Genomic DNA, 144179 nt, shown 5'->3' with positions numbered 1-144179 from the left:
GCGTCGGGGCCACGGCTCCAGGCGTCAGGGCTGCTGGTGGTGGGGCCCCGGCTCGGTAGTGGCGAGGCTGCTGGCGGCAGTGAGGCTGCTGGCGGTGAGGCCGTTTGTCGTGGTGCCACTGCCGAGGCTCCCGCTGACCATGACGACGCTCTGAGGACTACCCTACGATGGCTATCCTAACGGCTCTCCCTGACTAACTCCTCCTACTACTCCTACTACTCCCACTACTCCCCTTGGAAACTAACCTTTATAGAGGCACTTTTAGCCGGGCTATACACAGGTAGCCAATGAGATTGCAATACACAGAGAAAACTGCACAGTCATGCTAGATCTGCCACACACACAAAAAAAACTGCTAGGTTGCACATGGGCGGCCAATTGAATTTCAATTTATCCTAGTAGATATATGCACGCCCCACTGATTGGATGTTTTCACCTGGCCTGACCCGCCCTTGTATCTAGGCTTTGCAAGTAAGTTCCTCTGGGAGGGGCAGGGTCAATCTAAGTTTACTGCAACAAAATGGCTCCCTCTGATTAAGTAGGCCCTTACAGTGGGTGCTCTATGAACTGAGAATTGAGTTCTCACATTAGAAAAAAATAAACTTGAAATCCCAGTAAGGTCGTTCAAGTGTCTGGGTGGTCTGGGTCACATGTGTTCTAAATTCTGTCCTGAGCTATTCCCCTCACTTATTGGCATTGTGATGCTGCCTATTGCCTCAACTTAGCCATGTAAGCCAAGGGGTCCTAGTTAAACATGTGGTAAACATTCTACTGCAGAATAATGATATCTTCCTAAGAGGAGTGTTGACCTTGGCTTCCATCACTAATTGAGAAGATAGAATATGAGGTTTAAATTCTGACTTCAACATTTATTCACTGTATGACTGTGAGAACTCGGGCAAGTTAATATAACCTTTCTGAGCTATCGCTTTAATTATCAGTGAAATGGGGCTAAGGTCACAGTGATGAAATGATACAACACCCGGTAGAGTGTTGATGTATAGTATGGGCACATGGTAGCTGCTCAATGAATGGTGTCTGTGAATGAATGAATGATTAGTGCTTATTGCAGTGAGAATTCAGAGAGAAAGATGACAAAGGTGAAGACTTCATGATATTAAGGGATGTGAAGAAATTCCTGATAAATCATGACTAACGGAAACTATTTCTGAAGGAAGCTACTGAATCTCTTTCTCATTAGATTCTTTAATATGACAGTATCCATTTGTTGAGAGTTTGCTGTAGAGTGGACTACCTCCTCAGGTGCACTTTGGGTTCTGGGAAATGCTATTAACAGAAGAATTGCTATTGAAATAATCTGTGAACCCAGACACTGACGCTTCTCATAAACTCATCCCTAATAAAGGTCCTTCCTTCTCACTTGGTGACAGACTAGCTGGTTTGCCTTTGGCAGTTTTGTTTTCAAGTGTGACAGAAACAGGGATCATATTGAAGCAGCATTTATAGGTCCTTTAAAAATGACTGAGAAAAAAAAAAAGACTGAGATTACCAAGGAAACTGAAGTCAAAATGACAAAACACCGGGGTGGGGGAATCCTTTGTTAATTGCTTATGAAGATATGTGAAAGGAATGGAAAGTTTGGGTCTGGTAAAATGATAGATCTGTTCAAGAAAAGGAAATGAAAACATAGGTAACAACACCCTTGGGGAGGCCCAAAACAGCACTGTTGAAATCATTGGCTCTGTGGAAGCATTTTGATTAGTTTCAGTTATGCTACCTGTCAGATTTATGCTGGGGTAAAAAAAAAGATAGCATATGTTACATTGACTAGTATATGATTAAACTGAGAATCTCATGGGAGAAGAAAAAATGGTCAACAAATATACTTTCTGGTTGGACTTTAAATCCTTTTTTCTTTCTTTTTACAAATTCCTGTAATTTCATCAAGGGTTAAGTAAGAATAGAGAGTGTTTCCTAAGTCTCAGTGAATTCAAACACTTCAGATTTTTTCTATTATGTAAAGAAGACATAGCCTACCTATCTAATGCCAAGTATAGACTGCACAGTCTTACAGAACACAAAATACTCTTATTCTTCAAAGTTTCATTGAAAACTTACATATGTAGTGGAGAACAAAATTAAACCTCTATTCAAAAAGTACATTTTTGTTCAAATTTTCTTCATATAGACTATAGGCCTTTCAAAACAAATTTGTGTAGAACTCTCATACAGAAGCAGTTTGTAAAAGCTGTAGGTTATTGAGGCTTGATGCAGAAGGTACTATTGTAGATAATTTCAAGCCACATCTGGTTATCAGTGCCTAGTCAACTGCTGGGAGAGTGACCATTAAATTTTCCATAAGTGAAGTTAGGAAACTATGTCAGGATGAGGACTGATATGTGGGTGCTATTATGATGATATTATTTCCAAGGACCAGTGATACTTAACTTCTGTTTTGTGACTCACTCCTCCTCTGCAAAGGGTTCTTGACTGAAGAGTGAAACTAAGGCACACAAACTAAATGGGAAGTAGAATGACCAGAAAAAGTCCACGCAAATGGAATCCACTTAAAGTGGGAACCAAAATGTCAGAGTAGACAACGTAAAAGAGGTTTGATAGGTATGATTTTTGAAAAATAAAATGAAAATTTGTAAAAACAAGTTTATTTTGTCTTATAACTGACAAAATAATTCTAAAATGACAATTAGGCTCTAAACATTTGCTCAACCAAAAATAAGTCAAGTGTTGGTTTGAAGAGTGTGATACTCTGTTAACTCTGGTGGCCCTCAATGAGCCATGCTTCTTTGTGTTTGTATTCTTACGAGTCCTTTTACATATTGATTTTGGGCTTGACCACGTTACTAGCTTTGGCCAACGGAACATTAGCAAGAGTGATGCAAATGAAGGGCTGGTAAATCCTTGCACAATGGGCCTTATTGTTTGGGATGCTTCTCAGAACACATCTACTGTGCTATCAGAAAGCAAAAGCAACCATGTGAAGAAGACCACATGGAGGAGAAATGAGGCCTTCTACCCAATTCCAACCGAGTTCTCAGCCAGTAGCCAGTACCAATTTCCAACCACAAATGCGAGTCCATTTTTGATCTTCTAGACATCCCCACTCCAAGCCAAAAACATGTGGCATAATAACCTCTAGGTCAACTCAGAAAGTTGTAAGAGGTAATAAATTGTAATGACTGGTTAAATTTTGGGGTGGTTTGTTATACAGCAATAGATAACTAAAACAGAAACTACTACCTGAAAGTGGGTTTTTGCCAAAACTTGAGATATTGATTTTGAGTCTGGTAGAAGGAAGGGAAAAATTTGGAGGAATTACAAGGGGACTGTTAGTAGGGGCTAGAAGTTAGTGAGGAAATTCCCATTGGAGGTTGAAGAGCAGGGAACCTGAATTATGTATTGGCAGAATAATGATCAAAACTGCTTGTGGTATTATGGGAAATAGGGTACCTAATGAAACTGTGAATCTGGCTAAGGAGATTGCTGGGAAGGATGTGGAAAGTGCCATCTGGCTTCTTTTAGCTGCCTATTTTGAAGTATAGGAGGAACATGCTGAGCAAAAGAATGAATTGCTCAGATTTCAAGCAGAATTTGAGCTAAAGAGGAGCTAGAATGTATGGGTTTGATAATAAAATTTTTTCATCCTCAGTCTCTGCAAGAAAAATTTTCTCAAAGTAAGAAATGGCCTTGGTTTGAAGATGAAATCCAGGGTGCTGGTAGTGAAATATTCCCTCAGGGTCAAGGTCTGTGTTAAGGCATCTGAAAGATGTGAGGAGTATCTCAAAGTTTCCCTCAGCTAGACAGGAAGACTTCTAAGATTCTAAAGCATATTTTCCCATAGGATTCTGATTTGCAGCCCCAAACAGAAAATTATCTTAAAGAGATTCCTGTGTGTTATTTTGTTTAATAAGGTGCATATAACTTGATATGGAAAAAATACAAAGATGTAATGAAATTATACAAGCCTAGATTAAAAGGACAGAGACAATTCAAAATGAGAAGATGCCTTAAGATCCCCAAACTCCTATAGGGAGGAGGAAGCAAGCTGAGAAGAAAATTCAGCTGTACACTTTGGTCATTTCTCTTGGCAAAAAGATAGCTCAGAACAGAGTCTAGAGCACAGAGGGTGGAGGTAAGAGCCACAGAAAGTCACTCTCAGGGAATAGAATTGGGTCATTATCAAGAAACTGTCTACATGTGCCTGGTTGGATTTCAAAATTGCTATGGACCAGTAACTACTGTGTGGTTCCCATTTTCCACATTTTTTAGTAGAAGTGCCTATTACAGTTTTCTTTGCCTTGACTCTTCATTGTATGTTGACCATGTAAGGGCCAGAAAACTTGTCTCTTTAGTTCACACTTCTTCAGACAAAAAAACAAACCAAACCAAACCAAAATAAAACAAAAAACCCGAAACCAAAAAACTCCACTCAGGAGAATTTGGTTGCTTCTAGACCTGACTTGGATGATAAGTGTCTGTACTTTATGCCATAATGGGATGAGACCTTGGGAGCTTTGGAGAGGGTATATGTATTTTGGATGTGGAATGGACATGACCCACTAGAGGCCAGAGGTTTTTTTGTGGTAGACTGTACTTTGGTAGCTCTCAGTGAACTTTATCTCCTGGTATTCCTCCCTCATTGACTCTGGGATTGACTCTGACTAGCTTTGGAAAATGGGAATTTGGTGTAGTTTGATGCAATAGGAGACTTGATAAGCACTTGTGCATTGGGTGTTGCTCTCTTGGGACAGTACATCTTGAAACCTAGACACTAAGTTATGAAAAAGCCCAAGCAACCATGTGGAGGAAAACTGAGATCTCAGAAAACACTCAAAGCTAAACTCCCAGCCAATGGCTAGTACCAGCTTGCAGCCAGGTGAATGATATCATGTTGGATTTTCTTGTCAATCAAGTCAATAACTTGTGAAGTGGAAGAACTACCAGATTAACTAAGAGAACTGTGAGAAATATTACATTGTCATTCTTTTAAATTATTAAATATATGGCTGGTTTGTTACACAACCATAAATAAACCAAACAGGAAGTTAATAATTTTTAGATAAAATTGTATAATAGGATAAAATATCTTTTGCTTCATGTTTGACTTTTATCATATAATCACAAAAGGGCTATTTTTGTAAAAATATTCAAGAGTTATATTTAGTTTTTCCCAAGTGCCTTGTTAATCCTTTGATAGTTGGATATCTTTATTTTAAAGTATCCTTTATGTTATCATTCTTATTTATTTTCTCTTTAACTGGAAAATTGTACTATAACATCATATATTTCAAATAGTTCTGCAATATTTCTTCTGTCAACTTCATGAAATTCTGCATCTTTTGCATTATTTATAATTTCTTTTCACAGTAGACCTCTACTATATTTGACTTATTATTTGCTATGATGGTGAGGTAGATATTGATGTCTTGAAGGGACTTTGGATAGAGATTAATTTTATAAGAAGTTGGTTTATTAATACATAGTTTGCTTTATGATCCTTTGCTTTTCTTCAACAGATCAGATAATGTATGCTCATATAATGAGAGATTTCCTGTACTACTCTGTTAATATCTGAGCAGACCCTGGTACCAGACAATGCTGGGCTCTCTGGTAAAAGCTGAGTTTGAAACATGTGTGTTAAGCTCATGATCTAAGAGGAGTTTGATATTTTTTACAATGAATTTAGATCATGGCACAACCCAGTCAGGTTAAACTTTGGGGAGGGAGAGAACTAGAGAGAAGTCTAGATCCCCAAGCCCATTTTAGCATGCCATTATAGGTATGGAAGAGGTGGGAAAAAGACAGATGAATGCTCTGAGAATTCAGCTTTTTCAGTCTGCACAGGGGGAGGCTGAAGAGAAAGAGGTCTGTTAACCTGTGCAGCCTTTAAAGGCACCAAGAACCTAGTAGATGGGACCTAGTGAATGTCTTGGACTCTCATCAATAAAATTAGTAAATCTTCATCTCTTGTGGGACGGTGGAGGTAGGAGGGGTAGAGAAATAGAAGAGTAGACAGAGAAGACTGAAGAACCCTATCCCTCTGCAATATCCATCTTTCTCGGGGAGAATCTACCCATTGAGTGATGAGATGTCCCCACATCTCATCAAATCACCAGTTGAGGAATAAGGGAGGTCTTACACTGTGAGGGCATATCACTCTGTATTTCTCTCTTCATTTGCCCCCGTGGAAAGGTGGAGAGAGAACTAAGCAAAGGAATTGCTTCTCTGGGCAGAACCACTTTAGCAACAGACTAAGAGAAGGTGGTCATAGGACCCGAGCTTCTCTGAATTGAAGTTCTCTTAACTTATTGTTGAAAAAAGTTGCAATGTTTATGGACATTGGGGAAGGTATGTGCTACGGTGAGTGCTGTGAAGTGTGTAAACCTGGCGATTCACAGACCTGTACCCCTGGGCCTAATAATACATTATATGCTAATAAAAAATTAGTAAAAAATACCTTTTAAAAAGCTGCAATTTTTTTTTTACATTTATAGCAGCTTTATTCATAATTGCCAACACTTGGAAAAAATCAAGATGTCCTTCAGTAGGTGAATGGCCAAAAACTGCATTACATCTATGCAATGTTTTTTAAAGCCAAGTTTTCCTAAAGTATGGCACTGCGGCTAGGAGGGCACTGACTCCAAGGTATGCTTGAGATGGAGGGAGCAAGTCTTGAGTGAGGATCTGGAGATGGGGACAGGATCAAGCTATGAAGAGCACAGAGATGGGAAGCAACAGGTATACTTTGAATTGGTTTCCTTTAAACGGTTCTTCCAGGAGAGTTAGATCTATTTTCTATTAGTAAATATTAAGCCTAGTTATTTCCACAAAACTCATTTTTGTAAATAAGTAGCAGAACATCTATGTTTCTTTCATAACATAACTATAACCCACCCCTCAAAGCCCACCCTTCTGAGTTTAAACATACAAATTCAATACACAAGAGAACGTTGAAACTGAATAAACAATTTTAGTGTGGAAAAAACTTTTGGAAAGCTGAGGTTGAATCCACTAATTCATTCAGCAAATATTGAGCACCTGATGAGTGCCAATCACTATACCTAGTGTTCATATTATTAAGGCAGATTCAGAAAACTTATTTTTAATAGCTGTAATGTATAAAATGGGAGGGGTCACTGGCATTAAGTCATAATATTTGTAAATGGAACAAAGTCAGTAATGGAAAATTTGGAAAAAAACAGTTATTCTTCTACAAAGTACTTTACCTTAGGCATAGAAATTGCTGAAATACCACAATTATGCCTTTGCAATGAGAGCACAAGTAAATGCAGAGGGCAAGTGAAAAACCACTTAAGGAAAAAACACTAACTGTGATGTCTTCAGGGTTTTGTTATAAATGAATCAATTTGATGCCCAAAAGAAGGGCATCTACTTTCATTTATGTTTCAGAGCAATAGTTGTTAAGCCCTTTAATACAGTGCTTTCATAGTAAACGTAATACCCCAATTTCTTCCACACTTTCTATTCATTGCTTAATAGTTGTCACAATGTCCTACCAAACCAAAAATCCTGTGAGATCCTTCCTCCAGAATAAGAGACCATTTCTCCAACAAGATTTTCAACAGGATTTTAACTCTTCTGTCAGCTGGCAAAAACATTGACCCAGCAGACTGAAAACACACAGTGGTATGTATGTTTGGAGTCTTTGTAAACTTTCCCATGCATGCTCTTCCATTGGCTTTGCATATTCCCGGAGCAGATACTGATGAGCTGAGATACCGTACAAGTGCTCAGAGGTGAAAATTGGTCTAGTATGTACAGTTTGTGGATTTACAGTCTATTGAGTGGGCCCAGCTGTGGGCCTTCCCTTCAGCAGGAGGGCTCGTCCCTTTTAAGAACTTTGTTCCACTCCAGCCTCCATGGCTTCTACCACCTCCCCAGGAGACTTCACTTCCTATGGGAAAGAGCCACTTGTTGACAGTATCTCAGGGAAACTCAGGGCAGCTTTATGATAATCACACATATACTCTCTCTCCACCCTTTCTTAACTCTGGCTTATTTTTTTCCCCATCTCATTCCAAGGACATTGATGTGAAAAGAAGATCAGTGAAAACCAGCTTGTTTAGGTCTGAGGGTTAGTTATACTCAAAAGTAAAAAAGGGAAGCTTGTGTTCTTAGAGACTCACCTGATATCTGGCATTCTTAACCTTACCTTGTCAGTTACACAGACATTTAAAATTCTTTTTTTAAAAGATTTTATTTATTTATTTGACAGAGATCACAAGTAGGCAGAGAGTCAGTCAGAGAGAGAGAGGGGGAAGCAGGCTCTCTGCCGAGCAGAGAGCCTGATGCGGGGCTTGATCCCAGGACCCTGAGATCATGACCTGAGTCGAAGGCAGAGGCTTAACCCACTGAACCACCCAGGTGCCCCATACACAGACATTTAAATGAAGATGTTTCAGAGGACGTGGAACTAGATTTTCAAGGTATTCTTTCTCAGATAAAGGCTACGCCTTCAAAGGTGATTTTTTTCTCTCCTCAATTTATCAATGGTACCAATTTGACCTTGAGCACAGGGTCTCTGTTGTATTCATTTCTATTCCCTCAGGGACTTGAATAGTGCCTGACACATAGTAGTTAAAAGGCAAATGTTGAAAGTTATTTGTTGAAACAAATACGGAGTGATGATTGTAGAATATAGAGTATAAAATGCTCAACCCATACGTCATATTTCCATTTAGTGTCTAAAAATTTACACAAGAGGATGTTGGGAATTTGATTTGATGGACTTAAAAATATCACAGGAATCTTGGAGCCCCATCTTAATCACTTGAAAAATCAACTGGTCTCCCTGTTTCTGTTTTGCCAGCTGTGAAAAGGGCCGTTGGGAGTGTCTTCATCAAGGCAGTAGAGTGAGGAGGGAAGCATAGTGCATTGTTATGGGGTGCTTGTCGACCCCAAACTTAGCTCATTTTCCCCCCTGAAATGCAGATGCCAAAATGACACAGATTAAGATGTCTATTGAGAGTTTAGTTTCCTGTTTCTGTCCTTTCCTGACAAGACAGAGTTGTCATAGACTCATGGTCACTGGAAGGGTCATTTGGGCTAAATATCTGTCTCTAAATTGAATGTATTTTCAACTAAGTAGACAGTGGCTACGTGTTCTAAACCCACCTCCTGAAAATGTACCATGCATTAATGTTTTTTCTCAGCAGTCCCATAACATTCCTGCAATAGAGCAAGATTCTAACAGAGTTTTAACATACAAAGTTATCTCATGAGGAGGAGGCCCCCTTTGGGAGCCAGGGGGCCCCAGGCAGGGATTCCTAACCCTATGCCCCATTCCCAGCACCCCGACAGCTTATAGTTATGTGACCCCGGGTAAGATATTTCACCTCTTGGGATTCCAGCTTCTTTATCTATGAAATAACATTGGCTTCCTGCCTCCCAAGGATACCAGAAGGAAGAATGAGTTAACATTTACATAGCTGCATTGGGAGCCTCCAAGAAAGGCACTGCATGAGTAGGAAATATGATATAATAGGAAGAACATCTTCTATTTTTAAGTTGGTCTATGGTTAGTCTTTCAGGGTTGATTCCCCATGTGTAGTAGTAAAAGAAGAGGCAAACATAAAAGAAACTTCTGAACCTAATTCAGGTAGGATAATTCTGAATCATAGCTGCTGGGGGGTTTTGTTCATTTGTTAACTTTGTTAACTTTGGGGTGAGGTGGATTGCTGTTGGGAGAAGTATTCGACTCTGGACTGTATTTAGGTAAAACAGAGAGGCACTCCTGTTGGAGAACAGCAGTAGGCATAGATGGAATGGCCTAAATTTGGAGTTCATCAAGGTGGTAAGCTCCCGGAGAGTAGGAATTGTGTCTTAACATCTTTATGTCTCCAGTATCTTTCCAGAACTTTACACAGACCTGCAAATTAGTGTTTCTCTAATGAGTGCACTAGGATCTGAATTGCAGCTTCATTCACCAAGATTGTGCCCCTTTTCCTTAACTGTAAATTGGTAGTAATATACCCTCTTTTCAGGCTACCGTGAGGGCTAGGTGAGTGATACCTGCAAAGTGCTCAGCTCACTCTCTGACACTTTTAGGGGCACATATTCACAGAAACTGTTGTGATGTAACCCAGGAACTGTTTTCTTTCTTACCACTAACGTTGGGGACACAGGATTGTGCTATAGCCAAAGCTCAGAGGAGTCTATATCCTGGCCTTGGTATCTAACAGCTCCCAGAGAGAAATGGTTTAACTTTTTTGGAACGTGGTTCCTCATCTGTGTAAGAAGGTGCGGAAATCTGATCTGCTTAGCAGGTCAATATTTGAAATCTAGTCCAGTATGATAAAGGGTCCTAATGTCCTTTAAAGATCTTTTGTTATAACATACATCAGGACAAATTGTAGGACAGGGTTATGAAACAAAATTAATGACCATATATGGCTACCACTACTGTCAAGACATGGAACATTGTCAGTACCTGAAGAACCCATCACGTGCACATAGATCATTTCTACTCTTCTCTCACTTAACATTACATCATGTGTGTGTCATTTGGAATTTGTTAAAATATATTTAATTGTGATAAATCTATAAACATGTGACATTTTATAAAGCAGTCCCTGATTGTTGGCAATTTGGGTCATTCCACATATTGTATTAAGTTCTTATAAACACAGATCTCTTTTTTTCTCCTGATATGCCAGTTGCTTCCTTACATAGTTACCACCATTTCAAGCATTGCAGCTGTGCAATATACTTTAATATCTGGAAGGGCAAATTATCCCTGCCAGTCCTTATTTATTTATTTATTTATTTAAGAGAGAGTGTGTGTATGGGCAAGTGGGTGGAGGGCCAGAGGAAAGGGGAGAGAGAGAAGACAAGCAGACTGAGTGCAGAGTGCAGAGCCCAGTGCAGAGCTCAAACCCAGATTATGAGATGATGACCTGAACTGAAATCAAGAGTCAGATGATCAACCGACTGTCACCCAGGCACCCCTTCTGCCAGTCCTCTTTTAAACATATTTTAGCTCTTCCACTTATTAATTTTCCTTCTTACTTTTAGTTTGAAACATCTTCAAACCAACAGAAAAGTTGCAGATTCAGTACTAACAAATTTTTTTCTGGAACAATTTGAGAATAATTTGGTTCATGATGCCCCATTACCTGCAAATGTATTAGTGTGCACTTCCTACAATCAAGGCTGTAGAAATAAAAAATTAGCTTTGGTGTATTATTATCTTTGAAATGTCAGATTCTATTCAAGTTTTACCACTTGTCCCAATAATGTTCTTTATACTAAAAGGACCCAGTTCAGAATCATGTTTGCATTTACACTTTTGCATGTCTTTTCCATTTCCTTCAATCTGGAACAGCTACTGGATCTTTTACTGATTTTTTGTGAACTTGATGATTTCAAAGACTAGAGACCAATTATTTAGTAGGATATTTGTCGGTTTTTTTGATATTTCTTCACTATCATATTTGTGTTACACCCTTCATCAGGAACATCATAGAAGTGATGATGTCATTGCATTTTATCAGGTAGTGTGTGATTTTAATGTGTCCCATTACTCAGGATGTTTATTTTGATGAAGGTGGTATCTGCCAGGCTTTTTGAATCATAAAGTTATTCTTTTTTTCCTTTGTAATACATAAATATGTTGTTGGGAGCTATTTGTAACTAGGTAAATGTCCCTAAAATGTTCTGTTTCTTCATTCATGCATTTACTATTGTAAATAGTAAGTTATTTATAATTACAATTATCATAAATAGTAAACTATAGGTTGTAATCCATTATTATCATTATCAATTTTAATTGATCACTGGGAGCCCCTTCAGGCTAGATTGTATGTGTGTGCGTGTGTGTGTGGGTCGACATGTCCCTGTTATTCACTGAGTACTCCCTTACTTTTTTATTTTTTTGGCACAGCAATATTCCTGGCACGTCCCACAACCACTCTATGGAATCAGCCATTTCTCCAAAGAGCCCTGGTTCCTTTATTGGAGGATGATATTTAGAAACCTAGATCTGTCACTAGGTGCTCCTGGCTCTCTCAGTGGACAGAGCCGGGGAGTGTGTGTGTGTGTGTGTATCGGGGTGTCCTTACATCTTAGTGTAGTCTTAGGTTTTAATAACTTCAGAAGTGCAAGTGCTACAAATAAAAATCACTGGGAAGGTTAGTTTCTTATACTTCTTTAAATTCAGTTTTTTGAATTTTGAATAATAAATTTTTATTTTAAGGTTTTATTTGTGATAGTTTTATGGATGAGAATTTCTAAGACAAGTGAATTGGTTCTCAGTTGTGGGGGTTCCCTCGTTTGGCCACCCCTGTCACCTATCTATCTCCATTAGACTTTTTCTTGTGGGATCACATCAAAACTGTCATGTATTCACCAAAACAACATTCTTCCAACAAACTAGATAACCTAGGTGAAAGGGACAAATTCCTAGAAAGGCACAAATTGCCAAAACTGACTCAAAAAGAATTAGAAAATCTGAATGGGTTTATATCAGGTAAAGAGATTGAGTCAGTGATCAAAACTCTTTCCACAAAGAAAAGTTCAGGTAGACATGATTTCCCTGGTATATCCTATCAAACATTTAAAGAACTAATACCAATAAATCACAAAATCTTCCAAAAAAAAAAAAAAAAGATGGGAGACTCGCTCACTCATTCTATGAGACCAGTCATACTTTGATACCAAAACTAAACAAATGAAAAACCCCCATCACCCCAAGAAATGAAAAATACAGACAGATATCTTTTGTGAGTATAGATACAAAAATCTTAAAAAAAAAAAAATACTAGCAAACTGAATCCAGCAACAAATAAAAAGGATTGTACACCTTGACCAAGTAGATTTGTCCTGGGAATGTAAGGTTGGTTCAACCCATGAAAATCAATACACCATATAATGGAAGTAAAAGACAACACATAATCAAATCAATAGACAAAAACATTTGGCAAAACACAACACCTTAAAGAAAAAATACAACAATTAGAAATTATAAATTGGAGGGAACATCCTTAATGTGATAAAGGGCATCTGTGAAAAGCTCACAGCTAACATCATATTTAATGTTAAAAGACTAGGAACTTTCTGTCTACAATCAGGAAAAAAATAAGGATTTTGTCCTTGCCCCTTTTATTCAATGTTGTATTGGAAATTCTAGCCAGGATAATTAGGTAAGAAAAAGAAATAAAAAGGCATTAAGATTGGTAAAGAAGGGTCATAGGGAAGCTCTATTTTTAATTTCTTGAGGAATCTCCACATTGTTCTCCAAAGTGGCTGCACCAACTTGCATTCCCACCAACAGTGTAAGAGGGTTCCCCTTTCTCCACATCCTCTCCAACACATGTTGTTTCCTGTCTTGCTAATTTGGGCCATTCTAACTGGTGTAAGGTGGTATCTCAATGTGGTTTTAATTTGAATCTCCCTGATGGCTAGTGATGATTAACATTTTTTCATGTGTCTGATAGCCATTTATATGTCTTCATTGGAGAAGTGTTTGTTCATATCTTCTGCCCATTTTTTTATATGCTTGTCTGTTTTGTGTGAGTTTGAGGAGTTCTTTATAGATCCTGGATATCAACATTCTCTCTGTACTGTCATTTGCAGATATCTTCTCCCATTCCGTGGGTTGCCTCTTTGTTTTGTTGACTGTTTCCTTTGCTGTGCAGAAGCTTTTGATCTTGATGAAGTCCCAAAAGTTCACTTTCGCTTTTGTTTCCTCTGCCTTTGGAGACATATCTTGAAAGAAGTTGCTGTGGCTGATATCGAAGAGGTTACTGCCTATGACCCTGCAATTGCACTACTGGGTATTTACCCCAAAGATACAGATGGAGTGAAAAGAAGGGCCATCTGTACCCCAATGTTCATAGCAGCAATGGCCATGGTCTCCAAACTGTGGAAAGAACCAAGATGTCCTTTAACGGACGAATGGATAGGGAAGATGTGGTCCATATACACTATGGAGTATTATGCCTCCATCAGAAAGGATGAATACCCAACTTTTGTAGCAACATGGACGGGACTAGAAGAGATTATGCTGAGTGAAATAAATCAAGCAGAGAGAGTCAAGTATCATATGGTTTCACTTATTTGTGGAGCATAACAAATAACATGGAGGACAAGGGGAGATGGAGAGAAGGGATTTGAGGGAAATTGGAAGGGGAGGTGAACCATGAAAGACTATGAACTCTGAAAAACAACCTGAGGGTTTTGAAGGGGCGGGGGGGGTGGGAGGTTGGGGGAACCAGGTGGTGGGTATTAGGGAGGGCACGGATTGCATGGAGCACTGGGTGTGGTGCAAAAACAATGAATACTGTTACGCTGAAAAGAAATAAAAAATAAAAAAAAAAGATTGGTAAAGAAGAAGTGCAACTACCTTTATATGCTAATGACATGGTATTTTATAGAAAATCCTGAGAAATTGACAAAAAATATTGGAGCAGATATGGGAGATCATCCAGGTTGTAGGATGCAAAATCAATAGACAAAAACTAGTTGTATTTCTACACAGAGCAATGAAAAAGCAAATCATGAACTTGGAAAAACAATTCCATTTACAAATCATATCACAAAGAATAAAAGGCATAGGAATAGATTGGATCAAACAACTGCACGACTTGCACACTGAAAACTACAAAACATCTATAAATTTAAAAAAATTAAAAATTAAAAGAAATTAAAGGCCTAAATAAATGGAGGGACATCCCATGTACATTGAATAAAGATGATAATACTCCCCAAAGGGATCTACAGATTCATCCTAGGAATGCAAGATTGGTTTAACACACAATTGCTAGAATAAAACACAAAGACCAATGTTGCTGAGGATGTAGAGAAATATGAACCCTCATAGATTGATGGTGGGATTGTAAAATGGTGTCATTGCTTGGAAAAACAGTTTGGCAATTCCCCAAATGTTAACATATATTTATCTTATAACCCAGCAATTCCACGCTTATGTTTTTACCTGAGAGAATTAAAGACATATGTTCATACAAAAACTTATAAATGAATGTTGACAGCAGCATTGCTCATAAGAGACAAAAAGTGGAAATAACCTAAATGTTCAGTAATTAATGAATGGATAAACAAAATATGGTGTATCCATACAAAAGAATATGATTCAATCATAAAAAGGAATGAAGCACTAATTCATATTAAACATGCATAAACCTTGAAAGTATTATGCAGAATCAAAATAGCCTAATACAAAAGGCCACAAACTGTTTAGTCCATTTAGTCCAGAATAAGAAAATGATAGATATAGAATGTAGATTAGTAGTTGCCAAAAATTGAAGGAAGAGGAAATTGGCAGTGACTGGTAATGGGTTTGGGGTCTCATTTTGGGGTGATGAAAATGTTTGGAAATTACATAGCAATGGTTATGCAACCTTCTGAATATACTAAAAATCATTGAATCCTATACTTTAAGGGGATGAATTTTATGGAATGTCAATTATGTCTCAATAAAATAAAGCAAAACCAATGAGAGCCCAAAACCCTCATTTTTTTGTATGGTCTGAAAGCTAGAATTATAAAGGAAATCTTTTATGTTATTGAGGAATAGCTGATGACAGTTTTACACAATTTGAAAATTGACTAGAATTGTGTATAGCACAATATAGTAATTATGTGAATTTAAAATACAGTTTTCTTCATTACCATTGACATACACTAAACTGCACATATTAAAATGCACAATTTGGTAAATTTTGGCATGTGAATATACTCATGAGAACATAACCACAATAAAAATAACTAGCCTATTCATCATCTTCCCCAAAGGTTCCTTTATATCTCTCTGTAATTCTCACATCTCCCTAGACCCTAGGCAACCCCAATCTTATTTCTGATACTATATATTAATTTGTATTTCTTAGAATTTTGTATAAAAGAAGCCATATGATATATTCCTTTTTTAAGAATCCGATGTTTTTCACTTAGCATAATTACTGTGAGATTCTTCCATGTTTTGTGTGTATTAATAGTTCATTCTTTCTTACTACTGAGTAATATTTCATTGTATATCATTTTACTCATTCATCTGTGGATGGACATTTGGATTGTTTCCAGTTTTTAAAAATTTCAAATAAAGCTGTTATGGATATTGATATACAGGTCCTTGCATGAAATATGCTATAATTCTTTTGGGTAAATACCTAGGAGTGGAATGGCTTGATCATATGTTTTGCTTTTTAAGAAACTATCAAATTGTTTCTCAAAGTAGTTGTAATGTTTACATTCCCACCAGCAGCGCGTGAGAGTTCCAATTTTTTTCACCTTTTCAGCAATAGTTGGTATGGCCAGTCTCTTTAACTGTTGCCATACTAGTAAGTTTGTAGAGTATCTTGCAATGGCTCTAATTTGCATTTCTGTAGTGACTAATAATGTTAAGTATTTTTCCGTGTATAGTTAATTGCCAACCTTATATCTTCTTTGGTGAAGTGTCTGTTCAAGTATTTTGGCCATTTTTATATTGGGTCATTTATCTTTTTTTATTGGGTTTTTTATTGGGTTTGAGAGTTCTTTTTGTATCTGGATATGCATTCTTTATAAGATATATGCTTTGCAAATATTTTCTTCCAGTCTATAGCTTGATGTTTCATTCTTTTAATGGTGTCTTTTGAGAAGTAGAAGTTTTAAATTTTGACAAAGCCCAATATTTGTCTACCAAGTTAGCAGAGGCTTTCTCTTAAAAGCTTTAGAGGTAATTTTTTAAAAAAAGATTTTATTTATTTATTTGACAGAGAGAGAGAGATCACAAGTAGGCAGAGAGGCAGGCAGAGAGAGGGAGGGAAGCAGGCTCCCTGCTGAGCAGAGAGCCCAATGTGGGGCTCGATCCCAGGACTCTGAGATCATGACCTGAGCTGAAGGCAGAGGCTTTAACCCACTGAGCCACCCAGGTGCCCCTAGAGGTAATTTTTGTATATGATGCAAGGTATGGGTTGAAGACTTTTTATTTCTATTGTGTTTTGATTTGTTTTGTTTTTTTTTTTGCATACAGATATCCAATTATTCTAGCACCATTTGTTCAAAACACTACCATTTCTTCGATGATTGCCTCTGTATCTTCACAGAATATCAGTTATAGAAAATCATATATATGAGTTTATTTCTGCACTTGTTATTTTGTTTCATTGACCTATGTGTCTGTGTTCACAACAAAGCACATATGATTGATTTCGCTAACTTTATTATGTCCTAAAACCAGGTAATGTTAACCTTCTAACTTGGCTCTTTATTTTTTTAGTAATTTTGGCTGTTCTAAGATCTTTGCATTCTTTTTTTAAAACTATTTTTAAAATTTACTTGACACAGAGAGAGCACAAGCAGGTGGAGAGGCAGACAGAGAGAGAGGGAAAAGCTGGCTCCCCACTGAACAGAGGGCCTGATGTGGGTCTCATTTCTAGAACTCTGAGATCATGACCCAACCTGAAGGCAGATGCTTAATCAATTGAGCCATTCAGACACCCCTAAGGTCTTTGCATTCTGCATCAACTTTGGAATCTGCTTGTTAATTTATACTGAAGAGTCCACCAGGATTTTGATCAGGATTGCATTGAATTTGCAGATCAATTTGATTAAAATTGACACTGTAACAATACTGAATTTCCTGACCTATTAGCAAAGCATGTATCACCATTTTTCAATGTTTTCTCTCAGTAAATATTTTGTAGTTTTCAGTGTACAGGCTTTCACTTTTTTTTTCCAGATTTATTTCTGGATATTTTATGTATTTTGATGCTACCGTATTATTTTTTAAATTTCAATTTCCAATTGCTTGTTGTTAGAGTATAGACTGATTTTTGTATATTGATCATGCATTCTGTACCTTGTTAAATTTGCTGATTAGTCCTAGTAGCTTTTCTCTAGATTCGCTTGTATTATCTACATAGATGATTATGTCAGGTGTAAATCAATGGAATTTTAGGGGCACCTGGGTGGCTCAGTGGGTTAAGCCTCTGCCTTCAGCTCAGGTCATGGTCTCAAGGTCCTGAGATTGAGCCCCACATCCAGCTCTCTGCTCAGTGGGGAGCCTGCTTCCCTCCTCTATCTCTGCCTGCCTCTTTGCCTACTTGTGATCTCTCTCATCAAATAAATAAATAAAATCTTTTTAAAAAATGGAATTTTACATATTCCTTTTCAAAATGCTTTTTATTTCTTTTTATTGCTTACCACTGTCTAGCGCCTCTAGTAATGTGTTGAATAGAAGTGGTAAGAGAAGTTTTAGGTGGAAATATTCAATCTCTCGCATTAATGTTAGCAATACATTTTTCATAGATGCTGTGTATTGGATTTAGGAAATTCCCTTCTATTGCTAGTTTACTGTGAGTTTTTTTTTTTTTTTAAGAGTTTATTAATTTGAGAGAGAGAGAGGAGGAGGAGGAGGGAGAGGAAGAGGGAATCTGAAGCACACTCTGCACTGAGTACAAAGCCCAGTGTGGGGCTTGATCCCACAACTGTAAGATCAGGACCTGGGCGGAAACCAAGAGTTGGACACCTAACCAAGAAGGACCACCCCAGGCGCCCCTATTGAGAGTCTTTAATCAAGAATTCTCTCTCTCTCTTTTGTAAGCATGTAACATGTATATTTCTGAGTTTATTAAAACTTGAAATTGCACTAAGACTTTGAGACAAAGATGTATATCCATACATGCACAGTCATACGCCATTATATTTTTACATTATTTAAAAACAATTTGTATTATATTGAGGACCATGAACCACATGGTTTATTCTGTTTTTCTCCACTTTCATATCTGTAACTCCTTTCTTTGACAGTAGAAACCTGACTTCCATTATCCTTGAGATATTTGCTTATTTGGTCAACTTCCTGTGTGTATCCATTCTCCCACCACTGTACTATCCCATACCTCCTGCATATGCGCTTGGGCTCTGATACTCACTGGACTGCTGGTGCCTTCCTGATATGGACACTCTTTTTACTCTCCTAAGCCTCTGACTCCATGCCCTGAGCTGCTCTTCTGCATGGACACCACCTTACTCTGACCTTGCTTTGACATTCTGCGCTTGTTATCACCTTCTACATGGAAGCCCTCCCCACTGGTTTATACACTGACATCTTGTACCGGACTATTATGTGAATGTCCTCACCCCTGTTGGCTTCTGAAACTCATGTTGGGCTATACCCCTATAGAGCCTCCTCTTTGCCCTACTTAGACATGCATCTTTGCAAAGGCTGCTCTCCCCCATGGTTATCTTCCTCAGCTTCATGGGCTCCAAAGTCCCACGACATACAGTTTATAAGCAGAGACTCCCTCCTAACCTTGCTGGAGCTCTGATATCCTGTGCTGGGCCACTCCTTTGCATGAAGCTGTCCTTACCCTTTGTGGCTTATTCCTGCGATGGGCAGCTGTATTCAGAAGACTACTTATTTTGTTTGGCCTCCTATATCCCTCTTCCCACACCAACTTGGACATATAATGTGTTTGGTCCCATGGGGTTTAGGACTGAGTTTTTCAGGAAATGATATGAAGAGGAGAAAGATTAGAAGAACTCACTCATTTACTTATTGTGACTAACTTAGAATAATTTTTTTAATTCAAACTTAAAAAATTTCCATTGTGCTTTTTATTGGGATTTTGTTAAACTTATTTTAGAAGGAAATGACATACTGGCAGTACTGGGTCTCTCCATCTTTGGATGGTCCTGCTCAATCAGTGCAGAAGAGTCTCCCATAGGGCAGCTGTAGCCACAGTTAAAGTCAGCTAGAGCTGTAATTAGGTCAAGCCTCAGTATACTTCAGTGGACAGGTACCACTATGACCCAGAAGGAAATAGCCTACACACTAAAGGAATTGCAAGACTTTGCCAATATGTATCAACAGAATCTGGACAGAACTAAAGTGGGAGGGGTATAACACTAGTTCTGGCCAAATTTATTGATATTGATGTATTTATTAGAGAGTATAGATTCAGTGTACTGCTAGAGGTGGCTCTAAGAGTTTTCTTGATTGGTTGATGAAAATTTAGATTCAATGATAGCATATATTTAATGAGGTTGAGATGTCAGAGCTTCCATGGCTGAATGTGGAGGAGAGACTCCAAAGGCTTAAGAAGTTAGGAATATTGAACTGAATGTTTTATGTGTGACCTGCACAGCCAGCTCCCAACTATATTTCACAAGATGGCCCAAAGACACTCCCTTCACAAAAGCAATGAAATATAAATGAGGGGAGCAGCTGCATCCCTAAAATTATCTGTGCCAGCTCTCCTTTCTAGGCAAGGTCTGACTTTAGGGGGTGCCACCACTTATTTGGGTTCCCTGATTTTAAAGGGGGTGATGGGATTTTGAAGTAGCAGGGGATAAGCAATCACATTTAACTGCCCAAGGCAAGGTTAGCACCTATACTATAAAGGACAGGGGGACATACTACTAATCAGAATGTTTTGAATGTTTTGAATGTTGGAGATCTTTGGCAGTGGCTAGTTGATCACGGTGTCCCTCAGAAGTAATTATAAGGAGTCTCCTAGAATATTGCTTGATCTATAAAACAGGAAAAACTGTAAGCCTCACAGTAGAAAGACAGACTTAAGTTGCCACTGAGGAAGCTTGAGGTCTCTTACCCAGTTTCCAGATATAGGTAAAGTCACAGAGACAGAGCCCTCTGATTGAAAGGTAGACCAGGTACCCTTGAGGAAGGACTCCACACCACTACCACCAACATACATTGTAATTATCTTCTAAGATTTCTTTAAAAGGACTGAAGGCAATTTACTAGAATGACTGTCCATTGGAAAAAGGAAATACCAAGATGTTTTGGGGATTTTTAGAAACCAGCTCTGAAATGATCTTAATCCTAGAGGGCCCCACAGCCAAAGTGAAATTTTATGGTGTTCAGATTATAGATGATGTGTAGCTCAAATCAGACCCATATTGGGTCACTTTGGTTCAGAGACTCAGCTAGTGGTTATTTTCCCAGTTTCTGGAGGTACACATGGAATAGACAGGGTTGACAACTGGCAGAATCCCCACATGTGCTCTCTGACCCTTGGGCGATGGCCACTAGGGTAGGAAGGGCTATGTGGAAGCCCCTAGGATTTCCAGTCATACCAAGAAAGGAAGTCAGAAGTAATACCGCACCCCATGGTGATGGGGGGGGGGGCAGGGATCGTAAAAATAATGCTGCTGAAGGCATGAAAAAAATGCAAGTCGTGGAAGACATGACAGTTATTTTTTTCTTTTTTCCTTTTTGTGATGCAAATGTCTGATTTAAGCTTTGATGGCTGAGGCATGCACTTCAAAGAGGCCTGCACTTCAAACACAGCGATCTTGAATAAACACAGTGCCAGCCACAGGACTAGATGAAGAGTCAAACTGCCCCTAGGCTCCATTCTTTTTAGAGATCTCGGTTGATTTTGATAACTGAGCATTGGAGCTGCTGGTTTTTCTAGTCCCAGGCTATAAATTTCTGCTCTTGTGTTTTAAATTCACCAATGAAGAAGGAGCCTGCTAAACACTAGGCAACCTATTCTCAACTCCAATAAAAGCAGAACTCCAGGCCCCTGCTCTTTTTCTACCTGTGACCTCGCCGTGTAGCCTCAGGTGTGCTATGTAATTTGCAGGACTTGTAAGTAACAAACTTGTTTTTCAAAGTGTCCTGTTGGTTATTGCTGAGGGCATCTTGCAATCATCAGGAGAACCATATAGGGTTGGTCCAGACCCTGGTTTCCAGCTGAGACTGACACAAAACACAATACTTATCACATCTCCATTGAACTCATCAGTTTGGCCTGGGCAAAAATCACATGGATCTTGAAGAAAGAGCAACTTCTACTGCAAACTAATGAGGTGGTAACTTAAATTTCAGATGCTACCCCAGGTATAGTATCTTTCTTGGGGCAAATTGACATGTTCCTTAACATTTGCTTTGCCACTGTTGACCTGGTATATGTCTTTTCCTCTATATCAATTTGTGAAGACCACCAGAAATAATTTGCCTTTACTCGTCAGGGCTAACAGTACACTTTCCCAGTTCTGCCTCAGGCTAGGCCAATTCTGCTCTTCGCTGCATTTATTCTGCCAAGACCCTGATTGTCCTGACATGTCACAAAACATCAAACTCTACCTCGCTGGTGACATTATGATGATTGGCTCTGATGTTCACAAAGTAACAGATCCTTGAGGGGCCTTCCTAATGTGAACTAGAAGGTGGGAGATAGATCTTTCAAAAATTCATGGGCCTGTGACCTCGGCGAAATTTCTGAAAGTTTAAATGTCACTTTTCCCGAAGGATGGTCAAGTTGCTGTTCTTTGAACCACCTACAATGAAAAAAAAGGCAAAATTCTTGGTGAGCCTTTTTGTATTTGGGGAGCAATATATAATTATAACAGCATTTGCATGTGCTACTTGGATCATCTACAGAATCAACGATAAGGCTACCAGTTCTAAGTAGAGATGAGCAAAAGAATGCTCTGCCACAAGTTCAGGCTGTAGTATAAGCCACTGTAACCCTTGGGACATTTTACCCATTAGGTCCAATGATACTTAAAGTGTCTGTGGCAAATGGTTATGCTGTAAGGAGCCTCTGGGCAAGCACTGACCATATAGTCACAGCACCAAGCTCTAGGATCCTGGAGCATATCTATGCCTTGTGCTGGATATGACTACTTTCTTTTCAAAAAATAGTGGTATGTATATCAGTCTGAGTCCCAGGCACTGAGAACCATGGGACCTAATGGTGTAAATTCTGAGGGTAGGAGAAGAAGAGATGAGATGTCCCAGCTAAAGGAGTGATGCAGGGAGAAAAAAGACAGGGTTGCAAATTCCTCCTTCCACTTTCCCTTCTATTCAGTCCCTCAGTGGATTGGATCTGTACTGGGGTACAGACCTGTACTGGGGAGGGCTGCTTACTTTGTTGAGTCCACTAATTCAAATGCTATTCTCATCTGGAAACATCCTCACAGACACACTCAGAAATAATGTTTAATCTGGGTGCTCTTTGGCCCATTTAAACTTATATATAAAATTAACCATCACAGATTGCTAGGTACTTGAAAAAAGAATAGATTTGGAAAATGGGTGACAAGGATGTCTGGGGAAGAGGTCTGTGGATGGACCTCTTGGAAGATCAGATTATAAAGATGTTTGTGTCCTAGGTAAATGAAGACCAAAGGCATTCACTGAAGAGAAGCTCTCAGTAATTAGGTGGACAAATCATGTATTCTGTGGATGTCATTCTCTTTTCCCAGCCACTCCAGTGCTTGCTCAATGGGTGCATGAAAAGAGCAGCCATGGTGGTAGGGATAGAGGCTATGCATTAGTTTGACAGCATGGATTTGCTCTTACCAAGGCTGACTTGGCAAACACAGCTGCTGAGAGCCTACTGTGTTAGCAAGAGACCAATACTGATTTCCTACTATGGTCCCATTCACGGGGGGAACCAACCAGTCACCTCATGACAGGCTGATTACATTGGACCTATTTCATCCTGTAGAGGGCAGAGATTTGTCCTCAGTGGAATAGACATGTTCCGGACCTGAATACACCTTTCCTGCCCAACAATGCCTCCGCCAGTAGCACTGTCTATGGACTCACAGGACCCCTTACCCTCATTGTGGTATTTCCCGTAACACTGATTCTGATCGGTGGTTTCGATAGCATTGCTTCTTCTATAGCAAAAGGAATGCAGCAATGGGCTCTTGGCCATGGAATTAACTGGTCTTCTCCATACTCCATCAATTAGAAGCAATTAGGCAAATTTTGAAAGCTTACTAATGTAATAGAATGGCTCACTGAAGACTCATTTGTGTCAGTTGAGAGGCATGCCTTGAAAGAAATGAGTGCTATATTAAAGAATACCAAGGGCTGCCTGAGTGGCTCAGTCAGTTAAGCATCTGCCTTCGGTTCAGGTTATGATCTCAGGGTCCTGGGATAGAGTCCCACATCAGGCTTCCTGCTCAGCAGGGAGTCTGCTTCTCCTTTTCACTCCCTCTCTGTGCTCTCACTCTCTCTCTCTCTCTCTCTCTCAGATAAGTAGATAAAATCTTAAAAGAAAAAGAAAAAGAATACCGGATATGCTTTGAAACAGAGAATAATCCAAGGTGGTGTTTCCCCTCAGTCAGAACATATGGGTCTTGGAATCAAGGAGTGGAAGTGGCTCATTCACTTGTAAGCCTAATCCTTCATTCGTAGAATTTTTCTTCCCACCCTGGCTGCCTTGTGTTCTACTTGTATGGAATTCTTAGTCCGCAAAGAGAAGATGCTCTCCAGAGGACTCCCTATGGACCCAGGTGAATCACCCCAGTCACTGTGGAGCTCTGCCAGACCTGACTGAGGAGAAGAGAAGCATCACTGACATTTCTGTGAAGAGTCCAGGAGAAAGACATTCTCTCAGAGGTACTCGTTTCTGGATAATACATTCTGGGTAGTATTGGAAGAGTTTGGATTCTGTCAAGTTTATACAAGAAGAGAGAAATCAGCCATGCATACAGATTTTTTTATTTGCTTGTTTAAATGGAAAGAAAAGTCAGGGTTTCAAGAACTGTTGAAGTGGACAAATCTTTCCCAGACTTCTGAGACGCTTGAAGATGCAGTTGAAAAGCTTGCTTACCATCCTGTCTGTAAGTCGTGGCATAAGACTAACACAGAGCCAGGTTGCTGGTTAACACAAAATTAATGTTAGTCCAGTGACATACTGCTTTAGCCATCCCTGGTGATTATGCTAATGTTATTACTATACATACATTCACTTTTAGATTCACTTGCACTTTATTTTTTAGAGATTTTTGTTTATTTATTTGACATCGAGAGATGGAACACAAACAGGGGGAGTGACAGAGGGAGAAGCAGGCTTCCAGCTGAGCAGGGAGCCTGATGTAGGGCTCCATCCCAGGACCCTGGGATCAGGACCTGGGCCAAAGGCAGAGGCTTGAGGACTGAGCCACCCAGGTGCCCAATTTATTTTAAAGAGTGGGGAGGGGCAGAGGGAGAGAATCTTCGAGCAGACTCCCTGTGGAGCACGGAGACGGGTGTGGGACTCGATCCCATGACCCCAAGATCAGGTCCGGAGCCGAAATCACCAGTCGGATGCTCAACCAAGTTAGCCACCCAAATGTCCCTCCACTTGCACCTTTACAACAGTGCCTCTTTTGTCTGTATTCTCATGTTGTAGTTAAATGCACATATTCTGGAGTCTGATGCTGGGGTTTGAATCCCGGCTCAGTCACTTTCCAACTCTGTGATCTCGTGTATGTCAATTAACTTCTCTGTGCCCAAGTTTCCTTATCTACAAAACAAGGATGATGGTGGTATGTACTTTGGAGTGTTGTTTGGAGAATTAGTTAAGATAACACATTCAAAGTCCTTACAGTAGTGCTTGGCCCACAGTAAGCAATGAATACACGTTAGCAATTAATATAATCATTTAGCCATGCTTGTTCAACATCTGCTTGCCAGGAATACAGACCATCTTATATCCTCTGTCTCCCTTTCTCTGGCAAACCTTCAGAATGCCTGCTAAATATCTGTAATGGACCAAATTGTGTCTCCTTTCCTCTCTCGCCAAATTCACATGTGGAATCCCTAACCCCCAACGAGACTGCATTTGGAGATGAAGACTTTAGGGAGGTAATTACGTCTTTAGGTCACATGGGGGGCCTCTAATCTGATAGCATTGGTGTCCTTATACAAGGAGGAAGAGACATCACATCTCTCTCTCTCTCTCCATGCAGGGAAGGAGAGGCCACGTAAAGACACAGAGGGTGAGGCAGCTGTCTACAAGCCTGGAAGAGAGCCCTCCCCAGAAACCAACCCTGATGATGTCTTAATCTTGGACTTCTTGCCTCTAGAACTACAACAAGAGAAATGTCTGCTGATTAAGCCGTCTAGTCTGTGTATTTTGTCACAGTGGCCCAAGCGGTCTAAGAGCAAGACATGATGAAGTTTCCTAATTTACATGCTCAGTGAGACAAATGAGCAGTGCTGATATATGGTGTCCGAGATCATCCTTGAACACCATTTACCCATCCTGTGAAAGTCTGGTATCTACCATGGGGTGTGTGTGTGTGTGGGGGGTCATATACACTTTCAGGACTACTGTTCACTTGATTTCCTCTAATGATAATTGTTTTTTTTTTCCTGCAAAATTCATCAAAGCCCTAGGCCAACTACTAGATATGCAGGTACTAGTTATTATCTGTGAGAAGCCTTCACTGTTACTTCTGTCTGCTTTTAGGCTCATCATAGAGGACTTTGTAGGGGTAAGAACTTGGTTGACTGAGTCACTGATCGGATTCTGGGCTAATGTGATTGTGGGGCAACTGGAGCCTCCCATTCCCTTACCAGCTGGGCAGTGCTAGGTGAAGTCCTGATCATTCCAGTTCTGGGAGTCCCCTTTTGCCTGAGCCTGTCCTCCTCATGGTTTCTTCCTCCAGTTTCAGTCCTATAGGGGTGGGATCTGGACGACAGAATTGCCTTTGAGAGACTACAGTCACAACAAGCATTCACGAATTAAATTGCACTAAGTAAAGATTTAAGGATCAGAGGAAGAAGATGGGGGACTTAGGGAGGTGAAGCCCAGCCTTGAAACTTCCTCTCCTGCTGCTTTACCCTCTTTTCTCACCTTTCTTTCCAGAATTCCCTAAGAACTTTTTCTTCAAGGCATGGAAAAACTTAGCTGAGGTCCAAGACTCGCACTTGCAGAAACCCTAGTAAATACGATGATTAGGGCATAAGGAGTCTTCCATGTTAAGGCAGTTCTGCTTACTGCAGAATATTTATTTATTTATTTATTTATTTATAATATAAATATTTATTTATTATAAATATGTTATATTATAAATATATATTACATACATATTATATACATACATAGGACAGGTACCATGGAACGCATATTACGTGCATGATTATATGCATGATGTAATGCATATATAAAAATATTATATAGTTATAAATAAATGTCCTCTTTTTTCTATTTCTTACTATATCAGGAACACTTAGGGCCATTTGGACATAAAAGGAGCTACTGAGTTGAGAGAGACTGCTGAAGCCTGAGTCTCATCAGACTCACGCACTGACTTGTGAAAAGCTGGTTGGAATTTACTTCTTAATTTATTCCTCAGGTGTGGGGTGTTCAGAATCTTGAAGTAGGAATTATATAAATCATGCCGCTTTAGCAAAATCAGGACAAAATGGCTTTTCAAATCTTTTATTAAGGCTTTCCTAAGATTATCATGAAATAATAAGCGACATGAAAGAGCAAAAGAGAGAGAGATCTCCAAAAAAGTTTATTAGCCCACGCTGAGTTACCAAATGAACCTCCGTGAAACAAAAGTCAGATTTGATTTCTACGCATTTTGACTCTAAAAGAACGACACAGAAAATGTAAACGCGTCTGCCGAAGAATCATGCAAAGCCACGATTGTCGTCCGGAGGCCACGCGTTTGGAACAGGCTTTCCGCTTGGAAAGCTTTGACCCAGCGCATCCGTGGGGCCAGGGAGGAGGGCTGGGCCGCCGCTCCCGGCAGCTAGCGACCTTCCCGCGCAGGCTCCGCACTCCCCCGACTCCGCGCCGGGCCTGGGGGGAACGGACACCGCACCCCGCGGCAACCGAGTGCCCCTGGCCCGCGGCCTACGTCCGCCTCGGCCGCCTCCCCGCCCTCTCCCGCCGCCGCCCACGCCCCGTCGCGGGGGGCTGGGCAGGAGGCGGGCAGCTGGCCCGCCCCGAGACCCTTTAAAGCGTCGCGGGCGAGGGCCGGGCGCTGTAAGCTCCGCAGCGGAGAGAGCGGCTCCGAGTCCGGCGCTCAGGGCTGCCCTTCGCCCGCCGACGGGGCGGCGCTGTCGGCCGGGGCTGGCGCTCCGGGCTCCCCGACGCCTCCTGCTCGCCGCGGCCGCGCCACCCCGCTCTGTCCTGCCAGTCCCGGGCGTCCCCGCCATGCGCCCAGGCTAGTGCGCCCGGGGCGCAGCGCCGACCCCGGCCGCGCCCGCCGCCCGCTCCCGCCGCCGGCATGCTGCGCCCGCTGCTGCTCGCGGCGCTCTGCCTGGCCGGCCGGCTCGCAACCGCCCGCGGCTGCCAGCTGCCCTCCGAGTGGAGACCCCTGAGCGAGGGCTGCCGCGCGGAGCTGGCCGAGATTATCGTGTACGCCAAGGTGCTGGCGCTGCACCAGGAGGTGCACGGCCTGTACAACTACCTGCCGTGGCAGTACGAGGCCAGCGACGCGGGGCTCTTCTACTCGGCCGAGATCGAGATGCTGTGCGACCAGGCGTGGGGCAGCATGCTCGAGGTGCCCGCGGGCTCCAGACTCAACCTCACCGGCCTGGGCTACTTCTCGTGTCACTCCCACACCGTGGTCCAGGACTACTCCTATTTCTTCTTCCTCAGGTGAGCGCAGCACCTCCCGCCCACACCTCCTCCTGCAGCTATTTCATGACCTCTCGAGGGCACCGTTATCTGGAGCCAGGCCCGGAACAACCGGGAATCCTGTCCGTGCCATTCGGGAATACGCCTTGGGCTCCTTTCCTTCCTCTTTATTCTTTCTTGCTCCGTGGGACGTCTGACAAAGGTCCTGGTGCATTTGGCTAAGGCTGTTGAAAACAAACAAAACGAGGTTTGATTTCTGTGCTTAAAGCGTAGAAGATTGTTTCAGGCAAAAGCCCAAGGTGGTTTCCAAAAATCCATTTGACTCTTCTTCTTTAAATGTATACTTTTAATTGGATTCCCTGGGAGTAGCTTGGGATGGTGAGGAGGGGGAAAGAACCCCAAACTTTGAAATCAGACTCGTTGGAATTCTGGCTCTGCTCCTCCTGCGATTTTTTTTTTTTTTTAAGAAAATTGTCTTTTGAAGAACCTCCTCACTTCCATAATGTGAGAAACCAGCTCGGTTGAGACTAGCGCACAATTACGCAGAACACCTGGTGCAGGTTAGATGCGGAAGGAATAGTCCCTCTTTTCCCCACCTGCTGAAATGCCAAGATAGGCATGGTGTGGAATGCGGCCCAGCTGTTCCTTTGTTTGACTCTTTATCCACCACCAGCGGACCTCAGCTCTTGGCTTTGCAAAATAGCAAAGGTTTCTGTGGGGGCCTTCTGGGGCGGGGAGGGGGGAGGGGGCATCTGGTTCAGAGTGCTTTGAAGAGTATAGGTGAAGCAGGCAGGAGGTGCTCTCTGACTGGAGGCTCCTGGAATCTTGTTAAGTTCCGTGAAAGTTGGCCTGCAGTCAAGACGGAATTCACGTGTATAAGAATTCAGTCAATGGGTTTGCAGTTTGAAATGGAGAACAGGTGAACTCTGAATGCATTGGCTGTCTCCCGTTGAATCAGGGTGGTATAGAACAGCTGAAGAGAAGCCTTGAACTAGAATCTAACCCCCATATTAAACTAGTGAGGGAATTAATCCACAGTTGAGACGGGTAATGGTTCCAGTTTTCCCAGTCTGTGAAGTGGCAACAAGGACAGTTGGAATGACTGTGACCCCAGTCTGCAGACTCAATTTTAGTTCTTGAGACTTCACATCCTGCTGAGAAAGGGGAAAAAAAGAAAAAAAGTAAGATGCACCCGGGGGGCGTTCATAAGCTCATGGCAACACATGTTTCCCGTATTGAAGCCAGAACCTCTAAGTTTAGAATACGTGGCGTGCTTCGTGTTGGCTTGAGTGGTTTAGTGAGATTAAGTTGTTTTTTTTTTCTTTTTTAATTGCTGGGGAAGTATAGTTTCTAAATAAAGTCAGCAAGGAGTGAGATAGTATCCTTCTTGATGCAAAGAAACTTAACTCCGCTTTTTCATGTGTTTCTTTAGGAAGGACACTGAGACCCCAGCTATAAAAATATTAATCACTGAAACTTTCTTTTCCAAAGGAAAAAAAAAAAGCTGGAGAACTTGAGCAGACATGATTTTTTTCCTGATTTTTATCATGAAAGAGCTTTGTCTGGTGGCTGTGTGGTGGTCAGCCAGCTCTTTCATCTTTCCCTCTGACATATTTACAAAAAGTTAGGGCAGAAATACAGAGTCAACTGGTAGTCTGACAGATTTCCATTTCACAGGGCTGTGTTGCCCTGAAGTGCGTTAACAGCCGCATACAAATCATTCCTCCCCTGTTATTCTGGGACCCAGTGAGATGAGAACAGATTCTGGGCAGTGTCACAGGGGAAAGTGGCAGTGGAGGCTCCCTGGTGAGGCCTCCATCCCTTCTTTGTACTGAAGGGTAACCTCGACCTCCTCTCCCTCTATGGGATTTCTTTCTCTTTCCAACACGTGGTTTACTCTGAGCTTTATAACAATGTTAAGATCTCTACTGTACTCACTCTATGCCAGCTACTTGATCTAGTGCAGTCCTTCCACCACCAGCAAGAAGGTGTTATTCTCTTTTTACAGACTGGAATAGTGAGGCTTAGCTAATCGAGGAAATTCAACTCTTGACAGATAGAAGAGCCGTAGCAATGGCAGGATTTGAACCTGGGTCATTAGAACTGGTTTTCCTTTGGTCAAGAAACGAGGAACACTTGGTGAGAAAGAAGGTCACTTGAGAGATCTACAAGTAGACAAACCCATATGCACACCCCCCACCCCCACAACCCTTCACCCAAACTCCCCTTTGGGAGTTAACCTTAAGGATAGCCTCCTGTAGTGTGAGGCAGAGAAACATTTAGAAATGGTAAGTCCTCGAATGAGAGCCATGTGAGAACTAGTGTAATGGCGAGCTTGCCAGTCTTTACAACTCTTGATGAAAGCTGGTATGCCCTGTGGCTGTACAGTCTAGAGTTGAGATTTTTCTTTTTTTCCCCGTTAGGATGGATGAGAATTACAATCTCTTGCCTCACGGAGTCAATTTCCAAGATGCCATCTTTCCGGACACTCAAGAGAACCGAAGGATGTTTTCCAGTCTTTTCCAGTTTTCGAACTGTTCTCAGGGGCAGCAACTGGCAACTTTTTCCAGCGACTGGGAGATCCAGGAAGACAATAGGGTAAGAATTGGCTGTTCCCTGTGTCAGAGCAAAATAACAGACTAGCTACATGTTGTCTGAATTTTATGACCAAAGGAGTCAAGTGTACTCTTCCAGAAGCCCAGACCAAAGAGTATTATCCCTCCTGTTACCCTGCAGTTAAAAAAAAAAAAAAAAAAAAAAAAAAAAGTTAAAAAAAGAACACTGTTCATAAACTGGATTCCTGAGGCTTGACTAGTTGGTTGGGATTCCTCATAAAGTGAGAGAACAGATGGAATGAAGTTTGGCACACAGCCTCAGTTTCCTCTCCTGTAAAATGGAAACAATCTACATCATAGAGTTGATACAATATGACTTAACTTTGTTGAAAAGAAAAAGTAAAAAAATGAAAATGTTAAAGCCTTTAACCTAGTGACTGACAAAGAACTCAGTACCTGAGAGCTGTTATGACTATTATATCATTACTCTTATTGATAGCATAATCTGGGGACTCTTCTAAGGGTGAAGAGAAAGTCCTCAAGGAAATGGTTGTCTTAGCTAACACGTCCATGAGCGTTAACTCTAGTTGTGAAGACTTCAGAGGTACAGGGTAGCCAAAGTGGGCTGGAATGTAAGAGTTAAGATAATCTGAAAATATAAAAGAGATCTGTCCATCTGAGACCGATGCCAAAGCTGGGAGATTTTAAAGACTCCCTTTCCCAAATGGGCTTGCTGTACTTGAGCTGGGATGATTGTAGGACTGGGACTGTAGAGGAAGTGGCCAGGCCCAGTCTCCCATCTGAGATGTTTTTAGGGCAGTGTGACAGATGGTTGGGAGCATTCTGATGTGGGGTTTTAGGTCCAATAGGACAAGGACTATCTTGATGGATTGATTAACTAGTTTGCACATGTTAAGTGGCCCACATGGGTCCCCAGATCTAGAAGTGTTAAAATGGTAGTGGAATTTCTCTCCCTCCTCCTTTTCCAACCAGTAGCTACTGTTACTTGTTTCTTATAAATGTTAGAGCATTTTCACCCAAAAGATAACTCAAACTTGTATTATTTACTGTAGTCTTTGACACAAATGGCAGCCCACTATGCACACTTGGCTATATGTTGCTTTTATTTACAAGTAGATCTTGAAGATCTTTCTACATCGATATGGATAAAGTTGCCTTACAGGCTGTGTAGTGTGTTCCGTTGTGTGCATACGTCGCAATATATTTAATCAAGTCCTCTGTTAATAGGTGACTAGGTTGGTTTCCAGTATGTTATTCCAAAGTGTGTGGACATGTAGGCTATTATACATACCTCATTTGGTAGGACTGCAAGTGTCTAATCTTTAGCCAATATTGTGTGTCTACTATACAGCAGCTACTGTATTAGATGCTAGTTTTTCAATGTTGAAAACCTTCTACCACCAGCAAGAAGGTGTTATTCTCTTCTTTTTATGGACTGGAATAGTGAAGCTTAGCTAATTGAGGAAATTCAACTCTTGGCAGATAGGGGAGCAGTAGCAATGGCAAAAATACAAAGTCCCTGGTCTACTGAAACTTATAGTCCTAGTGTTGATGGACAGAATCAGAACATCCTGTTAATTATTGGATAATTTTAAATGGAAACCTATGCTCCAAGAAAAAAGAAATCGGGGAATCTGACCTGGACTTCCGAGTAAAGAAAGCCTTCTCTGTTGAATTGATACTGGATTTAAGAGCTGATGGGTGAAGAGGTGTCCTAGCTACCCTTGGGATCAAGGAGAGATGAGTGCAGTCCAAAGAAAGACAGTCTGTGCAAAGTCCCTGTGGTGGCAGAGTGCATGGTGCCTTTGAGGGAATGAAAGAAAGCTACTTGGCTGGAGCAAAGGGAGTGAGTGAGGAGGATGGGACAAGAACTGGAGGTGGTGCCAGACCTAGTGAGGATTTGCATTTTGTTCTAACTGTAATGGGAAACCTTTTATGTTGTGAAAGGTAGTGGTGATGGGGGTCAAATTTACATTTTGAAAAACCAACTGGGTTGGAAGGAATCAAAGTGATGTGAACAGGTAGTAGTTACAAAGCTACCGGTAGTTGCTGGACTAGGTAGAGGCAGTAGGGATAAAGTGGAAAAATTTGGGAGTTATTTAGGAAATAAGTAGGCATTCTTGATGGTTTGGTTGCAAAGGAGGTGGAGGAGGGTCAAAGATAACTTCTGGCTTTCTGTCATGTGAACTTCATGACAGGACCGACACAGAGAAATGTGAATGGGAAAGGTTTGTGAGGGGAATTTGTATGTCAGATGCTGAACATAGAGTTGAGGTGTTTTTGAGCCATCTGAGCCATTTGGCGCCAAGTGAGATCTTAAATAGTGGTTGCATCTCTAAGTTTGGAGCTTTGAGAAGAGCTCTAAGTGGAAGATAGACCTTTGGGACTTAACAATAATTAGATGTCAGTTGAGACTGGATGTGAATGAGATTTTCAAGAGAGAGCACATAGGGAGAGCAGAGTGTAGGCCCCTGGGTAGGGCTGAGCCTTGTGGAATGCTAATACTGCTTGAGAAGGAAAATTCAGAGAGGTAGGTGAGTCTAGGGTACACAGTGTTTCTAGAAGGATGAGTGATCATCGAGTCAAAAGCTGTTGAGAAGTCAAGTAAAATGATGACTGAGGAGTAGCCTCTCTTTGGTGACTTAAATGAGGACAGTTTCTGTGATATTGAGGGAGCTGGGTGGTGGGCATGAATGAGGGTAGATAACTCTTTGATGAAGTTTGCTATGGACAGTTTAATACATATAAGGCTTCAGGTGAAGGGAGTAGAACAGTGAAGGGGAGGGGTTTTGTTGTATTTAAGGATGGCAGCCATGGTATTCACACCACTTGGTCTCTGTTTTCCTACTCTTGAGACACTGCCTACTCAAGTTGACTGAACCACCCAAGGGCAGGGATGTCTATTTTGTTGACTGTTTATATTTGGTGCATTTTTTAATGGGTCTTAAATGTTTGTTAAATGAATCCTGTCTCCAATCCAGAGATATCTGATGTCTAAGGAAGCAGAAGAAACCTCCTCTTTCTGTCTCATTTTTTACATTAGTAATGAAAATCCATATACAGTAAAAATCACTCTCTTGCATATGCTGTTAAGAGTTTTGATGAATGCACATTGTTGTATAATCACAACTACAACCACAGTGTGGAAAAGTACCATCACTGCAAAAAACCTCCCTTCTTCCCTTTTTGGATCAGAGCCTTCTCATGGGGACCACTGATATGTTCTCCAACACTAGTAGTGCATTTTCCAGAGTGTCTTATGAATGGAATCATACAGTATGTTGCCTTTTTTTTTTTTTTTTTTTTTTTTAGTTTGGATGCTTTTACTTAGGATAATCCAATTTATTTGTGTTTATTGTGTTTATTGGTAGTTCACTTTATTTTTAATTGTGGAGTATTACACTGTAGGGATGTACCATGGTTTGATTTACCCAGTCATCAGCTGAGAGAGATTTAAGTTTATGAATTTAGGCTACTAGATCTTCCATGAAGACACATGTACAGGTTTTTGTATGCAAATAAATTTCAGTGTGTCTTCTGTAAATACCTAGGATGGGTTTGCTGGGTCATATAATAGGTGTATGTCTAACTCCTAAGAACCTGCACAACTGTTCTGGGAATAGCAGTAATGTTTTGCATTTGCATTAGCAATGTATGTAAGCTCCAGTTCTGCATCCTCATCAGTACTTGTTATGGTCAGAAGAAATAGACATTCTAATAGGTGTGTGGTAGTATCTCTCTCTCTCTCTCTCTGTGTGTGTGTGTGTGTGTGTGTGTGTGTGTGTGTGTGTGTGTATGTACTTGGTTTGTTCTTAGATTCTACATATAAATGAGCTCATATACAAAAGTTGGGTATTCATCCTTTCTGATGGCTGAGTAGTATTCCATTGTGTATATGGACCACATCTTTTTTATGCATTTGTCTGTTGAAGGGCATCTCCACTTTTTCCACAGTTTGGTTATTGTGGACATTTCTGCTGTGAACATTGGATGCATGTGGCCCTTCTTTTCACTACATCTGTATCTTTGGGTGGATATTAAGGAGGGCATGTATTGCACGGAGTGCTGGGTGTTATACACAAACAATGAATCATGGAATATATTACATCAGAAACTAATGATGTACTGTATGGTGACTAACATAACATAATAAAAAAATAAAAAAAAATTTTTTAAATGAGCTCATGGGATGCCTGGGTGGCTCAGTGGGTTAAGACTCTGCCTTCGGCTCAGGTCATAATCCCAGGGTCCTGGGATGGAGCCCTGCATGGGGCTCTCTGCTCAGCAGGGAGCCTGCTTCCCACTCTCTGCCTGCCTCTCTGCCGACTTTTGATCTCTCTCTGCCAAATAAATAAAATCTTAAAAAACTCATATGGTAATTGTCTTATTCTAACTTATTTCACATTACATAATGCACTCAAGGTCCATCTTTCATCCATTGTTGGAAATGGCAGGATCTCCTTTATGAAGGCTAAGTAATCTTTGTGCATATATATACCACAGTTTCTTTATCCCTTCATCTGTCAGTGAACGTGTAGGTTGTTTCCTTGTCTTGGCTATTGTGAAAAATGCTGCACTGAACATGGGAGTGCAACTAAGCCTTCAAGGTACTGATATCATCCAGTTTGGGTTTATACCCAGAAGTGGGATTGCTGGATCATTTGGTAGTTCTATTTTTAGTTTTTTAAGGAAGGTCCATACTGCTTTTCCATAGCAGCTGTATCAGTTTACATTCACACCAACACTGTTTGAGGGACCTACCTCTTCTCCACATCCTTGCCGACAAATGGTATCTTCTAGGTTTTGGATAATAGCTGTCCTAACATGTGTGAGGTGATAATTCATGGTGCTTTTGGATTACATTTCCCTGATGATTAGTGATGTGGAGCATCTTTTTGTGTGTGTGTTGGCCCTCTGTGTGTCCCTGGAAAAGTGTCTAGTCAGGTCCTCTGACCATTTTAAAAAAAAATTAAATTTAATTTAGTTAGCATATAGCATATTATTAGTTTCAGGGGTAGAATGTGGTGATTGATCAGTTGCATTTAACACTCAGTGTTCATTATGTCAAGTGCCCTCCTTAATGCCCATCATTCCAATTACTCCATTCTCCCACCTACCTCCCTTCCAGCAACCCTCAGTTTGTTTCCTGTAGTTCAGAGTCTCTTAGGATTTGCCTCCCTCTGTTGTCCTATTTTGTTTTTCCTTCCCTTGCTCTTTGTTCATTTGCTTTGTCTTTTAAATTCCTCATGAGTGAAATCACATGGTGTCTTTTTCTGACTCTTTTGCTTAGCATAATACCCTCTAGTTCCATCCACAGCGTTGCAAATGGCAAGATTTCATTCTTTTTTTCCCCAAAATTAAATCATTTAATGAAATTAAAACATACAAGACCCATGTTACCTAACAATGTATTATATGAAACAAAATTCATATTTCAATTACGTATATTATATATAATACTATATTATTAATGTGTCATAGCATCCATTAACTCAATTCACGCTCACACGAACACTTCAAACTTAACATGGCAGATATTATCCTCCTGTCCCATTTTGTTGCAATAAAAAAAAAATCAGTTTCAGACCTATTAAGTCATTTTGCTAATTCATTTTTTACGGTTTTATTTATTTATTTATATTTTTAAAAATTTATTATTATTTTTTTATTTCTTTTCAGTGTAACAGTATTCATTGTTTTTGCACCACACCCAGTGCTCCATGCAATACGTACCCTCCTTAATACCCACCACCTGGCTCCCCCAACCTCCCACCCCCCGCCCTTATTTGTGGAGCATAACAAATAACATGGAGGCCATGGGGAGATGGAGAGAAGAAGGGAGTTGAGGGAAATTGGAAGGGGAGGTGAACCATGAGAGACTATGGACTCTGAAAAACAACCTGAGTGTTTTGAATTCATTCTTTTTGATGGCTGAGTAAAATTCCATTGCATACATACATATATCACATCTTTATTCATTCATTGGTCAGTGGACATCTGGGCTATTTCTGTATTTTGGCTATTGTGGACTTTGCTGCTATAAACGTTGGGGTGCGTGTGCCTCTTTGGATCACTGTTTTTTGTATCCTTTGGATAAATAATAGTGTAATTGCTGGGTGGTAGGTTAGCTCTATTTTTAACATCTTAAGGAACCTCCATACTGTTTTCCAGAGTGGCTGTACCAGCTTACACTCCCCCCAGAAGTGTAAGAGGGTTTCCCTTTCTCCACATCCTTGCTAACATTTGTTGTTTCCTGAGTGGTGAATTTTAGCCATTCTGATTGGTATGAAGTGGTATCTCATTGTAGTTCTGATGTGGATTTCCCTGATGCTGAGCGATTTGAGTGTTTTTTCATGTGTCAGCAATTTGTATGTCTTCCTTGGAGAAGTGTCTGTTCATGTCTTCTGCCCGTTTCTTGACTGGATTTTCTTAGTCTTTTGGGTATTGAGTTTGGTAAGTTCTTTATATATTTTTGGATACTAGCCCTTTACCTGTCATTTGTGAATATCTTCTCCCATTCTACAGGTTTTATTTTAGTTTTGTTGATTGTTTCCTTTGCTTTCCTCCGCCCTTTTTAAAATCCAATTGTTTTTTGGTGTTCTGCAAGTTCTTTGTATGTTTTGACTATTAACCCATTATTGAATATATCCTTTGCAAATATCTGCTCTCATTCAGGTTGCCTCTTTATTTTGTTAATGGTTTCCTTCACTGTGCAAAAGGCTTTAGTTTGATGCAATCTCAAATTTTTATTTCTGCTTTTGTTGCTTTTGCCTGAGGAGACTTAAAAAAAATTCTGTTCAGATTGACGTTCAAGAGTTTACTGCTTATGTCTTCTTTTAGGGGTTTTTTAGTTTCAGGTCTTACATTTAGAGTTTTTAATCCATTTAGAGTTTATTTTTGTATGTGGTGTAAGAAAGTGCTCCAGTTTCATTCTTCATGTAGCCATTCACTTTTTCCAACACTATTGAAGAGACTGTTTTTTCCCTATAGTATATTCTTGCTGTTGGCATTTTGATAGGGATTACACTGAATGTGTAAATTGCTTTGGATAGCATGGACATTTTTTTTTTTTAAAGATTTTATTTATTTGACAGAGAGATCACAGTAGACAGGCAGGCAGAGAGAGAGAGAGGGAAGCAGGCTCCCTGCTGAGCAGAGAGCCCGATGCGGGACTCGATCCCAGGACCCTGAAATCATGACCTGAGCTGAAAGCAGCGGCTTAACCCACTGAGCCACCCAGGCGCCCTAGTATGGACATTTTAACAATACTAATTCTTCCAATCCCTGAGCGTGGTATATCTTCCCATTTGTATCTTCAACTTATTTCATTAGTGCTTTATAATTTTCGTAGAACAAATGTTTTACCTTCTTGGTTAAATTTATTCTTAGGCATTTTATTTTTTTTAATTTTTTTTAAAGATATTTTTTATTTATTTGACAGAGAGAGAGAGAGGTCACAAGTAGGCAGAGAGGCAGGCAGAGAGAGAGGGGGAAGCAGGCTCCCTGCTGAGCAGAGAGCCCGATGCAGGGCTCTATCCAAGGGCCCTGGGGTCATGACCTGAGCTGAAGGCAGAGGCTTTAAACCCACTGAGCTACCTAGGTACCCAGGCATTTTATTTTTGATGCAGTTGTCAATGGGATTGTTTTCTTAATTTATCTTTCTGATAATTCATTATCAGTGTATAGAAATGGAACAGATGTCTATATATAAATTTTGTATATTATGGTTTCCTATATTTATTGTCATATCATTTGCACATAGAGACCATTTCTACTTCTTCCTTTCCAATCTGGATGCCTTTTCTTTCTTGTCTAATTTCTCTGGTGAGGACTTCCAGTACTATGTTGAATAAAAGTGATGGGAGTGGACATAACCTTGTCTTGTTCCAGATTGTAAGGGTAAGTGTTCAGCTTACCTGATATTACCTGTGGTTTTTCATATATGGTGTTTATTATGTTGAGGTATGTTCCTTCTGTACTCACTTTGTTGAGATTCTTTATCTTAAATGATGTTTGATTTTTGTCAAGTGCCATTTCTGCATCTATCATGATAATCTGATTTTTATCCCTTATTTTGTTAATGGTCTGTATCATGTTGGTTTTTGTGGATTTCCAGGATCATTCCTGGAAGAAATTCCACTAGTTTGTGGTGAATGATCCTTCTAATAAAGTTTTGAAATGGGTTTGTTAATATTTGGTTGAAGATTTTTGCATCTCTGCTCATCAGGAATATTGACCTATAATTTTTTGTAGTGTTTTTGGCTTTGATAACAGAGTAATGCTGGCTTTGTAGAATGAATTTGGAAATGTTGCTTTAATTTGTGCGAATAGTTTGAGAAGAATAGGTATTTACTTTAAATGTTCAGTAAAATTAACCTGTGAAATTGTCTGCTCCTAGAATTTTGGGAATTTTTGATTACTGATTCAGTTTCATTGCTAGTAGTGTATTTACATTTCTTCCTGATTCAGTCTTAGAAGTTTATATGTTTTTAGGCATTCATCTGTTTCCCCTAGGTTTTACAATTTGTTGGTATATAATTGTTAGTAGTCATGTCTTAATCCCTTGTACTTCTGTGGTGTTAGTTGTAACTTCTTTTTCATTTATCAGTGTGCGTCCTCTTTTTTTTTTTTTTTTTTCTTGATGAGTTGGTTAAAGGTTTACCAGTTTTATCTTTTTAAAAACCCAATACCCACCACCTGGCTTTCCCGACCTCCCACCTCCCGCCCCTTCAGAACCCTCAGGTTGTTTTTCAGAGTCCATAGTCTCTCATGGTTCATCTCCCCCTCCAATTTCCCACAACTCCCTTCTCCTCTCCATCTCCCCATGTCCTCCGTGTTCTTTGTTATGCTCCACAAATAAGTGAAACCATATGATAATTGACTCTCTCTGCTTGACTTATTTCACTCAGCATAATCTCTTCCAGTCCCGTCCATGTTGCTACAAAAGTTGGGTATTCATCCTTTCTGATGGAGGCATAATACTCCATAGTGTATATGGGCCACATCTTCCTTATCCATTTGTCCGTTAAGGGCATCTTGGTTCTTTCCACAGTTTGGCGACTGTGGCCATTGCTGCTATAAACATTGGGGGTACAGATGGCCCTTCTTTTTACTACATCTGTATCTTTGGGGTAAATACCCAGTAGTGCAATTGAAAGGTCACAGGGAAGCTCTATTTTTAATTTCTTGAGGAATCTCCACACTGTTCTCCAAAATGGCTACACCAACTTGCATTCCCACCAACAGTGTAAGAGGGTTCCCCTTTCTCCACATCCTCTCCAACACACGTTGTTTCCTGTCTTGCTGATTTTGGGCATTCTAACTGGTATAAGGTGGCATCTCAATGTGGTTTTAATTTGAATCTCCCTGATGGCTAGTGATGATGAACATTTTTTCATGTGTCTGATAGCCATTTGTATGTCTTCACTGGAGAAGTGTCTGTTCATATCTTCTACCCATTTTTTGATATGATTATCTGTTTTGTGTGTGTTGAGTTTAATCTCTATCATTTATTGCCCCTCTGATCTTTATTTTCTCCGATCTTCTAACTTTGGGCTTTGTTCTTCTTTGTCTAGTTGCTGTAGGTATAAATTTAGATTGAGGTTTTTGTTTTGTTTTGTTTTGACATAGGCCTGCATCCCCCTTAGAACTGCCTTTGCCGGTGTCTCAGATTTTTGAACATTGCGTTTCTATTTTCATTTGTCTCAAGGTGTTTTTTGATTTACTTTTTGGATTAGTAGCATGTTGTTTAGCCTCTATGTGTTTGTATTTTTTCGAGTTTTTTTTCCTTGTAGTTTCTAGTTTCATATCTTTGGTGGTCAGAAAAGATGTTTGATATAAATTTAGTCCTCTTAAATTTATTGAGACTTGTTTTGTAGCCTAACTTGTAATCTATCCTGGAGAATGTTCCATGTGCATTTGAAGAGAATGTGTGTTTTGCTATTGGATGAAATGTTCCATATATGTCTGTTCAGACCATCTGGTGTAACATGTCATTTAAATCCACCATTTCCTTATTGATTTCCTGTCTAGATGACGTATCAATGCCGTAAGTGGAGTGTTAAAGTCGCACTCTTAATGTATTACTGTCAATTTCTTCTTTTATGTCTGTTAATATTTGCTTGATCTATTCAAATTCTCCTAAGTTAGGTGGCTAGGTATTTATTATTGTTATATCCTTTTGTTGGATTGATTTCTTTGTTATGTAATGCCTTCTTTGTCTCTTGTGACCATCTTTGTTTCAAGTCTATTTCATCTAGTAAGTATCGTTACCCCAGTTTTTTTTTTTTTAATTTTAATTTGCATATCTTTTTCCATCCCTTCAGTTTCAGTCTATATGTATCTTTAGGTCTGAAGTGAGTCTCTTGTAGGCAGCATATAGAGAGTCTTTTTTTTTTTTTTTTTAATCTATTCTGTTACCGTATATTTTTTGACTGGAGCATTTAGACCATTTATACTTAAAGTAATCATTGGTAGTTATGTACTTTCATTTTGTTAATTTATGGGTTTTTTTTTTGGTAGTACTTTAATTTTTTAAAAATATAACTAATATACGACGTTATATTTGTTCAGTAATTCTCTATACTTCTCAGTGCTCATCATGATAGGTGCACCTTTAATTCTCTTTATCTATTTCACCTAGTCCCTTACTCTCCTCTTTGGCAACAATCAGTTTGTACTATGTATTTAAGAGTCTGTTTTGGAGCACATAGAATGACTCAGTTGGTTAAGCATCTGCCTTCGGTTCAGGTTGTGATCCCAGAGTCTTGGAATGGAGTTCCACCTCAGGCTCCCTGCTCAGTGGGGCATGGGTTGGGGTGGGTGTCTGCTTCTCCCTCTCCCTTTGCCCCTCTCCCTGCTTTTTCTGTCTCTCTCTCTCTCTTTTGCTTGCTTGCTTTCACTCTCTCTCAGATAAATAAAATTTTTAAAAACAGACATTTTGGTGTGTGTGTTTTTTTTTGTTTGTTTGCTTGTTTTCTTAAATTTTACATATGTGTGAAATCATATGGTATTTTTCTGACTGATTGATTTCACTTAGCATCATACCTTCTAAATCCATCCATGTTGTTGTAAATGGCAAGATCTCATTATGGCTGAGTATTATTCAATTGTGTCTATATACCCATCATTTTCTGTTAACCTGTGAATGGACACTTGGCTTGTTTCCATATCTTGACTATTTTAAATAGTGCTGGAGTAAACATAGGGGTGCATATATCTTTTTGAATTAACATTTTTGTATTCTTTGGGTAAATACCTGGTAGTTGAATTACTGGATCATGTGGTAATTATATTTATTTTTGGAGAACCCTTCATACTGTTTTCTACAGTGACTACATCAATTTGCAGTCCTGCTAACAGTGCACCAGGGTTTCTTTTCATCCACATCCTTGCCAATACTTGTCATTTCTTGTCTTTTTGATTTTTAGCCATTCTGACAGGTATAAAGTGATACCTCATTGTGGTTTTAATTTGCTTTATGCTGATTATGAGTGATGTAGAACATCTTTTCATGTGTCTGTTGGCCATTTGTATGTCTTCTTTGGAAAAAAATCTTTATAGATCTTTTGCCCATTTTTAAATTGGACTATTTGTTTTCTTGGTGTTGAGTTGTTCTTTTATATATTTTAGATACTAACCCCTTATGAGATGTATCATTTGCGAATATCTACTTTTCAGTAGGTTGCCATATTGTTTTGTTGTTTCCTTTGCTGTGTAAAAACTTTTTACGTTTATATAGTCCCAATGGTTTAATTTTGCTTTTTTCCCCTTTGCCAGAGGAGACATATCTAGACAAATGTTTCTGTGGTCAATGTCAGAGAAATTATTGCCTGTATTTTCTTCTAGAAATTTTATGGTTTCAGATTTCACATTTAGGTCTGTAATCCATTTTGAGTTTATTTTTTTGTATATGGTGTTTTTATAGTTCTTCTGTTGCTTTCTTCCCTTGTGCTTTGATGACTTTATTGTTTTTTTTTATTTTTTTAAAGATTATTTATTTATTTGACAGACAGATTACAAGTAGGCAGAGAGGCAGGCAGAGAGAGAGGAGGTAGCAGGCTCCCTGCTGAGCAGAGAGCCCCATGTGGGGCTCGATTCCAGGACCCTGGGATCATGACCTGAGCCGAAGGCAGAGGCTTAACCCACTGAGCCACCCAGGCACCGCGATGACTTTATTGTTATGCTTGGATTTCTTTCTCTTTGTTATTTGTGTATGTATTAAAGATTTTTGGTTTGTGGTCACCACGAAGTTTATATAAAATATCCTATGCATAGCAGTCTATTTTAAGTTGTCCGTTGTATAGGGTCTAACACATTCTAAGAGCACTACATTAATATGCCTCAGCATTTTATGTAATTTATCCCATATATTAAGTTTTTATTTTGTGTATCCCTTAAATAATTACTGTAGATCTAGTTGATTTTGCTATTCGTCTTTAATTTTTCATAATAGTTTTATAAATAGTCAATACACTACATTTATACTTGCTTTTATCAATGAGATTTTTCCTTTCACAGTTTTAAGTTTGTTTGTGGCCTTCTCTTTTCTCTTTCCAGAAGTACTTTATCATTTCTTATAAGGCCACTTTAGTGGTGATGAACTCCTTTAGCTTCAGCTTCTCTAGGAAACTCCTTCTCTTTCATTTCTGAATGATACATTTTGCAAGGTAGAGTACTCTTGGTTATAATTTTTTTTCCCCTTTTAGCATGTAGATTATACTTTGCTGTACTCCCTTCTGGCCTATAAAGTTTCAGCTGAAAAATCTCATGGTCTTAGGGGTGTTCCCTTATACATAACTAGTTGCTTTTTGTTGTTGTTGCTGCCTTTAAGATTCTCCTTTATCTTTCACTCTTGACATTATAGTTATTATGTGTCTTGGTGTGAACATCTTCAGGTTCATCTTGTTTGGGGCTCTCCAATTCTTGGACCTGGATGTCTGTTTCCTTCACCAGGTTAGGGAAGATCTCAGCTATTATTTCTTTAAACAAGCTTTCTACCCCTTTCTCTTCTCTTTCTGGAACCATATAATGAGAAAGATAATCTCCTTGATGTTGTCCCAGAGGTCCCTTAAACTAACCTCATTATTAAAAATTTGTTTTTCTTTTTGATGTTCATCTTGGAACATTTCCACTACCTTCTCTTCCAGATCACTGTTCATTTCTTGTGTCCTTGAATATGCTGTTTATTCCTTCTAGTGGATTTTTCATTTGTTATTGTATCCTCTCTTTAATTGAAATTCAATTAGCCAACATAGAGTACATCATTAATTTTTGATATAATGTTCAATGATTCATTAGTTGTGTATAACATCCAGTGCTCATCACATCATGTGCCCTCCTTAATGCCCATCACCCAGTTACCCCATTCCCCCACCCACCTCCCTTTCCGGAACCTAGGGTTTGTTTCTTAGAGTCAAGAGTGTCCTATAGTTTTTCTCCCTCTCGGATTTCTTCCCATTCAGTTTTCCCTCCTTTCCCCTTTTGTCCTCTGCACTATTCCTTATGTGCCACATATGAGTAAAATCATATGATAATTATTTTTCTCTGACTTATTTCATTTAACATAATACTCTCCCTTTGTTTTCTTCAGCTCTGGTTGTTTTTAAATATTTTCTTTGTTGAAGTTCTGATTGTGTTCATCCATTCTTAAGTTTGTTGAGCATCTTTATGGCAATTACTTTGAATTCCCAACAGGTACATTGTTTATCTCCATTTCATTTAGTTCTTTTTCTGTGGTTTTGTCTTGTTCTTTCATTTGGAGAATTCTCCTCTCTCTCCATTGTGCCTAGCTCTGTGTGTGTTAGGTAGACAGGTAGATATGTTGTCTCTGTGTATCAGGTAGATCAGGAAGACATTTTGTGGTCTTGAAGGAGTCCTGTGGAGCCCAGAAGTATAGTTCAACTGGTCCCCAGAACCAGGTGTTCCAGGGGTGTCCCCTGAGTAGGTACATGCACCCTCCTGTTGTGGCTGGGCTGAGACATGTGGGCATGATTGTGGGCAGAGTTGACAAGTAGAGTAGTTGGCCAGAAGTCCTACCTGCTGTTGGTGTGTGCACAGTTCCATAAGGCTTTATTCCCTCTCCCTGGGCAGGAGCTGCTTTGGAGGAGCACTGGTTCTGAGGCCATTTGGCTAGGTGTGGGGGGACAGGAGCCACTCTTTGTAGGGGTGCTGGTCCCAGCTGAGAACACCTGCTGGGTGTGGCCAGGAACTGATGGGGGCAGGGCACAGGAGCTGATGGGGGAGGGTACTGATTTTGGCTGGGGATGTGTGCTTGGTAGGAGGTGCTTTCAGTGGGGGGAGGGGCATTCTGTCAAGGCCACCTGCCAGGTGTGGTGTGGCAGGAGCTGCATTGGATGGGTTCCTGCTGGTAGGTGGGTTGGGCACGGCATATTTTCGGTGGAATGCAGGGGTAGGGCCAATGGCACTAGCAAGGAAGATGGGAAGTGTCAGAACTCGTTCCCGTCCAGGTCAGGCTAGCTAGGCAGAAGGAGGGCAAGAAAAATGGCACCTGCCAGCAATTACATTCTTGGATAAAATTCCTACAGATCCGTGCCCCTCTGGCACATGCCCTAAAATTGATCAACTAATGTCCTTCCTGCATGGTCCAGGTGGTTATCAAACTGTTTTCTCAGTGCTGGGTCTTGGAACAAGTGAGTTTATATATGGGCCCTTTAAGAGTAGAGTCATGGTGTTCTAAATAGCCCTTCTCTTCTAGAGTTAAGTTCCACTGATTTTTTTTTTTCCTCAAGGTTTTGTTTATTTATTTGAGAGAGAGAGAGAGATATCATGAGCAGGGGGGAATGGTAGAGGGAGAAATAGACTCCCTGCTGAGCAGGGAGCTCAATACAGGCCTTGATATCAGGACTCTGGGATCATGACCTGAGCTGAAGGCAGATACTTAACTGACTGAGCCACCCAGGTCCTCCCCACTCCCCCACTTCTTTTTTTCTTGGAAAGCCAGACATTATGGTGGCTCATCTTGGTGCGGGTCCCTAGGATGCCCTATATGGAGTTTGAACCCCTCCTCTCAAGGAGGACTTCTGTCCCTGTGATATCCCTCCTGCTTGTGAGATACCATGCTAGGGGTATGGGTCCTGACTAGGCTGTGTCTGCCATTCCTACCCTTTTCATTGCAGTCTTTGTATCTTTGGCATGGAAGAGCTGTTCTGGTAGTCTTTAGGTTATTCTTTGAGAGATTTGCCTATATGTAATTGCAGACTTGGTGTGTTGTTGAATGAGGTGAGCTCAGGATCCTCCTCTTCTGCCATCTTGATCCTAATCCCACATGCTGTGTTCATAATGTCACTGATTACTTTGATAAATAAAGTCATTAACAAAATTTAGTTTTAGTTTCTAATACTTCTGTTTTTTAGCTTTTATAGAAGTAGGAGTAATTTGCCTACCATTGTTATGTTACTGCAGTATTCTATTTTTGTCTATATATTTACCTTAACTAATGTGTTTCATACTTAATCCCTTAGGTTTCTGTTAACGGTCTTTTATTTCAACTTGAATTCTATTTAGCATTTTTTTTTTTTTTTTTTGGTAAGGCATGTGGTAAACTCTCTAAGCATTTGTTTGTCTCAGGAAGCCTTTATCTCCCTCTCATTTTTGAAAGTTATTCTTAGTTGACATTTTTTTTTGAATATATTACCCACTTGTTCTTAGCCTGCAGGTTTTCTGCTGAAAAATCCCCTGATAGTCTTTTTGGGGAGGGAGTGTCACAAGTCACCTTTCTCTTCTCGCTTTCAAAATTCTACCTTTATCTTTAAATTTTGACAGTTTGATAATGTGTCTTGGTATGGGCCTCTTGAGGTTTATCTTATTGGTATTTGTTAGGTGTCCTGGATCTGGATATCTGTTTCCCCAGGTATGGGAAATTCTCAGCCATTATTTCTTTGAGTAAGCTTTCTGTCCCTTTATCTCATCCTTTTGGGACTCCCATAATGCGTATCAGTTTTCTTGATGGTCTCTTAAGCTATCTTTGCTCTTTTTAATTTTTTTCTTTTTGTTCCTTTGTTTAGATGATTTGCACTGATGTGTATTTAAGCTTACCAGTCCTTTCTGGCACTTGTTATTGTATGGTATTGAGCTATTTTATTGAAATTTTCAGTTCAGTTATTGTATTCTTTAGCTCTGTGATTCCTGTTTAGTACTTTTACATATTTAAAATTGCAGCATACAGATCCTGTACATATTTTATTAGCTCTATACCTCTTTATTCATTTACTTATTATTGGTGTTATGATCAATGGTACTTCTTTTAAGGTTCATTTTTAATAGTCTGTTGCTTGTCTATGGAAATACAATTGATATATTTTTCATAGTAACCTTGTAACCCACAGTCTTGGTAATCTCACTTATTAGTTCTAAAAGCTTTTTATACATTGCATTTTCTATGTAAATGATCATTTTGTCAATAAATAGTTTATTTCTTCCTTTCAGGTCTGTGTGACTTTTGTTCTGCATTGACTAGGACTTACCATATGATCTGCATAGTGGTGATGAGAATGGACTGCCTGTTTTAAGTATGTTAGCTATAGTTTTTTTCTGTATAACTTTTATCAGGTTAAGGATGCTCACTTTTCTTTCTAGTTAGATAAGAATTTTAACCATGAGTTGAAGTTGAATTTTGTTTAAAGGTCCTTCTGCATCTGAGATGATCATGAGATTTTTTTTCCTATAGTTTGTTAATAAAGGAAAACTACATTGATATTCAAGCACAGAACCACATTTATATTCTCAGGATAAGCCCTGCTATTTATATTTTGCTGGACTTACTTTGCTAATACTTTGTCGAGGATTTTTTTTACCCCTCTGTTCATGAGAAATATTTGTAGTTTTCTTATACTCAAAAAAGGGTATTAGGGTAATATTAACTTCACAACATGAGTTTTGTTCCTTCTTCTTGGATGAGATTTTAGATTTAAGATTTTTTTGGATGAGATTGTGTAGATGTGTAGAATTGATGTTTATTGTTGTTGTTGTTATTAAATATTTATGTACTAGTTTACTAGGGATACCATGATAAAATACCATACAATTGGTGGTTTAAACAATAATTATTTTTCTCAGTTCTGGAGGCAAGACGTCAAGATCAAGGTGCCAGTAGGGTCGGGTTTCTTTGAGGCTTCACTTCTTAGTTTGCATATGGCTGCCCTCTTGCCGCCTCTTCACATGATACTTCTTTGTGTGTGAGTATCCACAGTGTCTCTCCAGGCAGCCTCATCTCCTCTACTTAGAAAGATACTGTTCATGTGGGATTGGGGCACACCTGAATGGCCTTCACTTCTTTAAAGGCCTTGTCTCCAAAGAGTCACATTCTGAGGTATTGGGGGATCAGGGCTTCAAATTACAAATTTTGGAGGGACACAATTAGGTCTGTAATAAGTTTGGTAGAATTTTCCAGTGAGTTATTTGATCCTGGAGTTGTTGGAAGGTTTTTAACCACTAATTAAATTTCTTTAATGAGTCTGTTCAGGTTACCCATTTCTACTTCCCTTTATCATGATGAGCATGCAGACCTGAGCATGCTGAGTTAGAAGAAAGATGAGAAAAAGAGAAGAAATCCAGAGACTTAGTCTGTGCTGTTTAGTACACTGGGACCCCTTTTCTGGGTCTTCTGGGTAGGAGTGAGGGATTTGTCCTGGCGTTAGTGTTGTTTAGTACAATGATTCAGCCTCTGTTGGTTCAGGTTTCATTGTCTCTAACTGTGTAGTTCTCAGAGTCCTCAGGTGGTTGCCTTTTGTATTTGGTGCAGAGATTTTGATGGTAATCAGGAGGAGCAATAGGCTGTGCTCAGCTTATTTTATTTTGGATGGCACTGGAAGTCGATCTTTGATTTGGCCCATTAAGAACATCTGGTCAAGCTGGAGTAAAACACTGCAGGGAGGGAAAGAAGAGCATTTACTTGATTTTCCCCCTTCCCCTCTTCATGATCAAAGGCAAATAGAAATGGGAAAGAGGATCTGTAGTTTTTAAAGGTTTGAGTCCACAGTTAATCAAGAAAATAATAAAATCAAGAAAATACCACATCAGAACTCAAAAAGTGGGTCTCCTAAAAGCTAGCTGCAGTGGTGAAACTGAAACCTTATCAATGAACTTTTTGCATCCCTACAGGAAAATCCATCTTCAGTCTGTTTTGTACTTTAAATGGAATTTTTTTGACCCATGCGTGATCTTGTAACATGATGAATTGACTATGTGGAAAATTAGTTCACAGAATTACACAGATCTTGCAAATGTTGAGACTTTTAGTTATACAATATTAAAAAATCCTATGAATATCATCACTGATCTCATCAAAGTCTTAGAGCATTGGGAAAATAAGCACACAGAGGCAGGTTTCTTAAAATGACAGTTTTTGCTTGAGATCTTGAATTTTGTTACTGGCAACAAATACCGTGAGTGTTTTTCTTTGAAGTGACAAGCTTACTTTATCCATTTGATTTTTATTCATTTACTTATTTATTTGACACAGAGAGATCAAAAGCAGGCACACAGAGGGGGGAAGTAGGCTCCCCGCTGAGCAGAGAGCCCGATGCAGGACTTGATCCCAGGACCCTTAGATCATGACCTGAGCTGAAAGCAGAGGCTTAACCCACTGAGCCATCCAGGTGTCCCACTTCATCCTTTTTAAAGAAAAGGTCTATTGGATACTCGAATTTGAGTAAGTATAGTGTGCAATTTCTTAAGTGACATAATGTTTCAGGAAAAAAGCCACTAGGTCAGTTCAGAACTTAATCCCCTGAGTGTTTTTCCTTGAGATCACCATTGTGCTTTGATAAGCAGCAGTGGTGCTTTATGTATGCTTCTGATTTCTTCACACACAGTATTAAACGATGTGTTTTCAAGGGTCAGGGTTAATTAATGATTTTTACTGCTTTATCAAAAACATTAAGTGTGACTTTTCTGCCAACATAGCACTGAAGAATACAATTAACTATTAGTATAACTTGTTGCTAGTGCCTTGATTTGTACCAGGTGCCAGTAGTTTTACTTAACTTTGCTTCTGCGTCAACAGTGCAAATCTCAGTACAGTGACAAAGACCTCTCAGTATTATACTGAAAATAGTTTGATCTCTTGGATGCACTGAAAGGATCTTGAGATTTCCCCAAGAATCCTCACACTTTGAGAACCACTGCTATAGACCAACTTAGTGATGGAAAAGTAGTACAAGAGGAAGTGGTAGTTGAGTGCTCAAGGGTGGGGGACATTTCAGTCTGAACTATAAAACTATGTGACCTCACATTGGGGGCCACAATTTTTCAGAAGACCTGGAGTAAGCATTGAGCTGGGGGTGATTTCAGCAGCTGGGCATCCAGCATTGAGAATAGTGGAATAGTGGAAAAATGCATAGTTAACAGTTGGACCACATTGTGGAAGACCTTGGATGCCTTTGGAAAGAATCCAGGGCTGGGATTCGGGAGCTAAGGTTTCTAATTGAGACACTACCTACTAACTAATGTTAATCTTAGTCAAAGCCATTCACCTTTATGGATCTTTGTGCTTAGGACATAATTAATATGTGCTTAATATTCTTTGGAATTATTTCATCTCTAGAAAATGAAGGGGTTTTATTCTTTAGAGGGTTCTACAAACACTAAACAATACTTCTGTTCTTAATAATGCCATTGAATCACATGAACCTGGACAAGTCAAGTGGAATGTGGGGAGGTAGTGACAGAACTGGAAGTGAGACCATGATCTTCTTACTTCAAGTCCGTGTTATTTATGATCTTCATCCTTCTTGCTCAGTGGTCTCTTGCCTCCCAAATCTGCCTGTAGAGTAACTGTTACATCTCTGACCCACTTTGTACTTTCTTTCCTTCCTTTATCCAGCTGGTCTGGGTTTGTCCTCCAATTATGCCATTAGCACAAATTTAATTTTCTTTGTGGTACTTAGCACAAATATAATTAAGTAATCATTAGTGCAAATACTGTTTTAATACCTATGTCTCCCATCCACAGTATAAATTCTACATAAACTACTAATTCATTGTATTTCCAGGACCTAGCCCAGTTCCTTCATATGGTAGGCCCTCCTACTGTTGTGCTACTTAATCTCCAAATTTACATGACTGATGATGAAGACAATAAAAGCTTCAGAAAGAGAAAGAAGGGATCAGTAAGGTCTTGGGGTCTAGGAAGAGTTCAGAGAAGAGAGGGGACTTGATCTGGATTTTGTAAGATGACCTGTAATAGACTGTGTTCAAAGTGTTTTTGAGGTATGTAGTGTCATGTTACTCACTTACCTTTTTTTTTCTTTAAATCTCTTTTTAAAAATTTTTTATTGTGGTGTTAGTCACCATAAAATACATCATTAGTTTTTGATGCAGTGTTCCAAGATTCATTGTTTATGTGTAACACCCAGTGCTCCATGCAGTACGTGCCCTTCTTAATACCCACCACCAGGCTCACCCATCCACGTCCCCCAAAACCCTCAGTTTGTTTCTTGGAGTCCACAGTCTCTCATGGTTCATCTCCCCCTCCAATTCCCCCTCCCTTCACTTTTCCTTTCCTTCTCCTAATGTCCTCCATGTTATTCCTTATGTTCTACAAGTAAGTGAAACCATATGATAATTGACTTTTCTGCTTGACTTATTTTGCTCAGCATAATCTCCTCCACTCCCATGTACCAGTTAGAATGGCAAAAGTTAAAAAAGCAGGAAAAACCAAATGTTGGAGAGGATGTGGAGAAAGGGGAACCCTCTCACACTGTTGGTGGGAATGCAAGTTGCTGCAGCCACTTTGGAAAACAGTGTGGAGATTCCTTGAAAAATTAAAAATAGAGCTACCCTATGAACTGGCAATTGCACTACTGGGTAGTGCATACTACCAGATGTAGATACAGATGTAGTGAAAAGAAGGGCCATCTGTACCCCAGTGTTCATTGCAGCAATGTCCACGATAGCCAAACTGTGGAAAGAGCCAAGATGCCCTTCAACAGATGAATGAATAAAGAAGATGTGGTCCATATATACAATGGAATATTACTCAGCCATCAGAAAGGATGAATATTCACTTACCTTTTAGGTGAAAACTCTTAACTTACTCTCAGACTATCATTAATAGACCATTTCTTTGGCCAGAGAGAGCCAAAACTGAAGTACATAGGGTGGTGGTCTCTTTCATTCTTTCATACCTTTATTTGATGCATATTTATTAAATACATATCATATGTGAGGCACTGAGAATTTAAAAAAAAAAGATAAAGGCCTGATATCCAAGATCTATAAAGAACTTCTCAGACTCAACACTCAAAAAACCAATAACCCAGTCAAAAAATGGGCAGGAGACATGAACAGACACTTCTCTGAAAAAGATAAACATATGGCTAACAGACACATGAAAAAATGTTCATCATCATTAGCCATCAGGGAAATATAAATAAAAACCACATTGAGATACCACCTTACACCAGTTAGAATGGCAAAGATTAACAACACAGGAAACAACAAATGTTGGAGAGGATGTGGAGAAAAGGTAACCCTCCTCACTGTTGGTGGAAGTGCAAGCTGGTGCAGTCACTCTTGGAAAACAGTATGGAAGTTCCTCAAGATGTTAAGAATAGAGCTACTCTAGGACCCAGCAATTGCACTACTAGGTATTTACATGAAAAGAAGGGGCATGTGTACCCTAAAGTTCATAGCAATGTCCATACAGCCAAACTGTGGAAGGAGTTGACATGCCCTTCAACAGATGAATGGATAAAGAAGATGTCCATATACACAATGGAATGTTACTCAACAAACAGAAATGATGAATACCCACTATTTGAATCGACATGGATGGAACTGGAAGGGATTCTATTAAGTGAAGTAAGCCAAGCAGAGAAAGACAATCATCATATGGTTTCACTCATATGTGGAACATAAGCGATAGCACAGAAGACCATAGGAAGGGACGGAAATCTGAAGGAGGAGAAATCAGAGAGGGAGATGAACCATGGAGAGACTATGGAACCTGAGAAACAACGTGGGGGTCTCGGGAGGAGGGGGTAACAGGGTGATGGGTATTGAGGAGGGCTCATGCTGTGGTGAGCACTGGATGTTATATATAATTAATGAATCATTGAACACTATATCAAAAACAAATTATGTACTAAACAGTGGATAACTGAACATAATAAAAAACAAACAACAACAACAACAACAAAAAAAAACACAAGAGGAAAAGAGCTCCCTGCTCTTTTGAGGCTTACATTACACTGGAGCCAGCAAGGGAGGGACAGTCAATATATCTATTGATACCTGGGTCAACAAGAAAAATGTCAGATAATCATAGGTGTTTGGCAAAGAATTAAGAGGATGGTATGATGGAGAAGAACAGGTAGGTACTTAAGGTTGAGGAGATAACAAACTGAAATCTGAATCCCATAGGGCCAGCCATACAAAGATCAGGCAGAAGAGCATCTCAGGTAAAGAAGAAACCAATGTCATTAGCCAAGGCTAAACTGCTTGACATACATGAGGGATGGGAAAATGAGAAGGGAGCATTGCTGGGGAAAGAATGGAACAAAGTTAATTAGGAGAGGTGAGCAGGAGCCAGACTATTGAGAGTTGTCCAAGCAAGGGTAAGAAGTGTAGCCCTTTGTGCTCTGGGGAGTCATTGAATGGAGCAATCTGATCTGAGTGATAATAGCTTGATTAGGGGACAGCAGTGGCACTGGAGAGAAATGGCTGGATTCAGGGTATACTTTGGAAGTAGAGCGTGTTCTTCCAATCTGCTCTTGATTGGTGCAATCCTCTGTCCCTACTTTTTAAGACCTCTGCTGTGTGCCTTGGCCATCATCAAGGTGTTGGCTAAATATACTATTTTGTGCAGCAAAATGTTACGCTTGCTTTAAGATCTGCATCTACCAACTAATAATTTGCCTCCTTAAAAATAAAGCTTTAAGACCAATACCATGTGACTTCACTTATATGTGGAATTTAAGGAACAAAACAAAGAAACAAGACAACAACAAACCAGACTCTCTTTTTAAAAAGTTTAATTTTTTCAGTGTTCCAAGATTCGTTGTTTATGTATAACACCCAGTGTTCCGTGCAGTATGTGCCCTCTATAATACCCACCACCACTTGCCCATCCCCTGATGGGCAAAAAACCTCATTTTTTTTCTGAGTCCACAGTCTTTCATGGTTCGTCTCCCCCTCCGATTTCCCCCAACTCACCTCTTTCCTTCTCCCAATGTCCTCCATGTTATTCCTTATGCTCTGCAAGTAAGTGAAACCATATGATAACTGACTCTCTCAGCTTGACTCATTTCACTCAGCATAATCTCTTCCAGTCCTGTCCGTGTTGATACAAAAGTTGGGTATTCATCCTTTCTGATGGAGGCATCATACTCCATTGTATATATGGACCATATCTTTATCCATTCATCCGTTGAAGGTCATCTTGGCTGTTTCCACAGTTTGGTCCCTGTGGCCATTGCTGCTATGAACATTGGCGTACAGATGGTCCTTCTTTTCACTACGTCTGTATCTTTGGGGTAAATACCCAGTAGTGCAATTGCCAGGTCATAGGGTAGCTCTATTTTTAATTTTTCAAGGAATCTCCACACTGTTTTCCAAAGTGGCTGCACCAACTTGCATTCCCACCAACGGTGTAAGAGGGTTCCCCTTTCTTCATATCCTCTCCAACATTGTTGTTTACTGTCTTGTTAATTTTGGCCATTCTAACTAACAAAGCAGACTCTTAAATACAAAGAACAAACTGGTGCTTGCTAGAGGGGAGGTGGGTGGGGGGATGGGAGAAATGCAGGATTAAAAGTACACTTAACATCATGAGCACTGAGAAATGTGTAGAATTGTTGAGTCATATTGATACATAACTAATAACACACTGTATATTAATTGAAAAAAGTTTTAGAGTGGCAATTTGCATCTTGATAGGGCTTTCAAATGAGTCTTGAGTTCTAACTCAAGTCAGTACCAAGTGTGACATTGCATATCACTTAACCACTCTGAACTCTGTTCCCTTATCTACAAAATGGGTCTGATTATACCTACTGGCTCCATCCACGGCCCTGTAATAAATGAAAGGACCTGTTTGAACATACACAAAGTACCAAGTATGTGTGAAACATTCTAACATGGCTCTCGTGCCTCTATGTATATGCTGGTCTCCTTCATCACATAGAGCACAAGCGTAAGAATAAAAGATCTTGAGGGTGATAGACCTTGATTCTCTATCAGTGATGATTTTTGAGTACCCCCTGCATTCTTGGCACTGTGTCAGGTACTGTGGAGAATATTGAAGAAAACCTGGAGTTCGAACTCCAGTATCCAGTTAGAGATACTGTTAACCCACATGGAAGGCTGGATACTGCTGCTGGGCCTTATGTGATGGGATGGGTTTGGATAGGTGGGGAGGAGGGGTGTGAATGAAGGCCTAGAGTTCAGACTGAATGTGTGTTAGAGCACAGTAGAGCTGCATGCAGGGGCAACCAGGGGCAAATGAGGATACATACAGGACAGGTCCACACTGGAAGTTCTTCACTCGTTTTTGAGTATGGGCAGTTCACACTAAGAGGAGGATTCCCTGACATGCAGAGGTGATGGCTTGTGCCTTACCACACAGGCCATTATTTCCTTTGCCATCAAATACGAGTTACTGAAACACAGCCATTACTCTTCAATGTCGACTAATACCATCACTGTATAGTTACTTTAAAAAAACCTTTAATTTAGAAAAATTAGTTTGACAGATGTTTGCAAAGAAAGTGAGAGAAGTGATTGGTACCCCTCACCTGTTCTGTATTGCAAACAACTTGGGTAACTACAATGCAGTAGCAAAACCAGGTAATGACTGATAAAATCAGCTGATTCAGATGTTACCAGTTAACGCACGGGCACACACAAAACTCAATGAAGTTTTGTCACATGCGTGGTTTTCTGTCCTTATCACCACGATTAAAATACAGGACTATCTTATCTCCCCAGAGTTCCCTTGTGCTACCTCTTTATAGCTATACCTTCTCTCTTGACCATTCCTGTGCACGGGCCAGTACTAATCCGCTCCCTCTTTGTCTAGAATTTTATTTCAGGGGTTCTAGAAGTGTGCCACACAGTATATAACGTTTTGAGATTTTTTATTTTTTGACTCTGCATCCTTTTTCTGGGCTTAATCCAAGTTATATTGATTTTTATTGCTGAGTAACATTCTGTATTATGGATATACCATCCTTGTTAAAGCATTCACTCACTAAAGGACATTTAGGTAGTTTCCAGTGATTAGCTATTATAAATAAAGCTATCCTGAATATTCAGACAAGGTTTTGATGTGGACCTAAGTTTTCATTTTTGTGCAATAAATTCCTGGGTCATATGGAAAGTCATGTGGAAGGTCATTTTTCATTTTAAAAGAAACATGTAAACTGTTTACCGAAGTGGCTGAATCATTTATATTCCCACCAACAAGGAGTGTGAGTGGTCCAGTTTCTTGCATTGTTGCCAGCTTTTGGTATTCTCATAGTGTTTGGTTTTGGCCACTGTTTTTGCTTTTAGCCATTCAGATAGGTGTGTAGGTGCTATCACATAGCGGTTTCAACTTCCTTTTTATTTATTGAGCTCTAATTCACAAGCCATAAAACTCTCCTTTTTAAAGTGTACAACTCAGCGGCTTCTTAGTACTTTCACACATGTGTGCAACCATCACCATCATCCATTTCCAAAACCTTTCCATCCATCCAGAAAGAGACCCAGTACCCACTACCAGTCACTTGGAATTCTGCCCTCTTCCTAGCCTCTGGCAACTACTAATCTTCCAGGTCTGTGGTTTTGCCTATTTTGGACACTTCATGTAAGCAGAGTCTTATGGTATGTGGCCTTTTGTGTCTTGCTGCTTTAATTTAGCATAATGTTTTCAGCATAGATCCATGTTGTAATATGAATCAGGACTTCATTCCTTTATAAGGCTGAATAATATTCCACTCTGTGGTTAGGCCACATTTTGCTCATTCATCAGTGGATGGACATTTGAATGGTTTCCGCTTTTCCTGTTTAGAAATAATGCTGCTGTGAACTTTCATGTATAAGTTTTTGTGTAGATACACATTTTCATTTCTCTTGGGTCTATATCTAGGACTGGAATTGCTGGGTTATATGGTAACTCTATAGTTAGCCTTTTGAGGAACCACCAAACTGTTGCCCTACAGCAGCTATACCATTTTACATCCACACCAGTGTATGAGGGATTCAGTTTCTCCATATCTTCACCAACACTTGTTAGTATTTCTTACTAATTCTAGCCATCCTGCTGGGAATGAAGTGATATCTCATGGTTTTGATTTGTATTTTCCTAATAACTAAGGTTGAGCATCTTCTGTGCTTATTGGCCACTTGTACGTAACCGGTTTGGAGAAACACCTATTCAAGTCTTTTGCCCAGTTTTTAATTGGGTTGTCTTTTTGTCACTGGGTTGTAATAGTTCCTAAAATGTTCCATATACTAGACTAATGCATCAGATCACAGCCTATTGATACTAATGCTGCTGGCTAGGAATGTCTGAGGTGCTTGCCCAGACCTGTACTCTTGGGGCTGAAGCTCCCACAGACATGTTACCTACTGGAGCCCATGTTGTGGCTGGACTGAACCCTGTGGCTCTTATTATGATTCAAAATGGACCTCAGCAGCAACCATGAGGCAACTCGGGGGTGAGGGGTGGGGAAGGGAGGCCTGGGGTTTATTGCAGGTTCTGGAGGACACAGCACACTGAGGGCTACACAGCAAGGTCACAGGGATAGAGGGAGAGAGAGGGGGCATGGATTCAGGGTTCTACATTTATTAGGGTCGGAGGGCAAATGGCTAGGGTTTTAAAGGTTTATTCTTCATTGGGCAATTGAAAACATAAGAACAGGAATTGGGGCATGGGAAGGGGAAAGTGGGGTCACTCACATGGCTGTTTATCTAGATTATCCAGGGCTTTATAGAAGGGGAACTTAACGGTGGGTGAGCAGCCTGATTTCTTATCTAGTTGTTCAGCTAGTTGTTCAGCCAGCTGGCAGTGTATTTATTCAAGATGGAGGTCTTTGAAATGAATGCCTTGACAACCAAAAGTTAAATGTCAGAAACTTACATGATATTAAAAAACTCAATGTCAAGAATTTCCACTGCATAGACTCTTACCAGACATATATGATTTACACACATTTTCTCTCAATCTGAGGGCTGTCTTTTCATTGTGGCCTTAACTTGTATTTCCTTAATGACTAATGATGTTGAGCAACTTTTCATCCATATGGCTTCTTGGGTGAAATATCTATTCAGGTCTTTTATCTATGTTTGTCCTTTCTTCCTACTATACCTATGGCTGTAGACCTTTCCCTTTATAAATTAAAGTGTTACTCTAAGAAGTTTGAGGATGTTTAAGTGGATCAGAGACATAGCTGTGAAGCCACTCACAGCTATAAATTTTTTATGGTGGTACAAAATATATACCATGAAATCTATCCTGTTAAGATTGTACTGTACACCCTGATTTGTTAACTATATGCATATCGCCTTATAGCAGATCTCTGAAACTTTTCATTTTGCATGACTGAAACTCTAGACCCACTGAATAGCAGCTCCCCATCCCTGCCTCACCTGTAACCCTTGGCAACCACCATTTTTGTAGCTTCTAGGAGTTTGACTACTTTAGATACCTCATATAAGTGGAGTCATTCCGTATTTGTCCTTCTGTAATTGGCTTATTTTACTTAATATGTTGTCCTCAAACTTTATCCATGTTGTAGCCTGTTACTATAGCTGCAGATTTTGAACCATGCTAAGTCAATTCTCATGTTTAATTCACTGATAAACACACGATCTCAACATGACTCTGTTCCTCCATCAGCAGAATGGGCCATGGTAGGTCATTATGGCATGGAACGTAGGAGTAATTAAACTCAGAGCTTTGTACATAATTTGTGCTCTAGTCCTGTGGACAACTTCCCAGATGCCATCAGTTATAGCACCCATTCCAGAAAGCCGGAAGTCAGCCAGACAAATGCGCATCCTAGTTTGTTAAGAAGCTTCACTGAGTGGCTTCATTTCTTCCTTAATTCTTTATTTCTTCCATAATGAAGTTCATGCTTCAATCCCAAAACCTTTTTAGAGTACCTCCATCTCTGTATACTGATATGGAAAGAGAGGGAATCATGGGAGTGTGGTTCTTGAAGGGACTGCTGTGCCCTTTTGGTGGAGAATCCTCTAGCCAGCCTCCACTTGGCCATAGGAGGCACCATGGTCATGGAGAGTTACTGTGGAAATGTGCTCCAGGATGGGAAGTGAAGGAAATAAAGCATTCCTAGAGTCTTGCGGGCTGGGAAATAGAAGTTGTGATTTCTATTCCCAAAGTCTCCTGCAGTTTCTTTGTTTCTTAAATACTTTCTTAATGTTTCATTGTCCCCATGTGGACAAGGAGGCTGAATGTGTTGACTGTCTGTGCAGGGGCTTTGCAAAGAGGCACAAGAGTTTTGTAACATCTCTGGCCATCGGGATGTGGTTTTCAATAAGAAATGGTGATCATTTTTCCCCCTTCTGTCTTGGAAGTGGAAAATTTGCCACCATCTGAGCTCTCCCTGTGGATGTCTTAGCTCATGCAAGCTTTCCTGCAAAGGCAAAAAATCTCTTTGCCTTAATCCCCATATCCCCTCCTCCTCCCTGTAGGCCCTTTGCTTCTGCATTTTCCTGCCTGGCAACACATGAGCAGCTTCAGCTCTCGTTTTTCTCAGCACACACTGTGGTTTTGCAGGGGAGGGGACATTTCTGGGGGTTGATCTCAGTAGTTAGAACAAAGGCTGCTTGTGAATCTTGGGCCGTAGGAAGTCTCCCCTGTGTCCCCCATACTGCTCTGGCTGTCACTGGACAGACCCTCAGGGACACTGTCAAGCTTCGGTTCCCCTGGCTGGTTCTCCTCTTTCAGTTAAATCAGCTGTGACATAGGACAGAGTCATGCTTTCCCTCCTGGGGCTTGGGCAGACCTGGATGCTGCCAAAATGTTCCGAGGGTCACTGTCCCTGGGGTGCACTCAGGGTCAGTCCATTTTTTTTTTTCTGCACAGATACAGGATGAAGAATGTCAGGGGCTAGAAGGAGCTGAGAAGCCACCTAATCTGATCTCTTAATGCAACATCACCAAAGAATTTCCTAGGAAAACAAAGACCCACCCACAGCTATAACTCTTAGCATGTGCCCTAGTGATGTTATTTTGATTTTAAATACAATGATCAAAACTGAGTGATACAACTATTAACCAATTAGAAACCAGTATAGGGTTCCAAAAATGTGCAAGCCTTTTTCACAGCTTTGTAGTAAAGCCAAACAGTCATAGCAAAGGGGGAGGTGAACACACACACACACACACACACTCGAAATCACACGTGTGCACACAGCCACCCACATGCACACAAAAAGTAAAGGAAGGACATTTTTTGCACAGTATCAGATGGTAACTCTGCATGTGCTTTCTGAGTTATGTCTGTTTATTTCCTCTGAGGAGAGGGTCCTTTTCCACTTGTTCTCTGGCTGGAGAGAAGGGTTGATGTCTCTGTTTTCTGGGTGATGGTTGTATTTTCTTGGAGACAGGGTTGGGCTCTGTGCTATCTGTCTGGTTTTCCTCTCTGGATTCTCCCTGAAGACCCAGGTTGGCTGCCTGCTGGATGCCCACGGCTTCCTGCCCGGTCTCTTCCTCAGCGTACCATTGTCCAGCCTCCCCGCCGCACCCCCCCCCCCAACTTGGCTGATCCATGTGGTGTAACCCCTAGGCTTTGCTAGACACTTGAACTCATCCCATGGAATTGGTCAAGGTTAAGTGATAAAATGGTAGGAGGGATGTTATTTATTTGCTTTCTGTAAACTTGCAGATTTGAAAGATTTTGATACTTTTTTTTTTTTTTTTTAAGAATTAAGGTAAGTAGAGCAGGTCTTTCAAGCAAGAGGGGAAAATAGCTTTTCTTGATGCTACAATGGGTCACTCAAGCCATATGGCTGATCCCAGTGATGCACAGCCCAGGCTGAGTCTTTTTCTCTAGGAAAAAGGTTATTCCCCAGGAATATTAAGCTACATTTATGCTAGGTGTGTCTTTTATAAGAATCTATATAATTAGGTTATAAGCTACTAAAAAGCAGGAATCCTATCTTTTAAATGTGATTCTTCTCATGGACAGTAGGAACTTAGTATGTATCTACTAATGATGAAATAGCAATATGACCGAAGGAGTCACGAGGGGTCTTTCCTTGTGTTTGCGAACTGTGTATAAAGACTTATTGGAAAGACCCCATGAAGCGTTGGATTTTATGTTAGAAGAAACATTAATTCATTGAAATCCTCTAGTGAAGGTTATTTTTCCCCCCTCTAGCCAATTCATGTTGTTGATAGGTTTCCTTCATAGCTAGAATGTTCTGCTTTCTGGAGACCTGAGGAAATTAGCTTTAGATGGTTTTGTCAGCATTTTGATTGGCTACTTAGTGGGGCAGTGGGTTTGCTCTCCTCATCAGTGTTGATCTCACCAGGCACTAGGGCGTTAGAGGAACAATACAGAAGGTGCGACTTGGGCTTTTTTGTGTATATTTCAAGTGATGGGTACCATCTTGAGTGATGGACTAAGGCAGACCCAGTGGCTGAATCTTAGTACTGGTCCAAACTAATTGTGTGACTGTAGGCAGGTCATTCAGCTTCTCTGAGCCTCAGCTGCTTTATCCACAAAAGTGGGATCACGATCTCTTTTCGCAGGATTATTTTGAGATTTAAATGAGATATTTACAGAACACACATGGTGTAGAGTAAGAAGTGTCCATCTGGTGAATGGGAGATCTATAATTTGGTAAATCCCCAAATGGCATGCATTTTGGGTCATTTAATCACCATTTTAGAATGTGGTGTGTGTGCGTGTGTGTGTGTGTGTGTGTGTGTGTGTGTGTGTGTAGACCTTGCAGATCAAGAAACTTGGGACTTCCAAGGGAACATCTCATCTCTTTAAATCTTAGACCCCCCAAGATGGTAGGCAAGGTCAGTGGTCCTATGCAGCCAGCAATTGTGCTGGCAACTTTCACTTGGAATTATTTACCTCTACGACTGTGAGAAGTAAATTTTTATTTATAAGCCACCTGTGTAGTCATTTTTTTAAAGTTTATTGTAATTTGTTAACATAGTGTTATATTGGTATCAGGTGTACAATATAGTGATTAAACAAGTCCATTCATCACCTGGAGTTCATGGCAAGTGTACTCCTTAATCCCCATCACCGATTTAACCCATTCCCCACCCCCACTTCCCTCTAATCCTCAGTTCTCTATAATTAAGAAGCTATTTCTTGATTTGCCTTTTTTTTTCTAATTTGCTCATTTGTTTTGTTTCTTAAATTACATGTATGAGTGAAATCACATGGTATTTGTCTTGGGCTAATTTTGCTTAGCATTATACTCTAGCTCCATCCATGTTGTTGCAAATGGCAAGATTTCATTCTTTTTTATGGCTGAATAATATTCCATTGTATAGATTTATCCATTCATCAGTCGATGGACACTTGGGCTACTTCCTTAACTTGGCTATTGTAAATACTGCTGCTGTAAGCTTAGGAATGCAAGTATCCCTTTGAAGTAGTGTTCCTGTATTCTTTGGGTAAATACCCTGTAGGGCAATTGCTGGTAGTTCTATTTTTAACTTTTTGAGGAACCACCATACTGTTGGCCAGAGTGCCTGCTCCAGTTTTTATTTCCACCAACAGTGTGAGAGGGTTCTGTTTTCTCCACATCCTCACCAACACTTGTTGTTTCTTGTGTTGATTTTAACCATCCTGACAGGTACGAGGTGAGATCTCATTGTAGTTTGATTTGCATTTCCCTGATGATTAGTGATGATGAACAGCTTTTCATGCCTGTTCATGCATTCTGCCTGTTTTAAAATTGGACTATTTGTTTTTTGGGTGTTGAGTTTTTAAAGGTTTTCTATATATTTTGGATACTAATCCTTGATCAGATATATCATTTGCAAACATCTTCTTCCATTCCATAGTTTTGTTTCCTTTGCCATATAGAAGCTTTTTAGTTTGATGTAGTCCCAAGAGTTTATTTTTCCTTTGTTTCCCTTGCCTCAGGAGACAAGATAAGAAAGCAGTTGCTATTGCTGATGTCAAAGAGGTTACTGCTAGTGTTCTCTTCCAGGATTTTTATGGTTTTGGGTCTTCCATTTAGATCTTTCACCCATTTTGAATTTATTTTTGAGTATGGTGAAAGATGGTGGTCCAGTTTCATTCTTCTGCATGTTGCTGTCCAGTTTTCCCAGCACCGTTTACTGAAGAGAGCCTTTTTCCCATTGGATACTTTTCCTACTTTGTTCAAGATTAGTTGACCATTTAATTGTGGGTTTATTTCTGGGTTTTCTTTTCTGTTCCATTGATCTATGTGTCTGTTTTTGTACCATACTGTTTTGATTACTACAGCTTTGTAATATAACTTGTAGTCTGGAATTGTGATGTCTCCAGCTTTGCCTTTTCTTTTTTAAGACTGTTTTGTCTCTTCTGGGTCTTTCGTGTTTTCATACACATTTGAAAATTGTTTTAGTTCTGTGGAAAATGAGGTTGGTATTTTGGTATGGATTGTAGTAAATGCGTAGATTGCTTTGGCTAGTACAGACATTTTAATGATATCCATGAGCATGGAATGTTCATCCATTTCTTTGCATCCTCTTCAGTTTCTTCTATCAGTGTTTATAGTTTTCAGAGTACAGGTTTTTCACCTCTTTGGTTAGGCTTATTCCTAGGTATCTTATTTTTGGTGTAATTGTAAATGGGATGGTTTTCCTAATTTTCTCTGCTTCATTATTGGTGTATAAAAGTGCAACAGATTTATGTATATTGATTATGTATCCTACAACTTTAGTGAATTCATACATCGGTTCTAGCAGGTTTTTTTTTTTTTAATGGATTCTTTCGGGTTTTCTATATGTCGTATCCTGTTGTCTGCAAATAGTGAAAATTTTACTTCTTTCTAATTGATTTGGATGCCTTTGATTTCTTCTTTATTGTCTGATTGCTGTGCCTAGGACATCCAGTCATTATGTTGAATGAAAGTGTGAGAGTAGACATCCCTGTCTTGTTCCTGACCTCAGGGGGAAAGCTCTGTTTTCCCCCATTAGGGATGGTGTTAGCTGTGGGTTTTTCACATATGGCCTTTATTATGTTGAGGTATGTTCTGTCTAAACCTACTTTGTTGAGGGTTTTTTATCTTGAATGTATGTTGTAGTTTGTCAAAAGCTTTTTCTGCATCTGTTGAAATGATTATATGGTTCTGATCCTTATTTATTGTGATGTATCACATTGACTTTTGTGACTATCGAATCACCCTTGCAACTCCCACTTGATTGTGGTGAATATTTTTTTAATACATTATTAAATTCAGTTTGTTGATATTATGTTGAGAACTTTTGCATCTATGTTCATGAGGGATATTGGCCTACAGTTCTCTTCTTGAGTGGTATCTTTATCTAATTTGATATCAGGATGATACTGGCCTCATAGAAGAAATCTGGAAGTTTGCTTTCCTTTTCTATTTTTTTTTGGAATAATTTGAGAAGAATAAGTATTAACTATTTTTCAAATGTTTTCTAGAATTTGAAGTCATGTGGTTCTGAACTTCAGTTTGTTGAAATTTTTTTGATTATTGATTTGATTTCTTTGCTGGTTGTCAGTCTGTTAAAATTTTCTATTCCTTTTTCAGTTTGGGTAGTTCATGTTTCTAGTAATTTACCCATTTCCTTTAGGTCATCCAATTTGTTGGCATATGGTTTTTCATAATATTCTCTTATGACTGTATTTCTGTGCTGGTGATTGTTATTTCTCTTCTCTGATTTGTGATCTTATTTATTTGGGTCCTTTATCTTTTTTTCTTGATGAGTCTGACTAGAGGTTTTATCAAAATTGTTTTTTCAAAGAACCAGCACTGGGTTTCATTGATCTGTTCTATTGTATTAAGATTCTGTATCATTTGTTTCTGCTCCAATCTTTACTATTTTCTTCCTTTGCTGGTTTTAGGTTTTGTTTGTTCTTTTTCTAGATACTTTAGGTATAAGGTTAGATTGTTTATTTGTGATTGCTCTTGCTTCTTGAGGTAGGCCTGTAATGCTATAAACTTTCCTCTTCACACTGCTTTTGCTGTATCCCAAAGGTTTTGGACAATTACATTTTCCTTTTCATTTTTTTTTCAGGTACATTTTTATTTCTTCCTTTCATTTCCTGATTGGCCCTTCATTGTATAGTAGCATGTTATTTAACCTCTATGCTATTTGTGGTTTTTCCAGATGATTTCTTGTGGTTGGTTTGTAGTTTCATAGCATTGTGGTCATAAAAGATGCTTGGTATGACTTTGATCTTCTTGAATTTGTTCAGGCTGGTTTTGTGGGCTAGTAAGTGATCTAGTCTACAGAATATTCTGTGCACTTGAAAGGAATGTCTATTCTGTGTTAGAATGGAATGTTCTGCATATATCTGTTAAATCCATCTGTTCCAGTGTGTCATTCAAAGCCATTGTTGCCTTGTTGATTTTCTGTTTAGATGATCTGCTCACTGGTATAAGTGGGCTATTAAAGTCTCCAACTATTATTGTATCATTATTGACTAGTTCTTTTATGTTTGTTAACTTTTTAATGTATTTGGGTCCTCTTATGTTGGATGCATAAATATTTACAATTGTTCTATTTTCTTGTTGGATCGTACCCTTTATTATTGTATAGTGTCCTTCTTTGTCTCTTGTTACAGTCTTTGCTTTAATTGTCTGACATAAGTATTGATACTCCAGCTTTCTTTGGACATCCATTTACATGATAGATATTTCTTCATCCCTCATTTTCAATCTGTGGGTGTCTTTAGGTCTAAAATGAATCTCCTATAGGCAGCTTGTGGGTAGGTCTTGTTTTTTTATCCATTCTATCATCCTCTGTCTTTTGATTGTTTAGTCCATTAATATTCAAAGTAATTATTGATAATATGCCCTATTTAGTAATTTTTAAAGTAGGCTCAATGACTAAGCCACATATCAATATTAGGTCCACTGGTCTTACCGGATTTTTAAAAAAATATTTTTATTTTAATTAGCTGACATACAGTACATCATTAATTTTTGATGTAGTGTTTAGGGATTCATCAGTTGCGTAGAATACCCACTTCTCATCATTTCATGTACCCCGTTAATACCCATCACCCAGTTACCCATCCCCCCCCCCATCTCCCTTCCCACAACCCTGTTTATTTCCCAGGGTCAAGGGTCTCATGGTTTGTGTCCCTCGCTGACTTCTTCCCATTCAGTTTTCCCTCTCTTCCCCTGATTATCTGTGCAGTTCCTTCTATTCCACATATGAATAAAACCATATGATAATTGTCTTTGTCTGATTGACTTATTTCACTTAGCCTAATACCTTCCAGTTCTGTCCATGTTGATGTAAATGGTAGTTATTCATCCTTTCTGATGGCTGGCTGAATAATATTCCACTGTATGTATGAACCACATTATTTTTATCTATTCATCTGTTAAGGACATCTTGGCTCTTCCACAGTTGGGCTGTCGTGGACGTTGCTACTATGAACATTGTGGTGTAGATGCCCCTTCTTTTCATTATATCTGTATCTTTGGTGTAAATACCCAGTAGTACAATTGCTGGGTTGTGGGATAGCTCTATTTTTAACTTCTTGAGGAACATCCATACTGTTTTCCAGAGTGGCTGTACCCGTTTGCATTCCCACCAACAGTATAAGAGACCTCCCCCAAAAGAAGGGGAAAATGCTCAATTTTTTAGAGCAGTTTCAGTTTCACTGTAAAATCAAATAGAAGGAATAGATATTTCCCATATAACTTCTGCCCCAAAATAGGCACAGCCTCCTCCATTATTAACATCTCTATCAGAGTTGTGTATATGTTGCAGTTGATGAACCTATATTGACTCATCATCATCACCTAAAGTCCATAGTTTACATTAGGGTTCAGTTTTGGTGTTGTACATTCAATGGGTCTGGACCAATGTATAATGACACGTGTCTGTCATTATAGTATCAAACTGAGTAGTTTCAGTGTCTTAAGATACCCCTATGCTCTGTCAATTCATTCCTCTCTCCCCCCAAGTCTTAATGGATTTCTTAGCAAGAATTAAATGATTTTGCATATTAGACAGGGCATATTTAGAGATCTATGTATCTTTTTATCTATTTGCATCATGAGATTATGAATAAAAGTAGGTTCATGGATCAGATGAAGAAAAATTTTATAACCTGTTTCTTGTGGCTGTGGATTCTTATCTTGATAATTAAACTTAATATGGTAGAATTCTTAGAATTCATAGTTACTGCTGTTTCCCATCTCTGCCACTCCTCAACTTTCACTTCTCCATTATAGTACATAGTCAAGTGTTAGGGACCATGTCTTCCTCATCTTTGTCTCCTGGAGCTTAACACACAGCAATTGCTCAGCAAATGCTCAGGGAGTGAGTAAGTTAATGTTCACCTATCAGCTCCTAAATTGTCACTTGCTTTCATTGAAGCTTCTCCATAATCTGTTGACCATAGACTGCCCTTCCCTCACTTAAGCTGCTATCCTTGCTCATTTTTCTACCATTCCATCTAAGGGAAACAGGGCAGAGGCCTGAGTTTCCAGAGACATGAACAAGGTTTCTTCTCAGCAAACCAAGGCACATGGCTTTGAGCAGAGAGAGCAAGGGTGTGAGTTGGTTGGGATGGCATTGGTCCTCTGTCTGGACCCCTTCTGGAGAGACACAGGGACTTAGCTGCAAATAATAGCAATCTTAGCCTTGTGGGGATTCTCATTTGTCTTTAAGTCACTAGGAAGCAGTATGGGAGGGTATGTTTTAGGGATTAAGTTCCCATGACTGCACCCTATCCTGAATTTCTAGCCTACCTCATTGAAACCTGGGGAAGTTAAATTTTGCATATGCAAACTGGGACTGGGTTAACTCTATCACCCTCAGTAACATAGTTAAAGGTTAATAAGAGTGAAATGCCTTAAGGTAGTTCTGTGAAAGTTGTAGGTTGAAGGTACCATATATCCATTTTTTCCCGTCAACTGCTAGGCACCCCTTTGAGTGGCAGAAGATGTTGGCAACAAAAGAACTACTGTTAGCAGGACTTGCCCACCTGAGGCCTGGCAGTGGGCACCTGCTTTCAGAGCTTCCTGCTGCAGGTTTGGTCCTCTACACAAAGGAAGATTTTGAGTCCCAAGACCAGGAGAGGGGTGGTTCAGTATTGTTATGCCCATCCTTTCTCTAACTGAAAAGCAACCAAAGGTAGATTGGTTTGGTGGATTTGCTTTCTCTTTAATCCTTTTTCTTCAAAGCCTCCTGAAACCCATTGTTTCCTGCTCCTTTATAAGGCTGAACTAAGGCCCACATAGCAGGGGTAGTGGGAGCTGAGCAGAACATGGAAAGGTTCTTGTATGTTCAGGACTTAGGCTGGTGGCTCAGCCCCCCAAATTCCTTGGTTTGTTTCTATTGGAGGACTTACAGAGACCTGAGATGTGCATGTGTGTGTGTGGCGGGGGGGTCGGTGGGAGGGTTAGTGAGGACCTTTCTCACTAGCCTCTCTGAGATGCGCCAAGAACAGAAAGACTTGGGTGGAGGATATTTATGTGGGGCTGGGACCAGTCCCTGCTGTCTGTCAAGTCAGGGGCTTGGGAAGAAGATGTGAACAGGGGGTTAAAGCCTATAGAACTAGACAATTAAAAAATTTTTAATTTATTTTGGAGAGCATGTGAGCAGGGGGAGGGGGAGAGGGAGGGAAACTTAAGCAGACTCCCTGCTGAGGGTGGAGCCCAAAGTGGGGCTTGATCTCATGACCCTGAGATCATGACCTGAACTGAAACCAGGAGTTGGACACTTAATGGCGTAATCCGGGTGTCCCAGCACTAAACAATTTAAACCTATGGGTGGGAGAGATCAGAGAAGCTCACATAATGATAATCATTTAGGATGGACTTGACTCCTGACCTTGCTAGCTTTTTGAACTGAGAATCTCTTAACCATGGGAGCCCGAGATTCTTCATTTGTCAGAAGACCTGCAAGGAAGGTACAATCATACCTACCTTGATAGGGTTATGATTTCATGAGCCAGTATATGTAAAACACTAAATACTACAAGTCTCTGTTACAATTACCGTTTTCAAACACTTCCTGTCAACTCTTAAACTGGGGGAGGACTGTTAGCAGACGTGTTACAGAGGAGACTATGCTCTAACGCTAATGAAATCCCAGGAAGATCCAAATCTGGTCGTCAGTCATTGCCCCTGGATAGGATTCAAGAATATGGCTGTGCTTTGTGCTCTCCTGAGACTCATTGAGGAACCCAAGATATCAAGACCCTAAAGCCCACAGAAAGCCCCAAAGTTGGGCAGTGATCTAAAATGATGGGGCCCCACCCATGTAGTGGGCAGCAAGGACCCATGTGCTCAGAAGGGTACGTGCTTCTGCTGGTGGGTCAGTACCAGAGGGTGCCCCAGGGCTGCTCAGGGCTGCATCTATTTCTCTCACCTACAGCCTTACAGAAGCTTTCAACAGCAGCATGCCATGCTCCCATTTTGCAACACAGAGTGGCATTTCAAGACATACTACCATTTTCTATTTGGTTACTCAAAGTGACAGTTAATCACGTCTTGGAAGTCTCAGGGGTATTTTTTTTTTTTTTAAGACCTGTGAATGTGAACCATGAATGTGAATGTCAGTATGAGCTCTGGGATCAGTCTACTAATGTGGAAAGATGGGATGATATAACCTACTTTATATTAACTCATGCATATACTTAATGCACTTACAGTAAGGTTTCAGTGAATAATGGCTCTATTTTTATTACTGTGATTATCTTCTGTCTTCTCCCCCATACTTTCATTTTCTCCTTCCATTACTCTACTTTCAGTTTGGGTTTCAAGAAGTTTCCAGGAAGGGGTGTGGATTGTTTGGACCAGCTGCCTTGTGGAAGCTGTATTTATCCTGCCCCTCTTCTCTCACCCACCCATCTCTGTTGCATTGAGTCAGCCCAGTTTTCTTCCCATGTGCCTGGGAGAAATCAGATCTTGCTTTCCATAAGGTTGTTTGCTACCATTGTAGGAGCTGGTAGGAATGCGTTCTTATGAGACCTTGAGGGATGGGCCTCTAGGGCAAGGAGGAAATGAGCAGACCATAGGCTCGGGTACACATGGGGCTTTTCTGGGCTGTGGGAACAACTCTCTTAAAACAGTGCACAGGTTTCTTTTTTGGGATTCAAGGGGGAGATCCTATTACTATCAAAAACTAGTCCTCTTGTATGACCCTTTGGCCTACCTTCCTTTCTCCTCGAAAGCTGGGGATACAGTTCAGTTTGGGGCTTCCTAACTCTGAGCTCAGGTCTCAGTCCTACTGTTGACTCACAACCAGAGCTCAATCAGTCTTTGCCCCATGCCCTTCACTAGCCATTACCTCCTGTTGTGGCTGGGTCACTATTCCTTTCCTCCTTCCCTGCCCTCCACACCCCTCTGTCTTTTCAAGGAAGTTATGAGGCCAAGTTTCAGTGGATACAAGGGCCACATGTATGTTTTCCATATTCCATATGATTGCTATCACTTAAATATATCAATCTACTATCAGTCAGCTCCATCCCCTCTGCTGGTAGAGATAACAACTGTAAAAACAATTTCACAGAACAATGGGAGGAGAGGAGTATGGCCAGTCCCTGCCAGCAGGATAGCCATTTTGGTGGTAGTGGAAACCTGTGGCCTGTCCTGAACTGTCCTCTTCTTATGTCCTGTCGATGACGCTTTTCATGAAGCATGCCAGCTGGCTTGGCCAACTGGCTTTCTGCTTCAGAAAGTAGCCCTTCTAATAAATGGAAACTCCAGACAGGAAGTTTGAGAACTTGGCCTTCATTGGATTTCTGCATGGATACAATTATTACTTTTTTCAGCGTACCCAACAGGCTTTTCCTGTCCAAAAAATTTCATTGTAGTGGCTGAGGTTATTTCAGATTTGGGATGCCCTGGCCATTGCTCCTTCTTCCCTACCATTAGAAGGGCTGCTGGATGTGCTCTTTGACCATCTTGGACCTTTGTGGCTGTCTGCTTAGTTCTTGGGTGTTTTTACTTCTCTTTGGACCTTCACAACCACAGATGACATTATAGGTGAGAACCTGGAAGTAAGTGACCTACTTACTCCAGGTCATACAGCTTGGTAACAGGAAAAAAAATTCAGATTCTCTAATGTTTTATTTGGTGCTTTTTTCCCTCCTTTTTTCAACATCATGCTGCTTGGAAAAGAGCTAGGGTATCATTTATAAGAGGTCTTGGGCATATGAGACCTGGATTATGTTAATCTGGAAATTCAAAGTCCAGTACAAGTTGGGAAACTTGTGCCATGAGTGAGAGGCTACCTCCTCATTGACATGGAAATAGCAAGTTTTCAGGTGGCACTGGGAGCCCATAAGATAATCACTGCCTCTGACCTTTTGGAGGAAACTTCCATATTGGAAGAGTATGCTTGCTTCCCCTACCTTACTTGAACAGACAGTGCCAGTCCAGACAGGCAAGGACCAGTGGCCTTCCCCAAAGTATCTCCTTAGGGATGAGGCCAAAATGTGTTGCTTGCTGTCCTGCTCTTTTCCATTGCTTAGGTCTCCCACCTTGATTGGATTCTTTGTTGAGCCTCCTCTGTTCAGCCTTGTAACTCACCTTGTGGGTTGGGCTGCTGCAGTGGACCCTGTACCAGGATCCATGCTGGGTTAGGTGTTTGTGTTGCGCTATCGTATTGTGCTTCTTACACACTTAAGGGCAAGTCTCAGCTAATCTCCTATTCCCACTGTGATCCAGCAGACTGTTTATTAGCACAAGAGACCTCAGGTCTTCAAGAAATAAAAAAAGCTGTAAGCTTTGCTTTCTTTGTCTACTCTGGGTCCCTAGCTATGCACAAATTAAGGGCTCCATAAATAATAGTTGCTATCATTGTTCTTAGGATTTCCTTTACTCCTCACAATTCTGAAAGCAAGGTTGATGTCCCATTTCACAGATGAAGAACCGGGCTTGGAGAAGTCTGCCTAGTCATATTCGTAAGTGAGTTGCATCAGTGGGATTCAAACCCAGGTCAGTCCAGATCCGAAGTTGGCGTTCTTCTATACCACTCTATTTCCCTCTGCTGCGCTGTTCACCCCAGACTGAGCTGATTTTGGGGGTTCCACATTTTAAAGGAATCTGGGGGTTCTAAGTGACTATGGGATAGGTTTTTTACCTTGGTGGGTGGGGACTTGGCAAGAACTAAGACAGGGCTCCAGCAAAGAAAGGGATGTAGCTCAGGGTAGGTAGTGAGGTCCAGCAGGGCATCTAGAATGCCAGGCTGGAGAATAAGGGAGAAGCTCAAATAAATGGCCCAGACCTATGGCAGAAACTGGAGGGCATTCAGAGTTTTGGGTTTGGAAATTGAGGGTAAGGTGTGAATGAATCCTGAGTACACTGTGCTTTCTTGAAGTGTAAGCCTGTGTAGCTGTGAATATAATGACAAAAAATACCACAAATGAAGTTGGGGAGGGGGGCTGCCTTGGAAGCCTTGGGGTGGAAATAATGAGCTTGGTCCAGGTTGTGGATGGTTTAAGGTGATGGTTTGATAATGAGGATTGCTTATAGGCAGTAGGGATTAGAGGTGAGAAGATACATTCCCAGCCTGGGAGAGAGATGGTTGGAGCCATGAGGAAGAACGAGTCCATTTCGGAGAAGACAGGGGAGAACCCAGCCTTGGGGCATGGCTGCAGTTGGGGCTGAAAACAGGGATAAGACTCAGCAGACAGTTGGCGACCCATGAGAACCAGAAGACCACAGTGTGGTGGCATCCACATATGGAGACAATCAGGAGGAAGAGGGCAGTAGTGTCAAGAGCTGAAATTCAAGGCATGGATAGGACATTGGATTTGGCAAGAAGAAAGTCATTTAGGACCCGAGGGAGCAATTTCCCATTTTTTGAAAGCTCTACCTACAGAGGTCTATGATGAGAAGTTGTGCTCTGAGAGTGGTCTGAGGTCCTCAAAGGGAGATTTCTGTTCACTGTGCAGGACCTGTTAGGACAAAATGTCCTAGTTTATTTTAGAAAGGATACTAGCCACTTGTGTTTTCTGCCTAGGCATTGGTGCAGCTAATCACAGTGGCCCCTTTCCCATTTATTTAGCAAGGTAGTTTTACTCCATGGTGTAAATAGAGTCTACAAGGCTTTACCCAGGGATAGCAGGGAGGCAGTAGATAACTTAGTATCTGATACCATGTGATGGCTGTCAAGGACTTCCCTTTAAAATATGGTAACTTAGTCGATTTCTGTATTTGAGAGATTAGCCTTGACACTACACCTGTAAGTAGATAGATTCTCAATTTAAATTATGGCACCGAGAAGTTGAGAAGTAAGGATTTAATGATTTGCCAGGCTTTGCAAAGTGCTTTATAATTACTTAGTTTATTAGTCAATTTATAGAGTGACTTTTAAAGAACTTTGTAAGAGTCTCTAATTTGTGTAGAGACATACGGATTAAGAATGAAAAATAGGTCACGTAAAATGACACAAAAAGTAATTTAATTATCTTTTTTGCCTGGTAGAAGCCTCTGAAGCTTGCAAAACTCTGAAGCTTGCAAAACTTGGGGCTTCTGGTAAATTAGGCTATTTATGAAGTGGCACTAAAGTCAATGCATTATGTTATGTATTGAGGTAGCCTTTAAAAAGCAGAACTTCTATTTTGGGAAGCTGAAAAGAGCCTGTGTCCACATCTTGCGTAAGTCACTCAGCTCATTAGACTCTTGTGGTGCTAGAGGAAGGTGGGAGGGAAAGGTATTCCAGAAAAAAAAAAAAAACAACCCAAAAACAAAAAAACAAAAGCATGGAACATTGAGATCTGGAACATTGTGTGGAACTCTGTACCCTGGACAGATCATATAAAATTTCTGGGTCTCCATTTCCACATGGGTGTCCAATTGGGATAATAAAACCTGTCTTCCTCCCAGGTTTGTTGAGATGGTCCAAAGAGATAAAATACCAGAGATTGCTTTGACTGCCATCAAGCACTATGCAAAAGCATGGTACGGTGAAGCCTCTCCATTTTTGGAAAATGTTGAGATTTGGATGAACTCAATAAGTCATCCTTGGCTTCTTCATCCAAGTTCTGACTTAAATGTATAGAAGATTGGTTTAAAAAAATTCTTTTTTAAATGATCAAGATGCTATTGGAAAATGGGGTTCCTCTTTGTAGGTGAGTGGTCTGATTCCCAAACTTGGGATTCTATGGATTGGCCCACCCAGGTGAGCACAGGCAGCCCTGGAGAACCATAGCCCATGTCTGTAGGCTAGATGCTCGAACAGTTTCAGCTTTGATGAGAAGACTGGACTGGCAGCTCCCTGCGATCATCTAGCTCTCAAGAGGATAAGGGGTGAGGGTAGGATGGAATGATGCCTGCTCACTTCCTGTTCCTGAACACACCAGTGAGATTTCACTCCCTGTGCCTAGAGCAGTGTGAATGAGTGTCCCAGTAGAGACCAGGAACTATATCTGATGAAAGACCCTCTACAGAGAAACTAGACATCAGGGGAGAGGAGATTCCTCCTGCATATAGTACCATTTAGAAGTAATTGATTGCCCAAGAATGGATGCTATGGGCTCTGAATTCAATGCAGCCTATTTAAATCACTTCCAGATGCTTCTTGTCTATAGACCATGACAGGTATATTGAGACATGACTGTAGGAACATCTGGGAAAAGGCTTGCAAATAAGACCTATATGAAAAATGCCTGGATGGGAGATGCACTTTCTGTGCTGGAGACTCTTAATGATATGTAGCAGCTAAAATGAACTCTTTATTCATTTTCATAAAATTCAATGATTGATGATCCAAAGCAAATGGTATTCTGAATCCCATTTGCCGCCCACTTGAGTCGGATCTCCTTTTTCCACATGTTATTTTTATAGTTACTATATAATAATGAAGTCTTTTCTTTAAAGATGAGTATCCAGAAGTTAATGACTCATGATTTCAGGAGAAAAGAAGCCTTGATTAACAGAAAATTACTGCCTGTGTATATACTTTGCCTATCATGGTTAATCACTTTGTTAAGATGAACTGTTAGAGTCAAAAGCATTAGGGTTTAATAACAAATGACAATATATTTGCCTTCCATGTGCCTTATGAGACTTTTAGTGACTTATATCTATTTTCTCTCTATCACACCCAAACACACACATACACACAACCAATATCTAACAATCTTTAGAAGTAGGAATCAAATATTTATTGAACCCTAGGTGATTAACTTGCTAATCATAATTTCAAGATTAGTGTGTATATTTGTGTGATTGTGAAATTATGCATACATGCATGTATACAATTTGTAAAATGTTGGTATTTGAGAGTCCTTCTCTTATCACCTTTTAGAATAATTTTATATATACACTTTAGTCCTGAAAGCCCATATGTTCTTAGCACATTTACTAGCAGTGCAATTTTTGGTAGTCACTCGCCCTCTTAGTTTTTCTTTCTTTGTCTATAGAGTTAACTATGTCATAAAGGATGCCTTTGGCTGCATGTAAAAGAGGTATCAACTAATGGAAAAACAATGAGGAAATGTATTATCACATGAGGCAAGAACAAAAGCTATGGCAGCCCCAAACACAGTATAATCAGGGCTCTGGCTCCTCCCAGGTGACTCTCTTGGTTTGGTATGCTGTCTCTGGTGCCCTTATCCTCAGACTAGCTTCTCTCATCATTGCAAGAAGGCTACAGCAGTTTTAAGCATCAACTCCAGATCCAACAGGATCCAAAAGAGGGACACCTTCTCTCATTCTATATGGCTTTTATTAAAAACAAAAATCATTCTCATGAACAGCCCCCCCTTCCCCACAACCAGCAAGCTTTCTCTTGTGTCATTGGCCAGAAGTGTGTCACATACCTGTACCTAATGGGGTCTCCTTAATTAGCTTAGAACAATAAGACCTACCTCCTGGGAGAGCCCCTCCAGAAGTAATGACCATGAGAAAAAGGGTGGAACTGTAACATTAGGGTTAATTAGGGTGGGGAAAAGATTGAACCAACCAATAAAATCAACCCAGAGGATTGTTGTGAAGACTATGTGGCATAACGTATGGCTTAATGTGTAAACACATACAAAACTCTTCAAACACTGCTTGGGATATGGGAAGTGCTTTATATGTGTGTGTTTATTGTAATGAGTTTGTGTTGGATACTGAGTGCCTCACCAGTGAAAAATAACATTATGAGTGGTGGTGTTTTATTAGAGATAAAAGAGGTGGGTGGTAAAGGTAAACAAGAGGAAATCTAGTTGATACTTGGAGGCAAAGAGGAGGCCAAGTGAGCAGCTGGCCCATATTTGGTCATCCTCTTTCCATCAGGAGGAGTTAGCACAGCCTTCTAAATAAAGGAAAAATGCTATTGCCCAAAGTGTTAATGAGTTCCAGTCCTACTAGTCTCTTTCCCACAGCTATTTTCTTTCACTGGTTGAAAATGGTATTTAACAGCAGAAGTCTTTTAAGACAGACAGAGGTTTTTTAGCCAAATAAAAACTTTAGACTTTATTGCTTTTCATGGAGGGTGGGGGGGAGAACGGAGGTAGAAAATCGTGTGTTGTATGTCCATGCATGTAAATTTAAATACCTTTTTATGAGATGTACACACACACACACACACTTGAAAGGAACCATGTAAAAACTATAGCTGTCTTAGCCAAGAAAAAGGAAAAGAAAAAAAATTGGCTCTTGAAACTTTTTAGCTGTAACTAAAAATAATCTTTCTGGTCCATATTTGATGCATTCGTTGAGAAATCGCCTCTGTATTCTGAATTTTAGAGTTCATTTTCATGCTGTGTGACTTATAGAGGGTCCCTGTTGTATCTGCTGGCATTTGATGCCATTTGGGACTTAGGTTTTTGTTGTGGCTACTTGATATGGCATTTTAAGTGTGACAGGTGACAACTGTAAAACTATTTCTTTAGAAGTCCGGAAGCAGCAGTTCTAAATGTAAAAACCCGTTTCACACCAATGCGTTGAGTTTTATTCTCACAGCCTTGAAGAGATGTTTGAGTGTTTTTCTATTATGTGTTTTTCTTAAATGCAAAACAAATGACTTTAAAGGAAAGGTGTCCACCTGACAGTAGAATGTGTCATGTCAAATCCTTCTACTTCAGGGAGGCCAAAGAAGGCAGGGAGAAATTTTGGAGCTCTTACTCTGGTGTGAAAACTGCGGTTTCTATTTTCATGCCTTTTTACTTTGAATCTTATCGGAAAGTAATGCCCCATTATTTATAATCAATGGTAGGAAATCTGATGTTTGCCACTCTATCTGGTTTGGCACTTAGCATCTACGAATCCAAATAATCATCCTTTATCAGAGGCTTACATTTCTTCCCATTTATACCCTTCAAAAAGGGATCAGGGATGTTTCTCTGTTTCTGGAATAGTCTCTTTGAAATTGAGACGGCAGCCAGCTATTTGGAAGCTTTGTTAGAGGGTAGTTAGAACAAACCTCCATCACCAGGAGAGGGTTGAAATGGGAACTGTACTGATTTCAAGCTGCGTACTTGGGGGTAGGAGAGCCTTTGTGTGTCTACTGTTCTATGAGCATAAAATCCATTAACTTCCTAATGCAAAGCCCTCCTTTGGAAATCAATCTAATGGACTTCACCAGCTGTACTAAGTTGCTGTAGGCTTAAGAGCAAACATGGATGGAGAGCTAGGATACATGTATGCCATGGTCCCAGAGTCTTTGGGAAGAAGCAACAGGAAAAACACCTGAAATTATGTATGCCAACATCTTTGCAAAGGCTCATAGTGACCTTTTATGTTAATAGTTTTACTACAAAGACTGTAGCTAGGATAATTTGACATGACACATTCTACTGTCAGGTGGACACCTGTAGCTAGGATAATTTAAGACAGATGAGAGATTTTCCCCTTCCTCTACATGCTATTTGGGTTTATTCTTATCTTGTGGCTTTAAAGGAAATACTAGTCTTAAGAAATGAGTTGACCCACCTGCTGTATTCTGTTCTGATATGTTCTTGGGAATGACACATAGTGTGGGTAATGGTCACTTGTAGGGCTCTAGTGACGCTAGGTTTTCACAACAGCCCTGTGATGTGTATACTGTTATTACCCTCATACGTAGATGTAAAAACAGAAGCATGGTAGGGTTAAGCCACTTGCTGAAGCCACTGGGCTAGTGAGGGCAGAATCTTGCCTGGGGATTGGGTCTGTGGGATTCTAAGCCCATGCTCATTCACAGCATGACATAGAGCTATTTCCTGGTGGCGGTGATCTTTGCCAACATCTTAAAGAATATCCATGTTGTTAAGTGGACAGTGTATTTCTAGGCTCCACCCCTGCTGTTATGCACTTCTGTTCCCCCTCCTACCTACTTTTCTCCCACTGAGATACTATAGTCTAAGAATACCAACTCAAATCGTGAAGGGTAAGAAAATCTAATTGTTAGCAAAACTCCCTTGTATTTGTGCAGAACACTGTTTATCCTATAGAATGCTTTTCCGTTTACTGTCCTGCTTGGTTGGGTCAGTAGGGCTCATTCTGGGGGTCAGGGCAGATATCCCAACCTTGTGATATGGTGGTTGGAGTTTGGGCAGCAGAGGTACTTGGGATCAGTGTTGACTTTTCCAGACCCTCGGCTGTAGGGCAGGTTGTGCAAACTTGACCCCTTCTGGGGCTTCCTAGCCATTTCCCACAATTTTTGCCCCTCCCACCCCCATTGCCGTGTTCCCCTTCCCCACCTTCTATTTTGATTCTGTATAGTTTGTCATTGTGGTGGAAAGCTCTTGAGCCTTATACAAAAGCTCTGGACGCATATTGAATGTTGCAGGCTTCCATTTGTTCCACATAGGTCAGGGTTGGAATGACCTATAAATCTCCTGTGCCTGTCAGCTGCCTGCTCTGAGTCAATAAACAGATAAGCCTTGAACCAAGGGATGGGGGATTTCCATGTTCTGAGGCACCAGGACTCAGACGTGTGGTTTGGCTCCTTGTGATCTATCTTGCCCAACCTTCCTCCATTCTGGCTTTTCTCCCCACCTCTCCCCAAACACACAGAAACAGGAAGAAACAACACAACAATGCCAAAGTCTGTAGAGCTAAAGGATAAAAACACAACAGTTATTCAGAGCCTTATGTCTGTTCTTTTTATTGCTTTCGCCCCAAGGACAGTACGGTTATGCTGAGAAAACTTTTAAGAAAGCAAAGGAAATTCTACTTTTCCTTGAGTCTCATATGAATGTGTTCTGGGCACCATGTGACACCATGGTAAGCATTGGGCTGGAAGAGGCCCCAGCCCCTGGCTTTTGCCCTGACTAGCCTTGAGAATAAGGCCATAGCACTTACCTTCTCGGGCTCTGGTATTTGTATGTTTGTTTATTTTAAAACAAGGGGTTTGCACTAGACGATTTTTGAGGTGTCTTTCAGCTCTGACATTCTGTTGTTTGAGTGGAGGAGATACTGTGTCCATAAAGATGACTTCCCATGGGCTGATCTTTGGCTCAACCTCACCCTAGTATATATAGAACACTTGGGTAATTAGTATTTGCTGAGGAATAATAAAGCATAGTCCTATTCTTTGTAGCTTGTAAAATAATGAGGATGGATGGAATGGGAGTGGTGGCCTGCTCTAGTTGATGATAAATTAGGGCAGTTGTAGTATCATCAGAACCTAAGATTGAATTCTTTATTCCCCACTTGTGGACAGCTGCTGCTCTGTCTGCCTTGTTTTGGGTAATGGCACCCTGACTTTCCTTGGTTGTCCTTTTTCACTGGGTTGATCACATCTCTGATCTAGGTCTGGCCAATTTAGAACCCGTATTCCCATGTTCAGTCGTTAAGATATGGGCAGAAACCTAAGCCATTGTCTGTGAGATTTGCTGGAAATACAGGGACAGAGGCTCTCTGTTCCCACTGGGGTTGCCAGGCAGGAGGAATGAAACCCTGATGCTGTTGGTGGTTATCTTCACCTTGAAATGGGATGGACCTACGGAGAGTGAGGTTGACACTGGGGGAAGCAGAGGAGAGAAGAAGAGGGGGCTTCTGAAGGCATCATCAGCTCTTGAGCTCAGCTCACTTGAGTCCAGCTATGTCAGAAGGTAAAGTGGGGCCTGGACTTGTCAGTTATATTGGCCAATATATTCCTTTTTTCCCTGTTCAAATTTTGGATTGAGTGTCTGTCACCTACAGTTGAGTCTCATTCAGTACAACTCTTCAGGCACTATTGTCTTTCTGTCATGTCCTCTGGGTAGCTTTTTACCAAGTGGGTTCAATCAAGATCTATTGACTTCAAGACTATACCACAGTAGCTTAAACAGGCAGGGTATTTATCAGTCTTCTACAACAAGGAGCCCCAAGCTGCATGGGTCCAGGATTAGTATTTAGGGTCATCAGATGTTTAGGTTGTCTTCTGCCTCTCTGGCTTGGCCCTTAAAGTTGTCCCCCTCATGGTGCAAGGTTGCAATTCCAGAAATTGCCTCCTCACATGGCTGCTTTATTTTAAATGGAAGTTTCTTCCCAAATTCCTTCATCATCTTGAGTTGTTGGTTTATTGGGTTTGTTTGCTTTTTTTTGGTTCCATTTTTGTTAAGATCAGAGGGAAGAAATTCTAGCAGCCCTTTAGCAGACTTACCTTTATATTTCTGTTAAAGAAAAGCAAACCCCAACACTAGTTAAGGATGGTAAAGGTGGATTTCATTCATTGCCTTTGCAATAAGGGAAAGAGATGCAAGTGCACGTCTGATCTGTGTAGAGGTGACTGGGTATTTTAAAGGGAGAATGAGGAGGATGAAGTGAGGCTTGAACAGAGACAGACAAGTAGAAAGTCAAAAAAAAAAACCAGATAGGTTGGTCAGTGTGATAGGCCATCTGGGCTTGCTAATGGGTGCTTATCGAAGTTAGCCACCTACTGTCCCACAGAGACTAGGTTACGGGGTCCTATCCTTCCTGATAATAATGTTTTAAAGGAATAAGTCTTTCAGGTTGTTGAGAAAGAATGCCAGGATTGTAGGAGATATATACATATCTCAAATGGACAGTGGAAGGAATCACAATTCTAAGTTTTTAAATGCATTATGAAAAGCAAGATCAGAGGCCTTTGAGGTTGTTGAGTGGAAAAAATGGTAAATTCTTCTGAGATCCTTGAGTTGTTTGTTTGTTTTTTTCCCCCAGACAGAAACTCAAGGGAGACTGGGTCAAGCAAGGGACATGATGGAAGGCAGCTGGAAGCCATGTTAGAGTTTGCTTGAGTTTTCTGGTGTGGTAGAGTGGACCAAGTCCTTTGTGCCAAAAGTTGCTGTTCTTTGAGCACAAGATGGAGGCCTGGCTGGGCAGGGCTCCAAGGTGCATGACCAAAAGCTTGCTCAAGGAGAGGTCTTTGTCATTTCCTTGGCCAGAATTAAATTATCAGTCCATAATAGATGAAGTCATAAGAAGCTCTAGGCTTATATTGTGGCAAAAGAGAGGTGATTTCTGTTATTAGCATAGAGTCTAAATTTAGACTGCTCAGGATTCTCTCCTGGAGCTGGGAAAGACTGTTTTTCTGAGCTGGTGAACAAAATCTGGGTTCCATGGGCTGGAAGAAGGGATGAGTGTCAGCTTTGGGTCTCCCAGTGGGTCTCTATGCCAGTTCCCTAGCTGTGATGGGCAGAAGGCCTATTACTGTCCCTTAACCACATTCCTGTTCCACAAAAATTCTAGAGGGAGGAAGAATGGTCTAAAGAGCCTAATTTGTTTTGCTTCCTCAGGGACAGCCCAATATATCTCGAAAGGCATAGAATGATGGGGTAAGAATGTTTTCTTCTTTTTAACCACGGGGATGGTGGTTTGGCAGAACAGCAAGGTAGTGGCCACAAGTCACTGAGACAAGGATGAAGTTACTGAATCTGGGTCTTAGTTGCAAAACAAATGATCCACAGGCCTCACTTTGAACTGACCTCCCCCTCTTCACTCCCAGAACCCTGCCCTGTAATAACTCTGGATAGGTATGAGAAATGGAATCCTAATTGGAGAACAAGTAGGAAGATTTTCTTAAGCAAAAGACTACAGGTTGCCTAAAAAATATGTCCTTGAAAAGTTAATTAGATTTTGAATTAGGAGAATTTAGTATTTAAAGGGATCTTATAGTGACTCTCTATGGAAATAGAAGTAAACAATTTTGGTGAATCATAACTCTGTTTGGTATATCAAAAAATCTAAAAGCCAGACACATCTGAACAATAATAGAATTATTCTAAACATTTTAAAAAATCAGTGACAATTCATCCCCCAAAATTTGAAAAACAGTCTGCTGTCGTGGGTGGTGTGTAGTGATCGCGTGAAGTACTGGGCTGGTGAGTGACAACTGGTGATGTCTAGGTGGGCTAGTCCACAGGCTAAAAATGGAGAGGCAGATGGTAATGGATGTTGGCAGGGCTCTCATGGCAGTCTCACAGGTGACAAATGCATCGTGACTGTATAGGTCCCTTAAGTCTTTACAAATAACAGTCATTTTGGAGTGTTAGATTATAATTGGGCAAATATATTTTATATATCCTATCCAATAATCTATATCATTGAAAGACACATAAGACCATTCAAAATAAACATATGGATTGCATGAAGTCTTTCATGAATATCATGTTTGTTTGGATTTAAAATATCCAAGTTCTGGAAATATCAATAATTTAGAATAGATCAGATAATGGGCATTTTGGGTAAACTACTACAGTATTTGTTTTCTGACTGAGGGTTTTCAGATATTATTATGTATCAGGACTTCACACTAGACCAGAGATTGGCAAACTTCAGCCCACAGGCCATACGTGGTGCACTGGTTACATCCAGCCCACTGCCTATTTCTGTATGACTCCTCAGCTAAGTATGGTTTTCACAATTTTTAATGTAAAAAAATATTTTATGATACATGGGAACTGCATGAAATTCAAAATTCAGTGTGTTTAAATAAAATTTTATTGGTTCACAGCTTTGGTCAATTGTTTCCATACATATTGTACATGGCTGCTTCTATGTTACAATGGCCAAAGTAAATAACAGTCACAGGCCACATGGCCTTCAAAGCTGAAAACACTAACTTGCCCTTTACAGAAAAAGTGTGCCTATTCCTTCACTAGAGTCTTTTAATGACTTCTGTTGTTCTCTTCTTCCCACATAGGAGAAAGAAGCTCCCTTCTCTTGGGGTCAACCTGTCTGAGCATTCCCTTGGGCTCAACCTGTCTGAGCATTCCCTTGGGCTGAGTGCCCATGAGCTCCTGGGGCTCCTCCCAAATTACAACCGCACAGGGTTAAAACCTGAGTGAGCCCTCCTTTTAGCTCACTGTTCCTCAGCAAATGAAGAGGGAGACTCGGGGGAAGAATTTTCCCTGTGTACGTTTAAATAGTTGATGCCCGAATAGCAGATGAATAACATCTCCATGGTATTCCTATGAAAACATGAATAATCATTTACTTCCTATTATCCTTTTGCCTCAGGGCATATCAGTATTTTATTTGCATGTGTATATTTTAATCTTTTAATTTGCTCAGTATTCCCCCATATATATAACTTACAGGGATATGCTGAGGAAGGCTACTTAAGAGTGGGCAGAAAGGGCTCCAGGAGGACTGACTGGATCATTCATTTATTCATGCCTTTTGTAAAAGCTTATTGAAGAAGATCCAATGTGACCCTCAGAAAGCTCAAAATCCCATAGGGGAATAAAACCATAACCAAATAAAGTGCAACAGGATATACAAAATAAAATGAATATGAGCACAGTGCAGAGATAGCATGGACGAGAACTTGGTTTATTCTGTAGAGGCTGGAGTTAAGGGCATGTGGTGAGGAAGGGTTTTGAAGAGTCATACCTGGCCTGGGACTGCAAGGAGAGTGGCTCTATTTGTCTGGGCTTTCAAAGGAGGCGACAGTTTCAGGCAAAGGATACCGAATGTGCAATGGCACTAAGTCTTAGAAAGACCCCATGTGTTTGGAGAATTCAAAATAGTTCATTATTGCTAAAGAATAAGTTTTAAGATGGAACAAGAGGGAGGATAAAGGTGCCGCTAGAAAGGTAGATGGGAACTAGGAAGGTAGGAAGAGGTGTCATGGGTCACTTTAGTGTTGAGTCTAAAAGATGCCAACCAAACATTTCAAGCTAGAGGCAGATAATCCTCATTCTGTTCCTAACTAGTTTTCTAAATCTAGTTGAGTGTATTTGTTACACCTCTGTGAAACATGATGTCTTTGTAGGTTTAGATAAATGTTTGTATTGGTAAGTAATTATTTTGGGGTTTGGGGATTGTCCTAATTTCTTTTTTCAATTATTCATTCAAGTGACAATTATTGAAGGCCAACTTTGTGCCAGGGACTGTGGTAGGAACGAGGGATAGAGCAGTGATCTGAACAAACTTTTCCCTTGTGGAGCTTATGTTTCAGCTGGTGCCCATGAGCTCTCTGTGGTCCTTCATTGTTCGGCTACCTAGGTTTGGGGAGAACCACACGAGCCTGTTGTTTGATTTTATCTGTGTTGGCCCAACCATTTTGGTTCTCTTCTCTGTGTCGCCACAGGAAGTCATTTTCTCTTTTGTACTTTTATCCCTTTTTGGTCAAAAGGGTATCCTTGTGGCTGTTTTGGTGCAAAAACCAGAAGGATGGTATCTGTCACTCTATAGGTCAGGGCTGAATGCCGTGGAAGGTGAACACACATGAAACATAAAAGGAGAAGTTCCCAGGAGAACATGGGCTGATCCATTATTTGCTCAATCTGTGGCTTCCCAACATTTTCTGGCTGTAGCTCAAAGAACAACATTTTAGATCCAAGAAAGAAGTTTCACAAAGTCATGCAAGTGATGCCCTGAGACTTCCTATCTGATCCTGCTTTACTTACACATGTTGGCAGGGACTTGCCAAATTGATTTCACAACCCACCACGACTGGGTCACTGCCTCCAAGCTAAGAAACACTGCATGAAATTGAACATTCCTTGTTGGCTGACATGGGGTTTTAAACTTTATTTCTCTCGGTTCTCACTAAGTAGCTGTTGACGAATTGTTTCAGCTTCTACTTGGCCTTTTAGAACCCAAGCAACTGTATACAAACTGAGCTATAGATCATTTAGTCTTTGTGTTACCAGAGGAAACCCGGTCCTCCTTGCCCTATTGCATACTCTGCCCCTAGTGGGGTAAGCCAGGCTGCCCTATGGTAATGACTTCGGGCACTAAACAGACTCAGATGTGGTGGGAAAGTAGCAGCCTCCCCACACTCTGTTCCTTAGAGAAGGCCTCACTGTTAGGTCTGAATAAATAAATTATCCTGACAGAACACTTTTCCCCAGAGAAGACTGCAGGTCTGAGCTTGTGTGCTTGGCTCCGGTTGGAGTACATGGACTCTTTTAAGGGTTTCTGATATGGGTGAGGAGGAGGGAAATTTAGAAATGTTTGTCTCCTCTATTCTAATGGTGTTCAGAAGATTTACCCAGAAAATCTAGGATAAGAGGGGAAAAATGATAAATACGCATTTTTCTGGGGATCACCAACCCTGACATATCCAAGGATTTCATGTGGTTTTAATAGAGAATACTTCACCTCATTTTGCTGTTTGCTCCTGAATTAATCTCGGTGGCAATTGCTAGAATCTGATAGGATGATGGATGGATTCCTTCCTTTGGGCTCTTGTGCAGCATTTCTGCAGTGCCCTTTATTTTCAATTAAAACAATCCCTTGGGCAGACCAGCTTGGTGACTCCTTGGATTGATTCTCTTTCTCAGATATACACACTTGCTGGCTTCTGGGGGATGCTTTGAATAGAGTTTTCTGTTAGCTTGAACTTCTCAGGTCTGAATTCCTATTGATTATATTTAGTTGATTTTGACAAGTATTTGTTGAGCTTTAGCTTGTTGGAGGGAGCCCTTGGATTGGTCAGTGCACAGATGAGAGCTTCTGGAAGGATAGATGAGAAAAGGACCTGCTTCCAGGAGGTGATGGGGCTGGATCTTTCTTGAAGAAAATAGCAGATGCAGGAAGGGGAAGTCAAAAGGTGCAGGTCCTGAGGAGGAGAGAGCCAAGGGACATAGGAAGTGCTGATGCGTTAGGAGAGAAGTCAGATGTGCACACGAAGCATGCTCAGACCTGTACAGTGCGATCCCCAGTGCATTCTTGCCACCTTTTTGATGCATAAGTCTCTGGGCGTACACAGTTACTAAACATCATAACCTCAACCTGGTGTGAGAGTCTCCTTTCTCGACAGTCTCTGTACTCATTGTGATCTGCTTTCAGAGCAGTCCATGGTTATACTTGTCTGGTCAGAAAACCTAGGCATAGTGGTATTCATGGAATAGTCATTTGTCTAAGAATTTACTATGACCTCAATGAGCCAGGCCAAGCTATTACTTACGTTGACTTAGAATAGTGAGCCTGTTGTAACTTCTCTCACAGCAAGCGAGCCAGTCATGACACATTGAGTCAATTGACCTGTATTCTGTAGGAGTAGGTTCAACTCAAGGACCAGAAAACTCAGGAGGCTGAGGGAGAAGTTTGTTCCTCTCTCATGCGACAGTCATTAGACAGTCCCGTAGTAGAACGGTACTCCATGGGGTCAAGGCCTTCCATCTAGTTGCTGTACTGTGCATAGCCTCTACTACGGAGTTCATCTAATGGTCCAAGGTGTCCACTCCAGCTCCAGCCATCATGTCTGCTTTCCAGCCAAAGGGAGAAAGGAAAGGGTACACACATGCTTTTTCTCTTTACGAAGCACTTCCCAGTAGTTGTGTATAGTCCTCCCACTAACATCCCATGCTAGAACTCATGTACATGGCCACATTTGGCTCAAGGCAGGTGGAGATATGTAGGCTTTATCTGGGCAGCTGTATGTCCAATTATGCGGTGACTTCCAGACTTTCCCAAGGCCATTCCCTGTTGTTGATCAGTTCTTTCTTCAGAAGTAGGAGTAACACTGCAAGTCAGGCTACAGGCTTTCAATTATCCAATTATCCCTTCTGTATACACTTGACTTACGTCATTAGCTTAATCCTCACCACCAATGTAGGGAGGAAATGTGCTTATATGTTCAGATAAGGATCTGAGAGGTTAAGTGAGTGGTAGTCAGGCAACTAGTTAGTGGCTGGGCAGGATTTAAACTCGGATGTGTCTGACTGCACACCCTGGATTATTTCTGCTACACTTTCCGCCTAGGGCTGTGCAACATTCACCCTGACCCTCAGGATACTTCTGCAGACTTGAAGTCCTCGAGGGTCATGTGGTGGGAAGGCCCCGAAGAACCTGTCATTGCAGTCTCTAGTGTGCCAGCCATATACCTGAAAGGCAGCCGCTCTGTCCATGTCACGTGTCCTGGTGGTATAGTCTCACTCCCGGGAGAAACAGTGAACAGGGCTGTGGCTTAGGGAAAAAACTATTTCAATGACTCTTTTTCCAGATGCCTTACTTTTCTTTTTTGCGTTGTTGCTTCTGTAACCGAAATAGTCTGGCGTATTTTGAGCTGTTTTCTTTTCTGTGTAAAACATCTGCTAGCAGGGCCCTATGCTTTTCAGAAAAACCTGTGTATTTCCAGACATTTCAGTCTGGTGTATTCATGCAGAAGAAAAATTAGAAATGGTGAGGGTCCTAGGACGGGCCTTTAATCCACCCTGGCCAGGTCTATGCTACTTTTAAAGGCCTCCAACCTCCTTTGGTGAATTGTTCTGGTACCAAACAATTTTAATGTTCTGGAAATTCTTAGGATTAGCCAATTAGTTAATATTTTTATTAAGTCATTCTCTGTAAGAAGAACTGTTTTTTGTAAGTCTTAATGCAATTGACCAGCCTTGAGTTTGTCACTCTTCTCATCATTATGATTTGGTCAGAATCGCTGTGAAGTCATGCAGTACTTTTTTTTTTTTACATGGCTTCCATGTGTGAGATGGACCTTCACAGAGTGTCTAATTTTTCTTAGAGGCCAGCTGATGTCAGGACAGAATTAATCCACTCCTGCCATTTATTACCTACTAATAATCTTAGTTATAAAATATGAAGCTTCCTTCTCACAGAGCTTAAAAGCTACAGGTCTCAAGAGAAACAAGACAAAAATAAACTATTGGGACTACACCAAAAAGTTTCTGCAAAGCAAAGGGAACAGTCAACAAAACTAAAAAACAATCCACTGAATGGAAGAATATATTTACAAATGACATATCCAATAAGGGTTAGTATCAAAAATAGACCTTATAGGGGCACCTGGGTGGCTCAGTGGGTTAAAGCCTCTGCCTTCGGCTCAGGTCATGATCTCAGGGTCCTGGGATCAAGCCCCACATCAGGCTCTCTGCTCAGCAGGGAGCCTGCTTCCTCCTCTCTCTCTGCCTGCCTCTCTGCCTACTTGTGATCTCCATCTGTCAAATAAATAAATAAAATCTTAAAAAATAGACCTTATAAAACTCAACACCTAAAAAGCAAATAATCATATTAAAAATGGGATGAAATCCCATGAACAGACATTTCTCCAAAGAAGACATAGATGACCAACAGACAAATGGAAAGATGCTCAGTATCACTCATCATCAGGGAAATGCAAATCAAAATTACAATGAGATATCACCTCACACCTGTCAGAATGGCTAAAATCAACTACACAAGAAACAGGTGTTGGCAAGCGTCTAGAGAGAGGGGAACCCTCTTGCTCTGTTGGTTGGAATGCAATCTGGTGCAGCCACTGTGTAAAATAATATGGAGGTTCCTGAAAAAGCTAAAATGGAACTACCCTACAGTTTAGTAATTTAGTAAATTTATTTTACTAAAATGCTAATCCAAAGGGATGCATACACCCCTACTTCTATTGCGGCATTATTTATGATAATGAAATTATGGAAGTAGCCCGAGTGTTTGATAGATGAATGGATAAAGAATATTATTCAGCTATAAAAAAAGAATGAAATCTTGCCATGTGCAATAACATGGATGGAATATATAATGCTAAGTGAAGTAAATGAGTCAGAGAAAGAAAAATACCATATATTTCACTCATATGCGGAATTTAAGAAACAAAAGAGCAAAGGAAGGAGAGATGAACCAAGAAATAGACTCTTAATTTTAGAGAACAAACTGATTATCAGATGAGCAGTGGGTGGGGGGAATGGATGAAATAGGTGAAGAGGATTCAGAGTGCACTTATGATGAGCACTGAGTAATGTACACAATTGTTGAATCACTTTATTGTACATCTGAAACTAACATAACATTGTAGGTTAACCATACTGGAGTTAATAAAAAAGCATAAAAAAACTAAAAGAAAAAGCTACAGATCCAATGGGTTAGACAGAGGTTGAGCACTGGAGTAGAAACTAACCTTACTCAAAAAGAGGATATTTTTTCTACTAGAATGGGAAGATTAGAAGATGGAGATACATTTAAAGAATGGGGAAGAAAGTTGAGGGGCATTTACTTCTGTATGTGTTTGTGTATGTGTCAGCCTTTATTTCTCTGTAAAGTGGGAAGCAAAGTTATCTGCCAAGACATCAGTGTTGTCAGGACCAGGAAAGAGAGTTGGCTAGATACACAAAGGAATGATGGGCAGAGCTGAAGTTGTGTTGGATGCAGTGAACAGGAGTAAGAAGAGAGAAGATAGGTTTTTTTGTTAGATTTAGGGCTGGTGTATTGTCGAGGGTGTCCAATAGAAAGGACCAAGGGGAGCTGAAGATACGGATAGAAATGTAGTTGGAAGCCAAAGATCATTGATTCATTCATCCATTAGACACATATTTCTTAAGCAACCATGGGAGACAGTGTGGCTGGCTAGGGAAGGAGGTAAAGATAGGAGTAAAAGGATACTATTGAAGAAATGGAGGACTGGGAGATTAGAAGCCTCGCAAGGTTTGAGGATCAACCAAGGAAGTAAGGGGATGAGAAATCTGAAAGTACAAAAATGGAAGCCAGTGTTTCAGTAGTTCTGTTTTTGTGCCAGGCACTATTATGGATGTTTTGCGCACATAAACTCATTTGAATCTTTTAGTAACTCTATGAGGTAGAACTATTATTACTCACATTTTACAAGCATGGAAAGATCAAGTAATTTGTCCATCATTTCCCAGTTAGTGCATTGTGGTAGAGCTGGGATTTGAACCCAAGGAGTCTGGCATCAAAACTCAGTATTTCCATACTGTACTGTCTCTAGAAGCTTGTGGTCAGAATGGGATGCAGGATGTTACAGGTGGAAGATTCCAGGTGGTGACGCAATAGGAGAAAGTGCCTAAGGCTGAGTGTGGGCACAGGTCACTGGAAACAAGATGGCTAGGTGTCTAAGCCATGGGATTACTAACATCCCCTGGAATACTGACAAGGTTAGGGGCTTGAGGCTGAAAACATCACAAGTGGGGCTGGGGATTAGAAGGGAGTAGATGACAAAATGAAGAGATGGAGAAGGTGATAAAATCAGATGGCCTGAGTCCAAAAGCTCAAGAGTTATTAAAGGTTGAGTAGGGGAGGAACAGTTTGGAAATACTATTGCTGAGGGAGGAAGAAGCTAAGCCTCTTCCCAACCCTGAGTCTGAGGGATTGGGAAGTTGTGTTCCTGGGAAGGAGCCAGGCTCCAGCTAAGCAGCCAGATTAAAGGAGCGTACTCTGCATAAGCTGAAGGTGTTTGGGTATTTATTTTCTCCACTACAAGGTTCCAGGGCTAGGGAGGGAAGAGCATTTGGGGAGCCTGGGTCAAGGGCATAAAAACAGAGAAAGTTAGAATGGAAGTAGGGCAAAGGGTGGGAGATTGAAGGGGCTCACCTTCTGGGTGATGACTGAGACATGGTGGACTGTTTGCCATCGAGGTTCCATACTGGGGCTTGTATGAGATTGCATGGGCCTCAGTGCAAGCCAAGGGCTCCATACTGGCTTTCGTCCAAGGGTACCAAGTAGGCCTTCCATCTGAACTGGACCAATGAACACACTTTCCACAGGACCATCAGCTCTCCCTTAGCCACAGCAAGAAGCTGTGAAATGGGCTTATTCTGAGTTATACTCCATCCCTACACAACAGGATTTTTAATCCTGTGTAATTAAGCTCCTTGATCTTCTAGCCCTTGAGAGTCTGCTAATGGACCCCTTTTCAGATGACTATTTTAAAATGCATCAAATTAGATACCCAGGGTTACAGAGGCAACCAATTTAATGCACTTAGGTTATCAGATTATGAAAAACAAATTTGCGACGTAGAAAGGCACATGCTCTATTACTAACACAGTAATTACTAAGATAAGAACCAGCAACAGGTCTAGTAACAATTAAAATTTCAAAGTAATGATGAACATAAATAATAAGGTATAACATTGACATGATGAAGATTTCTGTGATTCCCCTCCACCCAGCCCTGAGAGAGAGCATGTGAGTACGAGCAGAGGAAGGGGCTGAAGGAGAGGAGGAGAGAGAGAGATTTTTAAGCAGGCTCTATGCTGTGGATGGAGCCTGAGGTGGGGCTCATTCTCATGACCCTGAGATCATGACCTGAGCCAAAATCATGAGTCAAAGGTATAACTGACCGAGCCACCAGGGTGCCCCAAGATTCCTGTGATTTTTATTACTCACAAAATGTCAGGTGTTCATACTGCTGTGGTCTGTTCACTACATGCATAATACAGTGAAATGCTATATTTCAGTTAGAGGTTAGTGAAAACAATATGTAATATTTTTCCCACCCAGATCTACATAGCCTCTGAATTCTACTCACAGACCCTTTGGGTGGTGAGAACCCCAGATTAAGAGCCCAATGTAGAGGAAGCTCACAAGTAGGACCATATTCTTGAAATGCAGACATTTGAGGATTTCTGGCTTTTCCCATTCCACTATATCAGCCATACATTGTAAATAACCAATTAGAAACTAATATAGCTGATAATGGTTGCATTTATGTGTGGACCTCATTCATAAAATTTTGCGAATACAGTATAATTATCAGCTTTAGAGTGATTTGTGTCCCTCACTGTGTAGAATCAGAGTGAGACCAGAGCCTGGGACAAACACAGGTCACTGGAGTTCTCACTGAAGCCACATTCTTACAAGTCCCTCCTTTGCTCTATGCTCCAGATCTCTTTCTAGGATGGGGATTCTCAACCTTAGCACTAGTGACATTTAGGGATGGATAATTCTTTGTTGTGGGGCTGTCATGTGCATTGGGGATGTTTGGCAGTAACCCTGATCACTAACGGCTGTAGGATTATTCCCCAAGTCATGACAACCAAAATTGTCTCTGAATGTCCCGTAGGGACTAAAATCCTTCCTGATTGAGAGCTGTTGCTCTAGGACACAGTTTCAGCTGTTGACCCAATTGTCACAGCTCCTGTTTGCTATGGCAGTTGTCACTTGCACAGGAAGACAGCTCTGCATATTTTGGAATGACATCCGTCCCCTTTGTCATGTTAACCTGTTAACTAATAACACAGGGGAACATTGACAAATCAAGGGGCACTGTTACTCTGATCATGAGTAGAGCCTGTTTCCCCCTGTTCCCAGTGTTCATCACTAGAAATTAGGTAACGCTTTTCCTTCCAAATAATGATTATACTTTCCGCTGTTAAATGTTTGCAAACTGCTTTTGTGGTGACAAATGTTTTTTGAGGGCATGTTACAAGTAGATGAGCTATTGTCCTGGAGTAGGAGAGAAACAGAAATATTGAGCCATTTCGTGAAAAACTTTACAATCTCCTTTTCCTAGACAGTTCTTTTTATAAAAAAAAAAGATTAGAGACCTATTTGATGAGAATGATTTGGCTGAGGTTTGGCCTGAAGCAGTAAGGAGTTCGATGACATCTGGAATTCTGTTCTAACTGTTCAGTTATGGGACACTGAGAAAATCATCATTGTAACTTGCTCCCGAGTTAGCATCTCTTATCTATACATATAAAAGCATGTGCAAACGGTGATTTTTATTTGAAAATGTAACCGTTAATTGTCATTTCTCATTTTATGTTTGCAAACCACTTTCTGCCGCTCTTTACCTTTCCATGTACTCATTACTAAAAGACATTTCAGGAGCCAGGTAAAAAACAGAACATTCTTTCTCATTCTAGCTTTTCTCCTATTGGGCCCTGCAGAGGATTACATTACCCCTCCCACTTGGATTTCTTAGCCTGCTTTTGTATAGCATTATACAGTTTTCAGAGACCTTCCATACACTTTTCCATGTTGGATACTCCCCCAAATTCTATCAGACTGGCATCATTACTCCCATTTTAAATCTATAGAAACAGTCTCAAGAAGTAGAGTTTAGGCGTACCTGGGTGACTCAGACTCAGTTGGTTAAGCAGCTACCTTTGGCTCAGGTCATGATCTCAGGGTCCTGGGCTGGATCCTGGCCTTGGGTTCTCAACTCAGCAAGAAGTCTGCTTCTTCCTATCCCTTGCCCTTTCCCTCTGCCATTCTTCTCTACTCATGCTTTCTCTCTCTCTCTCTCTCTCTCTCTCTCTCCTTTCTCCCAAATAAATCTTAAAAAAAAAAAAAAAAAAAAAGAGGTAGAGCTGACCAGCTCAGGACTGTGGTGTTGGATTGTCTAAATGAGGTCATTCTTGAGGTATATTAGTCTTATGCACCAGTGGAGAAGGGGTAAGCCAGTAACTGGGGTGCCATGAAGGATGAGGTAATACTGAGGGGATCAGTGTCATGTGGCTGACAGTGGTGGAGAGAAACTTTGGCAGAAAGGGGCAGAGTGGAATCTAACCAGCATCTGTGTACATGGGTGTCATCACAGGGAAACCATAGAGCCACTGAAGCAGAGTAGCTGTCTTACCCAGAGCCCCCAAGCTCTGCCTTGTAAAAGGGCCTTGTCAGAACCCCTCGTGGCCTTGGCACACCAAAGTTTGTGACCTTAAGAAAAGGCAGAGGCAAGTTAAGTAGTTTGTCTAAAATGGCATGGTGCAAAAATAAAACTTGGAGTTGGGCGGGGTCCTGTTTAGGCAACATTCCCCTGTAGAACTTGAGAGTTCTCTTTTAGTTTGATGGTCCCAGTTGGCTGGATCCTCAGTGTGGATATCAGAGTTCTCTAGAGAAACTGAACCAAGAGGAATATGGGAAGACTTCTTGGAAGGAGTTGGCTCATAGGATCTGCCTTCTGGAAGCCGAGGGCCCAGGGGAGCCAGTGGTGTGATTCCAGTCCAAACCCGAAAACCTGAGAACCAGGGGACCAGTGGAGTAAGCCCCAGTCTGAGCGCAGGTGTCAGGGGGCAGGAGAGAATGGACATCTCTGCTCAAGCAGAAAACAAGCCTTTGCCCTTCCTCCGCCCTTTTGTTCTAGTCAGGCCCTCAAGGGATTGGATGATGCCCACCCACGTTGAGGAGGGTGATCATTACTCAGTCCACCAATTCAAATGCTAATCTTTCCCAGAAACTCCCCAAAAGTCACACTCACAAATGTTTTACTAACTCAGGGCGTCCTTCAGCCCAGCCAAATGGGCACATAAAGTTACCCATCATACTCCCCTCCAGTTGAGGTCAAGCAGGTGCCCATCAAGTTGTTGTTACCCACTCTGGGGCAGGTGCCAAAGAGGCTCCTTTAACAATGGTGCTTCGGTGATAGAGACCCTCTCTTGGATGTTGGAGGAGTAGCAATGTCCTCAGTGGAACAGGACCTCCTCGCCATATTAGAATCAGCTCTGCAGGGAGGGGTGATGCTTCACAGTTGCTGCTCTGGGAATGGAATGGGGGTCAGAGAACAGATGATCTAGATACCTCGTACTCAATTCCAGCCGGGGTTCCTGTGTGCAGAATCCCCTCCTGTAGGGAGGCATGCAGGCAGACTGGCAGATCAGGTGATACGGATCCAAATTAAGACTTGACTATGGGTATAAATTACACATCCCTAAAAGGAGTTCCAGGGGGAGCTTACTGAGGTTATGCAACCTCCCTTATTTAAGAGACCATGTCCTGTTTGGTGACTCCCCCTGCCAGCGGGCAGGAGGAGGCATGATACGTGGCTGTTGGTTCACTTCTTCAGTTCACTGATGCAGCCTACTGAGGCTCTCAAGCCTTACAGTTCTTGAAAAAAAACAAGATACTCAGCAGGAAACGGCCAAGAAAAGGCAGTCACTTCAGGCTTTGTCTTTCTTTCCTTTCGTTGTTTTCTTTCTTGTATTTTTCTCTTCTGGGCCTGGGGCCTTTTGAATGTTTTCTTCCCAAGATTTTGGCTTTCTAAGCCCTCTAAGAGAGAATAAAGTTTGGGTTTGCTGTGGGCAAGTGTCGGAAATGGTTCCTGTGGTGCCGGCTGGTAACACGCATGCCTTGGGCCATGGTTTTCATAGGCACCTCTTCCAAGCTCTGAGTATGTCTGTATTAAGCTATGTTTGAAAAGCGTGGAGATGCCATTTGCTTGGCTGTGTTTGAACACGCTGAAGCCCTGGGTGTGCACACCTGCATTCCTTGATGGCTCCCATATGCCCCAGCAGGCCTTGAGGTTAGAAGAAACTTATTTAGGACTTGGCAGTGTTCATCTCCTTCAGACTTAGGGGGCTCTCTGAAGACCTTGCTTCATTATATTTTCTGGAATTTGCTTTTAGTTTGAGATGGATAGAACCTAACGCATCTCATTAGTGCTTTTGAAATGCAGATGCAATTTCACTTGAGATTGAATTGAAAAAATGTCTCTGCCCTTGATGATTGGAGTGGGGTCTAAGGGATTCTAATGTGTTTCAAATTGAGTTAAATAGTTTCAGTGCATTCTTTGGGCAACAAGAAGCAATCTCTTTGTAGTATTTTGGAGCAAAGGGTATGTATTAGAGAATTCATTCTTTAACTTTCATATTATTGCCCTTTATTTATGTGGTGGTAGTAATCATCTCTAGATGAGATTTTTTTAAATCAGAAAGAGCTCTTTTTTGTACCTTTTGGTATAAAAGACCCAGTTTCTCTTAAATCAGTGGCATTAAAAAAAAAAAAAAGGAAAGAGGATTATTATAGCATAAAAAAAGACTCAGGAACTCAAACAACCAAATGCAATATAAGGGCTTTATTTGGATCATAATTTGAACAAACCAAAAGAGAAAAAAAAGACATTTGTACTAGGCATTAGCTAATAGTAAGGAGTTGTTATTCTATTACATTATAGGGGTTATGCTTTTTTCTTTTTTCTTTTTTCTCTTTTTTTTTTTTTAATTTAAAGTAGACTCCATGCTAGGCCCAACACAGGGCCTCAACTCAGGACCTTGAAATTAAGACCTGAGCTGAGACCAAGAGTTGGAGGCTCAATCAACTAAGCCACCTAGGCACTTGAGGTGTTAAACTTTGAAGCCTACAAAAGTAATTGCAGCTTAGATGATGTGATATCTGGGATTTCCTTTAAAATACTTTTTCAGAAAATAGTAAGAGAAGGGTCACTGGGTAGATGAAACAGAAGAGGTAAATTCTGGGGAGTGTTGAAGGCCAATGGTGATAGGTACATGCAAGTTCACTATACCAATCTTTCTACTTTTATGTGTGTCTGGAAATTTCCATAATAAAAAGATTTTTTTAAAAAGATTCCTTTTCTGGGTGGAGATGGAGAATGGGAGCTGGCAAATATCACATCAGCTGATAGGAAGAAGACTGGGATATTAGGGTGTCTTTTTTTTTTTTTTTTGGCTGTTAATATCCACTTTGAAAGTCTTTAAATACTTGGGGGTCTTTTTGGGGGGGGGTTGGGTTTTTAAAATTTTTTTATTTACAAGATGGAAGTTGCTCTGGGGAAGTGACTACATTTTACTAATCTTCTAATGCCCTCAGTGCTAAATCAGTGTTTCCTGACTTGGCATACTTTTTTTTTTTTTTTTTTTAAGGAATATAAATGTCTATGATTATAGTATCTTCATGTTAAGTAAAGATTAATGTTTAATATTAATGTTTTATATTTCTTATATAAATATCCTTGATATTTATATCCTCTATTTTGATGAAATATCCTCTGTTATCTTGGGTAATAATTCCATGTGCTAGAGTCTACTTTCCTGATAACACTATAGCCACACCAGCTTTTTTTTTTTTTTTAATATTTTGTTTATTTATTTGACAGAGAGTTAGAGAGCACAAGTAGGCAGACCAGCAGGCAGAGGGAAAGGGAGAAGCAGACTGCTGAGCAAGAAGCCCGATGGGGGGCTCAGTCCCAGGACCCTGGGATCATGACCTGAGCGGAAGGCAGAAACTTAACCCACTGAGTCAGCCAGGTGACCCCCCTTTTTTTCTTAAGAGAGAGAAGAGAGCATGTGAGTGGGGTGGGGGTTGGATAGGAGGGGAGAGAGTGAGGGAGAATCTGAAGCAGGCTCCATGCCCAGCATGGAGCCCGAGGCAGGGCTTGATCTCACAACCCATGAGATCATGACCTGAGCTGAAATCAAGAGTCAGATGCTTAACTGACTGAGCCACCCAGGTGCCCTGTGACACCAGCTATCTTATGCAGAGTTTCCATGATATGCATGTATGCATTTTCCATTGTTTTACTTTGAACCTATTCATGTCTGTATACTTACAGCTCATTTCTTATAAATAGCATATATAGTTGGGTTTTGCTTTAGTGTCCAATTTGATCATCTCTGTAGTTTTGAGTAGCATTAGTCCCACGCCTTCCCAGCTTTCCCCTCCCTGTTCCTTTCCTCATATATAGGGTTTGTGCTTTGACACCCATCGTCAAACTATCTTTCAGTACAATGCTCATCTCCGGGCTGAGCAGGATGGCTTGGAGAATTTCTTTTGATGTAGGGTCAGACCATGAGGGGTCTGGAAAACTGTACTGAGAAATGGTCCAGACACTCAGGGGTGTTTACCACAGAATAGAGAGGACATGGGGAAGGTAAGATGTGTGTTCAAACCTTTGGCATGCTACCTTGTAAAAAGGAAATGGCTTTAGTCTGTGTGACTCCAGAAGCAAGAGGCAAAACCAATTATATTACATTTTGTCATAAGGTACGTGGGTATATTCACCTTTGGGTTAGGTTATTGTGCTAGAAAAAAATAGTGGGCTGGATACCAGGTGTGCCTGGATTGTCTTGCCACAGGAGACTGACTGACCACTTGTCGGAGGAGATACTGAGGGTTTTCCTCACTGGGTGAGAGGTTGCCACGTTCATATGCCTATGAAACGTGATTCTGTGGGTCTGGATGTTGAAATTATTCTTGATTAACTGTGGGCCACGAAGGATTTTGAAGAGGGGAAATGAAGTCTTAATGTTCTTTCGACTAGGATCAGTTACTTGTTGAATATAAGCTAGAGAGTCAGAGTACACCCCAGTTTGGGGACACGTACAGCCCTCCCACTGGATGTATTTCTCAGCACCTTGAGCCATCTCTGCACACTTTGCTGCTTATAGCCTTTCTGGGATCCCCCTCTGTACCAGCCTGTTTCCTAATGGAGACCCTCTGGGTTGTTGCACCCTGATTGGACTCTCCTGGGACCATGTGTTTTATTTAGACTATCTCTGCCTCCCAAACCTGCCTTTCCCCATGAATAGCATGGGTGGCTCCCTCTCCTTCAGCACACAGAAGCTTCTAGAACTTTAGGCTAATCCCCATCCTCTACACCTGTGACAGTGTTTCCACAGTCCTATGCAGGCTTTTCCAGAACGGTAAGTCTTCCTTGAAAATCTGTAGCTACTCTCAATTTATTTTCTCCCATTCTCATCCATGGTCATCCTGCATGCTCTCGAGACCCAAGCTTCTCACATGTTTTGGAGAGTCTCACACCTATGCATACACGCAGAGAATGCGTCAGAAAAGTAGGAGTTAAAGCCTGGATACTCCAGTTTGAAAGCCTGCGTCCCAACAATGACACTGTGAGGAAGAAGTCAGGTATATTTTTTTTTTAAATCCATAGATAGGTAGGGGATTAAGAGCAGGAAAATGGATGTTAACCTGGTCCCCTTACAGTGATCACACCTGGCTGTCCCACTTGGCCTCTTCTCAGAACCATCAGGTTTTAAATATTCTTAGGCTGAGTGAAACGTGACAGATTGGCTGCCATGACAACTGAGTTATAAATTTGTTTTGTCAACGAATTTCTACTTCAGAAGGCATTCTAGGATTTCTACTTCAACCCACAAGCATAGGATTTCCTAAAGCATAACATATAACAAGGTTGTTTCTGCTCAAAAGTCTTTGCAGGCTCCTGGTGCAATGCGTTTTGTGTCTTAAGCCACAATGTATGGCCAAGCAGTTTAAAGTTAAATTGGAAATGAGGAATGTCCAGCTCTTTGACTTCTTCGCAGCTTTCTGGGGGATTGAGAAGGGATCTAAAAACTCACAGCTTCGTCTAGGAGGTTGTATAGCCTAAGCTAATGATACCAGATATGTAAAGCAGAAACTGAGGCCATGACAGTTCTTTAGCATCTGAAACCAGTCTCTCCCAAGGCACAAACTTGGACTCACACATCCATCTCAAACCAGAACTAGTGTTTCATTAGCCGAAGGGAAGAAGTTCTCATCCCTCTTGGTTTCTCTGCAAAGTGCAGCCATTCCATGGGGATGTGAGCCTTGCTGAGCTCAGGTGTCCTTATCAATGTTGGCAAAGATCCACATGGTGGGGGCGGTTGTGTCCACAGGCTGTAGGCTCAGAGTAGAGCTATGACTCGTGAAGCTTGATACACTAACATTTCTTGAGCCCCCAGCAGGTTCCAGGCATGGAGTGAGGTGGTGAGTAAGGAAGACACACTTGTTGCTTTGAAAGAGCTGATCTTTGAGTGTAGAAGAGAGGAACGAGGTGTACGTGACTATGATGTCTATCCCAAAGGTAGACCTGTGTATTTGATAACAAAATAGAACGTAATTGGTTTTCATTGTTGCCTCTGCAAGACAGATGCAAACAGAGAAGCTCCTAGTGCCATGGGGTTCAAAGCGAGTAGATTGCATGCAGTGGAGGGATCGGGGAGAGACTGCAGGTGGCTTCCGAGTCTGGCTGTGGGGAGGGTGCTGGCTAAGCTGATGGCGGTGGAGAAATGTGCCACGCGGAAGCGTTAGGAGTAGACTCAGGGGCGATCTTTGGGGCATGCTTAGGGAACACTGAGAATAGTTCAGTGAGCCTGTAACTTAGTGCTTGGGAAAGAGGAATTTTAAATCAGGAAGCTAAGTGAGGATCATCTCCTGGCAGCTCTCACTGCCTTTGAAGGTTTTTGAGCAGAGAAATGACCTAATGCCAGTGACCAGCATCTGTTCCCCCAAACAAGGGAACATCACCCAGAGATTACTTTCCCTTCTAGAAGATTAAAGTTACAGACAGTGGGCTCATGGGACGTCTGTAGAAAGCCTTTCCAATCTGGTTTTGTCTACTCATTTTCTTTCCTGTGTTCTGAGGCTTTCAGAGGCTCTGGATCATCTCCTTCCCCCTGACTGACTTTTAAAAATAAACGATTTATTCTTCCAGTCTGTCAAGGGATTGTCTCTCTTGTCTCACAAAGAGGGAAAGTAAAGAAAGGTTGTCAAAAGTGAATATCAATGGTTTGGCAAGAATCAGAACATGAGTACATTTTCCAGAGCCTCGAAGGCTCCCCTTCTAGGCTGTGAATTGGCTTTTGGGGAATTGGCCCTATTCACATATTCTGCTCTATGAGATGTGACACCTAAGTGGGCATTTTTTTTTTTTTTACCAGATTCTGCCAAAGAGAAGAGGTTGGAAAGGCAAGCTCAACTCATTAGGGTTCAGATAACTGAGAGATTTACTTTCTACACCTCCTGGGATACCTTGAACATGGGGATGGAGTGGGGGGGGCGTCCCACCGAAGAGGAGTGAGTGGGGCAGTTGGGAGAAGGAGAGCAGGGAAGGAGGAAGATGAGAACAGGGAGGAAAGTGATGGACCAGAGTGGGAGCAGGAGGTCTCTGCTATTGGACAGATGGCGCAGGACATCAGGATCTGACACAGCTGGCCCTGTGCCTGAACTTGACACCCCTCCCCGCCCCGGCTAGATATGGTGGCCTCATTTTGGGGAGAGGTGAATAGGCTCCACGAGGTTCTGTCAACTGCCCAGGGCCACGCAGCTGCTCAGGAAGGTGCTGGACAGTAACCTGGGGCTCCTGGTGCAGAAGAGCCTAGAGGAGGAGGAGGAGGGAGGGCGGGTGCGGGGCCTGGCCAGGAGCAGGTGCAGGTGGCAGCCCCTGAGCCCTCTGCTTGGGTGTGGGGGGTGGGCAGTGTCGAGCCGGGTGTACTGGTGGAGCCGGAGCCACGCGGGAGCCTGTGCAGCGTGGACTGGTCACAGTGCAGTCTTCACTCACAAACACAGCACCTCTGTGGAAACCAGAGAACCATCTGGAGAAATGGACCAAATGAGAGCGGTTAGGGCAGGATGGAAACACTTCGGGAGTCTGAAGGTGCGGCCGGGGGAGGGACAATGATGGCAGCTGCACAGCCTGAGGAACACACCAAATGCCCATGAACTTCATACATACAATGGGTTCAAAGGGTGCTTTTTATATTCTCTGTGTTTTACCACAATAGGAAAAAAAAATCATTAAAAAAAATCATGGCCTGACTTTTCCGCTGGGCAGTGAAGTCTGTCAGTGGGTGGTACTTTCTGGCTCCCTGTTCAGTGAGTGGCCATGTCGGGGTGCATGGGGGCGCTGCTGCCTGCTCTGGGCTGCCCTCTCAGCAGATGGCATCAAGGCACAGGGGCAGCTCTGGCCTCAGAGGGTGTATCAAGTTGATGAGTCAAGAGGTCACGTTTCTCGGGGATGGGAGTGGAATTCTGTGTTCCTTAACTGAGTTTTTTCAAGTTGGGGCTGACGTCCTTCCTCAGTCAGGTTGCCATCCTAATTTGTTTTAAATGGAATATCCAGACTGCTCGCAAGTAGGATTATGGATGGGGAGGAGAAGGCGGTCCTTGGGAATGGTGGTTTCAAGTTTTACTTTCTGGTAATTAGAACCACTGTCTCCCAAGCGAGTATCCTATGTAGTTTCTGTTTTCAGGGGAGCAGCTGGGAGGGGGTAGTTGTGCAAGAAGAGTGTGCCCTTGTGTTTGCTGTTGGGGGTTGGGGAAAAGCCGAGACAGGAAAACTAAGTCCCTCTGGAAACTCCATGTGAGCTTCAGGTTTGCAAATAAATCTCCTTCTTTGAAAACCTCAGTAGTTTAGGGGAGAAGTGCAGAGCATGCCTTTTAAGACAGATGGTCTGATTTCAAGTTCAAGCTCCATCCCATCCCATGGGGCCCTCGGTAAGTTACTTCAGCTATCTGGGTATCGGTTTTATAATCTCTAAAAGGGGGAAAGAGTGCCACCTACTGTAGGGGTTGGATGTCAAAATTTAGTAAGAGAATATATCGCAGACCCCCAGGACAGTGCCTGGCACATAGTAGATGCTCAGTAAATGGCCCTTTGTTTAACACCGGCATATAGCGAAGATGAAGTCCCAGGTCTGGGGATCTTAGTGCTTTGGGGGAAGGAGGTACCCATCTCACCAGGGACATGCTCCAAGAGCCATTAACCAGCTCTGACCAGGCATTGATGGGCTGGGACAGTTAGCATGCTTAGCAACTGTTCATGACCCATCAGTTGGTGAGCCTAGCTGCCACTTGTGTTAGGCTCCCAGTCACTGGGCAATCCTTTCTCTTTACTGATCCTGGTTTTCTTACCTAAAATGACAGAGTCTTTTGTGATTCCTGCAGGGTGAGGACTCTGTCCTAGCACATCTCCCTGGGGGCTGAATGTCTGCCTACTCTGCAGAGTGTTCACGCTGTGGGTGCTCACCGGGGCTGAGTTGGTGCTGAGCGCCCACAGAAGGACCTGCACGGTGCTGTGGCATCAAGGTGTATGTGAGAGAGTGTGACCCAAGAGCTAATTATTCCTTCAAAGAGCATGACCTCTAAATATTGAATAATTTCTTTTTTTTTTTTTAAGATTTTATTTATTTGAGAGAGAGAGAGAGAGACAGAGACAGAGACAGATATAGTGAGAGACTGCATGAGCAGGGAGGAGAGGGAGAAATTGGCTCTCTGCTGAGCAGGGAGCCCAACACGGTGCTCTATCCCAGGACCCAAGGATCGTGACCTGAGCTGAAGGCAGATGCTTAACTGACTGAGCCACCCAGGCGCCCCTATTTAATAAGGTCTAATTGCCCATGTGAGAAGGCTTGAATACATTATCTGTGTAAGAAATGTGTTGCAAATAAAAGCACAGCTTCCTTTATATACTCAGACCCAAGCCCCTCCCAAAGGCAACCTTGTTAATTGTAAGGATCTTTCTAGATCTCTGAGCAGGGCTTTATATACAAATCTGTGGACCTTAAAGATTTTTTTTTTAAAGATTTATTTATTTATTTATTTGACAGAGATCACAAATAGGCAGAGAGGCAGGCAGAGAGAGAGGAGGAAGCAGGCTCCCTGCTGAGCAGGGAGCCCAACGTGGGGCTCGATCCCGGGACCCTGGGATCATGACCTGAGCTGAAGGCAGAGGCTTTAATCCACTAAGCCACCCAGGCGCCCCCTTAAAGATAATTTTTGGGCTTCCCCTCCCTAATAAATGGTATCCTACAACATGAATGGCTCTTGAACATGATGGTTTTTGATAGCTTGATAATACATGTTGAGCCCTGTCCCCTTTCATGCTTTATTTTCCATAGCATTTCATAGGGTGATGGGCTGTAGTTTATGTAGCTGTTCCTTTATAAATTGATGGGCAGGAAAGTTGTTCCCAATTTTTCAGTCCTACGAAGAATTCTGCAGTGACCATCCTTGTTTGTGTCATTAAGAACAACTGTGCATATTTTTCTAGCTAGGGCATGAGAAGAGGGGATTATTCAACTTTTATAGGTTATATCCGGAATGAGACATAAAATTCCCTGGCTTTATTCCCTCCATAGGAACAAGACAGAGATAGAATCAAGAGTGTATTTAAAGAAAAGTAATGGGCAGGGAGATGGATCAGAAAAGAATATACTTGACGCTAATTTTAATTTTTAATTTTTTAAAATTTAAATTCAATTAATTAACATAGAGTGTCTTATTCTTTTCAGAGGTAGAGTTTAGTGATTCATGAGTTGTGTATAACACCCAGTGCTCATCACATCACATGCCCTCCTTAATGCCCATCACCCAGTTACCCCATCCCCCACCCACCTACCCTCCAGCAACATAGCACTTCACACAAGTCCGAATGGCTAAACTTGGAACTGATTTTTAAAGTTATGTGATAATTAGTCTATAGTGTTTAACTTATTCAGAATATGTACAGAGATGCATAGGTCCATTTTAAGGGTTTTTTTTAAAAGATTTTATTTATTTATTTGACAGAGATCACAAGTAGGCAGAGAGGCAGGCGGGGTGGGGGGAAGCAGACTCCCTGCTGAGCAGAGAGCCTGACATGGGTCTCGATCCCAGGACCCTGAGATCATGACCTGAGCCAAAGGCAGAGGCTTAACCCACTGAGCCACCCAGGCACCCATCCATTTTGAGGTTTTTCACGCATCCTTCTGGATTTAAAAAATTGGGCCCCAAAATTTACGCAGTCATACCACATATACCCACATAAGTTCTAGGTAAATTCAAGAAATACATGTGAAAAATTAAATCTTAAACAGTGCTTTTAGAAAACAATTTGGTAACGTAAAGTAAAATTCTTGGGGTGCCTGGGTGGCTCAGTGGGTTAAGCCTCTGCCTTCGGCTCAGGTCATGATCTCAGGGACCCTGGATTGAGCCCCGCATTGGGCTCTCTGCTCAACAGGAAGCCTGCTTCCTCCTCTCTCTCTCTCTCTGCCTGTCTCTCCGTCTACTTGTGATCTCTCTCTGTCAAATAAATAAATAAAATCTTTTAAAAAAATAAAGTAAAATTCTTTGGAATGTTTATTTAGGATCTAATCTAATAATTTCATTTCTCTTTAACGTCATTTAAAATAGTACAGCATTTAGGCAGGGTGTATACCCAATATAAGGAGTATGGATCAGTAAATTAAATAACTTTATTAAAAATAGTTAATGGAAGGGCGCCTGAGTGGCTCAGCTGGTTAAGCATCTCTTTTTTTATTTTATTTATTAATTTGAGAGAGAGAGAGAGTGAGTGAGAGAGAGCATAAGCCAGGGGAAGAGACAGAGGGAGAGGGAAAATCAGGGAGGCCAATGTGGGGCTCGATCTCAGAACCCTGGGATCACGACCTGAGCTGAAGGCAGACACTTAACTGACTGAGCCAACCACGTGCCCCAAGCATCTGACCCTTGATTTTGGCTGAGGTCATGATCTGATCAGTCATGATCATGATCAGTCAGGGTCACCAGGATCAGTCCTTCACTGGGCTCTGCACTGGGCATGGAGCCTCTTAAGATTCTCTCTCTCTCTCTCTGCCCCTCCCCCACTCACAGGCAAGCACACATGCGTGCCTCTGTGTGTGTGTGGGGGGGTGTGCATGCACGCATTCTCTCTGAAATAAAAAAAAAATTATAAAAAATAATAAAGTTAATGGAATAGAATAATGCCATTCTTAGATTGTAATTTTTTTAAATGTAAGTTTTACAAGCAAAATTGAAAATAAAGCAAGTTTATAGCCAGGTTAAAAAAAAATCATGCACTGAAATAGAAAGTTGTCTTCAAGGGTGACTTTTTTTTTCCTGTTTTTCAGTAGCTTCCAGTTTTTAAATGAATTAGCATGTAATAGTTTTATAGCTTGTTGTCAGCCAACAGTTACTCTTTGGAGCACTTACTGTGTGCCAGACACTGTATTAGGCACTAGTGCTATAGCGGTAAAAATGAGAGTGTTCCTTGTTTTATGGTGTCGTGGAGGAAAGAAACCATTAACCACTGAGAAGCGGACTTGATAGTGCTGTTTGGAGCATAGGCAGGGTGCTGAGATAAGCAATGAGATAAGCAATGATAAACCACAGGGTGGTAAGGGGTGGTCACAGGGTGGTAAGGGAACACATCTGAGGAGGTGACACAGGAACCAGAATGCTGCAGATGAGCTTGCCATGCAGAGTCATGGAACAGCATTCCAGAAAGATGGAACAGCAAATTGTTGAAGAAGGTGGCTAGGAGTAATGTAGGTTTCTTATCTAATGGAATCCTCATGAAGGCATATTTAAAATTTCTCCTTGCAGCTACTATCCACTTTTCATTTGTCACAGAGTCTGGCTGTAACTGTGCTCTGGGCAGAATTCTGTAATATCATGCCTTTCACATGTAAATTTAGCCTAGACCATGTTGCTGAAACTTTCAAGCTAGCAAGGACTTGTGCCAGATACCACACCGGAAAGGACAGGCCTTGAAAGTTGGCAGAAACGCATCACTGCTTTAGTATCCATTTGTCATCTGTTCTTTAAAGGTTTTCCAATATTTTTACCTAATATTAACTGTGAATTAGTTCTGGGACGTGAGCTGATTGACTGAGCCTGACAATGTGTAGGAATACTCGTCGGCATTTTGTGGCTTTAAAGCTCACTAACTATGTCTGTGCGTATTCTCACCAATATTGTCAGTATGTCTACTTGACAAAAGAAGGAAAACCTCGATATAGCCAGCAAATGGCAGGGCCAGGTTTGAAGCTAGATCCCACCAAATCCCACCCCCAGCTCTCTCTACTCAAAGGAGAGACCGCTTCAGAGCCCCCTGTCTTGATTCAGTAGCAGAAAAACCTGTTTCTGGGTTTGATAAACTCTCCCAAATGGACAGACTTCAGGCTGAGTCAGGCCCTGGATGAGGCCACGTGGACAAGTCGTTGGTCACTGAGAAGTAAACAGGAGCCACTCAGAGCTCATAAATCCCCGTCATATTCCCCAGTAGGGCGGGAGGCAGGAGCTCTCTGGGGTTTTCAGCCAGTGATGATGCCAGGAAAAGTAGAGCCTGGTCCTTAGCTGCCCTTTTCATGCAAGAGCTTAAAGACTGACTCCTAAGTATTCAGAACCCAAGACCTTGAAAGACAGTCCGTGAAATGAGCATCAGATCAGAGGGGAACCGGGCCGCTGGTGCTGCTGGGGAAAGAGCAGGGGTGGAGCAGACTGGCTCTGGGTTCCCCTTCTCAGTAGGCAGCTGGGGCCATGGCCCAGCCTTCTCACTCTGAGCATCCTCAGGGGCAGGCACTGAGATCAGAGGGGACTGTCTTTAGATCACCCTGGATCAAGTTCAGAGGCCCACAGACAAGGTGGAAGCTTTGACTTGTTTAATGACCTACCGTTCCCTTGGGCAACAGTAGCGACCCAAGGCGTGGAGATTAAGTAGCTCAGTGCACCTCACTCAGAATCAGCACCCCCAGGTGGGAGCAGGAAGGGACTTGGCCCCTTATCCCCAGTTGCTAGCACATCTCTCATCAGCTGGGTTTGGGGGAGGAGGTTGCGTTATCAGGCTCTTTGATTTCCTCTCCCAGAGTCTGAGATGCCATAGAGGCCGAGCACATACACATCAGAAGGCAAGTGGTCAGATATTTACAAAAGCCTGAGATTCCAGTGACCATGAACAGCACTCGTCCCTCCCCAGGGATTCCCGGCATCAGCAAGTCTGTAGTGGGCCTATTTTACTTGGGAGTCTTGTCTCCACTGCACCTTGGAAAGTGCATGACATTTGCTAAGAGCTGCTGGCAGCCTTCTTACCCAGGGATCTGTGAGGTCACTCTTTTCTCCCCTTAGTAGGTCTGGAAAAGCGTTGGGAATTGGAATCTGTACTCTGTGGTCTAATGCTCTCCAGTCTCCTTTATGTCTTAGTGGAAAAATGATACTTGCCAAACTCTCTGGAGGGATGCAGATTCACCCACAAGAGACTTAGCAACTAGATTGAAATGTCACAGAACGGGACAAGTTCAGTTTCCATCGTGAGGTCCACTTGCATGCAATTGTGTAACATTTATAGAGAAAGAACAGTGGGGCTTTAATGAGGAAATTCATTCATCTTATGTATGAATGGAAATAAAAATGTCTTCAAAATTAATTTTAAAAGTTACTGAACTCCTAGACTCATGGCATTTTCCAACCACACCAAAGGATTTTTGTAGTTGACCTTGAACAACAGTTCCCCAGGGGGAGTGCTGTGGGCTGCAGGGGACCTGCAGGCAGCTCTGGGCACCTCCCCGGCCAAGAGGATCCAAGTGTCCACACCCTTGTAGTCTGTTCTTGCTGTCTGTTGTTGGGCTCTGCCATAGTCGGATAAGATTTGGGGTAAAACAGAGTTATAGGAGGTGTATTTAATGTACTCATGTGCATGGCTGATATGTTAGTGTTACATCAAAGAAAGAGACCTCATATATAGCATTTCTTAACTTTTATGGCAAAAAAAAAAAAATCCCTTTGTCCCCATGCAAGCATCTCAGGAGTTGAGAAGCCCTTTGTAAGCTTCACTTGGGGCAACACTTTGTAGTGAATTTATCTCAAGATAGAACTTTACTTCTCGTAACTGAACCAATAAATTTACCCTTTCATGATGGCAGCTAGTGACCTAAGGCAGCACAGAAGTTTCTGGTTTTAATTAGGGTCAGTTGAGGACTTAAGCCCTGGCTCTCAAAGGGCCTGTGCCCATCCTGTCCCCACCCAGCCATGGCTGCTCCCTGGAGCCAGTTTCTGAAATGGGATCCCGTTAACCTAGGTGTCCTGTAGCTCAGTATTGCTTCTTAAAACTCATGGTCTTTTCTCCTTCTTATTCTGCAACTTTTGTGGGATTTGGTACGGGGATATAGCAAACAACCCAGCCAGCTGGGTGGCTGGGGAGAGTATAAGAAAAGTGAAAATGCATTAATTTCAGCAGTTCCCGATTGTCTCAGAACAGACAGTCAAAACCGACTTTCTTAAGAATCAGGACTTCAGAAAGATCTTGATGAACTCAGTACCCCTTTCAAAAGGTAGCTTCTGCTTCTCCGTTACTCACTTTTAAGTCCTTGAACTTGTTTCTGTTTCAGTCTGCACACTTCCCTTCCTTTACTGAGTGCATGCTGTGTGCTGGGGTCCTGGACACAAAAGTTGGAACCATTGTACTTGAGGGGCTCATGGTCTTTGGAGAAACTTGGGCTTGCCAAGGGGGCACAATGGAATAAACTTAATGGAATCAGGGAATGGTGACAGGGCTCTGCCTGGAGGAGTCAGGGAAGGCTTCACCGAGGAGGTGACTCTTGAACTGAGACTTGGAGAAGCCAAAGAATTCTATCAGTAGGATAAAAATGTGAGGAGTGGGTTGGTGGAGATTTTGCACGCAGAAAAAACTACATGTGCGAAGGCATAGCTATGGGAGGGAGCCCAGTCTGGCTAGGGAGCGGTACCTTTATTAGGAAAGCTCAAGTGCAGGTGAATAATACTAGTAAAATCTCCATGTATTGTTCACTGTATGCTAGGTGCTGTGTCAAATGTGTTATACATACTACCCGATTTCATCTTCCAAGTCCACGGTGGCGGCATTCATATCCCCACACTCCTACCCTGGATACTAGTCACCTCCTGCTTGCCTGGGCAGAGTGGTGGGAAGGGTGGTGGGGGAACAGGAAGAATCAGGTGGAGGGGGCGCTGGTCTGCTCCTGCCCCAGCTCCCTCTCCTGACCCCTGCCTTTCCCCACACCCCACTTTGCCAGTCCTCCCTCCCTCACCTTCCAGCCACAGCCTGTTAGGGACATCCACTTTCCCATCAGTTGGGCTCCTGGCACAGGGAGGTGACGCTTTTGACTTTGGGTGGAGCAAAGAACCAGGTGCCAAGTCAAATACAGTTGTAGGAATCTCAGGTTGTTTCTCCAGAGAGTCCTCAAAAGAACTGGCCTGTTGTCATTTCCATGGCTTGGGAGGGTTGGGTTTTTTTTTTTTGTTTTTTTTTTTTTCCTCCCAGTAGCTCTGGGTATCATCCAGCCTTTTGGTGCTGAATCATTCAGGAAACCATTCTGCATGGACTTGGCCCTGCTGCCCACTTCCTCACACATCTCTGTCTCTCAGGGGTTTAAAATAATGACAAGGAACAAATGATGGAATGATGGAACAAAGACAAGGGCACAGAGATCCTTAGACAACTTGGGCTGAGGCTTACCCACCCCTGCCCCCCTCCCCGCCAAGAGTTCCTGAATCACACAGAGAATGAAAGAATCCCTCCTCCTGCCCTTGCCTGAGTCAGAAATCACAGCACAATGTAAACATTCAGAATTGACAAATTGCATGACCATCTGATTCCTGGATCTCCATACCGATAGTGAACGTTCCTGAGCAGTGCACCTTTGTAGGTTCTAGAGAACTTATCTTTCCAGGGTCTCCCAGGAAGCATTTTAGAAAAAGTTGGGTAATCATTTTGCAGAGAGCTGTTCTGTTCGTGTCTGCCTGGAGGTTTGAAATTGGCAACAGTCCAGTAGATGGCGTGAAAAGGATCCTTGCAGGGACTGCTGAGAGCTCAGACTAGTAGTAATCATAAATCGGTGATCTGAGAGTGGTGTGAGAAGGGCGAGGTATGAGCAGTGAGGAGCTTGGGGGAGGGGGGAGGACTTGGGTACTGGGTGTTTTTCCTGTCCCTTGGCTCTCCCTTCATTCTTCAGTTGCAGGCTGTTTCCCCTCCAAACCCATACAGTTGTCAGCTGTTGTCTTTGCATTTCCATTTGCCCAGGGCCCCTCTGGAGATTAAGGCTTGGGAGATTTTCCTGCAAAGGGCCAGATAATAAATATTTGAGGCTTTTTGGACCATGCAGGCTCTGTCGCAATGACTCAGCTCTGCTACTGTGGCACAGAAGTAGCCACAGACAATATGTAAACGAATGAATGTGGCTGTGTTCCAATAAAACTTTATTCACAAAAGTTGGCAGGGGGCCTGATTTGGTCCACCGGCTATAGTTTGCTGACCCCTGGTTGAGATTTTAATCCTCTCCTTTTTTTCATTCTCTTATTTGAATCCTAAGAACAGGAAAAAAGTATTAAAAAGGAAAGCTGTCGGTCTGTCTTGTTTCTTTTGGACTTGCCTTCCCTCATTTTTAACATTTCAGAAAGTACACTTTGTCTTGTCTTTATAGGTGGTTATTTAAATTGAAAGCAGCTGTGGAAGGCAAGAACCCTCTCTAAGTATTTGCTATGTCTGCTGCCACGAAATAGTAATTTTTAATGCACTTTTTGTTTAGTTACATACAGAGTTTATTGGTATATCACAGAATAATTTGGGAAAATGTTATACCATACATTGCCAGGCATGGTATAATAAATGCTTCTTGTTGGAATGAGTGCATTTACAGGAGCTGAAACTGTTTAGAAATTTAAAAATCATTTAGAAGTGACTTGATGGTATATGGATTCTCTGTGGTGATTCTGTGTGGTCAATCTAGACGGTAGCAAGGACGCATTCCTTTATCTTTCATATTCTTGTGAAACATTCTCCTAGCATCTGAGAGCCCTAGGGGAAGTGGAGAACACATAGAAAGGTTTGAAGTAGAGGCACAGGTGAGAAACTGTCCAGGTTTGTCCTGTTGTAGGAGATAAGCGACCACCCCAAAGACCACACTAAGAGCACTCAACCTCACAGACGCAGGAAGGCCCATTTTGGCATCCTTCCCTGTCAGCCTGTGGTCCTCAGGATAGAGGAGGATTAGCAACTAGTGAGCAATCTTGTAGTTCATGGTAGCTGGGCACGACCACCCGACTCCCCCCCCCCCACTGAAATGCTCAATGGCAGTGTGTAAAAGAATGTCCCGAAACAATTTATGACAAAATGCCAAAGGGAAACAATTAGAACTGATGGTGTGATCCCAGTGGCTTGTTCTACGTCTAACGTGGCATGATCTGTTTAAGTATTGACCTGTACCCACAGACACAGTCCCAGGATGAAATACATTAAAATGTCAACAGTGGCTATCTCGGTACAATAGAATGACTGACAATTTTCTCTTTTTTGGTCCCATAGTTTAAAAAAGATTTTCTATGATAAACAAGCATTGCTTTTATGGTTCCAAAGGTGTTATTTTGAAAAGATGAAGAGGTATCTTAGCCCACCTTTGGTCTCACTGAGAATAAGAGCGTAGGCTCCCCTACAACAGTCTGCCCATCCACCCTGAAGCGGGCACCCCATTGGTAATGTAAAGTTTCCCTGAGAAAGACATCCCCGCCATAGGCTAATGCTGGGCCACTCAGAACTCTGCTGGGTGAGGTCTTTCCCCTCCTCAGCCAGTCAGCGCTGGTGATTAGGAGTCTGTTGTTTTGGGGTCAGCTGATAGAATAGTTTGTTTCTCTTTGGTTCTTCTTCAAAGAAAATATGGCAATACCTAATTCAACTTGACTCATTCTTTCCCCACCTCAGCTTACCAAAAGCTACCACAAAGCTAAATGAGCAAATGACATCTTTTCATATATTTTTTAAAAGCAGATTTATAAAGAAATTAATTTCTTTTGGAAAGCATCCCATGTATTTGAAAGCATAGCTCTTGTGTAGAAATTCTTGCTTCCTTAAGAGATGATGGGCAGGATTCAGGCGGCTTCCTTGAGAAGCTGTTGATAATGTCCTCCTTACTTTATAGGGTTAGCCTTATTCTTAGGGTGAAGAGTCTCTCCACTTGCAAGCATAGCCCACTTTCCACAGAGAGAAAGACCTTCTGCCTGGGAATGGGTCCTGAGTCACAGTTTAGATTGGTGACATTGGACAAGTTACTAAGATTCCTTCTGTGTCTTTCTGCTCCGACTCAAACCCTACCCAGCTCAAAGAGAGGCTGCGGGGATCAGAAATGACGTATTTACTAAGGAACTCCAGTCACCCAGTCCATCCTATCTTAACTAACCCTGCCACATACTTCCAAGTGATCCTTCGTTCCATCTTGGTTTCTTCAGGCCATTGTCAAAGTAGTCTTCCTCTTAGAAAGTGGTCTAACTCCTTAGAGTAGGGAACACATGGCCCCTTGGAGAATGTTGATGCCTTAGCAGTGATCACTACAATGCTACCAAGAGGACAGATCTCATTGCATCCCACTATGTCTGCTTTTATTTACTGTTTTAAAACGCAGTTTTTGAAGAATGTCATAAAATAGAACTTAACCTTCTCTTTGATATTATGTTCCAACACAATATTGGATTCTGTCCTTCTAAAGTTTGAACAAATGTGTTAAAACCCAGTACTCTTGTTGTAATAGAATTTGCTTGGACGCTTTGATCCTGTTCTTGGTTGAAGAATCTGATGTACCTTCTAGAAAGAGCATGACTTGATGAAAGAGTGGGTATAAAGTGCTTAGCCTAGTATATGGCCATAGGAAACCCTCAGTATGTTATACAGATAATGTCTGGTCATATACAACATAAAAAGTCCTTTGACATCACCTGTGCCCACCTTCCTTTCTCTTCAAAGGGGCTCATTTTGGCCAGAAGAGGGCACTGTTGAATGTGTGGTCTCCCCCTTGCTAACAGTGGCAGCTCCAGGGGACCAAAGCCTTCTATTAAATGACGGATGTTTGGGGAATGCTTAACTGGGTTCAGATTTTTCAGGGTATGATTCAAATGGCCAGCATGACTGGTCTACAAAGGCAAAGGTAAAGCAGGCCTTGAGGAGTCTGTCATGTGACAAGGGCAGTGAGTATCCTGCCAGTGCCTTGTGATACTTGGTGTGTGCTGTGCAGACATGATGTATGGTTGGAGGCTCTGTGGAAAGTAGCATGGAGATGGTCTGGGGAACGGTTATAGGATTTCCAGACACAGGTGGGCAAGCCCATCCCTCCAGGAGGAAGGAGGAACATGGCAGAGGCCCAGAGATGAGAAAAAAGCAAGACAGCCAGGAGCCAGGTTGTTTTGAGCATGAAGTGTGTGAACAGAAGAATGAAAAGTAAGATGGGAGATGTTGGCTGAGTCCAATCACAAAGGTTAAGGATTTTAAGAGATTGACCTTGATCTCAGAGTAATGGCTAACATCTAGTGAGCATCTACGCTGGACCAGGAGGTCTTCATCTGTCAGAAATGCCATAATGAAATTCCACAGATTGGGTGACTTTCAAGCAACAGAAATGTATCTTTCTCCTTTTGGAGGCTGAAAGTCTGAGATCAAGGTGACAGCCCCATTGGGTGAGGAGCCTCTTCTGGGTCACAGATTGCTAGTCAGAACCTCATGGGATAAGAGGGGCAAGGGAGTCCTCAGGCCACTTCTATAAGGGTATCACTCCCATCTGTGAGGGTTCTGCTGCCAAGACCTAATCACCCCCAAGAGCCCCACCTCACAGTACTATCACATTGGGCTTTAGGATTTCAGTATTGGAATTTTGGAGGGAATACAATCATTCAAACCATAGCATGGGGTGTGGTTCTAAGCACTTTACAAGTAAAATTCATTAAATCTTTGAAACAACCCTGTGAGCCATCACTACCCCACTGAGACATGGGGAAACTAAGTAGGGCAGGTCGGGTTCCTGTTGTTGTTGTTGTTATTTTTTAAAGATTTTATTTATTTATTTGACAGAGAGAGAGGGATCACAAGTAGACAGAGAGGGGGAAGCAGGCTCCCCGCTGAGCAGAGAGCCTGATGTGGGGCTCGATCCCGGACCCTGAGTTCATGACGTGGGCCAAAAGCAGAGGCTTAACCCACTGAGCCACCCAGGCGCCCCTGTTTGGGTTTTTCTGGAGATTTTTTTAGGTTGAGGTTTTTTAGGTTGCTTCTGGAGAAGGGGTGGGAAGGAGAGGAAAGAACAGGATTGGGCAGAGGAAGCTGGACTGCAGTGCAGTCTAGCAAAGGCCATAAACTACCCCATGGGGAGCTCCGAGGCTGAGTTCCCTTCAGCCATGTCCTAAGTTCAGGTGCGTGTCCTGCCCTTCATTCCCTTGTGTCATCCAGTCACTGGATGTGGGTGCCCAGGAATGAGGTGCGGCGACCTCTGGTGAGGTGGCTGTCTGAGGGCAGGGGCAGTTTCTGGAGAGACTCAGTGGAGGGCTGCAGGGCCAGCAGGGTCTGGCTGGTATAGCACAGATCCCACCACCCAGAGTTTAAGAAGCTTGCTCAAGGTCACACCACTCATCAGTGGAAGAGGAGGAACCTGAAACTGAAGTAGCCTGGCCTCAGAGGCTGGCTGTTTCCCCATTGCACTATACTGCAGTGTCTACAGTGGGGTTCGATGGAGATTTTGAAGTAGGAGTAAACTGCAGCTCAAGCCTTACTTTGGCGGCATAAGTCTTAATGGTGACATGAAGAGTAAGTAGGGGAGGAGTGATTTGAAGGTTTTGTGTTTTGTTTTCTTTTTACAATAAAGGGAATACTCACCTAAAAGAGAAAATTCTGAAAGTCTGAAAGAATACACAGTGAAAATCTCCTCCTCACCCCTGTCCCCTTGCTCCCTGGAGACAGCCATCCTTACCAGTTTCTTCTGTCTGCTTCCAGGGACAGTGTATGTATACTTGGGTATAGACAGATATAGATACCTTATTATATCTTTATACTCTTGTATCACAAGATCCACACTGCTCCAGGCCTTGATTTTATAATAACAACATAACCTTGATATTGCTACGGTGCCAATTATATACAGCTGTCTTTTTCTTTCAGTTGGAAGAGGTGTTTCCGTTGTATGGATTTACTATAACTTATCGAACCATCCCTCTTGATGGGGAGTTTTGGATTGCTCTCAATTTTCTTCCCGCTGCCCAGCTTTATTGAGATAGAATTGGAATCTAACATTATATAAGTTCAAGGTGTACAGTGTGTTGATTTGACTTCTTTATATGTTGCAAAATGATTACCACTTGAGCATTAGATAACACTTCCATCATGTCACATAATGACCCCTTCTCTTTTGCAGCGAGATCATTAAAAATCTACCCTCTTAGCAACTTTCAAGTATATAATACAGTATCATTAACTAAAATTACCATCTTTACATTAGATTCCTATAACTTATCATCTAATAACTGGAAGCTTGTAACTTTTGACAACACTTCCCCATTTTCCCAACCTCCCAGCCCCTGGTAACCACTGTTCTGTTTCTCAGAATATGTTTTAGCTTTTTTTATATTCTACATGTAAGTTATATCATACAGGACTTGTCTTTCTCTGACTTATTTCACTTAGCATAATGCCTTCAAGGTCCATCTGTATTGTCACAGATTGCTAGACTTCCTTTCTCACAGTGGGAATAATAATCCATTGTGTATGTATACCATATCTTCTTTATCCATTCATCCTTCGAAGGACACTTAAGTAGTTTTCATATCTTGACTATTTTGACTAATGGTGCAGTAAACACGGGTGTGAAGAACCTCTTTAAGATTGTTTCTATTTCTTATCTATATATACACAGAAGGGGAATTGCTGGTCCTATGGTAGCTCTATTTTTAATTTTTTGAGTAATCTCTGTACTGTTTTGCATGGTGGTTGTAGCAATTTATGTTCCCACCAGAAGGACGCAAGCGTTCCCTTCTCTCCACATCCTCACCAACATCTGTTACCTTTTGTCTTTTTGATAGTGACCATTCTAACAGATTTGAGGGGATATCTCCTTGTCGTTTTGATTTGCATTTCCCTGATGAATAGTGATGTTGAGCACCTTTTCGTGTACCTGTTAGCCATCTTCTTTGGAAAAATATTCAGATCCTCTGTCCATTTTTTAATCAAATTGTTTTTTGCTATTGAGTTGTAGGAGTTCTTTATATATTTCAGTTATTAACCCCTTATTAGATAAATAATTTCCAAATATTTTCTCCTATTCCATAGGTTGGCTTTGTTTTTTTATTTTATAAAAGTTTTAATTGAAGTAAAGTTGATATATAATATTTCCTGCATACAACATAGTGTTTCAATGATTATATACATTATGAAATATCATGATAAGTGTATTATGATATTATTGACTGTATTTCCTATGCTCTACTTTTTTTTTTAATTTTTGTGTTATTTATTTGACAGAGATCACAAGTAGGCAGAGAGAGAGGAGGAAGCAGGCTACCCACTGAGCAGAGAGCCTGATGCGGGGCTTGATCCCAGGACCCCGGGATCATGTCCTGAGCGGAAGGCAGAGGCTTAACCCACTGAGCCACCCAGGCGCCCCCCCATGCTCTACTTTTAATCCCTGTGACTGACTTCTTTTATAATTGGAAGTTTGTACCTCTTAACCCTCCACCCATTTTGCCCATCCCTCTACTTCCTCCACTTTGGCAACCACCAGTTCTCTGTATTTACTCAAATCCTCTGCCCATTTTTAATTTAGATTATTTGCTTTTTTGGTATTGAGTTGTAATAAGTTCTTGATATATTTTGGATATTAATCCCTTATCAGATAACATAATTTGCAAACATTTTCATCCATTTGGTAGATCACCTTTTTATCTTGTTCATGGTTTCCTTCACTGAGTTTTTTAGTTTGTTGTAATCACAATTTGTTTCTGCTTTTGTTTCCCTTGGCTGAGAAGACAGGTCCAGAAAAATAACTGCCAAGATCCAATAGATTACTGCCTTTGTATTTTTTTTTAGGAGTTTTAAGGTTTCCAGTCTCATATTTAGGTCTGTAATTCATTTAGAGTTTTTCTTATGCACATAGCTGTCCAGTTTTCCCAGCACCATTAACTAAAGAGACTGTTTTTCCACAGTTGTATATTCTTGTTTCTTTTGTCATAAATCCACACATATATGGTCAATTAAGTTATTTCTATGCGCTCAACTCTGTTCTATTGATCAATTTTTGTGCCAGTACCAAATTTTTTGTGCCGATTTTTGTGTGTTTTTGTGCCAGTACCATATTGTTTTGATTACTATAGCTTTGTAGTATATCTGGAAATCCAATGTTGTGAAACTCCCAGGTTTGTTTTTTCTTAAGGTTGGTTTGCCTATTTGGGGTCTTCTCTCCATACAAATTTTAGGATTTTTTTGGTTCTAGTTCTGTGAAAACACAACTTGTATTCTTAAAAAAGATTTATTTATTTGAACTGGGGGCAAAGGGAGAGAAAGAGAAAATCTCAAGCAAATTCTGTGCTGAGTGCAGATCCTGACTCAGGGCTCAATCCCCTGACCCTGAGATCATGACCTGAGCAGAAATCAAGAGTTGGATGCCTAACCAACGGAGCCACCCAGGAACCCCAACACTATTTGTATTTTGATAAGGATTGCCATTGAACCTGTAGATTACTTTGGGTAGTATGGGCATTTTAATAATACTCTTCCAGTCCATGAGTATAGTATATCTATTTATTTGTGTCACTTTTGATTTCATTTATTACTGTCATAGTTTTCAGAATAAAGAGTCCTTCCACCTACTTGGTTAAATTTATTTCTAAGTATTTTATTTTCTTTGATGCAGCTGTAAATGTGATTGTTTTATTTCCCTTTCTGCTATTGCACTATTAGTGTACCAGAACACAACAGATTTCCTGTATTGATTTTGTATCCTGCAACTTTATGGATTTATAAGATCTAATCATTTTTTGGTAGAATTTTAAGGTTTTCTATTTATAGTATCATGTCCTCTGCAAACAGAGATAAACAATTCTTCCTTACCAATTTGGATACCTTTTGCTTTTCTTGTCTGACTGTAATGGTGAGGATTTCCAGTACTATGTTGAACTAAAGTTCCAGTACTATGTTGAGTGGACATCCTTTCCTTGTTTGTGATCTTAGGGAAAAGCTTTAAGCTTTCACCATTCAGTTTGATTTTAGCTGTGTGTTTGTCATATATAGCCTTTATTCTGTTGATGTATGTGATTTCTATACCTATTTTCTTGAGGGTTTTCATTATGAAGAGATAGTGAATTTTGTTCATCTAAGAGATAGTGAATTTTGTTCAAAGTTTTTTCTGCATGTATTGAAATGATCATATGCTTTTTATCCTGCATTTTGTTAATGTGGTCTATCACTTTGGTTGATTGGGATTTATTGACCCATCCTTACTTCCTGGGAATAAATCTCACTTGATTATTGTGAATGAACCTTTTAATATATTATTGAATGTGGTTTGCTAATATTTTGTTGAGGATTTTTACATCTATGTTCATTAGGGATATTGGTCTAATTATGTTTTTTTGGAGTGTCTTTGTCTTGTTTTGGTATCAGGGTAATGCTGGCCTTACAGATTATATCAGGGTAATGCTGGCCTTGTGGAATGCGGGACTTGTGGAACAGCTTTTCTGTTCCTTATACTTTTTGGAACAGTTGAGAAAGATAGGTATTAACTATCCTTTAAATGTTGATAGAATTCACATGTGAAGCCTTCTGGTCTGGAATTTTTTGATTACCCATTGAATTTTGTTACTAGTAATTAGTCTCTTCAGATTTTCTGAGATCATATGTAACAGGCAAAAACATTTAAATTTTCTTATTGCCTTTATACAAGAATCAATGCATATCTAAGTAAAACTGAATTTATTAGACAAATATTTTTGCATATGCTGTCTTCTCTTTCTCTTTCTATGCTTTTATCTTTTGTTTGACTTTCAGCAGTTCTGCCTGGATAGCTTTATCTTCCAGTGCTATCTCCTGAGCTTTCTTAAGACCAGCCAATGCTTGATCATATTCTTTTAATCTTTGCCATCCTTGGCTCTACGGTACAGTGCTTTGGTATTGAATGGGTCTATTTCAAGTGCCTCCAAACAAATGTCCATGGCTCTCTGCCAATTTGACATGTTCAGTTTACAAGCACCAATATTCAGCACGCTGCTTAAAGCTATAGGTTATCGCTTTGATCTACCTGCTGGCTCAATAACAGTCTTTGAATCCTCCACATATCTTAAAACTTCTGTGTATTTTTTTTAAAGATTTTATTTATTTATTTGACAGAGATTACAAGTAGGCAGAGAGGCAGGCAGAGGGGGTGGAGGAAGCAGGCTCCCTGCTGAGCAGAGAGCCTGATGCAGGGCTCAATCTCAGGACCCTGGGATCACGACCTGAGCCAAAGGTAGAGGCTTTAACCCACTGATCCACCCAGGCGCCCCAAAGATTTTATTTATTTATTTGACAGAAAGAGAGATAACAAGCAGGCAGAGAGATAGTCTGCAGGGGCGGGGGGGTGGAATTTTGTGTATTTTTTTAATAACCATCTCTCAGTTCTGAGATTTGAAAAAAGTATTCCCAGTATTTTTTATGTCTTCTGTTACTTACTTTTGCAGGTTTTTCACCTTTCACTTCTACATTTTCTAGTATCCTTGCCACACCCATTCCTTTAATTACATGGCCAAATACCACATATTTCCTATCCAAGTGAGGAGTCAGGATGGTTGTGATGAAGAACTGAGAACCACTTATATTGCAGCTTGCATCTGCCATGTTTGAAAAACCTTCCCAATCATGCTAATAGAAATTTTCATCTTCAAATTTAGCACCATAAATACTTTCTCCACCTGTCTCAATTTGATTTGAGAAGTCTTTACCCTGAATCATAAATTTCTTAATAATTTGATGTTAAGGGCATCCTAGGAAATGGACCGTTTTCCCGGTGGTGGGTCCAATGCCTTTTTCTCTTGTATGCAATGTGTGAAAGTTTTCTGCAGTTTTGGGTACATATCTGCAAACAATTCTGAGACAATTCAACCAACTTATTCACCTCTAGTGTCCATGTCAAGGAAGGCTCTGGGGTTACTGGGGTTGAAGGGCGTAGTTTGGGGGGATGAGAATGACATTTTGAATTGCAGATGCACTTGGGAGTGAACTCAGAGAACCTCGTGCACAACCAGCAGCTCTTTTCTCATCCTTTACTTTCAGTCTGTGTCTTTAGGTGTAAGGTGAGTTTCACATAAGCAGCATACAGATGGGTCCTGTTTTTTTAATCCTTTTGGTCTGTATGTCTTGAGTCCATTTATATTTAAAGTAATTATTGATAAGTATATACTGGTTGCCATTTTATTCATTGTTATCTGGTTGTTTTGTAAATCTGTTTTTCTCTTTTGCTCTTCTGCTTTGTGGGTTGATGGTTTCCTTTACAGTTATGGTTGGCTCCTATGTTTCCTTTCTCTTATGTGTTTACTTATTTATTTATTTTTGTATCTGTTACAGGTTTTTGGTTACCCTCTGGTTTATGTATAACATCTTACGTAGATAGCAGTCTATGTTTAGTGGCTGGTCACTTAAGTTTGAATCCATTCTAAAAGAACCCAATTTTATTGCTGTCTCCATATTTTATGTATATGTCACACTTTACATATTTTTACTTTGAGTATCTCCTGACTAAATTTTGTAGATGTAATTTTACTAGTTTTGTGTGTTCACCTCTATACTGCCTTTATAAGTAATAAATCTTATTACTTTTTCTATGTGTTTGCTTTCACCTGTCAATTTTTTTCCTTTTGTAACTTTCTTCTAGTTATTGCCTTTTCTTCTCCAATTAAATAAACTTATCAGGTAGAGTATTCTTTGCTGTAGGTATTTTGCTTTCAGCACTTTGAAAATGTTGTGCCACTCTCCTGGCCTGCAAAGTTTCTGCTGATAAATCACATGATAGCTTCAGGGAGTTTCCCTTATATGTAACTATTTTTCTTTTATTGCTTTTAAGTTTTTGTCTTTACATTTAATTTTAGTTATTTGAATTATTATGTGTTTTGGTGTGGACCTCACTGAATTCATCTTATTAGGGGTGGTGTGTGTTTCCTGGACCTGGATTTCTGTTTCCTCCCCCAGATTAGGGAAGTTGGTAGCTATTAGTTCTTCAGATAGGTTTTCTGCTCCTTTGTCTCACTCTTCTCCTCCTGGGACCCCTAGAATGGGAATGTTATTATGCTTGAGGTCACAGAGGTCTCTTTAACCTACCCATTTTTTAATATTCTCTTAAGCTTTTATTTTATTAGTTTCAGGTGTACATAGAGTGCTTTACCAATTGCATACATCACCAGCTCCTTCCCAACAAGTATACTTCTTAATCCACATGACCCGTTTAACACATTTCCTGCCCACCCCCCACCTCCCTTCTGGTAACCATCAGTTCTCTAGTTAAGAATGTATTAGTTTGAATCTTTTTCTTCCCTTTGCTCATTTCTTAAATTCCACATCAGTGAAATCATATGGTATTTGTTCTTCCCTGAATGATTTCTTTCACTTAGCATAATATTCTCTAGCTCCATGTTGTTGTAAATGGCAAGATTTCATTCCTTTTGGTGGCTGAATAATATTCAATATTACTCATATATAGATGTATGTATATATCTATCTCACATCCTCTTGAGCCATTCATCAATTGATGGACACTTAGGCTGCTTCCATATCTCAGCTATTATAAATAATGTTGCTATAAACATAGGGGTACAGGTATCCCTTTGAATTAGTGTTCTGGTATGCTTTCAGTATGAGTAGTATGATTGCTGAATCATAAGGTAGTTCTATTTTTAACATTTTGAGGAACCTTCATACTGTTTTCCATAGTAGCTACACCACCAGTTTTCATTCTCACCAACAGTGAAAGAGGGTTCCTTTTTCTCCACATCCTTGTTAACACCTGCTATTTCTTGTGTTGTTGACTTTAGCCATTCTGACAGCTGTGGGGTGATATCATGGTTTTGATTTGTATTTCCCTGATAATGAGTGATGTTGAGCATTTTTTCATTTGTCTGTTGGCCATCTGGTTGTCATTTTTGGAGAAATGTCTGTTCATGTCTCCTGCCCATTTTTTTTTTAAGATTTTATTTATTTATTTGACAGACAGATCACAAGTAGGCAGAGAGCCAGGCAGAGGGAGAAGGGAGGAAGCAGGCTCCCCGCTGAGCAGAAAGCCCGATGCGGGGCTCGATCCCAGGACACTGGGATCATGACCTGAGCCGAAGGCAGCGGCTTTAACCCACTGAGCCACCCAGGCGCCCCGTCCTGCCCATTTTTTAACTGGACTCTTTTTGAGGTGTTAGATTTTTGTCAGTTTTTCTTAATATATTTTGGATACTAACCATTTACGGGATATGTCATTTGCAAATATCTTCTCCCATTCCATAGGTTTCCTTTTAGTTTTGTTGTTTTTTTGTGCAGAAGCTTCTTATTTTGATGTAGTCCAAAAAGTTTATTTTTGCTTTTGTTTCTCTTGCCCCAGGAGACTATCCAGAAAAAAGTTGCTATGGCCAATATCAGAGAAGTTACTGCCTGTGTCTGTCCTAGGATTTTTATGGTTTCAGGTCTTGCATTTGGATCTTTAATCCATTTTTAATTTATTTTTGAGTATGGTGTAAGACACTGGCGAGGTTCATTCTTTTGCATGTTGTTGTCTAGTTGTCCCAATACCATTTATTGAAGAGACAATATTTTTCCCATTGGATATTCTTTCCTGCTTTCTCAAAGATTGACCATGTAATACTGGGTTTATTTCTGGGTCTTCTGTTCTTTTCCATTGATCTATGTGTCTTTTTGTGTGTGTGCCAGTTTCATACTGTTTTGATTACTGCAGCTTTGTAACAGAACTGGAAGTCTGAAATTGTGCTATCTCCAGCCTTGCTTTTCTTTTTCAAGGTTGCTTTGGCTATTTGGGGAGACTTTTGTGATTCCACACACATTTTGGGGTTTTTGTTCCAGCTCTGTGAAAAATGCTGTTGGCATTTTGATAAGGATTGCATTATATGTGTAGATCGCTTTGGGCAGTATAGACATTTTAGCAATATTTTTCTTCCAGTCCATGAGCATGGAATGTCTTTCCATTTCTTTGTGTCATCTTCAAATTTCTTTCATCAGTATTTTACAGTTTCAGAGTACAGATCTTTTACCTATTGGGGGTTAGGTTTATTCCTAGGTATCTTAGTGTTTTTGGTATGATTGAAAATGGCATGATTGTTTGATTTCTATTTCTGCTGCTTTGTTATTGGTGTATAGAAATGCAACAGATTTCTGTACATTGATTTTGTACCCAGTGACTTCAATGAATTTGTGTCAGTTCATCTGTTTTTTGGTGGAGTCTTGAGTTTTCTATATATCCTACCATGTCATTGGCAAATAAAGTTTTACTAATTCTTTGTTGATTTGGATGTCTCTTATCCCTTTTTGTTGTCTGATTGCTGTGGCTAGGAATTCCAGTACTATGCTGAATAAAAGTGGTGAAAGTGGATATTCCTCTCTTGTTTCTAACCTTAGGGTAGGTCACTTTTTCCCAATTGAGGATAGTGTTGGCTGTGAGTTGTTCATATCAGGCCTTTATAATCTTGAGGTATGTTCTCTCTAAACCTACTTTGTTAAGGGTTTTTAACCATGAATGGGTGTTGTACTTTGCCAAATGCTTTTCCAGTCTATTGAAATGATCATATGGTTCTTATCCTTTCTCGTACTGATGTGATCTATCTCATTGATTTGCAAATATTGAGCCATACTTGCAGCCCAGGAATGAATCCCACTTGATTGTAGCAAATGAATTTTTTAATGTATTGTGTTTGGTTTGCTAGTATTTTGTTGAGGATTTTTTAAACATTTATTTATATGAGATGGGAGTAGGGGCAGAGGGAAAGAGAATCTCAAGCAGACTGCTAAACATGCAGCCAAACACAGGGCTTGATATCATAACCCTGAGAACTTGACTTAAGCTGAAACCAAGAGTCGGACACTTAACTGACTGAGCCACCCAGGTGCCCCTTTTGAGGATTTTTGCATTTATATTCATCAGAGATACTGGCCTATAGTTATCCTTTTGAGTGGTGACTTTATCTGGTTTTGGTATAAGGGTAATGCTGGCCTCATAGAATGAATTTGGAAGTTTCCCTTCCTTTTCTGTTTTGTGGAATAGTTTGAGAAGGATAGGTATTAACTCTTCTTTAAATGTTTGGAATTTGCTTTTGAAGCCATCTGCTCCTGGAGTTTTGTTTGGGAGCTTTTTCATTCCTGATTGAATTTCTTTGCTGGTTATCAGTCTTTTCAAACTTTCTATTTCTTCCTAATTCAGTTTTGATAGTTTATGTTTCTAGAAATTCATCAATTTCTTCCAGATTGTCCAACTTGTTGGCATATGGGTTTTTTTTAATAATATCCTCTTATAAGTGTATTTCTGTGGTGATGGTTATTATTACTCTTCTCATTTGTGATTTTATCAAGTCCTTTCTCTTCTTTTTCCTGATAAGTCTGCCTAGAAGTTTTTCAATTTTATGATCTGTTCTATTGTTTCATTAGTTTCTGTATAACTTATTTCTACTCTAATCTTTATTATTTTCTCTTTTCTGTTCAGTTTAGTTGTTCTTTTCCTAGCTCCATTAGGTGTATGGTTAGGTTGTTTGAGATTTTTCTTGCTTCTTGAGGTAGGCTTCTATTGCTATAAACTTCCCTCTTTGTACCACTTTCACTGCATCCCAAAGGTTTTGAACCATTTTTAAAAATTTTCATTTGTTTCCATGTACTTTATTTCTTCTGTTATTTCCCACTTGACCCATTGATCACTTAATAGCATTTATTTGTGGTCTTTACAGATTTTCTCATGTGGTTGAATTCTAGTTTCATAGCATTGTGGTCAGAAAAGATGGCTTATATAAATTCAGTCTTCCTGAATTTGTTGAGGCTTGTTTTGTGGGCTAATATGTGATCTATTCTGGAGAATGTTCCCTGTGTACTTGAAAAGCCATTGTTTTCTTATTGATCTTCTGTTGAGATGATCCGTCTATTGATTTAAGTGGGGTGTTAATGTCCCCTACTATTATTGTGTTATTATCAATTTGCTCCTTCGTTAGTAACTGTTTTTATAAATTTGAGTCCTCCCATGGTGGTGCATAAATATTTATAATTCCTATTGTTATCTAATGTCCTTCTTTGTTTCTTGTTACAGTCATTGTTTTAAAGTCTGTTTTATCATCTGAAACTAATGATGTATTCTGTTGGTTATGGAATTTAAATATAAAAATGATCACAAAAATAGTCTATTTTGTCTGATGTAAGATTGGTTAGGCTGACTTTCTTTTGACATCCATTTGCGTGATAAATACTTCTCCATTCCCTCACCTTCAATATGTGGGTGGGTTTAGGTCTAAAATGAGTCCCTTGTAGACAGCATATAGATGAGTCTTTAATTGTTTTTATCCCTCCTCTCACTCTTTGTCTTTTGATTGGAGGATTTAGTCCTTTTATATTCAAAGTAACTTTTGATAGATATGTACTTATTTTTGTTTTTTTTTAAAAGATTTTATTTATTTATTTGCAGAGAGATCACAAGTAGGCAGAGAGGTAGGCAGGTGGGGAGAGACCAGGCTCCCTGCTGAGCAGAGAGCCTGACTCAATCCCAGAACCCTGAGATCATGACCTGAGCTGAAGGCAGAGGCTTAAGCCACTGAGCCACCCAGATGCCCAATAGATATGTATTTATAGCCATTACTTGTTGCAGTTGTTTCTGAAGATTTTCTCTCATCCTTTCTTGTTTAGATTTTTTTTCTTATTCTTTATATGTTTATTTGTGGTTTTTAAAAAAATTAGAGACAGAGAGCACTACTGGGGTGGGGGGAGTGCAGAGGGAAAGGGAGAGAGAGAGAATCTTAAGCAGATTCCCTGCTGAGTAAGGAGCCTGACTTGAGGTTTGATTTCACAACCCTGAGATCATGGCCTGAGCCAAAATCATAATTTGGATGCTCAGCTCACCCAGGTGCCCCTTATTAGTGGTTTTTGGTTTGTGGTTGGGTTTTTATGTAACACTTTCTGTACATAGCAGTCTATATTAAGGTGAAGGTTGTTTACGTTTGAACCCATTGTTTACTCCTCTCCATGTTTTTGGTATATGGCTTCATATTTAAAAAACCTTTTATTTTGTGAGTTCCTTTATTTTTTACAGAAACACTCATTTTTTCCCTCCTGGCTTTTGCGTTCCCTACCTTTATACTATCACTCCTGGTTTTCCTTTCTACTCAAGGAATCCCCCTTAATATTTCTTGCAGGTCAAGAAATATTAGTTTCTGTTTGTCTAGAAAGCTCTTTATCTCTCCTTCTAGTCTGTGTAATATCCTTGCTGGATAGGGTATTCTTGACTGCAGTTTTTCCCATTCAGTACTTTGAATATATCATGCCACTCTTTTGCTTTGAAAGTTTCTGCTGCAAAATCCCCTGCTAGCCTTAAGGGGTTTCTTTTGTGTATTACTGTCTTCCTTTGCTTCTTTTAATATTTTTTTGTCATTCTATTTTGCCATTTTAATTACAATATTTTTTGGTATGGATCTGCCTTTGTTGATTTTGTTGGGGGTTCTGTGTGCCTCCTAGATTTGGATATCTAATTGTTTCCCCAGACAAGGGAAATTTCAGCTATTATTTCTTCAAATAAACTCTCTGGCTCCTTTTCTTTCTCTTCTTTGGGGACTCCTATAATGTGAATATTACTACATTTGATGAAGTCAGTCATTGAGTTGCCTGAGTCTTCTCATTTTGCATAATTTTCTCTCTTTTATTGCTTGATTATTAAAACTTGATTACTTTCCATTACTCTGATTTCTAGGTCATTATTTCTCTGCTTCTTCCAGCCTGCTCTTCTCTTCACCAAACATGTTTCTCATTTTGTTGATTAAGTCCTTTATCCCTGCTATGTTATTCATCTCTATGTTTGTTGGTCTCAGTGATGCCTTCTACTCTTTTCTCAAGCCCTGTGAGTATCTTCTTGATTATTACTTTAAATTCTCTATTAAGCATTTTACTCATATCTGTTTCACATATGTCTCTGGTTGTGGTCCTGTCCTGATGTTTCATTTGAGACAAATTCCTCTGTCTTCTCATTTTGTCTAAGTCTCTGTGCCTGCTTATTTGTCAGGAAAGTCAGCTAGATCTCCTGTTCTTGAGGGTAATGGCTTTATGAAGAAATTCTGTAATTCCCTGATATATAGTGTTCCTTATTCCTCAGGGATTACCTTCAGGGAGTATCTCCAGTGTGTGCTGTGTGCACTGTGTTGTTTAGCACTTGCCCCTTTATCTTTCAAGCCAGTCACCTGCAGAGGCTCTATTTGTGGGCAGTGTTTTGTCCCCGGACTGAATGCGGCAATTTTTAACTAGCTGTGTTCTGGCCTGCTAGTGAAATGAAATTTGTCACCACCACTGCCAGAACTGATGTCCTGCAAAGTTCCTGGATCAGGAAACATGGTGTGGTTAAGGGTTTGGGTTGATCTTCTGGGGAACAGGGCCTGCCAGGCTGGGACTAATGCAATCATGACTGGGAAGGCACTTCCACTGGAGTGGGTGGCAGGAAGTTTGGTGTAAGCAAATTAGTCAGCCAATGTCTGCACTACACTGATTCCTGCAGGTGGTCCTGTGGTTATGCTGTGGGACCAGGGCGGGAAATGGCATCTGCCAGTTCCTTTGTTCCCTGGGAGGGATGTCTCCATGAATGCTGCCTCTCTGGGATGCACTCAGAGATGTACAAATAACCTCCCCACTGTGCTCCCAGGTGCTCTTCAGATCAGTTCCCATGCTGTATGTTGTGGGCTGTTTGCCCTGTCTTCGCTCCAAGAGCAGCATCTGGGCTCTCTCAAAGCAAAGCCCAATGACCTTTAAAACTCCAGACTTTAAGCCCACGGGTTGCCAAAAATCAGAAAATTTGGCCTCTCTCGCTTTCTAAGCCACTTGCTGTGGGGATTAATTTCCCCTATGCACTCCTGTCTTTCACCCTTCTCCATGTCCATGGTGATCACTATCTGCTTCTCTCTCCAAACCATGTCTCTGCACTTTCCATCTTCTTCAATGTGGCCTTTTCTCTACCTTTAGTTATGGAGTTTGTTCTGCCAGTTTTCAGGTTTATTTCTGGGGTATGTAGGATGATTTGATAATTATCTAGTTGTATTCTTGGGGTGGGGTAAACTTAGGGTCCTCTTACCCTGCTGCCATCTTCCTTTCTCCTGTAATATACTTTTATCTTTTGGCTGCTCAGCTTGATTACTTTCCATTATTCCATCTTCCAGCAAGTTGATCCATTCTTCTGCATCCTCTAATCTCTTGTTGATTACTTCTAGTGTACTTTTCAATTCCGTTAGCGTATTCTTTGGCTCTGTTTTATATTGTCCCTTTGTAGAAGTTCTCACTGAGTTCATCTACTTTTCCCTCAAGTTCAGTGAGTATCTTTATCAACCACATTGCTTATCTGTTTCATTTTGTTTTTTTTTTTTTTTCAGTGTTCCAGAATTCATTGTTTATGCACCACATCCACTGCTCCATGCAATACAGGCCCTCCACAATACCCACCACCAGGATCACCCAACCTCCCAGGCCCCTCCCCTCCAAAACCCTCAGTTCCTCAGAGTCTACAGTCTCTCATGGTTCGTCTCCCCCTCCAATTTCCCCCAACTCCCTTCTCATCTCATTCTCCCCATGTCCTCCATGTTATTCCTTATGCTCCACAAATAAGGAAAACCATATAATAGACTCTCTCTGCTTGACTTATTTCACTCAGCATAATCTCTTCCAGTTCCGTCCATATTGATACAAAAGTTGGGTATTCATCCTTTCTGATGGAGGCATAATACTCCATAGTATATGCGACATCTTCTTTATCCATTTGTCCGTTGAAGGGCATCTTGGGCTTTTCCACGGTTTGGCAACTGTGGCCATTGCTGCTATGAACATTGGCCCTTCTTTTCACTACATTTGTATCTTTGGGGTAAATACCCAGTAGTGCAATTGCAGGGTCATAGGGAAGCTCTATTTTTAATTTCTTAAGGAATCTCCACATTGTTTTCCAAAGTGGCAGCACCAACTTGCATTCCCACCAACAGTGTAAGAGGGTTCACCTTTCTCCACATCCTCTCCAACACATGTTGTTTACTGTCTTGTTAATTTTGGCCATTCTAACTGGTTGTAAGGTGGTATCTCAATGGCTGATCTCAATGGCAAGATCTATAAAGAACTCCTCAAACTCAACACACGCAAAACAGATAATCATTTTCGTCTTTTACTGCGATTTTGTTTGTTTTAATTTGAGATACATGTCTGTCTCCTCATTTTGTCTCTCTCTGCTTCTTTTTATGTATTAGGTAGGCCAAATTAAGTTTTCAAAATAGTGGCTTTATGTATATGGCATCCTGTAGTGCCCTGTGGTCTTGTTCCCTCCGGTCACTAGAACCAGGTGCTCCAGGGGTGTCCCCTGTGTGGGCTGTATATGTGCTCTTGTTGCGGCTGAACCATGATTGATGTGAGCAAGCTCATAAGTGGAGTTGGCCCTCAGCTCAGCTGGCTGCAGTGACCCACTTTACACATAGCATGGGCACACTGGTGTACAGGTGTTCCTTCCTATGTGCAATTTAGAGGCTGGCTGGCTGGTGCGTGGGGTTGGCACTTAACCTGAGTTACCACTTGGTACTTACCACTAGGACTTAATACTAGGACAGCTGTGAGTATATTGAGGAGTAAGGCTATTTCCCTGCACAGCCAATGAAAAGCTTGGCTGCAGTAGCTGTGGGTATACTAGTGTGTGGTGTTAGCTAACCCCCACCTCAGGGAAGGAGTCACTTTGGAAAGGTGCCATTCCCATCCAGGGCTGCCTGCTGGGTGAGGTGGTGCAGGAGCCACTTTGGAGGACTGCCTGCTGGGGTGGGGTTTGCAGTGCTAGCAAGGTAGACGTGACAGCCAGTGTTAACTCTCTCCAAGTGTCAGACTGTCTAGGCTGGGGACGGGCAGGAAAAACAGTACCTGTCAGCACTTTTGTTCCTGGAGGAATCTGCAGGTGGCTACACTTCTGGCCCTCATCTTAAAATTAGTCAACAGATTTTTTTCACATATATCCTAGGTGCTTTTCAAACTGTTTGGGCAGAGTTAGTTGGAATGCTGGCTATCCTGGGGCTAATAATACATTATATGTTAATAAAAAATTAAAAATTAAAACCCCACTGACTTTCAATGCCAGACATTATGGGGATTTGTTTTCCTAGTGTGAGTCCCTAGGGCAGGGGGTTAGTGCCCCATGTGGGGTGTGATACCCTCTTTTTTCCATGCTTGTGATATTCCTTAATTTTGTGGTTGGTTGCACCAGGGTTTTAGTTCCTGATTGCATTTCTACCCCTTCTTACCCTTTCCATATGGCCTTCTCTCTACAACTAACTGTGGAGGATCTACTCTACCTGTTTTTCAGGGAGAGTTGCAATACATGTGGTTGTCTCTGTGTGTCTGTGGGACAAGTTGAATTCAGGATCCTTGTACTCCACCATCTACCCAGTCTAGGTGGTTTATTCATTCTGTTCATGATTCTTTTGCTGTGCAGCTTTTTAGTTTGATGGAGTCTCATTTGTTTACTATTGATTTTGTTGCTTTTCTGTTTTGGTGTTAAATCTAAAAACTCATTGCCAAGACCAGTGTCTACGAGCTTACCCTTTGCGTTCTTTCAGGAGTTTATTTTCAAGTTTTTCATCTAAGTATTTTAATTCATTTTGAGTGAATTTTTGTGTATGGTGTAAGATGGGGCTCCAGGTTTCTCAGCACCCTTTATCAAAGAAACTGTCTTCTCCCTACTATATATTCTTCTCTCCCTGTTGTAAGTTGATAGTACATGCATAGGTTTGTTTCCGGACTCTCTTCTATTGATCCATGTGTCTGTTTTTATGCCAGCATCATACTATTTGACTACTCTAGTTTTGTGATACAGTTTGAAATTAGGAAATGTGTTGTTCCATCTTTGTTTAGAATTATTTTGGTTATTCAGAGACTTTTGTGGTTACATACAAACTTTATGATTATTCCATTTCTGTGAAAATTTCATTAGAATTTAGATAGGAACTAAATTTAATTTTATGTGTTTTGGTGTACAGGTCTTTTACCTCCTTGGTTAAATTTATTCCTAGATTTTATATAACCCTTGGTGTAGTTGTAAATGGGTTTTCTTAATTTCTATTTCTGATAGTTTATTAGAGCATGGAAACATAGCTGATATAAATATCTCCTCAAATTTTACAGAACTTTTTTTATTCTAAGTTTTTTTGTGGCATTTCAGGGTTTACTAAATGTAATATTATGTCCCTTGTAAATAGACAGTTTTTTCTACTCCAATTTGAATGCCTTTTCTTTTTGTCTAATTGCTATAGTTAGGACTTAAAAGTGGTGAGAGTGGGCATCCCTGTCTTGTTGCTCATCTCGGGGGAAATCTTTTAGCATTTCAACACTCAGTGTGTTGTTAGCTCTGAGCTTCTCATGTATGGCCTTTATTATATTGAGGTATATTCCCTGTGTAACACTGAGAGTTTTTAATCATGAAGGGGTGTTAAATTTTGTCAATTTCTAGTTCTATGTTGAGATGATCATATGGTTTTTATCCTTCATTTTATTAATGTATCACACTGATGGATTTACAGATGTTGAACCACCTTTGCATCCTTGGAATAAATCCTATTTGATTGTGGTGTATGATCTTATGTTTAATTTCATTTGCTAGTAAGTTGAGGATTCTTTCACAAATGTTCATCAGGGATATTGATCTATAATTTGTTTTCTGTAGTGTCCTTGTCAGATTCAGTATCAAGGTTTGCACAAGGTGTGGTATTAATATTTCTTTAAATGTTTGGTAGAATTCATCACTGAGGCCATATGGTTCTAGACTTCTGGGGGGGGGTGATTAAAGATGACTGATTCAATCTCCTTGCCAGTAATCTGTTCAGATACTCTATTTACTCATGAATCACTCTTGGTAAGTTTTATGTTTCAAGGAATTTATCCATTTCTTTTCATTGTTCAGTTTCTGTGGTAAAAGTTGAAACATCTCTTTGGTTACTGATCTATTCTGTTTGTTTCACTAATCTTTTCTTGTTTTCTTTTTATTCTCTAATTCATTTATTTCTGGTCTGATTTTTATTATTTCCTTCCTTTCACTAACTTTGTACTTTGTATTTTCTTCCTTTCCCAGTTGCTTGAGGTGTAAAGTTAGGTTGTTTATTTGAAGTTTCTTGTTTCTCAGATTTTACTGCATTCTGTAAGTTTTGGCATGTTTTTGTTTGGTTTGGTTTTGATTACCTTTGGTCAGCATGTTTACTTTTGTTTTGTCAGCAGCATGTTTAATCTCCACATATTTGTGAATTTTCCAATTTTTTCTTATAATTAATATTTTGGTTAGAAAAGCAGTTTAATCTGAACACTGAAAAGAAATTTAAAAAAATAATCTTAATACAGGGTTGATCATGGAGAATGTTCTATGTGCATTTCAGAAGAATGTATAGTCTGTGGCTTCTGGATGAAATGATCTATATATATTGCTTAGGTCTATCTGGTTTAACATGTACTTTAAGTTCAATATTGCCTATTTTTCTGTCTGCATAGTCTACTCATTTTTGATGGAAGGATAGTAAAGACCCTTATTATTATATGACTATTTATCTCTTTTGGTCTATTATTTCTTTTATGTATTTAGGCCCTCCTCTGTAGGGTACATAAATATTTGCAGATGTTATATCCCTTTGATGAATTGATTCCTTTATCATTATATCATGATCTGTGTTTATTATTGCCTTTCTCTTAAAGTCTATTTTTCTGATAACCATTTTTCCATTAGTTTCCATTTACATGGGTATCATTTTCCATCTTTTCACCTTCATCTGTGTGTTCTCAAAGCTGAAGCAAGTCTTTCATAGGCAGCACATAGATGGGTTATGTATTTGATCCATTAAACCATTCCTTTTGATTAGAACATTTAGGCCATTTACATTTAATAATTGATAGATATGTACTTATTGCTATTTTGTTAATGGTTTGCTGGTTATTTTGTAATTCCTCTATTCCTTTATTTTTCTTTTTTAAATTTAATTATTTCACTGTTTTAAGATTCTTTGTTTATATACCAGTTTTTTTATATACCCAGTGCTCCATGCAATACATGCCCTCCTTAATACCCACCACCAGGCACATATTGCATTGGAGCACTGGGTGTGGTGCATAAACAATGAATCTTGGAACACTGAAAAATAAAATTATAGTAAAAAAAAAAAATCCCCACCACCAGGCTTACCCGTCCTCCCACCCCCCCCCCTTCCAAAGCCCTCGGTTTGTTTCTCACAGTCTCTCATGGTTCATCTCCCCCTCCAATTTCCCCCAATTCACTTTTCCTTTCCTTCTCCTAATGTCCTCCATGTTATTCCTTATGCTTCACAAGTAAGTGAAACCATATGATAATTGACTTGCTCTGCTTGGTTTATTTCACTCAGCATAATCCCCTCCAGACCCATCCATGTTGATACAAAAGTTGGGTATTCATCCTTTCTGATGGAGGTATAATATTCCATTGTATATATGAACCATATCTTCTATATCCACTTGTCTGTTGAAGGGCATCTTGGCTCTTTCCACAGTTTGGCGATTGTGGCCATTGCTGCTATGAACATTGGGGTACAGATGGCCCTTCTTTTCACTGCATCTGTATCTTTGGGGTAAATACCCAGTAATGCAATTGCAGGGTCATAGGGTAGCTCTATTTTTAATTTCTTGAGGAATCTCCACACTGTTTTCCAAAGTGGCTGCACCAACTTGCATTCCCATCAACAGTGTAAGAAGGTTCCCCTTTCTCCATGCCCTCTCCAACACATGTTGTTTACTGTCTTGTTTATTTTGGCCATTCTAACTGGTGCAAGGCGGTATCTCAATGTGGTTTTGATTTGAATTTCCCTGATGGCTAATGATGATGAACATTTTTTTCATGTGTCTCTTAGCCATTTGTATGTCTTCTTTGGAGAAGTGTCCATTCATGTCTTCTGCCATTTTTTGATGTGATTATATGTTTTGTGTGTGAGTTTGAGTTCTTTATAGATCTTGCATATCAGCCCTTTATCTGTAGTGTCATTTGCAAGTATCTCCCCCATTCTGTGGGTTACCTCTTTGTTTTGTTGACTGTTTCCTTTGCTGTGCTTATCTTGACAAAGTCCCAAAAGTTCATTTTTGCTTTTGTTTCCTTTGCCTTTGGAGACATGTCTTGAAAGAAGTTGCTGTGGCCGATGTCAAAGAGGTTACTGCCTATGTTCTCCTCTAGGATTTTGATAGATTCCTGCTTCAGGTTGAGGTCTTTTATCCATTTCAAGTTTATCTTTGTATATGGTGTAAGAGAATGGTCAAGTTTCATTCTTCTATACATAGCTGTCTAATTTCACCAGCACCATTTATTGAAGAGAATGTCTTTTTTCCACTGTATATTTTTTCCTGCTTTGTAGATTATTTGACCATAGAGTTGTGGGTCCATATCTGGACTCTCTACTCTGTTTCACTGGCATAGGTGTCTTTTTTTGTGCCAGTACCATGTTGTCTTGGTGATCATAGCTTTGTAGTAAAGCTTGAAATCAGGCAACATAATGCCCTCAGGCTTTTCTTTTTCAACATTTCCTTAGCAATTTGGGGTTTTTTCTGGTTCCATACAAATTTTAAAATTGTTTGTTCCAGCACTTTGAAAAATGCCAGTGGAATTTTGATTGGGATGGCATTGAAAGTATAGATTACTCTGGGCAGTATAGACATTTAACAATGTTTATTGTTCTGATCCATGAGCGTGGAATGGTCTTCCACCTTTTTGTGTCGTCTTCAATTTGTTTCGTGAGTGTTCTGTAGTTCCTCGAGTAAGGATCCTTTACCTCTTTGGTTAGGTTTATTCCAAGGTATCTTATGGTTTGGGTGCTATAGTAAATGGAATCAATTCTAATTTCCCTTTCTATATTTTCATTGTTAGTGTATAAGAAAGCAACAGAGTCAGTTGCTTTCTTATTCCTTTATTTTTCTATTGCTCTTTGTTATTTGATGATATTCTGTAGTGGTATGCTTAGAGATGTTTATCTTGTGTATCTACTATAGGTTTTTGTTCTGTAGTGACCATGAAGTCTATATAAAACAACTTTAAACAGTGTTTTAAAGATCATCAGAACTAATTTTTGAAAGCATTCTAAATCTCTATACTTTAACTCTCCCCTTCTATTTTGTTTTTGATGTCACAATTTACAACATCATTTTAATCCATTAACAAATATGTGTATAGTTATTTTTACTACTTTTGTTTTTTAACCTTTATACAGGCTTTGTAAGTGATTAACCCACTTCCAAACTTACTTGATTTTGAATTTTAGTTTATATTTATCTGTACCAGTGAGATTTATACTTTTATATATTTTTACCTGCTTTTTTTTTTTTCAGCTTAAAGAACAACCTTTAATATTTCTTGAAAGGTGGGTCTAGTGGTGGTGAATTCCTTGTGCTTTTGCTTGTTTGGAAAACATTCTCTTTCAATTCTGAAGGACAGTTTTGGTGGGTAGGGTATTCTTGGTTGGCAGTTTTTTCCTTTCCACTCTTTATAGGTATACCTCTGAGATTTTGTGGGTTCTGTTGCAGACTACCACAATCAAGTGAATATCGCAATAAAGGAAGTAAAATGAGTTTTTTTTTTGTTTTCCAGTATATATAAAAGTTATGTTTACATTATATTGTGGTCTGTTAAGTGCACAATAGTATTATATCTATATCTATCTATATACCTTAATTTAAAAATACTTTGCTAAAAATTGCTAATCACCTGAACTTGCAGGGAGTAGTAATCACTAATGGCTACTAACTGATTAGGGTGGTAGTTGTGAAAGGTTGAGGTGACTGGGGTAATTTCTTTAAGATGACAATGAAGTTTGCCAGAGTGAGTGACTCTTCCTTTCATTTCTCTGTAGGATGTAATGCTGTTTGATAGTATTTCACCTCTAGTAGAATTTCCTTGTCAAAATTGAAGTCAATCCTTTCAAGCCCTGGTGCTTATCAACTAAGTTTATGTAATATTCTAAGTCATTTATTTTCATTTCAACAACATGTCAACATCTTGATAATATCCTCATCAGGAGTAGATTTCATCTCAAGAAACCACTTCCTTTGTCTGTAAGAAGTAACTCCTCAAGTTTTATAATGACTTTGCAACAATTCTATCCAATCTTTAGGCTACCCTTTTTTTTTCTTACATTTTTTATTGTGTTATATTAGTTACCATAAAAATAGTTTTTGGGGGCGCCTGGGTGGCTCAGTGGGTTAAGGCCTCTGCCTTCGCCTCAGGTCATGATCCCAGGGTCCTGGGATCGAGCCCCGCATCGGGCTCTCTGCTCAGCGGGGAGCCTGCTTCCTCCCCTCTCTCTCTCTGCCTGCCTCTCTGCCTACTTGTGATCTATGTCTGTCAAATAAAGAAATAAAATCTTTAAAAAAAAATAGTTTTTGAAGCAGTGTTCCAAAATTCATTGTTTCTAATTCTAGTTCTTTTCTACTTCCACCTCATCTGCAGGGACTTCCTCCACTGAAGTTTTGAACCCTTTAAAGTTATCCATGAGGTTTGGAATAAACTTTTTCCAAACTCCTGTTAATGTTGATGTATGACATTTTTCCATGAGTTATGAATGTTCTTAATGGCATCTAGAATAGTTTTTATTTTGCCCAGATTATCAGAGGAATCACTCTCTGTGGCAACTATAACCTTATATAGTTTTTAGATAAGTAGACTTGAAATATGAAGTGACTCCTTGATCCATGGGCTGCAGATGGCTATTGTTTTAGCAGTCATGAAAACATTAATCTCATTGTACGTCTCTGTCAGAGCTCTTGGGTGACCAGCTACATTGTCAATGAGCAGTAATATCTTGAAAGAATTTTTTTTTTTCCTGAGCAAGTCTCACAGTGGGCTTAAAATCTTCAGTAAACCATGTTGTAAACACATGTGTGTTCAGCTTGCTTTTTTGTTTTATTTATAGAACACAGAGCAGATTTAACATAATATCTAAGGGCCATAAGATTTTCAGAATGGTAAATGAGCATTGGCTCCAACTGAAAGTCACCAGCTGCATTGGCCTTTAACAAAAGAGTCAGCCAGTCCTTTGAAGTTTTGAAGCCAGGCATTAACTTCTCCTCACTAGAAATGAAAGCCCTAGATGGCATCTTTTTCCAATAGAAGGCTATTTCATCCCCATTAAAAATCTCTTTGGTATAGCCACCTTTATTAATTATCTCAGGTAGATCTGGAGAACTTGCTGCAGCTTCTACATATTCACTTTGTGCTTCACCTTGCACTTTGATGTTATGGAGATGGTGTCCTCCTTAAACCTCATGAACCAACCTCTGCTAAGTTCACACTTTTCTTCTGTAGCTTCCTCACCTCTCTAACTTCATGGAATTTAAGAGAGCTAGGACCTTGTTCTGGGTGAGGCTTTGGCTTAATCCTGTGGCTGGTTTGATTTTTTTTCTCCAGACAAAACTTTCTCCACATCAGCCAAAAAGCTGTTTTGCTTTCTTATCATTTGTGTTGACTGGAGTAGCACCTTTAATTTTCTTCAAGAACTTTCCCTTTGCATTCATAGCTTGGCTAACTATTGGGTATAAGGGGTTTAGATTTCAGCCTGTTTCATATTTTGCCATGCCTTCCTCACTGAGCTTAATTATTTCTAGCTTTTGATTTAAAGTGCGAGGTATATGACTCTTCCTTTCACTATCCACTTAGAAGCCATTGTAGGCTTATAAACTGGCCTAATTTCACTATTGTTTTGTCTCAGGGAACAGGGAGACCCAGAGTGAGGGAAAGAGATAGGGGGAATGGCCCCCCATCTGGTGGAGCAGTCAAAACACATACATTTAAATTTGCCTTCTTATGTGGGTATGAAACAAATAAAAGTAACATCAAAGATCCGAGGTCACCATGACAAAAGTCTGAAATATTTCAAGAGTCACCAAAATGTGACACAGAATTACCAAAGTGAAAAAGTGTTGGAAAAATGGCACCAATAGACTTGCTCAGTAAATTGCCACAGATCTTCAATTGGCAGAAAATGCAGTATTTATGAAGCACAACAAAACCAGGTATTCCTGTATACATCATGCAAGTCTCTATGGGCCTGGAAAAGTTCTGAAGAATCTGACCGTCTTGTGTGTGTGTATAGGGGTCCCCTTGTACGTAAGGTTTTTTTTTTTTTTTTTTTCCTGTTTTTAAGATTCTCTCCTGTCTTTGACAATTTGATCACAGTGTAGCTCAGTGCTAATCTCTTTGGGTTCATCTTATTTCATATGCTGTTTAATATTCTGGCCATCCTAGATCTGCATGCTTATTTCCCCAGGTTAGAGAAGTTTTCAGTCATTATTCTTTAAATACATTTTCTACCTCTTTCTCTATTCTTCTTAGGGGACAACAGCAAGCAGACCAACATTCACATTATGGGGTCCCCAAAGTTCCATCAGCTATCTTCACTATTTTTTAATTTTTTCTTTTTGCTGTTCTGACTGGATAAATTGCACTGCCCGGTCCTTTGAATTCATGAATCATTTTTTTTTGGTGTGTTTTCAAGTGTGCTGTTTAACTCCTCTGTAGTATTTTTCTCTTCAGTTATTGTGTTCTTCAGCTCTGTCCCTTTTATTAGGTACTTTCTTCTATATTTGTTGAATTTTTCACTTGGTTCATGTGTTATTCTCCTGAATTGAGTGGACATCTTTATCACTGTTATTTTGAACTCCTTGCCAGGTACATCACTTATCTCCATTTCATTAAGATCTTTTTCTGGGGTTTTATCTTGTTCTTTTGTTTGGAACATATTCCTATTTCTTCATTTTTATCTATTCTCTGTATTGGTTTCTATGCATTAGATAAAAGAGCCACATCTCCCATTCTCCTCTGGCTTATTAGCTCTTGGCTGTCTCTCAACCTCTGATTGTCCAAGCAGCCTACTTTATTTTTAGTGGCTTCCAGAAGTGGAGGTTGTGCCAAGACCTTTCTCTGTCTCAAAGGGGAGGATCTCAGTCAGCATCTGGATTCATGCTGATTGGAAAGCAGAACTTCAGGTAGCAACTTTTATAGTTTGCAAATGGAATTGATTCTCTAATTTCTCTTTCTACAGTTAAATTGTTAGTATATAAGAAAGCAACTGATTTCTGTGCATTGATTTTGTATCCTGCCACATTACTGAATTGCTTATTGTCACTATCTTGAACTGGAACCCTATCTTCAGTCTTTTTGATAATAGCCCTTCTAATAAGTAGGAAGTGATGATAATTGTGGTATGAATTTTCATTTCTCCAATGAGTAGTGATGTCTAGCACTGTTGCATATACCTATTGGCTGTATTTATGTCATCTTTGGAGAAATCCGTTGCGGTCTTCTAACTGAGAGACCCTGGAACTGGTTCCTAGGTAGGATTGAGGTCTCTCTGATACACGAGTGGCCCAGACTCCTCCTGAATCCCTTGGCATATGATGCTGGATCCCATAGGTCTCTCAAAGGCACTAACGTTTAGTAACGGCATGTCTTTTATTGTTGGGTTGGGGGAAAAACGAGGGTTATCTTAGGCTGCTGTGATACTAGTGTCACTCTTCAACCTGAGGACAGTATTATTTGTTGTAGGTATATGTTTGTACAAGTGGGAATATTACAATGGGATGAAGTTCCAAAATGACTAGGTCATGGGGTATATGCAGTTTTCATTTTGGTAGATAAAGCCAAATCACTTTTTATAGAGGTTTATACTCTATCCACAGTACAAGAGTGCCTCTCTCTCCAATTATTAACTTTTTGATTTTGTCAGTCTGAAAAACAGCAATTCATTATACCCCTCATTTGCATGTATCTTTATGCTTCCTTTCCAGTGAACTATCCCAATTCTTTGTGAATTTTTTTTTTTTAAAGATTTATTTATTTATTTGACAGAGATCACAAGTAGGCAGAGAGGCAGGCAGCGAGAGAGAGAGGAGGAAGCAGGCTCCCCGCTGAGCAGAGAGCCCGATGTGGGGCTCGATCCCAGGACCCTGGGATCATGACCTGAGCCGAAGGCAGAGGCTTTAACCCACTGAGCCACCCAGGCGCCCCTCTTTGTGAATTTTTTAAACAAAGAATTTTTAAATTAATCTCTACACCCATGTGGTGTTTGAACCCACAACCCCAAGATCGAGAGTCACATGCTCTACCAACTGAGCTAGCCAGATGCCCCACTTGTTTATTTTTATTTTGGGGTCTGGTCTTTTGCTTATTGGTTTATTGGCATAACAAAATTTAGAATGTTTTTGTTTTGTTTTTACAGGAAACAAACCATAAAACCACAACAACCAAAAGAACCAGGGTGGCTTTGTTAAGAAAGAAAAACTCCATTTTAAAAAGTGCCCCTTCCTTCAAGCCCATCCTGCCATGACCAAAACAGTTTGCAGAGTGGGAGTATTTGATGCATAGTACAGTGAAGTCTTATAAGTAGAAATACCTTGAAGGCCCTCTGCGGCTGACCCTCCCTCCGGCTCCCTTGGAAAATGTTTTAAACCCAGGTTAGAATTTAATAGGCAAAATTGCTGAATCAGAGAAAAAAGTGAAGACTCATCAATCCCCTCAGGGAATCAGTAGTATACAAGTTGGTAAACATGTAAAAAGACAAACCATGCAATAGCTTTTAAAAATTAAACTCTGGAAGTACAGAGAGGGTCCTTTGTGTTTGCTGATAGGGCAGAGTTCACAGTGAAACAAGAAGGGTGCTTGAGGGTTGTCCTCTTCCTGGGGCTGGAGCCATTGGCTGTCAGAGTCTGTGCTGTTGGGTACTTGATAGCACCCAGGGAAATTGCTCTAGGGAGGTTTTATGAAACTCACCTGGCTCTCCCATGGCATTTTTCCCCCACAGCTCATGTGTTCATCAGTACAGAAGGCTCTGTTTGAGGAGGAGGACCATGTCAAAAAGCTGCAGCAGAAGGTGGCCACTCTGGAGAAGCGGAACAAGCAGCTTCGGGATCGGGTGAAGAAGGTCAAGAGGTCATTGAGGCAGGCACGGAAGAATGGTCGCCACCTGGAGCTGGTGAACCAGAAACTCAGTGAGAAGTTAGCAGCTGCAGCAGGTGCCCTCCCACATATTAATGCCCTGGGGCAGGAGCCACCAGGTGCCACGTACCTGCGGGGGTAACAGGGCATGAGTAGTGGTCTTGCCTGGCTCTGCTGGAACATGTTGCCTCTTGCCAGGGATTGTAAAGTAATCGTAGGTTTTAATGTGCACATAGGTCAAAAAGTCTTGTAGATGTTTTAAATATGCATTTGGTAGTGTCTAGTTACTTGAAGGGGCAAGTCTTGCTATTTTCTTAGTTGCTGGGCTCCTTCCCCTCTCTGCCTCGCTCCCAGACCCAGTGCTTCCAAGTCCAAAAGCAGCACGATCCTGGAATGTCATGTGCTTGCCTAGGGCCTGTCTTCAGCTTTCAGGAGCACACTGGAAAGTGTACTTAGTGGGGAGAGAATATTTTAGAATCTCTAGATGTATAAGAATCAAGGGGTTCAGCCTTATTGCAGAAGAGGCTATGAGACCTCCAGCTCTGAGCTCGAGGACCATCATTAGTTTTGAGAAGGGATCTGCAGCAAGTCTTGGAACTTTTGGAAGGTGGATGGCAACCTTGCAAAGCACCTAAGGATGTCTGTAAATAACCATGTGCATGGTGTCCCTACTCCAGCCAGCTGAAGCACAGCTCATAACAGTGCAGTGGGAAGAGGGGGGTAATTGAACAAGATGAATTATACCTGACTTCCAAGACCAGTTACCCAGAGTTAAAGAGGATACCTATGGGTCACTTTAATCTAAAGGGGAATGGCCTTTGTGGACTGGTCATGTTTTATCAAACCGTGTTGCTGAGTTGGCAAGAGCCTGCACAATATCTCAGCCCCTGCTAAATGAAAACTTAGTGCTGGCTCATTAACTCCTTCCAGCTGCTCTGAATTTGAGGTGAGTTGACCCAGTACACTGTTAACTTCTACAAAGATACCTCCTTACCTATTGAAATCAAGTGACCTTGCCTCATTCCCATCCAGGCACCCAAAAAGCTTGATGCAAGCATTTTCACCACCTAACTAAATTGGCTGTAAGGTAATTTTTTTCTCAGAGAGAAAAGAACTGTCAATAGAGACATGAAAGCAAACTAAATTCCCATTTTTATATTACATGAAGCTTAGCCCTCCTAGTAGTCTATGACCAGTATACATAGTGATTTTAAAACAGTGGATAACTCCATATATCAACTTGATAGAAAATATAGTAACTGGGAGTGTGAAATAAGACTGTAAGGCCAGATTGCATACCATACTGTAATACAAAATAATAGCTAATCAGTTATAAAAACTCAAATGCTTTACAGCTTTTTCTGTCCCATAGAACTTCTGAATGTCTATCACCAGACATGCACCGTTATGCTAAGAATGGACAGTCATGTAGACAGCTTTCATAATGTAATACAAAGCTCAGTTACAAACATGCATCCTAAGATTTTGGAAAACAGATACTTCTCTTAGAAAGGACATAATGAAGAAATTAGTAAGGTCCCTCTTGTATTTTTTGTTAGTTTATCTTTTATGACCAAATTGCCTTCTGCCCAATGAGTTATGCAGTGAAAATACTTGTCGCAAGTATGCCTATGGTGGAAATACCAGACAGGGTTCCAGGCATTCCAGTCTCTGCTTCTGTATGCAAACACCTTCCACCCACCAGGACCGCCACCCCTGAGAGTAATGTTTGCACATGAGCCCACCTGTCAGCGTATCAGGTTTTGTACATGACCTCAGAGCACTTCATCCTGTTTGGAAAGAAACCTGTAAAGACAGTACTACCAGTAAGAAGGGTATCCACATATAGAATAGCTGAGCCCTTAATTTAGGTACATGCAGTCCAGTGGCAGTTGGGTTCTTGAGAAGGCAACCAAGTGGTCATCTTGTGACTACCTTCTGATGGACCCGCAAATCTCCAAGTCTCTCTTGCTGTTCCAGATAGAACTTTCAGGTTCCTCAGCAAGAAATCTCCCCCCAGACCACTCCAGACACTGCAGCACCTGATTATGTTGTCCTGTCCACCAGAAATGGCAATTATATGGTCAGATTTCCCTTCCACTGCCTTTCGGAAAACCACATTCTTTGGCTCTAGCAGCTGGTTGGGAGGATGGACCTGTGTCACTTGAGGCTACTGCTCAAAGGGAGATGTCTGCACTCTGGACTGGATAGAATGACAGTTTTTGCTTCATTTCCAAGCTTCTGCTGCTCCTTTATTAGCTGTATCCTTCATAGTACAATATAATAGTTTAGTCTTTCTGGGGCCATTTCATTAAAGCATTTTGGCTTCCACCCAAGGGAATGACAAGCCTAAGGGTGATTTACAGCCAGTGTTTTGAGAACTGTGGAACCTGGATCCCTACAGATGCATTATGTTCTGCCTTTTTAATAAATACGAGCAGTATTTCAGCCACAATGGTAAGGTGATGTGTGTTTCTTTGGGGTCAGGGAGATTCCAGCTTTGGCCTGGAAAAGTACTTTTTAGATCCTTCTGGGGAAGCATCTGTGAGTAACACCTGGGACACATAGAAGACTGAGCTCAAATCTCTTGATGTTCCTGTGGGGGGATATGGCTTGAACCTCTCTGTCCCAGGGTTCCCACCTTTCAACCCACCTGCAGAAAAACAGTGGTATCTGCTCCTCACAGGGGACAAGAAGCTTCGTTAATCAATGTCTGCAAAAATATATTTGATTCTGTTGCCAAAGGAAACTCCCCAGGTCCCTGTTATCTGCTGCACTGTCATCTTACTGGAGCCCTTGCAGCCTGTTTATTGTTCTCATAGGAATTTTTTATGCAAGAAGAATCCAAGAAGTACTTCAAAATTGATAATGCTACAACAGGTTGGTTGAGCATATATCTGAGATGCAGACCACTGTTGAGTTCTACTTTGGAAAAGTCACTTGACCTCCTCAAATGCCGAAGTCACAAACTAAATGAGAGGCAGACAG

At 40.7% G+C, this 144179-nt stretch overlaps 1 protein-coding gene and 1 pseudogene across 2 annotated transcripts; one reads left to right on the top strand and one right to left on the bottom strand.

Moving 5' to 3' along the window:
* The first annotated feature begins 27689 nt into the window (after positions 1–27689).
* On the top strand, positions 27690–143644 carry CCDC3 (coiled-coil domain containing 3). The gene is made up of 3 exons (XM_080811906.1): positions 27690–28310; positions 30713–30887; positions 141058–143644. Exons 1-3 carry the CDS (start codon positions 27937–27939, stop codon positions 141331–141333), a joined length of 825 nt encoding a protein of 274 aa, XP_080668032.1. The 5' UTR covers positions 27690–27936; the 3' UTR covers positions 141334–143644.
* Positions 118985–120234, bottom strand: LOC308348015 (peptidyl-prolyl cis-trans isomerase D-like; annotated as a pseudogene). Its single transcript has 2 exons — positions 119633–120234; positions 118985–119354 (listed from the first exon to the last, which is right to left on the bottom strand). The product of its transcript is annotated as a peptidyl-prolyl cis-trans isomerase D-like (transcript).
* Positions 143645–144179: the final 535 nt, after the last annotated feature.

This window comes from Martes martes (genome assembly GCF_963455335.1).
Source record: "Martes martes genome assembly, chromosome: 8".
NCBI lineage: Eukaryota > Metazoa > Chordata > Mammalia > Carnivora > Mustelidae > Martes > Martes martes.
Note: the sequence above shows the minus strand (reverse complement) of the source record. Positions and strands in the feature narration are given on the sequence as shown.

What these genes read in the sequence shown, in the direction of transcription:
- CCDC3 (XM_080811906.1), top strand. Translation starts at nt 27,937, where the DNA reads ATGCTGCGCCCGCTGCTGCTCGCGGCGCTCTGCCTGGCCGGCCGGCTC. An exon ending in TCCTATTTCTTCTTCCTCAG is followed by an intron (nt 28,311 to 30,712) that starts GTGAGCGCAGCA and finishes TTTCCCCGTTAG; the next exon opens with GATGGATGAGAATTACAATC. An exon ending in AGATCCAGGAAGACAATAGG is followed by an intron (nt 30,888 to 141,057) that starts GTAAGAATTGGC and finishes TTTCCCCCACAG; the next exon opens with CTCATGTGTTCATCAGTACA.